The following is a 126,779-nucleotide window of genomic DNA, read 5'->3' on the forward strand; positions in this document are numbered from 1 at the left end:
TGAAGAACGCTCAGCTTTTATATGCGCCATGCAGGTTCCCGGGCGGCTGAGGAGGTGGTATCTGCGACTCAGCTTCCTGGGTTCATCAGTAATCTCCCTGGGGAGTCCAAGGGACCTAGGAAGCTGAGTAGCAGATAGCACCTCTTCAGCCGCCCGGGAACCTGCATGGCACATAATACATAAGCAAAAACTTCCCGCAGAAGCCCGTTGCCAGCAGGGAGGGGAAAAGGCGGGACCACCACGGCCCACGTGTCTGGCAGCAGAGTCGGCGGCGGCTCCGCCGGGGAGGCTCAGCCTCTCCTGGCCTATTATACCTGCCACCCATGGTGTGTGAAGGGGCACACCCACATTCTGGTGGAGAAGAGACTAATGAGCTCTTCTGGGCTCGTTCAGCACTAACGAGGTGCATCTTTAAGGCCTATGCTGCCTGGAAGAGGGGAGCGGAGCTTAAAAGGGAAAAACCTGCCACAGGAAGGGGCGTGAACCAGGAAGAAGTCAGTGACCGATACACCTCAGAGGCTGCTGACTACAGAAACTGATCAGCCAAGAGGGAGACACTGGCAAACCTCATGATCCTGAAACTGCATGGACCAGCTGTAAAGAGGAGGGGCTGGAGGTAGACTCTTATTAAAGACAACAAACCAGCTGATAAGCCAAGCCCCAAAGGGCTGAATCCCAAAAGACTGCCTAAGAGACAGGCCACCTTTGCCTTTCTTTTCTTTCACTCTGATTCCCCTCTCTCATAAGGGAAAGTGAGAGAAAAGGACCTTTCTTTTGTTTGTTTGGTGAACCCCTCATATGCTACAAACTGGCAGAGGACATTATAAACAGCCTGAAGTGGGTCTAGGAGGAACTCAGGGAAGCCCCAACCTCCCACATGGCGTCTGAGCTTCCACTGCAACGCTATGGCCACAAGAGCTAATGCAATCCTGGGATGCATAAAGGGGAGGATCTCGATTAGGAGTAGAAATGTTATATTGGGCACTGGTGTGACCGCTGGTGGAATACCGTGTCCAGTTCTCGCGTCCACAATTCAAGAAGGATGGTGATAAACTGGAGAGGGTTCAGAGAAGAGCCATGAGAAGGATTAAAAGATTAGAAAACGTGCCTTATAGTTAAGAATATGATTTGGTCACGGGAGTCAAAGATTCTGTGACTTTAACAGATCTCCGTGACTTCTTCAGCTTCGGCCCCCCCACGGCTGGGCTTGGGCCCCGCTGTGACCATACCCCGATTTTGTATATTTTTAACATGACTGCTCCTTGAATTTTGCCTAATTTTACTATGACAAAATCATATCTGTACTTACAGTGATAGCTTCAAAGAGTTCAATCTAGTTAATAAAGAGAGGTTAAGGAGTTACTTGGTTGCCGTCTATAACTATCTATGGGGGAATAAATATTTGATAATGGGCTCTTCACTCTAGCAGAGAAAGGTCTAACACGATCCAAGGGCTGGAAGTTGAAGCTAGACCAATTAAGACTGGAAATAAGGTGTAAACTTTTAATGGTGAGAGAGAGTAATTAACCACTGGAACAATTTACCAAGCGTCGTAGTGGATTCTCCATCCCTGACAATTTTAAAATCAAGATTGGATTTTTTTTTCTAAAAGCTCTGCTCTAGGAATTATTTTGGGTCGGGTCTCTGGCCTGTGTCATACAGGAGGTCAGACTAGATGATCACCATGATCTCTATGAATCTATACATTGTGAGGAAGGTTGAAGGAAGTTGATGTGGGACAAGGGGAGGTTTTGTGGCGATATAGTAGAAGTTTTCTGTATTTTGAAGGGGATTGATAAAACTGTCAAGGAAAAATCTTCCATAACTCTGACAGCATCAAACACATCATCTAAAATTGGGGCGAGTCAGAGTAGGGGAGCTGGGGCTGAACTGCTTCAAGCAAAGGGGGATGAACATTAGGATTAAGTTACCAGTAAAAATGACGGAGGGAAGGGTTTAAATGAGTTCACAAGACACCATGCGTGAGGGGTTTAATGGCAGAGCAGGAAGGAGGAAATAAGCGAAACAAAACAAAAAGTGTTAGATGGGGGCTTTTCTGCATTCCTAAAAATCATATTGTAGTTGATTCTAAAACTGTCTTGGTACCGATCTTCCAACTATTTGCTGGTGTTGGGAACCACGAATGCTGGCAGAGACAAGAAGTACATCATAAGTGCACAGCTTGGTGCTGACAAGAGCTCACTGCTTTAACTGGTGAAGGCGAAAGCAGATTTGAAACAATACAAGGGGTGTGGCTGGGCTCTGGAGCTGGGCCAGCAGCTGTTAGTTTGCAGATTCAGACAGGCGCCAAAATTCAAAAACTGCACTGTGCTTCAAATCCAAAGGATCAGCTGAAAACAATGTGGAAGGAAGTGGCTTCCAGCAGCCAATGGGCCGTCCCTGGTGTGGCTCTCTGCCCTGGGCTGACAGATGGTGTATGGCCAAGCCTCCACTTGAGTGAAGAGCCCAAAGCACTGTGGGATTTGTAGTCTGTCTTTTGCTCCACCTCTTTCCAACAAATCCAAGCCCAACCGAGCTGCTTATGATTTCATCCTGGGACAAGAGTCACAGCAGGGCCATATCATTTGAACTGGCTTGGTTAGAATATTAAAAGTCAGCACCGAACTGAAAAGAGTGCTTGTGGTCATATAGCAACATGCAAAAGGAATGTCACCATTACAGAAGGGTTCTGAGTTCAAAGGCAATTTTAACCCTTCTGCCAGGTGGTGTTGGCAGCAACAAGTGCCAGGTTCAATAGCTAGGGGTTCTTCTTAACATTACAAAACAGCTCCCACCAATAAGTCTCGGAAAACCAACCACCACCCCAGCTGCCTCTAAGAGGCAATACTTCCTATTTGCAAGTGCTGAGTCTGTGTGTAACAAAGGAAAACTTTTATTAAAAGGGAAAGGGAACCCAGCATTAATTTGGGAAAACACCACCACAACAATTCGAAAGTATGCATGTGAGAAGTAATCACCTGCCCCACAGTATCTTGGGCAGCGTCCCTTGCCTTAGTTTCCCACGTTACGGTGTGAAAGTCCGATGGACACATGTCCCTTTAATACGCCACTCTCCTTTCACTTTGCTCCACCGCACCCACAGCTGGTTTTCTGAAGTCAGCGAAGTACCAGAGGTGTATTTCTGTGGGTTCAACACCCACCCCTTTAGGGGTGGGGTCAAGCAATGACTCTGCTGTTGCTTGCCACCATCACTGCCTCCTTTGCTGCTGCTCACTGCTGTCTCTGCCACCACTTGCCGCTGCTCATCACTACCACTGTTATCTCTGGCAATGCTTGCCACTTGCTGCTGCCTCTGCCTCTAGCTGTACCTGTTGTGGTTGCTGGGAGACAGCAGGCCTAAGCCAGTCCAAAGCTAAAGGCCCTCCCCGTCAACCAAGCGGGAGGGGCCATTAAACCCAGGCCACAAGTAAATTCTGAGGACATCAGCTGCCATCTAACCCTGGAGATGCCTAAGCTTCAGCCAGCTGACATGCAGAAAACTGCCTCAGTCCTGGCCCCGCCAAGCTGCTCCGCCCCAAGCTGTCACCTAAACTCTGGCAGGATTTGCAAACTAGCCATCTCTCCGTCTCGTCTGTGAGCCCGGTCTGGTAGGTGTGCTCGGAGCACAAAAGCTGGCCAAGGGGGTGATCAGAACAGGAACTCTGGGAGCTGGCTAGGTCTGTCCATCTCAGGGCACCGAATAGCCCAGCCATTCAGGCATTCACCCGTGACATGAGAGACTTGTTTTCAAATCCCTGCTCTGCTGGATTTAGAACCTGCATCTCCCACTTCCCAGGTGAGTATCCTAAACACCAGGCCATTGGTTCTCCTGGGTGTGTCTAGCTGTAATACCATGTTCTGAGGTACTACCACTTAGCCCAGCTCTTAATGATTTTACCAGGTAGTGGGGAATCTCTACTGCGGCTGCAGCCTCTGCCTTGTCTTTTGCTGCAACACTATCCCTAGATCAAAAGAATGTCAAATAGCATCCACAACAGCAGGAAGGAATACGTTTCCCAACTCCCTCTGAATTTTACTTGGATTTGGCATCAGTACTCTCTGCTTAGTGAGTGAAGTTAAGTTAGGATTACCCCCTCAGTTAGGGCATATTAAATACATTTCTGCTGCCCTTTAGTCCTACAATAAGGGTAATAACATTTCATTACCTCTGCATTCAAGACTAAAGTGAATTTTAATCCAAAACAGACAAAATTTATCACTTTGGCAAAGCAGCTCTGTCTGCTTATCACGTAGGCAGAGTCTGCGTCTCTATGCAAATATGGTCTGTTCCTGAGGTGTTTTCCCCCAGTTCACATAGGCGTGCGCAGCACATGTCATTAGGGTGTGCACCCAGGGAGCCCCACCCTAGCCCCGCCCTGCCCTGCCCTAGCCCCGCCCCCATCCACTCCCTCCTACTTCCCGCCCCCGACTGCCCCCCTCAGAACCTCCAACCCCCCCTGCTCCTTGTCCCCTGACTGCCCCCTCCTGAGACCCCCCCTACTGTAACTGCCTTCCTAGGACCCGACCCCCTACCTGTCCCCTGACTGCCCCGACCCTTAACCACACCCCTGCCCCCAGACAGACCCCCATGACTCCCATGCCTATCCAATTGCTCCCCGTCCCCTGACTGCCCCCGAGACCCTCTGGCCCATATCCAAACCGTCCGGCGCGGCCCCCTTACCACGCCGCAGCTCCGAACAGAGTCCCCACCAAATCACACCCCCTGGACATCCCCTTGACCAATGGCATGATGGCACTTACAGGGCGGGTGCAGAGAGCGCCAACCAAGCTGGAGCGCAGTGGTGGAAGAGCGCTATGACTGATGTAAGTCAACAAAGGTCATATGTAGCGCTGGGGAGGCGGTGATTGGCTGGGCGGGGGTAAGAGGGTTCTGTGTGGGGCAGTCTGGGTGCAGGCAGCTCAGTGGGGGATCTGGATGTACAGGGAGACTCCAGGTGCAGGGGTAATGGGAGTCTGCAGGGGGGACCAACTGAAAGTGGTTGGAACTCAGCGGGGGAGGGGGTCTGGGTGCAGGGGAGGTGGGGTTCATTTGGGTGAGGGTCTGGGTGTAGGTGGTTGGGGCTCAGTGGGGAGGGTGTCTGGGGGGGCTCATCAGGGTGGTACAGATGCAGGGGAGGTGGGGCTTGTCAGAGTGAGGGTTTGAGGGGCCTGCTTAACAGGGGAGCCCCAGCTGCTGCCAAGGGGATCTGCACGCTGGGCCCCCACTTCCCCATCCCCTTCTCTTCCCCATCCCATGCCCCTTCCCCACCATTCCATCTCTTCCGCATCCCATCCCCTTCCTTCCCAAACTGCCTCTTTCCCCCTGCCCCCGCTTCCCCTATCCTCTTCCTCATCCCATGCCCCTTCCCCACCACTCCATCTCCTCCGCATCCCACCCCCTTCCTTCCCAAACTGCCTCTTTCCTCCTGCCCCCGCTTCCCCTATCCTCTTCTCTTCCCCATCCCATGCCCCTTCCCCACCACTCCATCTCCTCCCCATCCCACCACCTTCCTTCCCCCCTGCACCCACTTCCCCCATCCCCTTCTCTTCCCCATCCCATGCCCCTTCCCCACCATTCCATCTCTTCCGCATCCCATCCCCTTCCTTCCCAAACTGCCTCTTTCCCCCTGCCCCCGCTTCCCCTATCCTCTTCCTCATCCCATGCCCCTTCCCCACCACTCCATCATCTCCTCCCCATCCCACTCCCTTCTTTCCCCCCTGCCTCTTTTCCCTTGCCCTGCCCCACAACTCACTCTTGTACAAAATGAAGGATGGCTCCTAGCACACAGAAGGGAGCTCAACCAGCCCTAGGACCCAGAAGGTGGTGTCCAGCTGCAAAGTCCAGGAAGCTGAGCAGCACCTTCTTTTTTCAGTGGGGCTGCAGCAACTCTGTGTTCACAGAAATTGGGGGGGGGGACAGTGGCATGACCTTGCATCCCATGTGGCCCCCCACCCCTCACCTCTATTTGGTGGGTAATGCCCCCAAACTATGTCATGAACATTCCCAATCACACACCCCTGTTTCTCCTTCACTTTCTGCAGGGAAGCAAAGAACGCTGCAGGAGGGGGACCTGGGCTGTTTTCATTCCCCCTGGGGCCCAGGAGTATCCCACACAGACCCCCACTGCCCAGCACCATCCCCAGAGACCCAGCGCCCCTACCTGCCTGCACTCCAGCCACACTCACCGGCCTGCTGGGCGGGGGCTATTTGCCTTGCCTGGGCTGAGCCAGCATCACAGCTGGGGTTGGTGGGGGAATCAGAGTGGGAGGGGGCCTGCCCCCCTCATAACCCCCTTGCCTGGGGCCCAGACGAGCCCTCCCCCCCCATGCTGGCCGAGAATGACCCGGCCCCTGCACTGATCCCAGGCGTCTCAGCCCCGGGAGGTGGGGCAGGCTGAGCAAGACGAGCTGGAGCAGCTCCCTCCCCCTCCCTGCTGGGGAGGCTCAGTCAGGGAGCTCTAGAGCTGCCCCCCCCCACAGCTCCCATTGGCCGGGGTTCCTGGCCGATGGGCTGGGAACCGGGTCAGCGCTGGGAGGGGGGCAGTGTGCAGCGTTGCCCTGCGTCTGCCGAGACTCTCCCTGCACGCAGGGATGCTGGGGAGGGGGGAGCTGCCCCCGAGGTGAGAGCACCCCACCCCCCAGCCCAACACACCCTGATCCCTGTCCCCCGACTGCCCCCACACCTTGTCCAACCCCCCTCAGGCTCCTAGCAGCGTCTGGCTCAGCACGGAGCCATACACGCAGCCCCGCCCCCCACAGCTCTGACTGCCCTGCATTAGGGTGTGCACGGGCACACCCGGCACACCCCATGCGCATGCCTATGCCAGTTCATCAGTGGATGTCAGGGGAGAGCTCATTCAGACCCCAGCTTACACAAAGGAACGAAAACTAGTGATATGAATAGAGAGTCAGTTCATCCAGATAATGTATGTAGTATTGGGTGCTCACAAGACATTTTTTGGTGGCCTCAGAGTGCGGCCACCAACTCTTGCTGGTGGCTGCTATGACATTTTTTCCTAAAATACTTAATTAACTTTAGGAAAAAGAACTAAATATGCACATATACATGTCCAAACCATAGTCATTTATTTATGTAGGATTTTTTTTTCCAGACTCAATAATAATAACGTACAGTTATCTCTATTCTTTACTGGACCTGAAGCAGTATCAAGCGGAATGCCCCAGGGGTCCATCCTGGGGCTGGTTTTGTTCAACATCTTCATTAATGATCTGAATGATGGGATGGATTGTATCCTCAGCAAGTTTGCGGATGACACTAAGCTTGGGGGGAGAGGTTAGGGTGACCAGATAACAAGTGTAAAAAGGGGTGGGGGGTAATAGGTGCCTATATAAGAAAAAGCCCCCCAAAACAGGACTGTCCCTATAAAATCGGGACATCTGGTCACCTTAGGAGAGGTAGATACTCTGGAGGGTAGGGATACGGTCCAGAGTGAATTAGACAAATTGGAGGATAGGGCCAAAAATAAATCTGATGAGGTTCAACAAGGACAAGTGCAGAGTCCTGCACTTAGGATGGAAGAATCCCAGGCACTGCTACAGTCTGGGGACCAACTGGCTAAGCGGCAGTTGTACAGAAAAGGACCTGGGGCAGTTGTGCAGAAAAGGACCCTAACGGCATATTGGGCTGCATTAGTAGGAGCATTGCCAGCAGATCGAAGGAAGTGATTATTCCCCTCTGTTCGACACTGGTGAGGCCACATCTGGAATATTGCGTCCAGTTTTGGTACCCCCACTACAGAAAGGATGTGGACAAATTGGAGAGAGTCCAGCGGAGGGCAATGAAAATGATTATGGGGCTGGGGCATATGACTTATGAGGAGAGGCTGAGGGAACAGGGCTTATATAGTCTGCAGAAGAGTGAGGGGGGATTTGATAGCAGCCTTCAACTACCTGAAGGGGGGGGTTCCAACGAGGATGGAGCTCGGCGGTTCTCAGTGGTGGCAAATGACAGAACAAAGAGCAATGGTCTCAAGTTGCAGTGGGGGAGGTCTAGGTTGGAAATTAGGAAAAATTATTTCACTAGGAGGGTGATGAAGCACTGGAATGGGTTACCTAGGGAGGTGGTGGAATCTCCTTCCTTAGAGGTTTTTAAGGCCTGGCTTGACAAAGTCCTGGCTGGGATGATTTAGTTGGCGTTGGTCCTGCTTTGAGCAGGGGGTTGGACTAGATGACCTCCTGAAGTCTCTTCCAGTCCTAAGGTCAGGGCCGGCTTTAGCAAGAGCGGGGCCTGATTCCTGGGGGCGGGGCTTGCCGCAAGCCCCGCCCCCAGGAATCGGGCTGCGCTCCGGCTGGAGCTCCAGCCGGGGTCGTGGGGCTTGGGTCTGGCCCGGAGCCGCTCAGCCGGGGCCGGGCTGGAGCTGAGCCGGGGGGCCGGGCCCGAGCCGAACCCAAGCCGGACCGGACCCGAGCCGGGGGGCCGGACCCGGGCCGGGGGGCCAGACCCGAGCCGAGGGGCCGGGCCTGAGCCGGGCTCGAGCCGAGTTGCGGGGCCTGGGCCGGACCCGAGCCGAGCCGCGGGGGTCGGGACGGAGCCGAGCCGAGCCGCGGAGGCCGGGACGGGCCCGAACCGAGGCGGGGGGCCGGGACGGGCCCGAGCCGCGCCAAGCCTTGGGGGCCGGGCCCGGCCCGAGCCGAGGGAGCCGAGCCGAGCTGCGGGGCCTGGGCCGGACCCGAGCCGAGCCGCGGGGGCCGGGACGGAGCCGAGCCGAGCGGGCCGGCGCGCTCGGCCAGAACCGGGGCCGGCGCCCCGGGGCCGGAGCTGCTGGAGCCGGAGGTGCTCGGCCGGGGCCGGACTGGGCCGCGCCGCGCCTCCCCGGAGCGCTTCTCACGTCCCCCTCCCACACCCCTGACTCAGCTTACCAGGTGCTGCCTGCCCGCCCCTGCTTCTTTTCAGACTTCCCGCGAACCTCTGATTCGCGGGAAGCAGGGGCGGGGGAGGAGCAGGGGGTGGAGCGTTCAGGGGAGGGCAGGAGGGGGAAGTGAGCTGGGGGCGGGGTGGAGAGCTGTGGCGCGGGGCCCTCTTGGCGCGGGGCCCAATTCAGCCGAATCGGCTGAATCGGCCTAAAGCCGGCCCTGCCTAAGGTTCTATGATTCTATGACCTAAACAGAATAGAAACACAAATAAGGTGCTTTGCATGTTATTGTCTTTTTTGTTGTTGTTTCTCTTGCTTTTTTGGCTGCAGTTATTTTTTTAGACTTGCTAGCTAGTAAGTCTGCTTCTGTGAAAAGTGATATTTGTATGTTTGTTAATATCACTTTTCACAGCAGCAGACATGTTAGCTGGCTGGGAGTCAGTGAAAAGTGATATTAACAATCATACAAATATCACTTTTCACAGCAGAATTACTCAGCTCTGGAGAGCTGGGGGACAAATTAAGCTGTGGATTGGGGAGTGGGTAGGGAGGCAGTGGGGGTCCGGGGTGATGGGGTGGATGGGTGAAGGACCGGGGGTGGCAGCGGGGGCCAGGGGCAATGATGGGGCTGGTGAACCTGAAGTCCATCGGCTGGGGGACGGAGGCCACTGATGCGCAGTCAAAGCCCGAAGCCTAAAGTCCCATGGTCAGAGTCCGTGACCAGAACCTGCTGCCTGCAACCCGCCACCCCAGGGCTGAAGCCAGAAGCCAGAACCCCACCGTCCCAGGAAAGGTGGAGAGCTCACTGGCTGCCTACTCCTCCAGCGTTTCTGGCTCCAGAGGACGACAGGGCCCAACCCCTTCTTACAGCTCCAGGGAAGGGGTCGCTGCTTTGCCTCCACCCCCACAGTCACCGTCCAGAAGGCTGTGGGTGCAAGAAAAGCGCCTTGTGGCCGCATGTGGCCACGGTGGCCACATTTGAGAAACGTATAGTGCAGGGGTCGGGAATCTTTCAGAAGTGGTGTGCCGAGTCTTCATTTGTTCACTCTAATTTCAGGTTTCACGTGCCAGTAATACATTTTAACGTTTTTAGAAGGTCTGTTTCTCTAAGTCTATATATAACTAAACTATTGTTGTATGTAAAGTAAATAAGGTTTTTAAAATGTTTAAGAAGCTTCATTTAAAATTAAATTAAAATGCAGAGCCCCCCCAGACTGGTGGCCAGGACCTGGGCAGTGTGAGTGCCACCGAAAATCAGCTCGCGTGCCGCCTTCGGCACGCATGCCATAGGTTGCCTACCCCTGGTATAGTGCTAGTCTGAGACCTGGGTACAATTCCCTGCTCTACCACAGACTTCGTGTGTCATTTTGTGTAAGTCACGTAGCATCACTGTGCCTCAGTTCCCCATCTCTAAAATGGGGATCACAGCACTTCTCCACTTCATGGGGTGTTGTGACTCATGAGGATAAACACATTTGAGACTGTGAGGTGCACAGATACACAGTGAGGGGGGACAGATAAGTACCTAGGGTAGATAGATAATGTTTTCACCCCTCAGCTCACACATTGGGCAAAAACTACTCTAAAACATTAGACTTGCACAGTCAAGCACACAAAAGTTAGGAAATGCCAGAATTAAGGCTGTCCAATTTCCGAAGTTTTTAAAAGCACAAACTAAGAAAACCAGAAATTCCACCATTCCATTCCATCAGTCACATTGACACCCAGATAGGGTGTCACCAATGTTGGAAATTTTAGATTCACTGCACAGACCTCTATCACTTGAGCTCACTGAGTAACTAGAAGCAGCAGTAGGCTGTTATCCTCTTTGTGGACCAGGCACTAAACGCAGGTACTGTAAGATACAAGGGGATTCACAGCTATTTGCTGGACAACAAAGCAATGTTGATATGCAGGGGGGAGGGATAGCTCAGTGGTTTGAGCGTTGGCCTGCTAAACCCAGGGTTGTGAGTTCAATCCTTGAGGGCCCCAGTTGGGGACTGATCCTGCTTTGAGCAGGGGGTTGGACTAGATGATCTCCTGAGGTCCCTTCCGACCCTAATAATCTATGAATCTTGCATTCGGTTCACGGGTTGGGTAGGGGTGAGTGTGTTGTAGTGCTTTTAGGTTATGTCTACACTACACAGCTAAAAGGCATGCAGTGTAGCCGCTGTTTGTTGGCAGGAGAGAGCTCTCCTGCCGACAAAAATCTTCCACCCCCAATGAATGGCTTTAGCATTGTCGGCAGGAGAGTGCTCCTGCTCACAAGGCGCTGCTCACACTGACGCTTGTTGTCGACAAAACTTTTGTCTTTTGGGATGTGTGTTTTTTTTAACACCTCTGAACGACAAAAGTTTTGTCTTTCACTTGCCAGTATAGACAACGCCTTAGAGGCTAGACCTTTATAACCTGCTGGGGTTCCCAGAACTGTGAGCCACTCTGTTATCCCATTCAGCCTAGGAAGTGAGAACTTTGCTGTTCAGATAGTTTGTTCAGATAGTTAAAGTTTGGCAAAGTTATAAGCAACTGAAAACAGAGCCTTATAATCAGGGCTGGCTTTAGGAAGTGCGGGGCCCAATTCGAACATTTTCGGCGGGGCCCTGGCAGGGATGACTAACAACAACAACAAAAAACCATGTAAAAAAAAGGCTTTTGTTTCTTCCATGTATTATTTACTTTCCATAACTATATAAATAATAAAATTATATATTATGTACATTGCGTCATATATGCTGTTGATCGGTTATTAATGAGCTCCGTTTCACATGTGTGGGTCCCCGCCATTCCCTGGGGTGGTGTGCACATGTGTGGGTCCCAGCTGCTCCCTGCCCCCCTCATTGAAGCAGGTGTGCAGGGTTACTGCCCTGGGAACTGCAGGGCACCAGTGGACCACCAGGGGCTGGCTGGAGGCAGGGGCTGACTGGAGGTAGGGTCTGGCTGCAGGCAGGGCAAGGGGTGCGGGGCTGGCTGGAGACAGGGGTGTGTGTGGGGCTGGCTGGCTTCAGGCAGGTCCGCAGGGGGGTGCGGCAGGGGTTGGCTGGAGACAGGGCAGAGGGTGCGGCAAGGGTTGGCTGTGGGCAGGGGTTGCAGGGCTGGCTGCAGGCAGGGCAAGGGGTGCAGGGCTGGCTGCAGGCAGGGCAGGGGGTGCAGGGCTGGCTGCAGGCAGGGCAGGGGTTGCAGGGCTGGCTGCAGGCAGGGCAGGGGGGGTGGAGCTGGCTGCAGGCAGGGCAGGGGGGGCGGGGCTGGTGCGGGCAGGGCAGGGGCTGGCTGCGGGCAGGGCAGGGGGTGCAGGGCTGGCTGCAGGCAGGGCAGGGGGGGCGGGGCTGGTGCGGGCAGGGCAGGGGCTGGCTGCGGGCAGGGGGTGCAGGGCTGGCTGGAGACAGGGGCTGGCTGCGGGCAGGGCAGGGGGTGCGGGGCTGGTGTGGGCAGGGGGTGCAGCTGGAGCCCCGGCCCTTTAAATAGCCCCCGGAGCCCCCCGCTACCCCAGGGCTCTGGGGGCTATTTAAAAGGCCCGGGGCTCCCCTGCTTCTACCGCCCTGGCCCTTTAAATAGACTAGGGAGCCCTGGGAAAGCGGCAGGGCTCCAGCGGCTATTTAAAGGGCCAGGGCAGTAGAGGCAGCGGGAGCCCTGGACTTTTTAAATAGCCCCCAGAGCCCCACAGCCCTACCCCAGGGCTCCAGCAGTGGGGCTCTGGTGGCAATTTAAAGGGCCTGGGGCTCCAGCCCCTGCTGGGAGCCCCAGGCCTTTTAAATTGCCCCCTGGGGAAGCCGGGCCACGCCGGTACGCCGTACCGGGGCTTGGGCGCGGGGCCCTCTTAAGTGTGGGGCCCGATTCAGGGAAATTGGTTGAATTGGCCTAAAGCCGGCCCTGCTTATAATGGAACTTTTTAGGCAGCCTTAACCATAGGTTCACTACCAGTGCTGCCTATAAATGACATATTGTGAGACTTGAAATAAAATCATGAGAATTGGCAGCACTATACCATCTTTAATGAATTTGCTTTACAGAGTGTGTATGCTGTATGGTGTTTGAGTACACCTCTACCCCGCTATAACGCGGTCGTGGGGAGCCAAAAATCCCTACCGCGTTATAGCTGAAACCCCGTTATATCGGGGTAGGGGTGGCAGGGCTCCGGCGGTGATTTAAAGAGCTCCGGGCTCCAGCCGCTGCGGGGAGCCCCAGGCCCTTTAAATCGCTGGCAAGCCCCACTGCCGCAGCCCCGGGGTAGGAGCGGCAGGGCTCCGGCGGTGATTTAAAGGGCCCGGGGCTCCCCGCAGCAGCCGGATTCCCGGACTCTTTACAGCACCGGCGAGCCCCACTGCCGGAACCCTGGGGTAGCGGCGGCAGGGCTCCAGTGGTGATTTAAAGGGCCTGGGGCTCCCCACAGCAGCCGGAGCCCCGGACCCTTTAAAGTGCTGCCGGAGCCCCGCTGCTACCGCACTATATGCGAACCCGTGTTATAGCGGGGTAGAGGTGTATTCAATTATTAGATCTCTCTTCTCCAGCTCCCTCTCTCAAGCCCTGGTCAAACAGGGCTGAATTTACAAAAATTGCTTAATTGACGAACAGTGTGTGCTGTGGTGGCTGCTCAGCTGTTTGGTAGCAATTGGTGAGTCTTCAGATATAAAAACGGAGAGTTTGCATCTCAGAAGAAGCCCAGCACAGATGGTTCCAAGCACAGCAAAGTGCTTCAGTTTTGCCAGGTTAAAAACAATTGATGCCTCCTGGAAATGTTTGATAGACATTTGATTTGGCTAAATCTGCTTATTTGCATCTTTATTTTCCTTCCAGTTTTTTACAAGATTCTTGTATTTTAGGAGTTTGACTTGTTTCTGCTCCTTATTCTTCACCCATGGTCACAATTATTTTGCAACACAGTTGTTTAGAGAAGAGTTTGAGTATGTCTTTAAGTGAGGAATAAACAGCAGTAGTTGATGAATTACTGAGGGCTTGTCTATACTTCTAGCACTGCAGCTGCGACAGTGTAGCTGTGCTGCTGTAGCGCTTAGTGAAGACATTACCTACACCAATGGGAGAACTTCCTTTGTCAGCGTAGGTACTCCACCTCCCGACAGGTCATAGCTATGTCGATGGGAGAAGCCCTCCCATTGACAGAGCGCTGTCTACACTGGGGGTTAGGTCGATATAACTACGTTACTCAGGGGTGTGGATTTTCCATACCCTTGAGTGACATAGTTATACCAACATAAGTTCCTCATGTGGACCAAGTCTGAGCAACAATGATCCTGGTTTTATGGAAATTATTGAGAGGTGAAACCTCCCTGTAAAATTACATACTGTAAGGACAGCAAAATTCCTTTCAGATAAAATGTCTTTCCTTGTTTTCCATGAGGCATTTTTACCTCCCTAATCTGAAGATTTCAATGCGGTTATGGTGTTGGTAGTATTATTTCAATAGAGCTTTAATTGAGATTGTGCAGTTAAATTTAATTAACTCTTTAGGATTTTAGTGAATTTGCCTTTTCCCCAAAAAATTATTTTTATATTGAAGATGCTGAAATTTTCCAAATAAGAAAACACATTTGTTGGTACTGCGTGATTACAATACGTTCATGTCCTTTGCTTGAACTTCCCATGTATTCATTGTTTTAAATTGTCATCTAGAATTTCAGAAAAGATCAAACTACCCAGCCCTGAGAACATCATGGTATCACTTTATCACAGCATCATACTGCAGCTGAATATACAGGAGATGCAACCTTATTCCTGTGCATTTAGGTTAAGTATAACTGTATTTAAAATGAGGTAATAAAATACAGGGTTAGGCCTGGATCCACAAAGGGACTTAGGAGTCGCAGTGTCAAGTTTTAGGTACCTAGAAAATCACAGGACTAGCACTGCAGTCCCTGAAGCCTGAGCTAGGTGCCTAGGCTCCCTATGCAATAGGGAAGGTTAGGCACCTAAGAATGCGATCCCCAAAAGCCAGCACTCTAGCTGGGGACCCACCGAAACTAGCCAATGGGAGATGCTAATAAGAAAGGTGTCTCCAAAGCCATGCCTCTATCACAGAGATATGTGCTTAAATCTGGGCTGCAGCGAGGCACCAATCTCTGCTTGTGATCCATGAATGTGAACCCTTCTTCTAGAGTCAGGCAGCTGCAATACCTAAGTCTTTTCTTGTTAGGTGCCTGCCACACTGCACACAAAATGGCCAGAGCTGGTGGTGCTGCGCACCTTATAACTTTTAGCCCAGTGGTTAGAGCGCAGCTGAAGGGGGACTTGAACCTGTGTCTCCCACATGTGTGTGTAGGAGTGGGGGCAGGGCCAGCTTTAGGACCTGCGGGGCCCAATTCAAATACCCGGCGGTGGTCCGGGTCTTCGGCAGCACTTCCGCGGCACTGAAGGACCCCCCGCCGCCGAAGTGCCGCCGAAGTGCCGCCGAAGACCCGGAGCGGACCGCCGCTGGGTGAATAAAAAAAATTAAAAATTTAAAAAGGCGCCTAAGGCGCGGGGCCCTCTTAGGTGCGGGCGCGGGGCCCGATTCCTAAAGCCGGCCCTGGGTGGGGGGCATGCTAACAGTGGACAAGCTATAAGAGGGGCACTGCCGCCTCTCTCTTGTCCTCCTCGAGCCAGCTTTTGAATGGGGCCTGACCCAGCAGGCAGCCTGTAAGCCTGCCTGCTGGATCAGGGCCTGCAGGTGAGATAGGGGCTCCTCCACCTAGCATCCCCGGTTCATGGATCATCCTTAGGCAGGAGATAGGCATCTGGACGCCTACAGTAAGGCAGAAGTGCATATGCCTAGAGGCAGAAACAGAGGCACTTAGGAAACTTTTACCTTGAAAACTTAGGCACCAGTGAGTTTAGATGCCTACAGGATTCGGCTGCAGGAGTGCTGTGGATTGCAGTGGTGCCTAAAACTGGGATTTAGGTGCCTAAATCTTTATGGACCTGGGTCTTAATGCTCATTACTTCCATCATTGTTGGAATGAGTTTTGGGCTCCTATGCCGTGATCTCAGGTGAGATTTTCAAAGGTATTTAGGTGCCTAAGATAAAGATAGGTGCCTATTGGGATTTTCAAAAGTGCCTAAGGTAGGGTTACCATCTTTCAGGTTCCCAAAATGAGGACACAGCCGAAAGGGGGGGGGGGGGGGGAGTTGGAAGGGGGGCACAGTTGGGGAGTGCTGGATAGGATATGGTGCTGGAAGGGTGTGTGTGTACTGTGGGGGGGTATTTGGGGGGCGCTGGAGGGGTCTGTGTACTGGGAGGGGTACCTGGGGGTGCTGGAAGGGGAACCTGCAATCTCAATCTCAAGATGGGGTGCAGTGTCGCTTCCTGTCACGATGGTAGGGCGGCTGGTGCAGGCCCCGGATACAGCGCCATCCATCCATCAACATCTCCCTGCCTCTTACCCTCTCCAGGGCTGGGAGCTGGGGCCTGGGTGGGCAGGATCCGGCATCTGTGGCTGCAGTGGAGGGACCAATCCGGATTTGGAGACAGCTCTTTCTGAGCTGCAACATCTTCTCCGCAAAAATCCCGGACATTTCCTCTAATTTGAAAAATACACCCAGACAGAGGATCAAAAAAGAGGAAATGTCAGGGAAAACCCAGACATATAGTAACTCTAGCCTAAGGGCTTGTCTACACTTAACACACTGTAGCAATGCTTCAGTGAATCTACCTCCCCCAAAAGAATTCTCCCGCTAAGCTAGCACTGTGTGCATTGTGGATTTTTGACACCCCTGAGTGACATAGTTATACTGACCAAATTTGCTGGTGTAGACCAGGCTAAGCAGGTTAGGCACCTAACTCCCATAGAAATCAATTGAAATTAGGTACCTAACCTGCTGAGGTACTTTTGAAAACCCCATTAGGTGTTTATCAGCATCTTTAGGCAACTAAATACCCTGGGAAATCTGGCCCTTGCTGCCTCTCGCTTCCTGGTGAGTCTCTCTCTAGTAGGGTTGCCAACTTTCTAATTGCAGAAAACCAAACACCCTTTCCCTGCACCTTCCCCCAGACCCCGCCCCTTCCCCACCCCTTCTCCGAGGCCCCCCCCAACCTACACCATCCCCCCTCCCTCCCTCGCTCTCCCCCATCCTCAATCACTTGCTCATTTTCACCAGGCTGGGATAGGGGGTTGGGGTGTGGGAGGAGGTGTGGGTTCCAGCTAGGGGTGTGGGCTCTGGGATGAGGGGCTTGGGGTACAGGAGGGGGCTGAGGGGTGGGGCCTAGGGGTTTGGAGTGTGGGAGGGGGCTCTGGGCTCGGGGGGATGGGAAGGGGTGAGGGCTCCGGTTGGGGGCTCTGGGGTGAGCCTGGGGCTGAGGGGCTTGGGGTGCGGAAGGAGGTGTGGGGTGCAGGCTCCAGGAGGGGGGTTTGGGGTACGGGCTCCAGGCGGTGCTGACCTCAGGCGGTCTTGGCATTTCCCAGGGATGGAGGAAGTCAGCACGGCTCCTGGGAAGCGGATGGCATGTCCCATCGGCTCCTAGGCGGAGGGGCGGCCAGGAAGCTCCGCATGCTGCTCCTGTCCACAGGTGCTGCCCCTGGTTCCCGGCCAATGGGAGCTGCGGAGCCGGCGCTTGGGGCAGGGGCACCGTGCAGAACCCCTGTGGCTGCCCCTCCGCTTAGGAGTTGGAGGGCCATGCCAGCTGCTTCGCAGAAGCTGCGCGGAGCTGGGAACAGAGCCTGACTGCCCCGCTGACTCTGCGGCCAATCGGACTTTTAGCAGCCCAGTCAGCTGTGCTGACCGGAGCCGCTGGGGTCCCTTTTCAACTGGGTGTTCTGGTCGAAAACCAGACACCTGGCAACCCTACTATCTAGCTACAAGACTCTGTCGGGAAGAGTTCCCCCTTCTCCAACTGATAAAGGGATCCCCTAATCCTGTTATAGGCCTTGTCTAGTTTGGGATTTGATGGTGTGATGTCAGGTGTTAGCTAAGGTGTTTGAAAGTGTGTGTAATTTAACACATGCCAAACTGGTCGCATTACAGCACAGGCCTCCCCAGACGTTTCCAGCTTGTTAGAGTTAGTTAACTCCGTCCAACACCACCTCTGTTCTCTGAGGCTAGCCTAGACAAAGCGGTGAGCAGCACAAGGAGAGTGGTTTTCAGCAGGGGATTCAGGGGGCCTGGGGCAAAGCAATTTCGGGGACCCATAAAAAAAGTTGCAGTACTATAGAATACTATATTCTCGTGGGGGCCCCTGCAGGGCCCGGGGCAAATTGCCCCACTTGCCCCCCCTCTGGGCGGCCCTGGTTTTCAGTTGTGCCAGCTACAGTTGAAAAGCCAGCTGTCATGCTTGAAGCCAGCTAGTGGCCTTGTTGTAGCCTAAGGGAGACTCCTGGGGGAGCCTAGGTTGCTAAAATGGCTTCCAAGGGGTCAGCCTGCCTCATGAAGGAGCTTTTCACTGCTAGTCAGTTAAAAGGACACTCCAAAGTGCACCTCGGCCGGTTCCTGCCAGGTCAAGGCCTGAGGGGGTGTGTGGGTGGGGAGGCCCCGCCCCTTGCATAGGGCCAGCCAGGGCACCTCCAAGCTCAGCCTTACACGCGAGAAATAAGGGCTGACAGACACTGCGCGGAGTCGGACGCAGGGTTGTTGGCATCGAGCCACAAAATGGAGGCCAGTTTGTGACTACAATCCCCAGCATGCCCTGCGGTAGGGGTTCCCGCCATCTTTGATTCCTCGCCGCCCTCGGCCGCTCCCAGAGCACAGCCGCCGGCGGCCATCTTGGCGCGGAGACTTCATTTCCCAGGTGGCGCCGCGCAGCTAGGAGGCGGTTCCCTCCGCCATCTTGCCGTTCCCTCCCTCCCTCAGTGTGGCCGGATTGAATGAGCGCGCCGCTTGCTCGTCCCGCGAAGCGAGCGCCATGTCGGGCACCCCGAGCCGCGCCGCCCCCGGCGGGACCCCGCTCTCCCCTGCCCGCATCTCCCGGCTGCAAGAGAAGGAGGAGCTGCGGCAGCTCAATGACCGCCTGGCCGTCTACATCGACCGGGTGCGAGCGCTGGAGCTGGAGAACGACCGGTTACTGCTGAAGATTTCCGAGAAGGAGGAGGTCACCACCCGGGAGGTAGCGTGGGGAGATGGGCGCGGGGGCCGCCGGGACCCGCCCGCCCTCCTTGGAACCCGGCTGGCGGGGGCTTACCTGAGTGAGGGGCGGGGGCTCGTGACCGGCTGCCCTGCCTGAGCCTTGCGGTGCCGGGGCGGCGGGGGTCTCTGGTCGGTCCCCCCGCTGGGAGTGGTCTCGAAAGACTGCTCTGAGAGAGAGGTTGCGCCCGTTCTGGGCGCCGCTTGCACAGTGTGTGGGGGGGGGTAGACTCCGTCCCGCCTGTGGGGGTCTCGTTTAGCGAGGCGTGGGGGGGGGGCGTGGCGGGGCTGCCTGTGGGGGTCTCGCCTAGCGAGGCATGGGGGGGGGCTGTGGGGGTCTCGCCTAGCGAGGCATGGGGGGGGGCTGTGGGGGTCTCGCCTAGCGAGGCATGGGGGGGCTGTGGGGGTCTCGCCTAGCGAGGCATGGGGGGAGGTGGGGGGGCTGTGGCGGGGAGGCTAGGGCAGGTTTGTGTGGTGGCTGTTACCCTAGCATTACATGTTGTATTCGTTTGGTGGAGTTGATTAACCAGCGAGCAGGAATGAACTCTCTGAAGTCTTTCAAATATCTGAATCTAAATTGTAGTAACAGAGATTTGTGCTCTAGTTATGCGATGGTCGTATTTGTGATCTCAATAGGGAAGATTTTTGGAAACAGAAGTGTCTCTAAAACTACTTATGGGAGGTGCTCAGATACAGTGGTAATGGTTGTGACTATAAGAACCTAGCTAGATCGGTGAATAATTGCAAAGTACTCTGTAGTGTGTAATTAGCTATTACAGGGTTGTAGCATTAACACTTTTTTAAGAAAGACATGTTTATATTTTTAATACCCAGTGATGTAGGTTAGATGTATACTTGAAATGGCTGGCTTTGTTCATCTTTTTCATAGTCTCCTCTCAGTTCTGTGTCACTTGTTCTTATGTAAGGTGATCTTGTCAACTAATAACAAGGAGTCCGGTGGCACCTTAAAGACTAACAGATTTCTCTGTTAGTCTTTAAGGTGCCACCGAACTCCTCGTTGTTTTTCTGGATGCAGACTACCAGGGCTACCCCTCTGATACATGTCAACTAATGCTGCCAGGCTTGCTAATAAAGTCAGTTACTCCTGTTTTTGTGTGTTTACCTCATCCCACTAAGAAATCTGTCCTATAGATATAGATATGCTATTTTGCTGTAATTAACTTCCAAGGTGGCCTTCAGTGTGCTTCATTTCACATCAGCGTGTCTTCATGTGGTATTTGGAACTACAGGAAAATATTGTTTGCCTGGCAGGTAGTACTTAACAGTTTAGAGTTAGAAATTGTATTTAGGGTAAACAAAATTCTTGATCTTAATTAAGCCTGGGGGCATTATGCGCCAAAAAAATCTGCAAAAAAACTTAAAAATTCTGCATATTTTGTCAAAATAACACAATATAATCTCACCAGTTTCAATTAGTTTTGATGATTTATTTCAAAAAATCTGTCAGCAAGTATGTGGGTAACAATACAGACAACAAAAAAGATTCAGGAAATGTTTTTTGACAAATAGATTCCTTACTAGGCATATTACTACAGAACTCTGAATAATAATTTATTTAAAACTACAATACAGAACCGTATTTCCTGCATCCCTCAGAAGCAGTGCAAAGGCTTGGGGGAGTCAGGGGTAATGATGGAGCTGAGGGAGAGGGAAGTAAATTGCTGGGAAGGCGCCTGGGTGTGAACTTGGAGGGTTGTTGGGTATGGGTGGGAAAAGTATGGAACAGGTATTTTTGGGGGTGTGGGGAGGGATTGTTAGGGAGCTTCCCCCATGCAGACCCTGGCTCACCCCTATTCTCTCCCATTCAGTCAGGCACATCTGTCCCTGCTCTCCTGTGTTCCTGCACCGCATGTGTCCTTGCACTCCTTGTCCACATGTCCCTCCACCCCCACTCATACACCCCCTCTTCCCATCCCCAGATGGCCCTGCTCCCCTGTCCCCATGTGTCTCTGTGCCCACACTCAGCCCCTCCCCTGTCCCTATTTGTCCCTATACCCCCATCTGTCTCTGTGCCCACACTCAGCCACCCTCTGTCCCTATGTAGCTCTGCACCCCGTCATAGAAGATTAGGATTGGAAGAGACCTCAGGAGATCAGCTAGTCCAACCCCCTGCTCAAAGCAGGACCAACACCAACTAAATCATCCCAGCTAGAGCTTTGTCAAGCCAGGCCTTATAAACCTCTAAGGATGGAGATTCCACCACCTCCCTAGGTAACCCATTCCAGTGCTTCACCACCCTCGTAGTAAAAGTGTTTCCTAATATCGAACCTAGACCTCCCCCACTGCAACTTGAGACCATTGCTCTTTGTTTTGTCATCTGCACCACTGAGAACCGCCGAGCTCCATCCTCGTTGGAACCCCCCCCCGTTCAGGTAGTTGAAGGCTGCTATCAAATCCCCCCTCACTGTTCTCTTCTGCAGACTATATAAGCCCAGTTCCCTCAGCCTCTCCTCATAAGTCATGTGCCCCAGCCCCATAATCATTTTCATTGCCCTCCGCTGGATTCTCTCCAATTTGTCCACATCCTTTCTGGAGTGGGGGCCCCAAAACTGGACGCAGTACTCCAGATGTGGCCTCACCAGTGCCAAATAGAGGGGAATAATCACTTCCCTCGATCTGCTGGCAGTGCTCCTACTAATGCAGCCCAATATGCTGTTAGCCTTCTTGGCAACAAGGGCACACTGTTGACTCCTATCCAGCTTCTCATCCATTGTAATCCCCAGGTCCTTTTCTGCAGAACTACCACTTAGCAAGTTGATCCCCAGCCTGTAGCAGTGTATGGGATTCTTCCTTCCTAAGTGCAGGACTCTGCACTTGTCCTTGTTGAACCTTATCAGATTTCTTTTGGCCCAATCCTCCAATTTGTCTAGGTCACTCTGGACCCTATCCCTACCCTCCAGCCTATCTACCTCTCCCCCCAGCTTAGTGTCATCTGCGAGCTTGCTAAGGGTGCAATCTGACCCATCATCCAGATCATTAATGAAGATGTTGAAGAAAACCGGCCCCAGGACCGACCCCTGGGGCACTCTGCTTGATACCAGCTGCCAATTAGACATCAAGCCATTGATCACTACTCGTTGAGCCCGACAATCTAGCTAGCTTTCTATCCACTGTCCCCCATCACCATGTGGCCTTGCACCTCCCTCTCCTCTGTGGCCCTATGCCTCCACTTCTGTTCACCCCCTGCCCCAGTCTGTCCTCCCCCACTAGCCCTTATAAGCCCCTGTCTCTCTCCCCCCCCCCCCCAGCAGCCCCATGCTGTCTGTCTCCCCATAACCCCTGTCTCCTGACCTGGCCTGACAGGCGCTGCGAAGAAGGCAGGCTCTTTCTTTTCCTTAGCTGGCTGGGAACTGCTGCTGTGGTCTTTCACCACAGTGCCCTCTGGTGGGCAAAAAGCAGAACTGCAGCAACATTTCAGCAGAAGCTTTTTTCTTTGTAAAAAATTAAAAATGTGTGGCTCATTAATTATGCACACATACAGCACAGAATTTCCCCAGGAGTAATAGATAAATGACTGTTTAAAGGAGTTGAGTATCGGTCTTTATAGTTACAATAGTCACAAATTTAGCTTGTTAGTATAATATAGTTTGTATGTGTAATTGGAAGGATGGATTTTGGTAACTTTGGGTGGCATACAGATTAAACAACGTTTAGACAAAGATAGTTATTTCACTTGCTACTGTACATGCATAGAACCCACATTTTGTAACAGTAGTGAGAGAGCAAACTGTTGAAACTAAACTTCTGTGAAAAGGCTGTTGACTGTAACTGCCTGTTATAATAGGTGTTGATGCCAAGAATGGTGACAGAACTCTTGTTTTTTCTTTATTTTAATGGTTGGTATTGACTTGTTGAAAAGTCAGATTATTGTTCTTGGATTAATGTAGTGAGTTTCTGTAGATTGTGTATGAGGAGAGTTTTGTTTTGAGAATAGCAAGTTTACCTGGGAACTAAACTGAGTTCAAGTACTCTATTCTGTTGTGCTTAAAGGTTAGTTTCAGAGTATTGGTGATAGTGTAACCCAGGGGTCTCAAATTCAAATGACCACGAGGGCCACAAGAGGACTTGTACATTGGCCCGAGGGCTGCATTTACTGACACCTCCCCCCCGCCGCTGCCCTTGGCCCTGCCCCCACTCCACCCCTTCCATGAGGTCCTGCCCCTGCCTCGCCTCTTCCCACCCCTTCCCTGCCCCCATTCCACCCCTTCCCTGAAATCCCCCCAACTCCGCCCCCTCCCTCCCCCAGGGGGTGCAGGAGGGGTGTGGGGTGTGGCGGGGACTCGCAGCAGGGAGTTGGGGTGTGGGGTGCAGAGTTGGGGTGCAGGAGGGGTGGGGTGTGGCAGGAGGCTCAGGGCAGGGGGTTGGGGTGCAGGGTGTGGCAGGGGACTCGGGACAGGGGGTCGGGGTGCAGGAGGGGGTTCAGGGCAGGGGGTTGGGGTGCAGCAGGGGGCTCAGGGCAGGGGGTTTGGCTGCAGGAGGAGTTCGGGGGGCGGGCTCCGGCCGGACACGCACCGGGGCAGGGCAGGCTCCCTGCCCCCTTGCCGCTCCGGGAAGCGGACGGAATCTGGGGAAGGAGGGGCGCAGGGGTGTGTGTGGCTGTTGCTTCAGGCACTGCCCCCAGCAGCTCCCATTGGCCGGGGTTCCCGAGATTCCGGCCGCTTCCCGGAGCGGTGTGGGGGCAGGGCAGGCAGGGAGCCTGCCCTGCTCCCAGTGCGCGTCGGGCCGGAGCCGCTCTAGGTAAATGTTGGGGGAGGGCAGGGGGGCTGCGAGGATCTCGTGGGCTGCGTGTTTGAGACCCCTGGTGTAACCTGTACATTTTGAACCAGTTATAGATATATTTATACATATAAAACCTCTTTAGCATACCTCTTCCTGCTTAGATTCATGCATTTTAAATATATTCATTCTACTTGATAGAAAGCCATGGTGGGAAACATCCTGGCACTGAATTATGCATTTTAAGACTCCTAACCTCTTGAAGACTGGCAAATAGTCATCCTTCTGGTAGTAAAGGAACAATTTTTTTTCTTTTGCAGTCTTGCAGTAATTCCATATACTTTGACATGTGCTGATGTTTCAACAAGTTTTAACATAGGTATTAAAATAAACGTTATACATCACTTTTTTAGTGAGTGGCTGTTCACAGGATGCAAGTGACACTTCATTTAGAAGCTGATTCTCTTGTTGGCCAAGCATCCCCAAACTAGGAGTACATGCTCTGTTATTGTTTGACGCTTGTAGATTAGAGTTCTGCTCAGGTCTAATTTTTAAGCCTGGCATGGACCCAAAACCACCTGACCTGATCCCACCCCAAGAAGGTCAAGTCATTTTCCAGCCTGCCCCCAACCCATGTCCCAAACCTGAGTCAGTGCCACCGCTTCCTGCCTGTAGGGTTGATATGGCAACTCTATGCCAGCTCCTACTGGCTGTTACTCTTTTGCAGTACTGTGTGCGTGCTGTAAAGCAGTGTTTTTCAAAGTTCAGGTCGCTACACAGTACTGGGTTGCGGCATGTAAGGCACTGGGTCGCCTTGCTCAGAACCCAGGGACCCTAGCGGCTCTGGTCAGCACTGCCGACCGGGGCATTAAAAGTCCTGTCGGTGGTGCTGCCCAGCTAAGGCCTACCTGCTCCGAAACTGCGCTGTGTCCCAGATGTGGCCAGCAGCGGTTCCGGTTTCTAGGCAGGGGGGCCACGGGGAGCCAGACCTGTGGCTGGCTGCTTCCAGGGCGCAGTGCGGTCCGCGGTGCCTGGACAGGCGGGAAGCCTGCCTCTGCATCCCAGCTGTGCTGCTGACCGGGAGCCACCCAAGGTAAGCCCGTGCCCCAATCCCCTGCCCCAGCCCTGAGCTCCCCCCCCCCCCCCAAACCTGGGACCCCTTCCTGCCTGCCAAACCCCTCATCCTCGGCCCCCCCAGAGTCTGCACCCCAGTCCAGAGCCCTAACCCCCTCCCGCACCCCAGCCCTGAGCCCCTCCCACACCCCAAACCCCTCATCCCCAGCTCTGTTGGGTTGTAGGCATCAACAATTTTCTTTAACTGGGTCCCCAGAAAAAAAAGTTTCTGAAAACAGTGGTTCTCAAACTTTTGTACTGGTGACCCCTTTCACATAGCAAGCCTCTGAGTGCAACCCCCTTTATAAATTAAAAACACTTTTAAATGCTTGAGGCAAAGCTGGGTTTGGGGTGCAGGCTGACAGCTCTCGACTCACCCCCCCCATAGATTCTAGTACTGGAAGGGACCTCGAGAGGTCATTGAGTCCAGTCCCCTGCCCTCATGGCAGGACCAAATACTGTCTAGACCATCCTTGATAGACATTTATCTAACCTACTCTTAAATATCTCCAGAGATGGAGATTCCACAACCTCCCTAGGCAATTTATTCCAGTGTTTAACCACCCTAACAGTTAGGAACTCTCCCCTAATGTTCAACCTAAACCTCCCTTGCTGCAGTTTAAGCCCATTGCTTCTTGTTCTATCCTTAGGCCTGGTCCACACTAACCCCCCACTTCGGACTAAGGTAAGCAAATTCAGCTACGTTAATAACGTAGCTGAATTCGAAGTACCTTAGTCCGAACTTACCGCGGGTCCAGACGCTGCAGGCAGGCTCCCCCGTCGATGCCGCGTACTCCTCTCGCTGAGCGGGAGTACCGGCGTCGACGGCAAGCACTTCCGGGATCGATTTATCGCGTCTAGACAAGACGCGATAAATCGATCCCAGAAGATCGATCGCTTACATCCGGACCAGGAAGTAAGTATAGACATACCCTTAGACTAAGGTGAACAAGTTTTCTCCCTCCTTCTTATGACACCCTTTTAGATACCTGAAAACTGCTATCATGTCCCCTCTGTCTTCTCCTTTTCAAACTAAACAAACCCAATTCTTTCAGCCTTCCTTCATAGGTCATGTTCTCAAGATCTTTAATCATTCTTGTTGCTCTTCTCTGGACCCTCTCCAATTTCTCCACATTTTTCTTGAAATGCGGTGCCCAGAACTGGACACAATACTCCAGTTGAGGCCTAACCAGCGCAGAGTAGAGCGGAAGAATGACTTCTCGTGTCTTGCTCACAACACACCTGTTAATACATCCCAGAATCACGTTTGCTTTTTTTGCAACAGCATCACACTGTTGACTCATATTTAGCTTGTGGTCCACTATAACCCCTAGATCTCTTTCTGCCGTACTCCTTCCTAGACAGTCTCTTCCCATTCTGTATGTGTGAAACTGATTTTTCCTTCCTAAGTGGAGCACTTTGCATTTGTCTTTATTAAACTTCATCCTGTTTACCTCAGACCATTTCTCCAATTTGTCCAGATCATTTTGAATTATGACCCTGTCCTCCAAAGCAGTTGCAATCCCTCCCAGTTTGGTATCATCTGCAAACTTAATAAGCCTACTTTCTATGCCAATATCTAAGTCGTTAATGAAGATATTGAACAGAGCCGGTCCCAAAACAGATCCCTGCGGAACCCCACTTGTTATGCCTTTCCAGCAGGATTGGGAACCATTAATAACAACTCTCTGAGTACAGTTATTCAGCCAGTTATGCATCCACCTTATAGTAGCTTCATCTAAATTGTATTTGCCTAGTTTATCAATAAGAATATCATGCGAGACCGTATCAAATGCCTTACTAAAGTCTAGGTATACCACATCCACAGCTTCTCCCTTATCCACAAGACTCGTTATCCTATCAAAGAAAGTTATGAGATTGGTTTGACACGATTTGTTCTTTACAAATCCATGCTGGCTATTCCCTATCACCTTACCACCTTCCAAGTGTTTGCAGATGATTTCCTTAATTTCTTGCTCCATTATCTTCCCTGGCACAGAAGTTAAACTAACTGGTCTGTAGTTTCCTGGGTTGCTTTTATTTCCCTTTTTATAGATGGGCACTATATCCCGACCCCCAGTTTGAGGATCCCTGCTGTAGAGTGAGAGGTGCTGTGACCCATTGGTGCACACGCTCTGCAGCATGCACAGTGCTGCCCCTACAAGCCAGAGAAGGTCCTCAGAGGCGACCCAGATTCGACATGTGTTGTCTGCTCTTGTTGGGTTCCAAGGCTCTATTGTAGATAATATTAAATCAGTCAACCTTTTTCTAAACTTTATAAAATGAACATGTTGTTTCTTATGACTGATATTGAGCATTTTTTCTGAAAATTAATGGTATGTTCATGTAGCTAAGCAGGATCGGTTTGCTGGAAACTCACTCTTCCTGAAAGGTCTCAGTTACGGAATTTTTCAGACCTTACAATAACTTCACGATGCAGACATTAGGTAAATCTCTATTTCACTGAAACTACACTAAATCTTTGAGGCTGCACCTCCTAAGTTCTCTTATCCTCTTAGAATATTGCAGGTGGTTATTGTTTTTTAGCTTCAGAATTTTAATGAAAGCTCAGTGATTAAATAGGCAGCCAAATGGATGGACAACAGTGATCTGCTCAGGCATGACCATTCATAAAGCCATGGCAAATGAGGATTTTCCACAGGTATATCAAGGATCGAGAAATTATTCATATTCCTGCCTTGATTGTGGAAAGAACTGAGGAAAAATGCTGCATCCCATTGTCACCTGGCCAGTTTTATATTTATTTGTATTACCATAGCTCCTGCAAACGCTAGATTTTGGACTGGACTCCACTGTGCTGGGTGCTGTACAAATAACAAAAAAGATGGTCCCTGCCCCCAAAGAGCTTACAATTTAAATATTGTATAGTTTTTCATGGAAAAATACTTCCCCTGTGGCAAGGTGATTTCCTAGAAGAGCTGACATGAGAACAGAGCATGTATCAGCCATTCTTCAAGATGTGAGTAGTGGCAGATATTCAAAAAGCCAAAAGCCTTAAATTGAAAATTAGTTTTATTTAGGTTGAAATTTGTTCACAATTTGCCCCTAAGCCGCAGTTCAAAGAATAAGGGATTACTTTGCATTGTTTGTCTTGGAGTTGTACTTCATTGCATGTCTTAACTAATTCCACATGTTGGACAGTATGGTTCTTAAATGATGGGAACACTATTGTTCTGAGCCCTTTCCTCCCACTCAACTGTCAATCTCTTCTTTCTTGTGCTCATTTTAGTTTCCATCTTCGAGTGGGAAGTGATAAGGTGTCTGGAATATTACCTTTCTGGGAGGCAAAAATGGTGGGACTCTTTGGTGTCTTCAGTGTTCTGAGAATGCTCTGTTCTGCTTTATAATTAGAGGTCTGCATGGAAACAAAATTTGTATCTGCATCCGATCCACAAACATGGTCTGCAGATATAAAGTGGATATTTGCAGGGCTCTAGACATAAAATTTGAATCCACGTCCATCCGCAAACATGGTCCGCTGATAATCACATATTTGCAGGGCTCTATTAATAACTTTTCTGCTGCTGCAACTAGGGACCATGGCCAGTATTCACAGATTAGTTTTCTACTCTTGTTTTGTCTGATTTGGCGTCTTTAAATCACATAGACCAGGATGTCATGCTGGTTCCTCTTCTGCTCCCCACTTAGGCCTGGTCGTCTTAGAAAATTAAGTCTGCTTAACTGCATTGCTCGCGGTGTGAAAAATCTGCACCCTTGAGCAGTGTAGTTAAGCCGACATAACCCTGAGTGTAGAGACCGGTACGTTGACGTAATAATTCTTTCATTAGCCTACTTACTGCCTCTTAAGGAAGTGGGTTGTGTATGCCAATGGGGGAAACCCTGTTGGCACCGGTAGTGTCCACGCTGAAGTGCTGTAGCAGCCCAGCTGCAGGGGTGCAGCTGTGCTGCTTTAGAACTTCAAGTGTAGGCAAACCCCTAGAATGTCAGTTGAGTACTTTGCTTGGGATGGATAGCCCAGGTTTGCAAACACTTCCACATATTTTGGGCTGTATAAGTAGGGGCATTGCCAGCAGATCGAGGAACGTGATCGTTCCCCTTTATTCGACATTGGTGAGGCCTCATCTGGAATACTGTGTCCAATTTTGGGCCCCACACTACAAGAAGGATGTGGAAAAATTGGAAAGAGTCCAGCGGAGGGCAACAAAAATGATTAGGGGTCTGGAGCACATGACTTATGAGGAGAGGCTGAGGGAACTGGGATTGTTTAGTCTCCAGAAGAGAAGAATGAGGGGGGATTTGATAGCAGCCTTCAACTACCTGAAGGGGGGTTCCAAAGAGGATGGAGCTCGGCTGTTCTCAGTGGTGGCAGATGACAGAACAAGGAGCAATGGTCTCAAGTTGCAGTGGGGGAGGTCCAGGTTGGATATTAGGAAACACTATTTCACTAGGAGGGTGGTGAAGCACTGGAATGGGTTACCTAGGGAGGTGGTGGAGTCTCCTTCCTTGGAGGTTTTTAAGGCCCGGCTTGACAAAGCCCTGGCTGGGATGATTTAGTTGGGAATTGGTCCTGCTTTGAGCAGGGGGTTGGACTAGATGACCTCTTGAGGTCCCTTCCAACCCTGATATTCTATGATTCTATGATATGAACCCATGTATTCAGGGTCCAGAATGGAAGATGACAACCTTTATATGTTTCATCCTGTTAAGTGGGAAACCACAACTAACATCATCAAACTTGTGACCGAATGTTGATTGTTGACCTCCTGGTCAAAAGAGCAACAAAATAAGTCTACTTTCCCAGGACTAACGTACTAGGCAGATCAGATCTGAGGTAAAGATCTGCCAATTGAATGTTGAAGGCCTCTCATGGTCCAAGTGTGACTCCCTGAAGAAAATGCTGAAGATGACCAACATCGATGTCCTCACCCTCCAGGAAACCCATGTCACAAATGAACAAAAAGCCCGTTGCTACGAAATCCTAATTGCCAACAATTACCACCCAAAATACAAGCGGTCATAAAGCAGGTGTGACACCCTGTACCCCATGTTCACCGCTTTTATATGGTGGTTATATTTTGTAGAAAGTATGCCTTGTGAGTTATCATTAGGAAACTCAATCTGCTGAATATTATCCTGTTGAAATGAGTGTAACAACACTGCATATGTAATTGAGATTTTGTTGTATGATTGTTACTGAAATATGTTGTAATTCTGGGTAATACTCATGAGCCATTTCCTCAGAGACATAGATGCACTAGCACGCTAGTGAAGTGCTAAATGCCATTACCTGCTTAATCAGAGATTCACCAGCAGGGGAGTTGTAAACAGGAAATTTACAATTCATCTGGAGGACAGTTTGGAGCTCGCATATGCCATGGAACTGCCTGCCCACGTGACCCAGCAAGGATTTTTCCAGTACACAAGGTTTGGAGTATAAGAAGGGGGGGGGGGGGGGAAACGTCTCTAGCTACCTCTCCTCTCCACCTTATATTGCTCTTCAGGTATTCACTGATGTTATGAGTAGAACACTGAACTACATATTCTTAGCGTATGCACAACGTGCCTCAGGTGGTGCATGACCAGGAATTTGGACCACTGGTTGGATCATTACCTTCCCGGGCTGGGTACTGACACAGATGCCTGCATTGTGGATTGTCCTTAATGACTTTCCGAACAGCCAATACAGACCAGTACTGACCCATATTGGCATCCTAATCCCAGTTCTCTGGAACTTCAAAAAATCAGACATTCACAATGACTGTGGACAATACAATCTCTCTCTCTCTCTGCGCCCCCCCCCCATACACAATGCCAAAGACTTTTGACCATTTTGCTGCACTCCTAATCTCTGTCACAAAGAAGAACATCCCCTGGGGGGGAGGTCACCATACGTTCCTTGCTGGGCTGCAGAGAGCCAAGAGCTCCTCCACAAATATGTGTAGAGACTCAGAAATTGGAAAAGCCCTCCTGGTGTCACTGCATGTAGCAAGGCAGAAATGGTGTCTTGAATGTGTAGAAGGTCTAAACTTCACACACTGGAGCAGACACGCTTGGAACCTGCTGAGACAGCTGGGGGCTGCAAATACCACACATGCCACCATGCTGCAGGTGAAAATCAATGCCATCGTTGCTAAACTTTTGTGGATGTCAAAATAGCTAGTGGACAAACAGTATCACAGACACATCCAGCATCAACTTGGGCAGGTGATGTCCATATGTATTCCAGTGTCCCAAAGGACCATTCACAGGTGAGGAGATAGATGCAGCCATTGTAGCCACAAAATTGGGAAAAGCAGCAGGAAAAGATGTCTGTCCTGAGTTCCTATATAATCTGGGTCTGCTGGTATGGAAATGTATGAAGCAGATTTTCACCAACATCCTGCAGACTGGTGAAATCCCTGGTGTGATGAGAAGCTACAGTCATTGCACTTCTAAAGCCTGGAAAACCTGCAGATCACCTTTCTAGTTGTAGGCTAATCTCCCTCTTGAGCACAAAGTGGTGGCGTGTATGATTCTGAACCGAATTGGGCCCACTGTGGACGACAGCCACTTCAAGAAAGAAGCCTCTAAAGTGAAGACTTACATCAACATGATTCAAAAGTTAACTGGAACCAGCTGGGAATCAACAGGCCCAGTACTACAAACATTGGCTTTGGCCATGGTGTATTTAGTTGCAGAGTACTGTGCATTGGTGTGGACAAGAAGCTGCCATACCCAACTTGTGTAAAGGCAGCTGAATCAGACTTGTGAAGCATCATGGGAACTTTTTAAAATCAACACTTCTATTATGGCTTTCTGTATTAGCAAACATTGAACCTTCAGCTATCCGTCGAGATATAGCCATAGCATGAGAACTTAAACGTGGTGGAGACCACCCAGGCCTCTCCATCTGGCAGGTTATGGATAACATACCCCAACAATGCCTGAAATCACAAAAACCGTTATGGACCACATGTGACTACTTCATGTCTCTGGATCCAGCCAGGGAATGGGAAAGTATGTGGACATCATCTACTGACACAGTAATCCCAGGATACAAAATATATAGGAATGATAGAGTAGGTCTTGAAAGCATAGAGTCAAAGTAAAAATCAAACTGTACCATAGAATCCAGATATGGATAGAAAATCCATGCTTGAATAAGAATATAGCGGTAGGAATATACTACTGACCACTTGACCAGGATGGTGACTGTGAAATGCTCCAGGAAATTCAAGTGGCTATAAAAATAGAAAACTCAATTGAAATCCTCATTATTACTATCCCCATATTGACTGGATACATGTCATATCAGGATGGGATGCAGAGACAAAATTTCTAGGCACTATGAATGACTGTTGCTTGGAGAAGCTAGTCCTGGAACCCACAAGGGGAGAGGCAATTCTTTATTTAGTCCTAAGCGGTGCACAGAATCCTGGTCCAACGGGTGAATGTGACCGAACCACTCAGTAATAGTGACCATAATATAATTAAATGTAAAATCCGCGTGTGTGGGAAATTACCAAAGAAGCCCACCACAGTAGCATTTAACTTCAGAAAGGGGAACTACACAAAAATGAGGAAGCTAGTTAAAAGGAACTGTCATAAAAATGCCTGCAAGCTGCATGGAAACTTCTTACCATCACCATAATAGAGGCTCAAATTAAACATATGTCCCGAATTTAAAAATATAGCAAGAGGATCCAAAAGGTGGCACCATGACTAATCAAAATAAACAAAGCCATGACAGCCTCCTGGGCAGAGATGGGGGAAGGGGCAAAGCAACGACCCTCCCTGCAGCAACCAGGAGCTCCGGCGGCAGCAGGCTTCAGTGCCTTCTCCCCCCTCCCCCAGCTTCAGCCTTGGGGCTCTGGCTGTGGGTTCTCGGCTCCAGCCCCCTGGATTGGTGGAACTCTGGGTTTCAGCCATCTGCTTGCCCCCCCCCACCCCCCCAGCCGTGGGGCTCCCGCTCTGGGCTTCAGCCCAGGACCAGGATTCTGTGCACCACTTAGGACTAAATAAAGAATTGCCTCTCCCCTTGTGGGTTCCAGGACTAGCTTCAGCCCAGGGTGGCAGGGCTTCAGGAGGGCTGGCATTACTGGGCGCTGTGGTCAAAAGGCAAGGAGCGGAGTGAGGCTGCGGAAGGGAGCTTGGGGCAACGGTGGGAGTGGGGAGCAATGGGGAGCCTGAGGGACAAGGGGAGGCAGCAGGAATCAGAGGTGATGGGTGGTGAGCTGGGGGGAGGCAGTAGGGGCCAGGGGCACCAAAATACAACTTTACATTATTTTGATTATTGAGTCTACCAAAAAACCCAATGATTTGGACATGTCTACGTGCATATTTATTTGTTTTTCCTAAAGTTAATCAGGTGTATTAGGAACATTTGTCAGAGCAGCCACCAGCAAGAATTGTGAGAACCCCACCTCATGCACATGACAGGCCACAGAACCTCACACACCTATTACTGTAATAGACCCCAACCTCTGGCTGAGTTACTGAAGTTCTCAAATCATGGTTTAAAGACTTCAAGTTACAGCGAATCCACTATTTACACTAGCTTAAACATGCAAGTGACCTGTGTCTCATGCTGCAGAGGATGGCAGAGACTCTGGGTTTTTTTTCCTATCTGACCCAGGGGAAAATTCCTTCCCAACCCCAAATATCAGTTAGATCCCGAGCATGTGAGGAAAATAGAAAAGAGCATAAACTCTGGCAAGTCAAGTGTAAAAGAATAATTAGGTAGGCCAAAAGAGAATTTGAAGAGCAGCTAGCAAAAGACTCAAACCTACAGCAAATTTTTTTTAAGTACATCTGAAGCAGGAAGCCTACCAAACAATCAGTGGGGCCACTTGACAATCAAGGTGCTAAAGGAGCAATGAAGGAAGACAAGGCTGTTGGGGAGAATCTAAAAGAATTCTTTGCATTGGTCTTCATTGCAGAGAATGTGAGTGTGTCTCTCACACCTGAGCCATTCTTTTTAGTTGTAAAATCTGAGGAACTGTACCAGGCTGAGGTATCAATACAGGAGACTTCGGAACAAATTGGTAAAATAAACAGTAATAAGTCACCAGGACCAGATGGTATTCACCCAAGAGTTCTGAAGGAACTGAAATATGAAATAGGTTACATACCACACTTAATAGTTATCCAATCACTTCAGTCAACTTTTGTACCAGAAGACTGGAGCATAGCTAATGTGACACCAGTTTTTTAAAAAGGCTCCAGAGGTGATCCTGGCAATTACAGGCTGGTAAGCCAAACTTTAGTACCAGGCAGATTAGTAGAAACTATGGTAAAGAACAGACACATAGCTTAATACAGTTTATTGGAGAAATGTCAACATGGCTTTTGTAAAGGTAAATCAGACCTCACCAATCTATGATAATTCTTTGGGGGGGTCAACAAGCATGTAGACAAGGGGGATCCAGTGGATAAAGTATACTTGGACTTCCAGAAAGCCTTTGACAAGGTCCCTCACCAAAGGCTCTTAAGGAAAGTAAGCAGTCATGGTAAAAAAGGGAAGGTCCTCTGATGGATCAGCAATTAGTTAAGACCGGAAACAAAGGCTAGGAATAAATGGTCAGTTTTCAGAATGGAGAGAGGTTTAATATAATCATAATCTGGAAAAGAGCAAAATTTGAAGTGAAGTGGCAAAATTTGCAGATACAAAACTACTTAAGATAGTGCAGATCAGACTGCGAAGCGTTACAAAGGGATCTCTCAAAACTGGATGAGTGGGCAAGAAAATGGCAGATAAAATTCAATGTTGATAAATGCAAAGTAAATGCACATTTAAAAGCATACATACAAAACGATGGGGTCTAAATTAGCTGTTACCACTCAAGAAAGAGATCTTGAAGTTCTTGTGGATAGTTCTCTGAAAACATCTGCTCAGTGTGCAGTCAAAAAAACTAAAGAATGTTAGGAACCATTAGGAAAGCAATAGATAAGACGACAAAATATCATAATGCTGCTATATAAATCCATGGGATCCCCACACCTTGAATACTGCATGCGATTCTCTTTGCCCCATCTCAAAAAAGATATACAGTAGAACCTCAGAGTTATGGACACCTCAGGAATGGAGGTTGTCCATAACTCTGAAATGTTCATAACGTTGAACAAAACACAACTCTGGCTCCAGCAGTTCACACTCTCGGCCAGGTTCCAGAGGCAGCTAGGCAGCTTCTTTCCTGGGCAAGCTTGTTTCCCTCCCAGCTGGGAGGGGTGGTGGTGGTGAAAACAGCACCCAGGTCTTACAGGAAAGCAGCGCATACCCCAGTGCTGCTCCTGCTCTGGTTGCCTTGGGCTGGCAGTGGGGGCTCATAGCTTTGTCTGTGAATCTCAGCAACCTCCTAACTGTAAGTGGGTGCCCCCCGTGTGGATATGGGGGTAGGGGTAGGGACAGGCAGCCCAGATGTGCCTATCTTTAAGATGCAATACAGGCACAGTACAGTATTTCCTTTTTTTTGTCTCCGCTCCTGCCTGATTGGTTACTTCTGGTTTCACATGGCGTCCGGTTGACCGATCAGTCCGTAACTCTTGTGTTCGTATCTTTGAGGTTCTATTAGAATTGGAAAAGGTACAAAGAAGGGCAACAAAGATAACTAAGGGTATAGAACAGCTTCCATATGAGGAGAGATTAAAAAGACTGGGACTGGTCAACTTGGAAAAGAGATGACTAATGGGGGATATGATCGAGATCTATGAAATCATGAATGTTGTGGAGAAAATTAATAGGGAAGTGTTATTTACTCCTTCCCATAACAAGAACCAGGGATCACCCAATGAAATTAATAGGGAGCAAGTTTAAAACAAAGGGAAGTTCTACTTCATACAATACACATTCAACCCGTGGAACTCGTCAGTAAAAGTTTTGAAGTCCACAACCACCTAAATCAAAAAGAATTAGGTAAGTTTGTGGAGGATAGGTCCATCAATGGCTACTAGCCAAGATGGTTAGGGCCCTACACTCTGGGTGTCCCTAGCCTATGACTGCCAGAAGTTGGGAGTGGACAACAGGGGATGATCACTTGATGATTTGCCTGTTCTGTTCATTCCCTCTGAAGCACCTAGCATTGGCCACTGTCAGAAGACAGGGTATTGGGCTAGATCAGAGGTGGGCAAACTACGGCGGCCCACGGGACCATCCTGCCTGACCCTTGAGCTCCCGGCCAGGGAGGCCAGCCCCTGGTCCCTCCCCTGCTGTCGTCCCTCCCCTGCAGCCACGCCGCTGCTGTGCGGGCAGTGCTCTGGGCGGTGGGGTTGCACGCTTTTGTCAAGCAGAGCGGCAGCGTGTCTGGCTCCGGGCAGCGCAGCTGCCAGACATGCTGTTCTGTAAGGTAAGGGGGCCGGAGGGTTGGATAAGGGGCGGGGAGGTCCCGGGGGGCAGTCAGGGAGCGGTTGGATGGGGTGGAGGTTCGGGGGGGGGGAGATGGGGAAGGGGGGATTGGATAAGCGTGGGAGTCCCAGGGGGGCCTGTCAGGGGGCAGGGGTGTAGATAGGGGTCAGAGCAGTCAGGGGACTGGGAGCAGGGGGGTTGGATAGGGGATGGGGCGGTTAGGGGCGGGGGGTCCTGGGAGGGTGCGGTCAGGGGACAAGGAGTGGGGGGGGCGGTTGGATGGGTCGGGGGTTCTGAGGGGGGCAGTCAGGTGGTGGGAAGTGGGAGGGGGCGGATAGGGGGAAGGGGTCAGGCTGTTTGGGGAGGCACAGCCTTCCCTACCAGGCCCCCATACAGTTTTGCAACACCAATGTGGCCCTCGGGCCAAAAAGTTTGCCCATCCCTGAGCTAGATGAACCATTGGTCTGATCCAGTATTGCTGTTATGTCCCAAACAAGCACACTTTTACTGATCCAACAAGCACATTTTTACTGATCCAACAAGCTGCCCTTCCAGTTCCAAAGTCTGCATGGCAAGTTGAACCACGTTGATCCACATCCAAACAAACCATGGAAGATGCAGCTACTTGATGCACAAGTGAAAAATCAGACTCCTCTTCATGGAACTGTGGTGAGACCATCAAAACCATTTAACACATCATAATGCAGATTCAAAGATTAACTGAATGATGTCCACTGTGTTATAGAGGAGGCCTTGGAATGGCTTATGGACCTACAACTGCATCTATATAATGTTGCTCTGCAGATGCCATATGTGAGACGTGTCTGTGCAGTCACTTGAAGTGCACAATGTCCTTGTTCCCTATACCTAAAATGTGTGTTCCTCCTCACTTGATCTTCAAAGTTAATAAAAACTGACTTCTGATAACACATTTAAGCTATAAATTACCAATCCTGGTGAATGAGACAAGCTTTCAAGCCACACACAGCTCATCTTCAGGTCTGGGAAAGGTACTCCCAGCCTCGCAGTAATCTGTCCCATCTTGCATTTTGTTTAGCATAAGTAGTTAGCGCACATTGTAATTGACCATTCAAGGTGGAACAATTATATATGTCTATATTCTCACCCACCCTGTCTCTCTAATATCCTGGGACTGACACAGCTACAATTACACTGTATACAGTCCTGGTGAAAACTTCCTGGTGTAATACATGGTTGTGCACAGACTATATAAAGACCTTACTCAAATTTTGGAGTATGTCTGTACTTTGTTCCTTCTTTGTGCGGTGTCTAGAAAATGAACTTGAACACCTTAATATCAGTATTCTGCTTGCTTTGTCCCTGAGTTGGTCCACCTCCCTCTTGTTAATCCTCTTCTATGACAACTTGATCCTAAAGCATGCTTTGACATTGGCCTGGATCTCTCCAGCTGTTCTATGGCCTCTCAACTGTCAATGAATATGAAGACAGGGTAATTAACCTAATTTGAAACTGGTTAAATAGGCATTTGTTTGAGACATACTGTTAAGGCTGATGTTGCCTACAGCTCTTGTTAAAATAAGTCTTAACTAAAATAATGTAGCTACCATGAGCCCCAAGCACAAGACTCTTTAGGAGAATGTGAAATAAAATTAATTATTTATACGGCTAAAAGTTTGTCGTGGCAGGGAGGAAAAACTCTGAGTATAATTTTCCTGTTTTGTCTGTGACACTCTTGTATCTGTGACTCACCCGCAATGGTGGCTCCTGTCCCATGGGGTTGGGCCTGGCTCCCTACTCTGGGTGTTGCAGCTCAGGTTTGACTCTCCTGCCCCCTCCCAAACAATGAGTTTGGGGGAAGACTAGGAGAACCAGGCAGAGGAACAGACAGGCTCATGAAGGGAGTGTGTGCTGTTCTGGCAGTGTTGTGGTGCTCGTTGGGGGTTTGTTTTGCTGTGGATGGTGGTGGTTTGGTTTGTGTTTCCCGGACTAACAGGATTTAGGTGAGAAGGCTATGACAGATACAGAGGCAGCAGTAGTAGTGACCCAAGCAGTGGAAGACACATTGAAGATGACTGGCTGTGGAAGCTGCAGTATGTACATGATCCTGGAGGGGGTACCTGAAAAGTTTCGTCTGCATGAAGTGCTGCCTGATGGAGCTGGTGGAAGAAAAGATCCGAGGATTGGAGATGCAAGTGGAAACTCTGGTTGAGTTTAGAAGGGGGTTCGAGCAGATGATGGCGCAAAGACATGAGGAGGCTGAAGGGAAAAGCTCAGATTTGCAGATGAAAGCAGGACCAAGAAACTCTGAGGGGAGACTGCTGGGTGAGGAAAGTGGACAGTGGAAGCATGTGACTAAGAGAACCAGGCACAGGAAAAGACGGGCTAGTGAGAGAGAAATAGAGCTGAGGAACAGGTTTGTGGAGTTGGAAAATGAAGAAGGGGCACAGCAGGTGATCACCGAAGGTGGGAAGGCAAGGAAGAAGAGAAGAGCAGCTAGTCCTATAGGAAGAGGGGAAGAGTCAAGGGAGATAACACCAAATATGAGCCCCAGGAGGATACAGGATGGGTTGCAGAGGATTACAAGGTAGAAGAGTAATCGAGAAGACTTGCAGCCAGAGGGAACAGGGGATAGACTGGAGAATCGCACCACCACCAGGAAAAGGCAGGTCTACATGATTAGGGACTCCTTACTGAGAAGAATAGACAGGCCTGTAACCAGAGCTGATCCAGAGAACAGAAGGGTGTACTGTCTGCCGGGTGCTAAGATACGGGATGTGGCCCTGAGGCTGAAGAGGATCCTAACTGGAGCGGGAAAGAATCCACTGATTGTCCTTCATGTGGGAACAAATGATACGGCTAGGTTCTCGCTGGAACGTATCAAGGGAGACTATACCAGGCTGGGGAAGACACTTAAGGAAATGGAGGCTCAGGTGATCTTCAGTGGGATTCTGCCTGTTCCTAGAGAAGGCAACAAAGGTGTGACAAGATTATTCATTAATGCTCTGGAGGATGGCGTGTACTGCACCCTCAGCAAGTTTGCAGATGACACACAACTGGGAGGAGTGGTAGATACGCTGGAGGGTAGGGATAGGATACAGAGGGACCTAGACAAATGAGAGGATTGGGCCAAGAGAAATCTGATGAGGTTCAACAAGGGCAAGTGCAGAGTCCTGCACTTAGTACAAAAGAATCCCATGCACCACTACAGACTAGGGACAGAGTGACTAGGCAGCAGTTCTGCAGAAAAGGACCGAGGGGTTACAGTGGACGAGAAGCTGGATATGAGTCAGCAGTGTGCCCTTGTTGGCAAGAAGGCTAATGGCATTTTGGGCTGTATAAGTAGGGGCATTGCCAGCAGATCGAGGGACGTGATCATTCCCCTCTATTTGACATTGGTGAGGCCTCATCTGGAGTACTGTGTCCAGTTTTGGGCCCCACACTACAAGAAGGATGTGGAAAAATTGGAAAGAGTCCAGCGGAGGGCAACAAAAATGATTAGGGGTCTGGAGCACATGACTTATGAGGAGAGGGGGGATTTGATAGCTGCTTTCAACTACCTGAAAGGGGGTTCCAAAGAGGATGGATCTAGACTGTTCTCAGTGGTACCAGATGACAGAACAAGGAGTAATAGTCTCGAGTTGCAGTGGGGGAGGTTTAGGTTGGATATTAGGAAAAACTTTTTCACTAGGAGGGTGGTGAAGCACTGGAATGGGTTATCCAGGGAGGTGGTGGAATCTCCTTCCTTAGAGGATTTGAAGGTCAGGCTAGACAAAGCCCTGGCTGGGATGATTTAGTTGGGGATTGGTCCTGCTTTGAGCAGGGGGTTGGACTAGATGACCTCCTGAGGTCCCTTCCAACCCTGATATTCTATGATTATAATGATCAACAGATGGCTCAGGCAGTGGTGCTATAAAGAGGGCTTTGGGATGTATGGCCACTGGGAGGCATTCATGGACAGAGGACTGTTCTCTCGGGATGGACTTCACCTGAGTAGGGAGGGAAATAGACTTCTAGGATGGAGGCTGGCACAACTGATTGACAGCTTTAAACTAGGAATTTGGGGGAGATGGTTGGGAGATGTCCAGTTAATCTCCATGCCGGATTTTAACATTGAGAGGGAAGAAAACGAAGTAAGAAAGGATAAAGCCGTGGGTAGGAGAATGGACATAAGGAGGAAGGGTACTGTAGATACCAGTCTAATAGGTGATACTGGTGGTAGAATGTCTGTGCCTAATCGGGTAAAGAATGTGAGCGAAGCCAAACAGCAAAAATTAAGATGTTTGTACACCAATGCGAGGAGCCTAGGTAACAAAATGGAGGAACTAGAGCTACTGGTTCAGGAAGTGAAACCAGATATTATAGGGACAACAGAAACATGGTGGAATAGTAGTCATGACTGGAGTACAGGTATTGAAGGGTATGTGCTGTTTAGGAAAGACCGAAATAAAGGCAAAGGTGGTGGAGTAGCATTGTATATCAATAATGAGGTAGACTGTAAAGAAATAAGTGATGGAATGGATAAGACAGAGTCTCTGGGCAAAAATCACATTGGGGAAGAAAGCTACTAGAGCCTCCCCTGGGATAGTGCTGGGCTGTGCTATAGACCACTGGGGTCTGATTTGGAAAAGGATAGAGATCTCTTTAATGTTTTTAATGAAGTAAATACTAATGGGAATTGTGTGATTATGGGAGACTTTAATTTCCCAGATATAGACTGGAGGACAAGTGCTAGTAGTAATAATAGGGTTCAGATTTTCCTGGATGCGATAGCTGATGGATTCCTTCACCAAGTAGTTGCTGAACCAACAAGAGGGGATGCCATTTTAGATTTGGTTTTAGTGAGTAGTGAGGACCTCATAGAAGAAATGGTTGTAGGGGACAACCTTGGTTCGAGTGATCATGAGCTAACTCAGTTCAAACTAAATGGAAGGATAAACAAAAATAGAACTGTGACTAGGGTTTTTGATTTCAAAAGGGCTAACTTTAAAAAAATTAAGGAAATTAGTTAAGGAAGTGGATTGGACTGAAGACCTTGTGGATCTAAAGGCGGAGGAGGCCTGGAATTACTTCAGAAACCTGCATCCCAGGAAAGGGGAAAAAATTCATAGGCAAGAGTTGTAGAGCAAGCATCTTAGAGAGGTGATTTAAGAAAAAGCAGAAAGCCTACAAGGAGTAGAATCAAATCATAGAATATCAGGGTTGGAAGGGACCTCAGGAGGTCATCTAGTCCAACCCCCTGCTCAAAGCAGGACTAATCCCCAATTTTTGCCCCAGATCCCTAAATGGCCCCCTCAAGGATTGAACTCTCAACCCTGGGTTTAGCAGGCCAATGCTCAAACCACTGAGCTATCCCTCCCCTGAGGGATCAGCAAGGAAAGCTACCTTATTGTGGTCAGAACTTGTAGGGATACAGTGAGAAAGGCCAAAGGCCATGTAGAGTTGGACCTTGCAAAGGGAATTAAAAACAATAGTAAAAGGTTCTATAGCCATATAAATAAGAAGAAAACAAAGAAAGAAGTAGTGGGGATGGAGTGGAGGTTAAGGATAATCTAGGCATGGCCCAATATCTAAACAAATACTTTGCCCCAGTCTTTAATGAGGCTAATGAGGAGCTTAGGGATAATGGTAGGATGACAAATGGGAATGAGGATATGGAGGTAAATATTACCACATCTGAGGTAGAAGCCAAACTCGAACAGTTTAATAGGACTAAATCAGGGGCCCAGATAATCTTCATCCAAGAATATTAAAGGAACTGGCACATGAAATTGCAAGCCCATTAGCAAGAATTTTTAATGAATCTGTAAACTCAGGGGTTGTACCGTATGACTGGAGAATTGCTAACATAGTTCCTATTTTTAAGAAAGGGGGAAAAAGGTAATCCGGGTAACTACAGGCCTGTTAGTTTGACATCTGTAGTATGCAAGGTCTTGGAAAAAATGTTGAAGGAGAAAGTAGTTAAGGACATTGAGGTCAATGGTAATTGGGACAAAATACAACATGGTTTTACAAAAGGTAGATCATGCCAAACCAACCTGATCTCCTTCTTTGTGAAGGTAACAGATTTTTTTAGACAAAGGAAACGCAGTGGATCTAATTTACCTTGATTTCATTTGATACGGTTCCACATGGGGAATTATTAGTTAAATTGGAAAAGATGGGGATCAGTATGAAAATTGAAAGGTGGATAAGGAACTGGTTTAAAGGGGAGACTACAGCAGGTCATACTGAAAGGTGAACTGTCAGGCTGGAGGGAGGTTATTAGTGGAGTTCCTCAGGGATCGGTTTAGGGACCAATCTTATTTAATCTTTTTATTACTGACCTTGGCACAAAAAGTGGGAGTGTGCTAATAAAGTTTGCGGATGAGACAAAGCTGGGAGGTATTGCCAATACAGAGAAGGACTGGGATATCATACAGGAAGATCTGGATGACCTTGTAAACTGGACTAATAGTAATAGGATGAAATTTAATAGTGAAAATGCAAGGTCATGCATTTAGGGATTAATAAGAATTTTTGTTATAAACTGGGGGTGCATCAGTTGGAAGTAATGGAAGTTGGAGGAGAAGGACCTCGGAGTATTGGTTGATCACAGGATGACTATGAATCGCCAATGTAATGTGGCCGTGAAAAAAGCTAATGCGGTCTTGGGATGCATCAGGCGAGGTATTTCCAGTAAAGATAAGGAGGTGTTAGTTATACAAGGCACTGGTGAGACCTCCTCTGGAATACTGTGTGCAGTTCTGGTCTCCCATGTTTAAGAAAGATGAATTCAAACTGGAACAGGTACAGAGAAGGGCTACTAAGATGATCCGAGGAATGGAAAACCTGTCTTATGCAAGGAGACTCAAAGAGCTCAGCTTGTTTAGCCTAACCAAAAGAAGGCTGAGGGGAGATATGATTGCACTCTATAAATATATCAGAGGGATAAATACCAGGGAGGGAGAGGAATTATTTAAGCTCAGTTACCAATGTGGACACAAGAACAAATGGATATAAACTGGCCATCAGGAAGTTTAGACTTGAAATTAGACGAAGGTGTCTTAACTATCAGAGGAGTGAAGTTCTGGCAACAGCCTTCCAAGGGGGGTAGTGGGGGCAAAAGACACATCTGGCTTCAAGACTAAGCTTGATAAGTTTATGGAGGGGGTGGTATGATGGGATAGCCTAATTTTGGTAATTAATTGATCTTTGACTATTAGCGGTAAATATGCCCAATGGCCTGTGATGGGATGTTAGATGGGGTGGGATCTGAGTTACTACAGAGAATTCTTTTCTGGGTGTCTGGCTGGTGAGTCTTGCCCACATGCTCAGGGCTTAGTTGATCTCCATATTTGGAGTTGGGAATGAATTTTCCTCCGGGGCAGATTGTCAGAGGGGGTTTTTCGCCTTCCTCTGCAGCGTGGGGCGCGGGTCACTTGCTGGAGGATTCTCTGCACCTTGAAGTCTTTAAACCATGATTTGAGGACCTCAGTAGCTCAGACATAGGTTATGGGTTTATTACAGGAATGGGTGGGTGAGATTCTGTGGCCTGCGTTGTGCAGGAGGTCAGACTAGATGATCATAATGGTCCCTTCTGATCTTAAAGTCTATAACTCTATGATGGGGAAATAGAGAGCCACGTCAGCCCTGAGGGACACAGGAGCTGCCGGTGACCATGACTGGTGTGAGTGAAAGATGGGCTCCTTTTCAAACCTGGGGTCCAGCCTTGTGGTTCAGAGGAGCCACCCATGAATGTGGGGCAGGCTTGCTCTCCAGTTACGCCTTCCCTCTGCATTGGGCCAGGATTAGGGATACGGTGCTGCTGGGGTGGAGGGTGCTGCTGCTGTGGGTGCCCCCTCATTTGTTAGGATATTTTTTTATCAAATATCACACAGAAGTCACTAAACCTCTGATTTTTACTAAATTTACCATCATTGCGCTTTGACTTATGGCTTCTTTTAAAATCACAAGAAATCTGCTGCCCTAATTGTGGCTGATGTTGTCCAAGGAACAAGTCTGTAACAGGAGAGATGATGGCTTCTACTTGAAGTCAGTATTTGGCTGCAGGACATCAATCGGGGCTTTATATTCACTCCATGACTGCATGAAAAGCACAGTTGTTCAGTGGCCCATATATTTCTTGTTACCCAAAGTGGAAGAATCCATTGAGTCTGCAGGGGGAGGCATTGTTCCATTCAGCCTGGGCACTGTAGAGCTGGGGCAAGGGAGTAGCTTTAGACCTTCTCTCCTATCATGTAGCAGGAGGTGGAGGAGTCTAAGCTGAGTGGAGGGCCTTTGTTTCACCTCTGAGTACAGTGTTGTGATGCATCTGAACATAGGGTATGTGGCAAAAAGATGCATCCCATGGAAGTGGCAAGGGTGGGGGACACTGAAGAAAAAATAGAAGTGAATTCCTTAATTTTGGGGCAGTAATGGTTGCGTTTTTGGCTGCCCAGACAACATGGGTTAATTGGATTGGCAATTGAAAACTCAATCTTCCTACCAATACACTTGCATCTTTTGTGGGATCTCAGGTCCACCAAGGAATGAGATCTTACCAAAACCCTTGCTTACTGTTACAACACTGAATGGTTAACTGTAGTCTAGAGTTCTGTAACTCTGCCACTGGCTTTCTCTCATTCTCACTCTACTGTTGTGCACGTGTGTGTGCGCACACAAATAGTTAAAGCATTTAAAACCCAGATTTAATGCTTTTTAAAACAAATTTTCTGTACTCCTTTCCCTTTAGCTGTGTAGCCTTTTATAGTTTGGAAATCTGGCAGTCTTTTCAGGTGACAATAGAATTTTAATTTTCTTTTGTTCCTGATTTTTTTTTTTTAAGTTCCTCCTTATTGTCCTTATCAATATGTGCTCCCAATATGGTTACCATTTCCTTCTCTCATCAATTGCCTACATCCTCCAACTATCATCTGTCACTTATTTTCCATTTGATTTCTCATTTTTGTGTTGTTGCTTAATGTCCCCACTTAACCAAGATGGCTTTCGAACCAAAGTAGCCTCTCTTGCAACAGAAGAACTGTAAAGTTATATTATATTTTTGATGACCAAAAAAACTAAACAAAGTGAACAAAAACTTTTCCAATAAATTCCTCAGTTATTTAGCTTTGAGAATTTGACCCCTTTAAATAATTTTTTAACAAAAAACACCCCCCCCCCCCAAACATCTTATTGAGACTGTGGTCTGTTTGCCCAAAGTGTATCCCAGGATAATGCAGTTTTTGTTCCTATACATGGTAGAAAGATGCTTAAAGAATGTCTTGTCATTGTCTGTAACATTGGTGCCCCACCTCTTGCTTCATCAGTTAGAACATTGATGCAGAAGACTTCCAAATCCTGTTTCTGAATTAATTAACTTCAAAATAGGTAATGGAATCTCTGATATAGAATGCCACATCTTCTCATATCCATTCTGTCCTTCCTAAATAGTTAAAATGAACCTGAAAGTGTGTGGGAGAAATTTTTTATCTCTAAACAGAGATGACTTAAAAGCTCTGACTGCCGTTCTCCTTACTGAATTGCTGCTGCTTTGTTTTATTGTACTTCTATTGTGCCTTGGCACAAGTGCTTCATAAGGATATGTTACTTGGTGCCCATTACACCCTGAAACTCTTACAATACACTCTTCCTTTCTCTTAGAGTATAATGTGGAGCCAAATACTAAAATACATAGACAGGAATTTTGTCCCCAAGCCTTACACCTTGGTTTAGTGTTTGTCTTTGAGTTTCAAATGCACAGACTTTTGATCTTATCAAGTTTCGCAGGCTAAGCAGTTAGGCACATTCAATACTTGGATGTGAGACTACCTAAGGAAGATGGAGTTGCTGGGGAGAAATATAGTTGGGTATGCAGTGAATCATTATTCACCAATGTTGAATAATGGGTGTATTTGGATTTCTTAAGGGTCTATCTTAGGTCTTAGACACATTATTAAAGAGCGGATACTATTCAGTCTGAGATCTAAGAATGACATTCAGTTCACTCACTTAGCAACTGTTCCATAACAGCACAAACTGGCCTAATGTACCCAGTAACTCCATCTCTAAACTAAGACGAGGAGTCCTATTATAGACTGCCTCTTCTGACACAGTCTGTCAGCTCTGCTCTGAACAGGGTTGCATAACATGGTGGTAAACATTGCCAGCAGCCATTGGCCTGTGTATAAGTGAATATCAGTTTATCTCTACTGGTTTTAGCAAGAGTGGGAAACTTAAAAAAAATAAAAATAAAAACCACCCACAACAAACCCCAAGTATAGATGGAGCCTCTGTGCAGCTGCTAGGGTAGCAGATCTGTAACAGTGCCAGAAATGACAGTCTCTCCAACCCTACATAATCTCCAAATCCTCACTAGTTGACATAATTTGCTGAAAAAAATGAGCAGGGTGTAACAGACTGTGTATTGGAGTTCACATCTTTCCCTCATCCCATTACTGCAGTCTGTCTGAGGCACATAGGATCCAAAGCCACTCTCCCATTTATATAAGGGCTTATCTGTTCTAGGAGGGTTTTTCCAACATAGTTTACCAGCAAAACCAGTGCAGTGTAGATGCAGTTGTATTGGTATAATCGTGCTTATACTTGGACAAGCACAGTTATACCAATACATCTGTATCCACACTAGGGCATATTCCAGTATAGCAATGCTGGCAAAAATCACGACCCCAGCTGATGTAGTTATAATGTTACTACTTTTGTGTAGACCAGGCCTAAGACTCCTGGAATGCTGAATGGGGATGGAGCAGAAGCCTTTATTCAGCAACAACTCCACTCAGTCATATTGTACTGGAGGAACAGAGACCCTAGGAGCTTCTGAAAACTTTCAAAACTTGTGGAATCTTAAAGCCTGTTGAACAGTGGTCTCTAGCTCTGCATGCATCTTCTGCTTTGCGGGTTGCTCTTTTTTCTGGCTCATGGAACTGCCTAAGGATCGAATTTTTTCGTGGTATACTGTGTGCTGTCCCCATGTTAAGAACATAACGGACATACTGGGTCAGACCAAAGGGCCATCTTGCCCAGTATCCTGTCTTCTGATAGTGGCCAATGCCAGGTGCCCCAGAGGGAATGAACAGAACAGGTAATCAAGTGATCCATCCCCTGTCGCACATTCCCAGCTTCTGGCAAACAGAAGCTAGGGACACCATCCCTGTCCCATGTTGTTGAGCAATGGGTGAGTTAGATGGAAGAACACACTGGGTGTGGCACAGAATAATTTATCCCTGATATAGCCTGGGAAAGATTTGAAATTCCAATTTCCTAAGTCTAATTTGTTCATTTTCAATTGACGAGCACATTGAAGTCTTTAAACCATGATTTGAGGACCTCAATAGCTCAGACATAGGTTATGGGTTTATTACAGGAGTGGGTGGGTGAGATTCTGTGGCCTGCGTTGTGCAGGAGGTCAGACTAGATAATCATAATGGTCCCTTCTGATCTTAAAGTCTGTCTCTTTGTGGGAGATTTTCCTGGTGAAAATGAAATTAAACCCTATGGAAAGTTGCATCAAATAGTGCGTGATTCCAATGTACCCTTATGTATGGCACTGATGGGTCACCCAGAATTAAAGGTCCTCTGGATGTGAAAACTGCTACATTTCTATTGGTGTCACTGGCAAGTGCTGTGTGCAGGAGCAATATTATAGCCATACTGAATCTTTGAGGAGAACTTCCTAAATTTCGGTACTTCCATATTGAGCTAAGCTCCTATGTGCTACATACAACCTCCATGGTTCAGCTGTGTAAACTAAACTTCTGGTGACTAGACCTTCAAATACTAGGCAGTGAGTCAAAGGAAATGAGTAAGAATGCATATGCAGCAAGTAAACTAAAGTTATGTCACTGAAAAATGACTCTTGTGTGTTAAGTAATTTCTCAAGTTTTGCTTGGCAGAAACAACAAGGCTCACTTCAGAAATATAACAGGATGAGAATCGTAGTTGTACCCCATTTTTTCTTTAGATTAGGTATTCGAGATCATTCTTACTGCTGCTGCCACTTTCTGATCTAAATTGGCTTTTCTGGAGATAGTGCAGCACGCTTTATTTTTCTTTGTCTCTCCTGCTTTGTCATGAAGTTTCTCTTCCTTTTCACCAGTGTCATCTTGGTCCTCTTCTCTTCTCTCCTCCCCCCCCCCCCCCCGATTTTTCCGCTGTTGTTAATCTCCTTCATACTTCTGAAGAGTGTTCCCATAATCATTCATAGATCACCTGTAGTGATCCTGGTTGGACCTAAAATCTTGTACCTGCTATATGTGGCTTATGGTCTCATTGTGTCCTAAAAGTAGAAAAAGCTTGGCAACTTAAAAACAAAAGCATAAGGAGAGAAGGCTATTAGGCAGAAAAAGGGACTGGATGGGTGACTGGAGGCAGCGTGGAAGTGGCTTACATTTTCTAGGATTTCAGAGGGAAAACTCCTACTACATAGTAGGAAAAGCAGGAGTGGAAGCATGTCTTTGTAGGTATTACTGGAAATAAAAAACTGTTGGCCAGACTAATTGTTGGATTCTAAATTTAAAGATGTGAAACTGGGTTAAAATACCAAATCTTAATTTCCCCAATCCAAAGTCACTTGTGGCTTATATCTAAGGGATGATACTACCTCAAGTAACCCTATAAAGCGGTAATATTCTAAGTAAATGGGAATAGATAGTATCTGATCCTAGGGCTTAATCCACTTCAGTTTGGTTCTTAGACTTGGGTGCTGTAAACATATGAGCGTTCATTTCTCTATTTTTGTTCTTTAAATAAATCCTTAATTAAAGGAATGGATCACTTCTAAACAGTAGGTCCATGCTTTCTGTTCAGAGTAGCATGGTGTATTTTGTCTTAAAACAAAAATCAAGAAACCCATTAGTCACTTTCATAAATAGAGATTTCATTGAAATAAAACTTTTATTTTTTTTACTTTCTCTTTTGAAATTCAGTCTTCAGGATAATCACTGTATCTATTTCTTTCCGTATCTTAGGTGAGTGGAGTCAAGACCCTCTATGAATCTGAGCTGGCTGATGCCCGAAGAGTTCTGGATGAGACGGCAAGAGAGAGGGCCAAACTGCAGATTGAAATAGGAAAGCTAAGAGCAGAACTTGATGAGGTCAATAAGAAGTAAGGAAACTGAACTTCAGTGTGATTTTACTCCCATTCAGAATAATGGGTAACATTAGCACATTTTAGATTGGGATTGATGGATGGCTTTCTAAAGTGTGCTATAGCTTTACAAGAAGTTACGGGCTTGATGCAGGAATCACTTGGTGAAATTCTCTGTCCTGCTTTGTGCAGAACTCTGATCAGATGACCATAATTGCCTCTCATGGCATTAAAATCTGACCACTTTCTTTGAGTGCTTGCACATATCCATTTCAATGTAAGTGTGTGTGCACACCGAGCCCAGTTGCCGGAAATTTTTCCCTCAGTGGTATCCATTGGATTGGCTCTAACGCGCTCTGGTGTTGCATGCTCATAGCACCGGTATAAGGGGCCCTGCCGACCCTGCTCTCCTTCAGTTCCTTCTTACTGCCCGTGATCGTTGCTGGCAATCTCCTCCCTTAATGGTTTTCTAATCTTTAGTGTGAATAGTTCTCGTAGCTTTTAGTAGTTAGGGTAGCTTTAGATAGTTTGGACGCCTCCGTCAGTAGATAGCAGAGTTGTCCTTTGTCCGGGTGCCGAGACTTGCCTTCATGCAGCAAGTCTATGCCTTTGAACAATCCGCACTCGAACTGTCTCAAGTGTTTAGGGGAAGCTCGTAGGAAAGACTGCTGCCAAACTTGTAAAGAATTCAAGCCCTGGAGCTAGAAGAACCACGCTTCTTACTTGAAGGTGGTCCTCATGGAGGCAGCCTTCAGACTGGCCTCGGACCCGCAGCTTCAGCCTTGGTGCAGAGTGCTCCTCTATCAACACAGGTCCCTCGGCACTGATCGTCTTCGCCAGTGCCTAAGAAGCACCAGGAGAAGAGCTGGTTTCCGGTGCCAAAAGACAAAGACTGGGAGAGCGAGACCCATGCTAGGCTGCTCTTCATCCCCGGTACCATGTTGCCAGGTGCCCACAGCCCTGGTTCCACAGCATCCTACAATGCCCACTCAAGCCCATTGTACTGGCCAATTTCTGGTCCCATCGATCCCTGAAGCATTTGCGACTGCCAGGGATCTTTTGACCCTGCCGGTACCAGGCTCCCCGGACAGTCAGGGCTTGGCACCGCCAGTGACCCCAAACGGCAGGGAATTGACGCCAGTACCTAGACAGTCAGTGCGTCAGCTGTCCAAGAGGAAATCCTCGTTGACAGCCTCAAGGTCCCCCAGGCAGCCTTCTCCAGCACCCACTGGCAGGCACCGCCGTGATCTCCGCAACGCATCTCTTCTTCCTCATCGAACTCGGAGGAGGATTAGTATTCCCCCCACCAAAGTGACCGATCTTGCTACTCCCTGGGCTGTTCCCAGTCCATCACGGCACTGAGTTCATCAGGACCTCTGGGTGCCTGGCCACCATATCCATGGGGCCCAACCACCATACAGTTGCCTTTTTGGAACCCGTGTGGGTTTCGTCCACTGCAAGGGATCCCTTCAAGGTGATCTTATTCGGTCGTCTTGGAGGCTACAGTATCCCTAATACTGTGTAGAGACACCCTGGAACCAGACTCTGGTACCGACCCTGGAACCAGACCCCAAGAGGAAGCCCAGGCTTCTGTGGACACCGATTCAGGCTCCCCATCTGGGTTTAGCTTCCTCTTCATACTCTCTGGATGAAGCCACAGTGGCATCTGGGGTCTCCCCACCTCCAGATGACCACAAGGCATACCAAGACCTACTGAAATGGGTAGCCTCAAACCTAGGGGTCCAAGCGGAGGTGGTTAAGGAGGTGACACGGCCTCATGGATATTCTGTGGTCAGTGGTCCTGTCCAGAGTTGCTTTGCTTCTACACGATGCCATTGTGGACCCTGTTAAGGCGCTACTGCAAACCCCTGCCTCCCTTCCATCAACAGCAAAACACTCGGCGCGTAAATACTTTGTTCTGGCCAAGGGGTATAAGTTCCTCTTTACCTCTTTTCCTCTGGGTTCATTGGTGGTTGCAGTGGCCAATGCGCAAGACTGCCAGTGAGGGCCAAGCTCTCTGCCCAAGGCAAAGGACCCGAAGAAGCTGGACCTCCTTGGGCGCAAGGCTTACTCTTCAGGGGGCCTGCAACTTCATATAGCAAACCAGCAGACCCTGCTGGGGTGTTACGACTTCAATGCCCTGGCCTTCTACATACAAAGGACCAAACCATTCCACAGATCCACTCAGTTGTTATAGCGATGCAGAAAGAATGAAAGGTCTCACCATTTCGCCACAGAGAATCTCATTGTGGATCACTTCATGTATCAAGGCATCTCACCCTGGCTAACCTAATGGCTCTACAATGTCTCAAGCTTCTTCCACAGCTTTTTTTAGCACAGGTTCCAATTCAGGACATCTGTAGGGTGACAATCTGGTTGTCGGTTCATATGTTCACCACGCTATATGCCATTACACAACAGGCCAGAGACTATTTTGGCTGGGCTGTATTGCAGTCAGTTTGCCCTTGATCTCTGAACCCACCTCTGAGGCAGCTGCTTGTAAGTCACCTACATTGGAAGGGATATGTGCAAGCACTCAAAGAAAAACGGTTACTAACCTTTCTGTAACTGTTTTTCACGATGTGTTGCACGTCTGTTCCAAAATGCACCTTCTGATCGACCGCCTCCAAAGAGGGGACAGAAGAAACTGAAGGAGGGTAAGTTCGGTGAGGCCCCTTTATACTGGTGCTATGAGCACAAGACACCAGAGGGCGCTAGAGCTGACCCAATGGATACTGCTGAGAGAGAAATGTCTGTCAACTGTGCTCGGGGCACTCACACACCTACACTGGAATGGACATGTGCAACACATTTTGAAGAACAATGGTTACAAAAAGGTTACTAATTGTTTTTTTTGTCTTTTTGTCTGTGTCCAGATATGTTTTATTTCTGAAGTTTAATAGGAGTGTGTGTGTGCGGGGGAGGGGGCTGGATTTGGTTTAGTATACCCAGGGCTTGAAAAACCTTTCTCCGAGATGAAAACAAGACCTTGCCTACTGAGGTATTGGGTGTCTACATCAGCTATACTGCTTCTGTGGAATCTAAGGTCTGTTCCTGCTCCAAGAAGCAGTAGAGTGGTGGTAACAAGCCTTATCAAGTTCAGTGCTTGTATTCAATACCATGTGGGCAGCAGTAAAACTGAGAATATCAAGTTAATTAAGATGCTGCTTGGTAAAGCAATGAGCAGCAAAGGAAGATACTGGAGTTATGTAGGATGACAACGACCCCAAAACAAACTGCTGGAGGAGTAGACTAGCAGATCCTGCTTCATATTCCCTTCTTTCAAACAGACCTGACTGCTGCAGGTGTGTGTGGGAGAGGCAGGAATTCATTCTTTTAAGCAGCTAGAGGGGGTTGAACTTTACATTTTTCAGCTACCTACTAGACTATGGGAAAGAACCCCTAAAATGTGTCCAGAAACAGCAGCTTGATAAATCCCAGTTCTCTTCGCTTCTAAACAGCTGGTTGCATAGGAGCAGGACTTGTACTATGCGATTGGGGGTGGTTTCTCCTGTGCCTTCCTGGTGGGTTTTAGTCCTCTACTTCAGCCTCAAAATAGATATGAAAGATTTTCAAGTGGGGAGGAGAACATCCACCAAAAGGGTCCAGGAGAAACCCCCTGGTACTTGCCCACCAGCAGCTGTCAGGAAAAGGAAGGAGGCTGGGATATAAATCTCTAGATGATAGGTGCCTGGCAGACTTCAAGTCCTGCATATGCTTGTCTTGTTCCTTATTGAGCAGTTAATGAATGCATGTGGCTAAATGTTTCACATTACACAATAATGTGAGTCAGTATGACAAGTGAAATCAGTTTTTGTAAATTTTGGTGTGAAACATAGCTATAACTGAGGAAATTATTATGAATCCTGTAGCTCACATTTATATTCCAGAAGCTGAATAGTATAGAATGAAGAATCAAAGCCTCTTCACTAGTGTTCAGACCCCAGAGCATGTACATAGCCAACATTTCTGTAAATGTTCTGGGGATAACATTCCTGTAGTAACTGGATTTGTTTAAATCCAGTTACTACAGGAAAGGTTATTCCTGATACATTTACAGAATTGTTTAAATCCAGTGTCAGAATTTCTGATTTAGTTGAGTATCAAATAGAACTGGCTTTTTAAAAATGGTATTTAATTGAGCAAAACTTAATCATTCTGTGAAGGCTACTATTTCCTGGTGAAGAGGCAGGTCTGACTTGAAACGGGGAGATGTTTCTGTTCCATTCAAATAAAGAGATTTCTTTGAATGCTGTTATGCAAGTTATAACATCTAAAAGAGTTTTTAAAAAAAAACCTGTGGTCTGAATATAGTTTTGCTAACTCCTTAAGCAAATGAGGCATTGGATTTGTACATGTGAATGGATCTCTCACATACACAATTTAATCTGAGAATTTGTACTTGTCATCCTTTCTCCACACTTGTAGAATAAATGTGTAACCAAATGTGGTGGCTTCTATTCAAACTGAACGTGTCAGTCTTATTCCAACCGTTTTATTTTAACTCCAAAGTAAGGTTGAAACTAACAGAGGAAACTAGTCAACGAGGAAGAAAATAATACTGTAAACAACTGGAGTGTAATGAAAAATAGGGTTGGTACAGCCTGTTGTAAATTCAGGCCTCAATCCTGCAGCTAGATCTGTCTGAGAACCTGTTGTCCAAACTAAACCACATTGAATTTTTTTTTTTTTTTTTTTTTTAAAGACAACTTATAATGAAATGTTGTAAAGATTGTTTTCAAAGTAGCAGCCGTGTTAGTCTGTATCCGCAAAAAGAACAGGAGTACTTGTGGCACCTTAGAGATTAACAAATTTATTTCAGCATAAGCTTTCGTGGGCTACAGCTCACTTCTTCAGATGCATAGAGTGAAACACACAGACAGAAGATATTTATACATACAGAGAACATGAAAAGGTGGAAGTACGCATACCAATTGTAAGAGGCCAATCAATTGGGATGAGCTATCAGTAGCAGCAGAAGAAAAAACTTTGAAGTGATAATCGAGATGACACACAGAAGGTGTGAGGAGAACTTAACATGGGGGGGAAAAATTCAATTAGAGACTGGGAATGGTTGGGTCATTACACTAATTGAATTTCCCCCCCCATGTTAAGTTCTCCTCACACCTTCTGTGTGTCATCTCGATTATCACTTCAAAGTTTTTTCTTCTGCTGCTACTGATAGCTCATCCCAATTGATTGGCCTCTTACAGTTGGTATGCGTACTTCCATCTTTTCATGTTCTCTGTATGTATAAATATCTTCTGTCTGTGTGTTTCACTCTATGCATCTGAAGAAGTGAGCTGTAGCCCACGAAAGCTTATGCTGAAATAAATTTGTTACTCTCTAAGGTGCCACAAGTACTCCTGTTCGTTTTGTAAAGATTGTGTGGCTTCTCGGATGTTTGCTATAGTTGCTTACCGCTTATTTGGAATTAAACTCTTCCACTTTATTACGAGATCTGTTTCTATGCTATGAGATCCTACACTTCTTTAGAGTTACAAAGAATGCCTCTTATAGGCACTGCTTTACACACACAAGTTCTGGCCTCACATTTTGTATTTTTATTCACTTTCTGTGAATTATCTGCTAGAAATAGGAATGCCTACATGAATTTCTCTGAGTAAGAGTACTTTCTCCATATTTTACAATAGATCCCTGGTTTTGGAAGTAATGTTGCTCTTCATCTCTCTGGCTTATCCATTTCCAGCTCTTGCTATTTTCTGGTTTCTGAAGTGGTAAAGGACAGACACAGGTTGTGAAACTAATTCATAAATGTTGATATGGCACCCTTAAACCAGTGTTCTCCACCTTAACAGTTCTGGGTCTCCTGTTGACCTGAGGAGATTGAATTGCAGGAAAACACTAAGATCCCTTTTTATTTAAGCTGTTTTTCAGCTGGTGTCTTTCTAAAGGGTTAATAAAGAAGGGGCAAAAGTGAGGGCTGGATCATCAAGGGGAATTGATTCAGGGAAGTTCTGTGGCCTGTATTACACAGGAGGCTAGACTAGATGATCAGTGGCCCCTTCTGGCCTTATCTATAAAAGGGTGTCCTTATTTCAGGAGTAAAGGTCGGTTAAAACTTTTGCTTTCTGAGAACGACTACAGATAAGGTGTTCTCGTAACACTGGCCTGCACTTTCAAAGCCAACTACTGATTTTGAATATGGGGTTCCCAGCTTGAGGTACCTGAAAGGGGGTCTAATGTTCACAAGTGCTGCATATCTGATCATTGAAAATCAAAAACCTTCGCAGTTTCAAGTTGCACACACAATATTACTAGTTACTCTTGAAAACTTAAGCCTGCTTCCTTATAAATTGATGCAAATAACTCCTTGTTTGCAGTATAACTTTACTTAATAGAATTAAGTAATGGTTAATATGTTATAATTCTTGTTAATTTGAATTTAGAATTTACAACTGGGTTGTATCTGTTTTGTGTTTTAATACTTGACACGAAGTGTTTTTCAGAGCCTCTCAAATCACTTTCTAAGCAATAAAGCATCTTGAGAGTTATGTACATCATTTTACAGGTGAGCAAACTGAGTCACAGAAGTGTAAAGCTTTTTGACCAAGGTGACGAGTGAGTCAGCACCAAAGAATATTTGAATAAAAATGAATCTTTATTACGGGAAAGCTGTTTGTACAGAAACAGTTCTGACTTAAGTCTAACACAAAGCTCAAGTTTATGGTCAGTTATGGCTATAATACATTTTTCTGTCCACGCAGGCAAGGCTAGTATGATATAAACTCTTTTTTAGGGAATATGTGTATGCATATACATTTTAAATCCAAACAGGAAAAAAAACCCAACATGATTTAATATTGCCTTCCCCATCCTATTTATACAGTTATTTTGAAGACCGGTCCTTACTCTGGGAGCACTGTCCAGCATGTGAAACAAGTTTGGTGTTCAAGATATTACATGCCTATGTTAAAATTACCTCTGAATGTAGGTGATACCTATTATATATTTTTAGTTTAGGGAGCTACTGTGGAGAAAGCACTTACAGCAAATCCGCTTTAGTAATCTCTCACTTCCAATTGGTATGTACTTTTAGTAAATGTGGGCAAGCACACTCATATAATCATAGAACATCAGGGTTGGAAGGGACCTCAGGAGGTCATCTAGTCCAACCCCCTGCTCAAAGCAGGACCAATCCCCAGATATTTATCCCAGTTCGCGAAATGGCCCCCTCAAGGATTGAGCTCACAACCCTGGGTTTAGCAGGCCAATGCTGAAACCACTGAGCTATCCCTCTGCCCCCATACCACATGGTTCTCAGTGGGTGATTTAAAACTGCATATTGTGAGTAAATGCCAAATGTTTAGCATATTTTTCTGTTTTAACTTCTGCAAAATATGAAACCTTTGAAATACTTTACAGTTCACTTTGCACTGACTGGATCATTGCTGGTGTTGATGCCAAAAGGGATAGGTTTTCCAAATAAATCCGTCTGTTTGATCTGAAATTCTGCTGCTAGTTCAACATTATTGATGTTAAATAATTGCTAAAATTTGATTCCTCTGCATATGTTACCATTGTAGGAAGGCTAATTTACGCATGTGGCAGTTGTATAAATAGTCACACTTTTATAATTTCCCTAAAAGAAGGAGACTTGTATCAGGATGAAACTTGACAGTCTTGGTCTGAGTCCCTTAATTAGTTCATCTGTGTGTGTGTTTTTATTTAAAAAAAAAGAAAAAGAAAAAGTGTGTGTGTGTGGGAGAATACATCCAGGAGCGCTGCCAGCTTTTTTGCCGCCCTAGGCGGCGGAAGGTCCTGCCCCTGAAATACCGCCACCGACCGGGGCGGCCGAAGATCCGGCCCCCCAAATATTAGCGCCCTAGGTGACCGCCTAGGTCGCCTAATGGGTTGTGCCGGCCCTGAATACATCACTGCTGAAAAGGCTTTTAATCTGGTTTTATAACTTTTGGCCATGCTCCAAATTTGATGTCCTCCCTCTTGAGTCAAGTAACTTGTAATATGCTGGAGACTTTAAAAAGTAGCTGTACTGAGTGGCAATCCATTATCCTATTTCAGCTGCAGGTTTCATGGTGAAACCTGCCTTTCTACCTAAGGCAACTGAATTATGAAAAAAACATTGTCAACAATTGATGCATTGTATGGTTTGTTTGTGATGAGAAGTTTGAGGGACCCTGTTGAGTCTGGTATTTAATATTGTTGCTAAACAGGCTTAATCTAGGGATGTTTTATTCCCCTACTTCCCTGATAATGGTGTGCAAATCAGGTATGTGTGTGCATGCATGCAAAGGTGGAACTGGCAGAAATAGAAGGGCAGAAGTAAGTATTCCCATCTTTAATTTGAAAGAGGCCTATGATCAATAGTGCTTCAGGGTGGGCATTTAAAAAGTGTTTGAGACTTGAGAGCACAAGCGCCGTTGAAAGTCAGTTCATCTTGTGCCCCTAAGTCAGTTAAATGTTTTAACAGATCCCACCCTATGGCTTTGTTTTCACTAGGTAAAAAAGAGGGGAGTTAACTCGAGTTAGCTAGCATGAGGTAAAATCTTAGTGAAGACAAGTCAGTTTAGTTTTCACATGAATTAGCCGGTCAACCCAGGGTAACCGTAGGCTTCCCTCTGGTCTTTAACTTGGTCTGCTAACACACGTGAAAGCTACAGACTGCTTGTCTTAGCTAACTTGAGTTAAAATCCCAGTTAACTTGAGTTAAGAACACACTTTTTTCAAAGTGAAACACCTTTAGCCTCTACCCCATCAGATTAATAGATTCCAAAGCCCAAAGGGACCATTGTGATCATCTAGTCTGACCTCCTGTATAACTTCCCCAAAATGAAATAAAGTATTCAGGAAATGCATGGGGTACCAGAGACTTAGAGGAAGTAGTATAATTTTTCTACCACAGTGAACATTTTAAGCAAAGGAAGCTAGTAAGTTTCATCCTTTAAATTTAAATTGTTGACTCAGTGGCCTTATAGCAATTTATCTCCACTAATTTGCCAGATAAATCTTAATCAAAGATTAGCTGGTGGCACTTTGATTTTATTTCATCTTCCAGCAGCTGTACATGAACCCTTCATTGGGGATGTAATCAACCAGAAAACTGTACCTCCTGCCCCAGTCCAGTCAGGTTTGAAAACAATGTATCCTCTTATATGAATAGTGGCTAATATCCTAAATCCAACACCTTTTTTTTTAAAAGTTACTCATTGCACCACCAAAGTTGTATAGATAGACAGTGTTTCTTCAGAGATCGTTCAATCATGAAAAAATGGACTCCAAGGTAATTTTCATCCGGAGTCCCAGGATGTAGGGCTGCCTATTAAAAATTAATGAAGAAATTAGGCAAACTATACAGAAAAAACAAAGGATAGGAAAACTAACCCAGTTTGAAACTTAATACTGACCACCTAGTTTCAGAAGCAAAAGAGGACTTTATAACTCATTTTCAGCCCATTTTACTATGCTGTCATACCTGTGAGGTTGCTACCATGTGCCTTCATAATGAGAGAATGGCATCTACTTAATTCTATTGTTTGCTTCTAAACAAGTACTACAGCAATCTTGACAAAGTCAAAAAAATGAGAGTATCGAGGAAGAGGGAATCAGTCCCCGGTGAATTAAAGTTATGCTGCTACTTACAGAAATGCTGGGAAACTAAGCCAGTGTTTGTTTATTAGCAGCCCATCTGTCTTCAGAAATCTATCTGCTAACTTCAGATTCTTTTTCTTATGAACAGAAGCACCTTTATAGTAGTCAAGAAAAATAAGCTTTGTAGAGTGCATGTGTGTGCCTTACAAAAACTATTACTATAGAAAATAACTGGTGTATTTGATGTATATACTTTCAGATGCTCTTAGTGGTAGTTATAACACTGCATATAGGGAATTTAACCTTATCGCAGTAAATCTTTCTTTAAAATTGAAACAGGAGGAGGATTTTTCCTATTAAATTATTTAAAAACAAACAAACAACCACTTACCTTTAATAGACACATAGCAGTAAATACATACTATCCTCTCCTCTCTCCTTAGCATTTTTCCAGCCTCTGATGTTGGCACACAGGAAGTGATTAGGGTCCCTTGCTGCAAATGGAGGGTGTGGTCAGACAGCCTGGCTGTAATTTAGGCAGGGAGAAGGCCTGGTGACTTGACTTCCTTATAGCCTGTCATGGTATTGGTTTTTCTATTAAGATAACTACAGCACCCAGCCCAGATTGGGGCCTTGTTCGGTTGGGCACTGTGTGCAAACAGGATAAGAGACAGCTCCTGCCCCAAAGAGTTTACAGTCTGAATAGATGAGGGAGGGGATGGGATGAGACCCAAAGTAGAGGGAACAATGTGTTAGCCTATGACTATCTTGTTCATTCCATGTCTTCTGTTGCTTTATCCCCTCTCCATGAAAACCTATCCACAAAATTTTAAACCGCCAAAGGAGAGGTGTTGGAGGCAGGTGTGTGGGTGAAGGATAGAAGTCAGAGACTGGAAGGAAGGGGTTGGAACAGTTAGCACTGGGTGTGTGTCTAAAGTTTTTACTTTGGACACACACGCACAAACCCCCACCCACCCACCATTGGGGCCCAGAGGGCCATCGGTGTCTGGTGGTCCCTCATGCAGATGCTTCTCTTTGCTTCTGCTGGCTAAGTCTCTGGGTAGATCAAGTGAGGATTTTTTTTCTTTTTTCTTTGAGCTCAGTTAACTGTGTCGGAAGGGGTAAGGCTGAATGGAGCCTGATGCCCCTGGAGCGGGGTTTTCCTTTGTGCTGTTCTGCTGCTGGGGAGAGAGACAAACTCATTTTTTAGACCTGGATAAAATTAACTTCTGGTGCAAGTTAGTTGGGAAGGAGATATATGCAATCTGGTTGCATCCTTCTGAATAAGTTGGGCAAAAATTTATAGAAAAATCATCACAGAGAAAACAGAGCCAGAAGGAGACTCTGGGCCAGATTTTCAAAGGTATTTTGGTGTCTAAAAGTGCAAATAGGTGCCTGGTGGAATTTTCAAAAGCATTGAAATAGTGTAGGCCTACTTCAGTGCTTTTGAAAATTCAACTAGGCATCTGTCTGCACCTTTAGGCAACAGAATACCTTTGAAAATTTGGCCCTATGCTTCTTGGTGTAAGGGGTAGTCTAAGACCCATCCAAGGAGATCATGCTTAGGGCTTGTGTGCTACAGTAGTACAAGGTAGAATCTTAGAGAGATGCCTGTTCTTCTGAGCCAGGGCTCCAGATAATAAAAAGGATGGTCATCAGCAGAATCCTGCAGGTTTGTCATCTGCTCCTATCTGACTGTCTGCCTCCTGCTTTTCTGTTCCATGCTCTGAGCAGAACTGTTTGACAGCCTCTCAGGCCATGGAGCATACCAGCCTTACAGGGAGTAAGCCTCAGGTGGACCTGCTCTCTCTTTCATGCTGTGTTTCCAGCTCCTGCTTTCATGCACAACTCACTTTAATTGTGAAGCTTCCCCCACAGACCTGTATATGCATGGAAGTGTCTGTGTAAGTGAGGGCCAGCTTGATTAGTGAGCTAGTCTGCATGTGAACGTATAGGTTATTTAAAAACCTTACCAACACCTGAAAATTGTGATACAGGCCAGTGCATTACTCTGTTCCACTAGCACAAGTGTTTTGTCTCATTCACACTTCACAAATTAAAGATGACATCTAGTAGGAGTTGATTATTGAATATAGAGATCCTTCCAATATCCATACTGGTAGGGATCGGCTTTGTGTTTGTCCATCCTTTCCTCCCCCACCCCCAAACAAACTTACCCCAGAAGGTAGGAAAAATAAACTTAATTTCCTTTCACTTTTTTGCAAATGCTAATAAATATACATCAGTTTGTTTTCTCTCATCAGCCACTGTATATCTAAATCATAAATGTAGGCACTACTCATTGAGCAAATGCTAGATTCTATACAACAGTTGCAGTAAGAAACAGACCTTTCTGATCTCAGAAGGGAATGAGACCTGGGGAAAAGAACTCCTCTGTTATGGGTCACTATTGAAGGAAGGAGTTTCTGTAATGCAGTTTTACAGTGAGAGTAACTGGTATCTCATATGAAGCACTTTGTACTGAGAGAAGGGGCAGGGGTTGACAATCCAGTCGCTGATAGTTATTAGGAACTATTTCCTGATTAGCAGGGGGCTTGCCTGTTAGCTTCTGGAGAATGTAATCTTTAACTTAATAAAATTAAGCTTTTATCTGTTATGGCTGTGAAGTAAACCTTCCAAAATGAAGTGCTTGTAAACAGGTGCAGTGCTGTGTAGTGCCTAATATCAGTTTATATTGATATAAGGCAATCTTAAACTGATAGTATTCACACAGTGTGTTTATCCCAATTTAACTAAATGGATTTAGGAACTGATTCAGTTAATAGCTCTGTGTAGACTGGGCCTGAGGTAAAATATCACATAGTGGGGAGAGGTTAGTGGGATACCATAGTGATTAGTGGTGAGGAGGAGGAGAAAACACTGCATGTCAGACAGTTGTAGATAATAAATTAGTAGAAATGAAAACTTAGTGAGGACAAAGATAAAATAAATGAATGTAGTGAGATTAGATACGGGTACAGGAATTTGCATGAGCTTCAGCTTGGAAGAATGCAACTATAGATAGATATATGGGGAAATGGCCTCCAAACTAGAGGGGGAGGGAAGGGCCTTGGAAACAGGAATGAAGAAAGTGACAGTGGACAGGCAGTTTAATAAGAATTTGCAATGCAGTCTGGCAGTCAGAAAGCCCTTATGATTTTGGGGTGAGTACACCAAGGGAACACATCACAAGAGAAGGGATATGATGCTGAAACTGCAACTGGAATATCTAATTCATTTTTGAGCACCTTATCAGAAAGGTGAGAGGTTTAAGAGAGGAGCAACAAGTACCAGGGCTGGAGGGATTATCACGTGAAGAAAGAATGAAAAGAATTAAATCCAGGTGTACTGTAAGACTTGACTGAGCTACAGCTAAAGTGTGAGGGAGCATTATCTTCAAATATTTACAGTGTAAATTTAAGATGTAAAATTGTATATGGTAAAATAATGGATAACCAGTAAGGATAAAATGAAAGCGAGTAATGGGAAAAACTGATAGTGATGAGATCTCATAGACTTTAAGGTCAGAAGGGACCATTTTGGTCATCTAGTCTGACCTCCCGCATGATGCAGGCCACAAAAGCTGACCCACCCACTTTCCCTTAACTCAGCTGTTGAAGTCTCCAGATCGTGATTTAAAGACTTCAAGTCGCAGAGAATCCTCCAGCTTGCGACCCCTGCCTTATGCTGCGGAGGAAGGCGAAAAACCTCCAGGGCCTCTGCCAATCTACCCTGGAGGAAAATTCCTTCCCGACCCCAAATATGGCGATCAGTAGAACCCCGAGCATACAGGCAAGAATCTCCAGCCGGACCCTCATTTTACCAGTGATGGCACGTTATTGCCTAATTGACTAAAATCACATTATCCCATCAAACCATTCCCTCCATGAATTTATCTAGCCTAATCTTGAAGCCAGGGAGGTCTTTCGCCCCCACCGTTTCCCTCGGAAGGCTGTTCCAAAATTTCACCCCTCTGACGGTTAGAAACCTTCATCTAATTTCAAGCCTAAACTTCCCCACGGCCAGTTTATATCCATTTGTTCTCGTGTCCACATTAGTACTGAGCTGAAATAATTCCTCTCCCTCCCTGGTATTTATCCCTCTGATATATTTAAAGAGAGCAATCATATCCCCCCTCAGCCTTCTTTTGGTTAGGCTAAACAAACCGAGCTCCTCGAGTCTCCTTTCATAGGAAAGGTTTTCCATTCCTCGGATCATCCTAGTGGCCCTTCTCTGTACCCGTTCCAGTTTGAGTTCGTCCTTTTTAAACATAGGAGACCAAAACTGCACACAGTACTCCAAATGAGGTCTCACCAGCGCCTTGTATAACGGAAGCAGCACCTCCTTGTCCCTACTAGAAATACCTCGCCTAATGCATCCCAAGATCGCATTAGCTTTTTTCACAGCCACGTCACATTGCTGACTCATAGTCATCCTGCGATCAACGAGGACTCCGAGGTCCTTCTCCTCCTCCGTCACTTCCAACCGATGCGTCCCCAGCTTATAACTAAAATTCTTGTTAGTCATCCCTAAATGCATCACCTTACACTTCTCACTATTAAATCTCATCCTATTATTATTACTCCAATTTACAAGGTCATCCAAGTCTCCCTGCAGAATATCCCTATCCTTCTCCGAATTGGCAATACCTCCCAACTTTGTGTCATCCGCAAACTTTATCAGCCCACTCCTACATTCGGTTCCGAGGTCCGTAATAAATAGATTAAATAAAATCGGACCCAAAACCGAACCTTGAGGAACCCCACTGGTGACCTCCCTCCAACCTGACAGTTCACCTTTCAGTACTACCCGCTGCAGTCTCCCCTTTAACCAGTTCTTTATCCACCTCTGGATTTTCATATCGATCCCCATCTTTTCCAATTTAACCAATAATTCCTCATGCGGTACAGTATCAAACGCTTTACTAAAATCGAGGTATATTAGATCCACCGCATTTCCTTTATCTAGAAGGTCTGTTACTTTCTCAAAGAAGGAGATCAGGTTGGTTTGGCACGATCTGCCTTTCGTAAACCCATGTTGTAATTTGTCCCAATTGCCATTCACCTCAAGGTCCTTAACTACTTTCTCCTTCAAAATTTTTTCCAAGACCTTGCATACTACAGATGTTAAACTAACAGGCCTGTAGTTACCCGGGTCACTTTTTTTCCCCTTCTTGAAAATAGGAACCACATTAGCTATTTTCCAGTCCAACGGTACCACCCCCGAGTTTACAGATTCATTAAAAATTATCGCTAAGGGGCTTGCAATTTCTTGTGCCAGTTCCTTCAATATTCTAGGATGAAGATCATCCGGTCCGCCCGATTTAGTCCCGTTTAGCTGGTCAAGTTTGGCTTCCACCTCTGATGCTGTAATGTCAATCCCCCCTCCTTTATTCCCCTCTGTCCTGCTCCCTCTATTTCTAAGCCCTTCATTAGCCTTATTAAAGACCGATGCAAAAGATCTAGAAGACTAGAATAGGTTTGAGGGAATGGGTGGAAGCACCATTGCTTGAAACATTTAAAACTATCCTAGAAAAAGAACTGACAGAGGCATTGCAATGAACAATCCTGCATTAGCATGGCTTGGAGTTAGTTTAGCATGGTCTTTCCCATCTTTAATAGCTATTATGTTCTTAAAATTATATTAGTGGCTGAAAAATGACTGGAGGATAACTAATGTGATGCCAGTTTTTAAAAAGGGCTCCTGAGATGATCCCGGCAATTACATGCCAGTAAGCCTGACTTCAGTACCGGACAAACTGTTTGAAACTATAGTAAAGAACAGAATTGTCAGACACATAGATGAATTAGGGCTGTCAATTAATTGCAGTTAACTCAAGCGATTAACTAAAAAAATTAATCACAATTAAAAAAATTAATCTTGATTAATTGCACTGTTAAACAATAAAATACCAATTGAAATTTATTAAATATTTGTGGATGTTTTTCTGTTTTCAAATAAATTGATTTCAGTTCCAACACAGTGCCAAGTGTATAGTACTCACTTTATATTTATTTTTGATTACAGATAATTGCACTGTAAAAATGATAAAAGAAATAGTATTTTTCAGTTCACCTCATACAAGTACTATAGTGCAATCTCTTTATCGTGAAAGTGTAATTTACAAATGTGGATTTTTTGTTGTTGTTCCCTAACTGCACTCAAAAACAAAACAATGCAAAACTTTAGAGCCTATAAGTCTACTCAGTCCTATTTCTTGTTCAGGCAATCACTCAAACAAGTTTGTTTACATTTTCAGGAGATAATGCTGCCTGCTTCTTATTTACAATGTCACCTGAAAGTGAGCACAGGCATTCGCATGGCACTTTTGTAGCCGGCGTTGCAAAGTATTTACAGTAACTCTTCAATTAACATTGTAGTTTTGTTCTTGAAAAATGTGACTTTAAGCAAAACGATGTTAAGTGAATTTCCCTATAAGAATTAATGTAAATGGGGGGGACTAGGTTCCAGGGAAACTTTTTTTGCCAGACAAAAGACATTATGTGCAGTTTGACTCATAGTTGTGAATATCCTCTGGTGAGGGAGTGGGCCAACAACACCCCCACTCATAGGCCTGCAGAGTTCTCCTCGTATAAGCTCTGCGGGTTTGGGTTCAACACAGGAGCCAGGCAGAGCAGGCAAGCTGCAGCACATAGAAAGGAACACTCTGCTGCATCCTTCCCAAGCACCCAGTGGGGATGTCTTTGGCCATTTGAGCAGCAAATCACACAAATGCCCGCTCCAGTTAGTCACTGAACGCCCCCCTATGCCCCAGGGTGCTGGGGAGACCTGTCGTCTCTTAAGGGAACTAATCTGCCAGGTTGCATGGAATGCTCGGGATGCACAACGCAGAGGCAGTGAACCTCTATATCCCTGCAGAGCTGGAGACAGCCATAGGCTTCTGGGGCCACAGGTGCCAAATTTTCAAACTACTGGGGTGTGCTCATCCCCTGGTTCTGCCCCCACTCCACCCCTTCACCCAAGGCCCCTCCCCCGAGCACACTGGGTCATCATTCCTCCCCCCTCAGCCTCCCTGCATACTGCGAAACAGCTGATTGCGGCCGGCAGGACATGCTGATCCGTGGAGCCTGCTGGGGGGGGGGGGGGGGGGAGGTAGAGGACATTAGAACATTGCGCAACTTTAAATGAGCATGTTCTCTAATAAACAGCGACTTAATAACAAAACAACTTTAACTGGGAAGACGTTTAAGTGAGGAGTTACTGTATGTGCTAGATACACTACACATTCGTATTCCCCTTCATGCTTCGGCCACCATTCCAGAGGACATTTTTCCATGCTGATGATGCTCTTTAAAAAAAGAATGCATTAATTAAATTTCTGACTGAACTTGGGGGGAGAATTGTATGTCTCCTGTTCTATTTTACCCACATTCTGCCATATATTTCATGTTATAGCAGTCTTGGATGATGACCCTGAACATGTTCATTTTAAGAACACTTTCACAGCAGATTTGATAAAATGCAAAGAAAGTACCAATGTGAGAATTCTAAAAATAGCTACAGCACTTGATGCTTGCTTTCAGAAGTCTTAAAAGAGCAACAATCCGACGTGGAAACTACAGAACCCGAACCACCAAAAAAGAAAATCAACCTTCTGCTGGTGGCATCAGACTCAGATGATGAAAATCAACATGTGTCGGTCTGCTCTGCTTTGGATTGGTACCAAGCAGAACCCGTCGTCAGCATGGATGCATGTTCTCTGAAATGGTGGTTGAAGCATAAAGGGACATATGAATCTTTAGCACATCTGGCACGTAAATATTTTGCCACGCTGGCTTACAATAGTGTCATGCAAACGCCTGTTCTCACTTTCAGGTGACATTGTAAATAAGAAATGGGCAGCATTATTATTTCTTGCAAATTGTAACCAAACTTGTTTGTCTGAGTGATTGGCTGAACAAGAAGTAGGACTGAGTGGACTTGTAGGCTCTAAGGTTTTACATTGTTTTATTTTTGAATGCAATTATTTTTTGTACATAATTCTACATTTGTAAGTTCAACTTTCATGATAAAGAGATTGCATTACAGTACTTGTATTAGGTGATTTGAAAAATACTGTTTTTGTTTTTTACAGTGCAAATATTTGTAATAAAAAATAAAGTGAGCACTGTACACTGCGTGTTCTGTGTTGTAATTGAAATCAATATATTTGAAAATGTAGAAAACATCCAAAAATATTTAAATAAATGGTATTCTATTTAACAGCGTTGATTACTCATGCAATTAATCATACTTAATTTTTTTAATCACTTGACAGCCCTAAGATGAACATAATTTGTTGGGGAAGAGTCAACAAGGTTTTTGTAAAGGGAAAATCATGCCTCACCAATATACCAGAATTTGTTGAGGGGGGTCAACAACCATATGGAAAAGGGGGATCCAGTGGATATAGTGTACTTAGATTTGCAGAACACCTGTGACAAGGTCCTTCACCAAAGGCTCTTAAGCAAAGTAAGCTGTCCTGGTATAAGAAGGAAGGTCCTCTCATGGATCAGTATTTGGTTAAAAGATAGGAAACAAAAGGTAGGAATAAATGGTCAGTCCCCAGGGGTCTGTACTGGGACCAGTACTATTCAACATATTCATAAAAGATCTGGAAAAAAAGGTAAACAGTGAGGTGGCAGCAAAATTTGCAGATGATACAAAACTACTCAAGATAGTGAAGTCCAGAGCAGACTGTGAAGAGCTACAAAGGGATCTCACAAAACGGAGTGAGTGGGCAACACAATGGCAGATGAAATTCAATGTTGATAAAGGCAAAGTAATGCACATTGGAAAACATTATTCCACTATAGATATAAAATGATGGGTCTAAATTAGCTGTTACCACTCAAGAAAGAGATCTTGGTGTCATTTTGGATAGTTCTCTGAAAACATCCACTCAATATGCAGTGGCAGTCAAAAAAGCTAACAAGATGTTGGGAATCATTAAGACCGAAAATACCATATTGCTTCTATATAAATCCATGGTATGCCCACATCTTGAATACTGCATGCAGATGTGGTCGCCCCATTTCAAAAAAGATAAATTGGAATTGGAAAAGGTTCAGAAAAGGGCAACAAAAATACTTAGGGGTATGGAACGGCTTCCGTATGAGGAGAAATTAATAAGATTGGGAATTTTCAGCTTGGAAAAGGGACGACTAAGGGAGGATGTGAATAGAGGTCTATAAAATCATGACTGGTGTGGAGAAAGTAAATAAGGAAGAGTTATTTACTCATAACACAAGAACTAGGGGTCACCAAATGAAATTAGTAGGCAGCAAGTTTAAAACAAAAGGAAATATTTCTTCAGACAATGCACAGTCAACCTGTGGAACTCTTTGCCAGAGGCTGTTGTGAAGGCCAAGACTATAACAGGGTTCAAAAAAGATCTAGATAAATTCATGGAGAATAGGTCCATCAATGGCTATTAGCCAGGATGGGCAGGGATGTTGTCCCTAGCCTCTGTTTGCCAGAAGCTGGGAATGGGCGACGGGATGGATCACTTGATGATTACCTGTTCTGTTCATTCCCTCTGGGGCATCTGGCATTGGCTACTGTCGTAAGACAGGATACTGGGCTAGATGGACCGTTGGTCTGACCCTGTATGGCCGTTATGTTCTAAAAAAAAAAAAAAAAAAAAAAAAGCATAAAGTGGTAAGAAATGTAGAGAATCCATCATCAGGATGGATGAGACAAACAGCATGGATCTGTTACGGAAACAAAATCAGTAGTTTCCTTTAGACTTGCATTGAAATGGGTCTTGGAGGCTTCTCTTTCCTTAGTGGCAGAAATATAAGAGCTTCATGTCATTTAGAATTAGTAAACTTTAGTGGCATGTTACTTTAAGTGTATGTAAAACAGATGTGTGCAAATGTCATATTGTCAGAGGGTCAGGGGCCATATTTTAAAATGTGTTTAGGCACCTAAAGATGCAGATAAGTCCCTAGTGGTATTTTCAGAAGTGTCTAGATTCCTAATTCCCATTGATTTAAATGAGTTAGGTGCCTAGGTGCTTTGGAAAATCCCACTAAGCACCTATCTGCATTTTAGGTGCCTTTAAAACTCTGGCCCCTGGTGTTTAGAGTGGCACCTCTGAATCTTGTAATTACAGTATCATGATCAGTATCACTACAACCAGCTATGAATAGCAACAGTGAGTTGTAGTGCTGCCAAGCCACATCCATCTGGTGATATTTTGAAGACATATTGCACATTTTATACAAATCTGTTGTTGGTACTCCTAATGCATTTAACTGCATAAGGTTTGTTTATCGCTTCTTCATCATTATCCCAAGTAACAGGCAAAACAAGAGCTGCCAGAGCACAGCTCATAATTCATGACATCACATTTTAATGAAGAAAAATAAATAAACCACGCAAAAGCTGTGGTGCTACGTTAGTATGTAACCAAACTAATTGCATTAGACCTGCTCTATTCAATTTGTTGAAAAGCAAGGCTTTGTGCTGACCAAAGCTGAAGTACACTTGGCTCTCGTGTACATATTTATGTACTCAAGCTAGAATAGCCTGACAAAAGTGCCATGGAAGTTTACCATTCGAGACACAAAAGCTGCTCTTCCACTCTTGACCAAATAATGAAATGAAATGAGTAATGAAAGTCAAAAAACTAAGGAAGTTTTACCGGTCAGTCAAAAAATCAATTGTGCTGAACATGTGGGTAGTAGAATTTTGCATAAGGATGCTATTTATCATTTATATAGCACTTTCCATCTCAAAGTCTTGTGCAAATGTGAGTGTGAATCCTCCCACTACCACTGTATGATGAGGCTGAGGCCTGTGTTAGGAGTAGTATCCCCATTGTATAGATGGATAAATTAAGCCAGAGATGTTTGTGACTTGTTTAAAGTGAAAGAGCTTCTATTCCTGAAGCTAGATACCTTTGTTCCAAACATGGAGAAATTTATTGGAAACAGAGGTTTTGTCTACATTCAGAAATTTTACTCTAGGTTAGCTACATTGCTGTAGTTATGCACCGTGGTGCAGCTCCTTATATAGACATGCTGCACTGACACACAGTGGGGCTTATGCAGGTGTAAGTTAATTCAAGCCCCAGTTTGTGCTGCTGCAGAAGGTCTAGATATAAGGAGTTTGCACCACTACAGTGTTGATATTAGGGCTAAGTTTCTGACTGTTGACAAATCCTCTGTTTCTAAGAAACTTCTTGTGTGGCACACAGGTGTGTACCTACAGTTATACAGAATTCCTTAATGTAGACAAGTGCAAAGCAGGGCAGAGTTGCACATCTCTTTTCAGACACAGAAGCCAGTGAATTGATTTTACAAATTTCCTTAGCTGTCCACTGCTGGTTTCTCTTCCAGAACATAACCAAGTTCCCAGAAGATGAAAACAAAGTGTGTTAAGAGCTGTGGTAAAATCCACAGTACTGTAAGTTTGCTTTAGTAATTTAGTGAACAGTTCTTTTCTTTAAGTCTCTCAAGAATTAAACTGGCATTTATAATTTTATGATTGTACTTATATATATGAGCATGACTAGGACTGAGCATGAGAGTCAGTAGAAGTGCCACAGAGAAATTGGACATAGAGATTAATGGAATGAGACTAAAGTGGACTGACCAGTTCAAGTACCTTGGTGGCTGGATCATGGAAGATGGTGAGCATGAACGTGAGATGCAATTGTCACAGTTTAGGGTGCAGTCCAGATCAGTGAGGGGTTGTATGACCACCTGCACTGCAACCTTGGCTGCCTCACAATGCCTTGCTCTTGTAGCTCCCAACGTGGGTTGCTCACAAACAGCCAAACAGTTACATCCTGAGTGTCCTGTGTATAGCTGATGTCCTGGTCCAGCAACTCTGACCCCAGTGGCCTGTCGGCAACACATCAGCCACACTCTGACTTCCAGCAGCCTTGGTTGTTACTTGCAGGGTGACCCCAACACATTCCTAGTCTTGAGTTTTCCCCAAAATGTGTGATCTGCATTGCCCAACCCTCTTCTGGACAGTTCAGATATTATAGGTTCATCACCTATAAGGGGTCAATATCCAACAGCTTGCTACTTTAAATGGTGTTAACAAACAGCTCAGTTTAAACACAGCACTGGATTAGTTTTGATTAAAAAAATAAAAAGTTTGTTTAACTACAAGAGAGATTTTGAGTATAAATATATTGTATAAAGTCAGAACTGGGTACAAGAGAAATAAAGATAATATGTTTTCTAATGGCTAAAACTTAAACTAGACTTGGTTCAAAGTAAAATCCTTAGCATGTGTTCCCAGCAACATTGCTAACCAAATTTTCACATCAGGATCCTGACAAAAGGCTGGTTCCTTCCCCTTAGGTGAACAAGAGGGAGAGAGAGAAAGATTACCTGGGGTGGTTTTGCTCTTCACTTTTATATTCCAGTCAACCTTTGTAATGCATTTTTTCTGAGGGTGACTCTTAGGTAAAGTTCCTTCTGACTGTGAGGCTAGGGATCTGGAGTCTTGTGGTGAAAGAGGTTCCATATTGTTGCTTGCTAAAATGCAGATCGATCTGTTCGATCTGTTCCTGCCCCCCTTTGTTGCCAAAGAATGGCCACTTGACCAGTGATTGCCAATTGAGCAGGTGAGCTGGTAATGGAAGATGATAGGAAGGCAGAGCTGCTCAGTGCCTACTTTTCTTGTCTTCTCACAAAAAATAACATGTGACCGGATGACTAGTGAAGTTACCATAGACAATAAAGGGGAAGGGATACAGATCAGGATAAGGAAAGAACACATCAGAGATCTTCTGACCAACTTGAATTAATTCAAATCAGTGGTGCTGGATGTTATTCACCTGAGGGTACTGAAGGAATTAGCTGAAGAAATCTCAGAGCCACTGGCAATAATATTTACAAACTCATGGATGACAAGAGAGGTCCCAGAAGACTGGAGAAGGGCTAACATAGTGCCCATTTTTAAAAAGGGTGAAAAGAGGCTGAACTATAGATGGTCAGCTTTACTTTGATACCTGGGTCGCTACTAGAACAATGTATAAAACATTCAATTTACAAATACCTGGAGGACGAAGTGGTAATCACTAGCAGCCAGCATGGATTTCATAGAATCATAGAATATCAGTGTTGGAAGGGACCTGAGGAGGTCATCTAGTCCAACCCCTGCTCAAAGCAGGACCAATCCCCAACTAAATCATCTGAGCCAGGGCTTTGTCAAGCCTGACCTTAAAATCCTCTAGGGAAGGAGATTCCACCACATCCCTAGGTAACCCATTCCAGTGCTTCACCACCCTCCTAGTGAAAAAGTTTTTCCTAATATCCAACCTAAACCTCCCCCACTGCAACTTGAGACCATTACTCCTTGTTCTGTCATCTGGTACCACTGAGAACAGTCTAGATCCATCCTCTTTGGAACCCCCTTTCAAGTAGTTGAAAGCAGCTATCAAATCCCCCCTCATTCTTCTCTTCTGCAGACTAAACAATCCCAGGGCTGGTCTACACTAACCCCCCAATTCGAACTAAGATACGCAACTTCAGCTACGTGAATAATGTAGCTGAAGTCGACGTACCTTAGTTCGAACTTACCGCGGTCCAGACGCGGCAGGCAGGCTCCCCCGTCGACTCCGCGTACTCCTATCACCGAGCAGGAGTACCGGAGTCGACGGCGAGCACTTCTGGGTTCGATTTATCGCGTCCAGACAAGACGCGATAAATCGAACCCAGAAGTTCGATTGCTTGCCGCCGAACCAGCGGGTAAGTATAGATGTACCCCCAGTTCCCTCAGCCTCTCCTCATAAGTCGTGCTCCAGCCCCCTAATCATTTTTGTTGCCCTTCGCTGGACTCTCTCCAATTTGTCCACATCCTTCTTGTAATGTGGGGCCCAAAACTGGACACAGTACTCCAGATGAGGCCTCACCAATGTCGAATAAAGGGGAATGATCATGTCCCTCGATCTGCTGGCAATGCCTCTACTTACACAGCCCAAAATGCCGTTAGCCTTCTTGGCAACAAGGGCACACTGTCGACTTATATCCACGTTTAGGAAAAACTTTTTCACTAGGAGGGTGGTGAAGCACTGGAATGGGTTACCTAGGGAGGTGGTGGAATCTCCTTCCTTAGAGGATTTTAAGGTCAGGCTTGACAAAGCCCTGGCTGGGATGATTTAGTTGGGGATTGGTCCTGCTTTGAGCAGGGGTTGGACTAGATGACCTCTATGATTCTGATAAGTAAGACGGAGAAAAACAACTGCAAACAAAGAGTAAGTATTAATGGAATGATGTTCGAATTGGAGGGAGGTCTCAAGTGGGGTTCCACAGGAATCTGTTCTGGGTCCGGTGTTGTTTAACATCTCTATTAATGACCTGGATGTAGGTATAGACAGCATAGTGATCAAGTTTGCAGATGACACAAAGCTAGGGGACGTTGCCAATACTTTGGAAAATAGAGCTAAAATTCAGAAAGATCTTGATAAATTGGAAAACTGGTCTGTAGATTCAACAAAGACAAATGTAAGGTGCTACTCTTAGGGAAGAAAAACCAAATACAGAATTGGGGATAACTGGGTTGGCAGCAGCACTGCTGATAATGATCTGTGAATTGTGATGGATCACAACCTCATAAGTCAGCAATGTGATGCTGTTGCGCAAAAAAAAAAAAAAGGCCATTGCAATTTTAGGTTGCATGAAGAGAGGCACAGCATGCAAGTCACGGGAGGTGATGGTGCTGCTCTACTTGTCACTGGTTAGGCCTCAGCTGGAGTAATGTCCAATTGTGGTCCCCAATGTATAGAAAGGATGTAGAGAAACTGGAAAGGATCCAGAGACGAGCGACAAAGATGATCAAAGGGATGGAATGCAGCCATACGAGCAAACGCTGAAGGAACTGGGTATGTTTAGCTTGGAAGAGAGGCGATTAAGAGAGGATATGGTAGTGGTTTTCAGATACTTGAAAGGCTGCCATGAAAAAGATGAAGAAAAGTTGTTCTCTTTTTGCCACAGAGGGTAGGACAAGAGGCAAGCTACATTATAGCAGTTTTAGATTAAATCTCAGGAAAAGCTTCCTAACTGTAAGAGCAGAAGGATAATGGAACAGACTGCCTCGGGAGGTTATGGAAGCTTCTTCACTGGAGTTTTTCAAAAGGAGGCTGGATAGCCATGTGTCTTGGATGGTTGAGACAGAATGAATCCTGCATCTTGGCAGGGGGTTAGACTAGATGACCCTTCCTGTCGCTTTTAACCCTATGGTTCTGTATAGTTCTTCTTGTTTTTCTTGTACATAACTAGTTATATATAGTAGTAGTTAGTATTAGTCTACCCTGAGTGGGGTATGCTTTCTTTTTTTTCACCGTCCCCCTCGGGGACTATGCCCTGCATTCCAGGGTTTAAAAACTGTTTCTTGTCCACACTCATTCTCTCTGAACGACAAGCACTAACGGTGTCTTTACTGCCTCAGGGAGGCTCACATCGCCACTCGTTGTGCAATTTGCAAGTCTTCCCTGTCCTGGACAGGGAAGTGTGGGAGCTCGGCCTCTGAAAATACCTCATGGAGGAAGCCATGAGACCGCACACCCTCTTGGATCTGGGACCCTTGGAACCATCAGTGCAGCATACGTCACTGGCGGTCAGTGCTCCTCCCAGCGCTTCTCACACCCTGGATCTGGCAGTACCAGCGGTGAAGGACAAACCGAGATATGAGGGTAGGAAGCACTCATGGGCACAGGAGCAAGTGCCTGTCAATGACTGCTTCTAAGCGCAGTGTTTCCTCCCCAAGCTGTCGAGTCAGATCAGGTGAGATGTCATGTGCCGACACCAGTGCCCAAGCTTCCCTGCATCAAAGGTAAAGCAAAGTACAAGAAGTATCTGGCGGCACCGCTGATTACCCTGGTACCTCGTCCGTCTGGAGCAGTCCCCAGCACACTCCCTACCCATCCCACCGCGACCTTCGCACCCTTCAGCCCAGCCTCTCCCATGGATGCTGCCTTGGTTTTCTGGCATCTCCAAGGGCACTCCCCAGACTCCTGGCCATTTGGAGCCCCTTCTCTCACCAGAGGAACTGGAGATACCTTACACGCCTTCTCCGCTTCTCTCCCGTCCCCCAGTCACCCGCGAGGTTCTCACTCCAGCCAAGCTCTTAGACCCTTTGGGGAGAAAGGTCTGTTCCTCAGTGGTGCTGCAATTTTGAATAACAGATTACCAGGCTCTGCTAGCCAAATATGATTTTAATAACTATGCCAGTCTAGCAGAGTTCAAGGGCAAGCTGCCATCTGACCAGCAGCAGCAATTTCAGGCCCTGGTGGATGAAAGCACCTGGTTACCAGGGTGGTCCTCCAAGTGGTGGTCAACGTAAATAACATGTCCTTGCGCTCCCTCGCAACAGGCATTGTCATGCACTGCAACTCAGTCCTCCTGCTTTCCTCAGGAGGCCCAGACCACTATAGAGGACCTCTCCTTTGACAAGGACAAGTTCTTTTGCTGAAAGACGGATGAGTCCCTTCATGCCTTAAAGGATTCTTGAGCCACACTACGATCCCTGGAGATCTATACCCCGGCTCCGCATTGCAAGCAACAGCGCCAGAAGTTCCGCCCCCAGCTGTATGTGCCCTACCCAGCCTACTCCCAGTGGTACCAGGAACACCCACGCGGGTGCCACCAGTCCCAGCAGCAGTGACCCTCTGCCACGGCCACCTCCTCATCCCTTCCCCACCAGTAATCTAAACAGTTTTGACTTGTTGCTCAAGAACTGCAAACCCTCCCTGTTGCCATCCATGGCACCCCATGTCATCTTTGGGGGCCGTCTTGCCCTGTTCGCCCAAAATTGGGCAAGATCACCACAGGCTGTTGAGTACTGGAGATTATCTATCATGGTCACTCCATAGAATTTCTTTCTTTTCCCCTGCACTGCCTTCTCAGATCCCTCCACGGGACCCTTCCCATCAATGCCTTCACTAGCAAGAGGCAGATGCTCTTCTCACAAAGGGTGCCATAGAGCATGTGGCACCTCTCTACGAGAGGAGGGGCTTCTACTCCCCATATTTCGTCATCCTTGAAGAAGGGCAAGAGGGCTCCACCCTATTCTCAATCTTTGGCTACTAAACATCTTTATCAGGAAACCCAAGTTCCATATGGTGACGCTGGCATCTGTTATCCCCTCCCTTCCCCATGGGGTCTGGTTCACGGCTCTCAATGTGAAGAACACCTACTTCTATGTGAGCATCCACCCGGCCCACTGGAAATTTCTCTATTTCCAGATGAGACAGCACCACTACCAAGTCTGAGTCCTCCCTTTCTCCACAGCTCCGAATGTCTTCATGAAGCTCTTCACAGTCATGGCAGCACAAAAGTGCCGTCTCAGTACTCAGCGTATCTCTAACTGGACAACTGGCTCCCAGTTGCGCTGTCCCAACCAGAGCTTCCCCCTGCTATCCCGTCCCTTCACACTCTCCTGACCTCTCTGGGTGTCTGAATCAGCGAGGAGAAATCGGTACTTGTACTACACAATCAACTTCATTGGGACGCGGTTCAACTCGGTTGTGGCACGGACCTTCCTTCCAGCAGACCACTTTGCAATGCAGATGGCATTAGTTGTGGACCTCCATCACAACTCTTGCACTATGATCCACCGTTGCCTCTCCCTATTGGGACATATGGGAGCCTACACCTCTGTGACCCCGCAAGCTCGTCTACACATGCACTGCCTCCAGTTGTGGCTCTTCTCCATCTAGAGGCCCCACACGGACTATTTGGAGTTCAGAGTCGTTGTCCCCTAGACAGTTCTGGACTCTCACCTGGTGTACTGACCCTTCCAAGGTCATGGTCGGAACCCCTTTCACTACCCCCACTCCACAGGCCACCATCACAGCAGACCCCTTCCTCGTGGGGTGAGGGGCCCCCTAGACTGTCACACAGGCCAGGGCATCTGGACATTGCTGGAAGCCAGAATGCACATAAATGTTCTAGAACTGCAGGCAGTTTGTTTAGTGTGGCAGGCGTTTCTTCCTCAGATTCAATCATGCCATGTTCAACTGCTCTCCGACAACGTTGCAGCGGTTGTGTACATCAACAAACAGGGCGGCGCCAGATCTCCATCCCTCTGTTTTGAGTCCATCCACCTTTGGAACTGGTGCATCAGCCATCACGTGTAGCCATGTACCTCACGGTCTCCCAAAATTCCCTAGCCGACATGCTCAGCAGGACTCTGTACATCAACCACGAGTGGGAACTGCACAATGCCACTCTCTGCTACCTCTTCTGCAAATGGGACACCCCACGCTGGGATCTCTTTGCCACTCACGAGAACCACAAGCTACCCCTTTATTGCTCTGGGGAGCCACGGGGGAGGCCTCACATTGCGACGCTCTTCTACTACACTGGACAGGTGATCTCCACTACACCTTTCCCTCCATTCCCCTACTCCCAAAAGTCCTAATCAAGATTTGCTGGGACTGAGGTACCGTAATACTCATAGCCCCATTCTGCCCATGTCAGTTTTGGTTCTCAGACCTCCTCGGACTCTTCACCCACATACCACTCCACCGTCGAACACTCCCAGATCACCTCACGCTAGATCAGGCCCGAGTCCAGCGTGCCAGACCAGGCCTTCTTGACATCACGGCCTGGTTTTTGGATGAGGCTTGAGGGTAGACAAAGCGTGCTCCACCCCAGTGCGACACATCCTTACTCATAAGAACATAAGAATGGCCGTACTGGGTCAGACCAAAGGTCCGTCTAGCCCAATATCCTGTCTACCAACAGTGGTCAATGCCAGGTGCCCCAGAGGGAGTGAACCCAACAGGCAATGATCAAGTGATCTCTCTCCTGCCACCCATCTCCACCCTCTGACAAACAGAGGCTAGGGACACCATTCCTTACCCATCCTGGCTAATAGCTATTAACGGACTTAACCTCCATGAATTTATCCAGTTCTCTTTTAAACGCTGTTATAGCCTAGCCTTCACAACCTCCTCAGGCAAGGAGTTCCACAAGTTGACTGTGCGCTGTGTGAAGAACTTCCTTTTATTTGTTTTAAACCTGCTGCCCATTAATTTCATTTGGTGGCCCCTAGTTCTTGTATTATGGGAACAAGTAAATAACTTTTCCTTATTTACTTTCTCTACATCACTCATGATTTTATATACCTCTATCATATCCCCCCTTAGTCTCCTCTTTTCCAAGCTGAAAAGTCCTAGCCTCTTTAATCTCTCCTCGTATGGGACCCGTTCCAAACCCCTAATCATTTTAGTTGCCCTTCTCTGAACCTTTTCTAATGCCAGTATATTTTTTTTGAGATGAGGAGACCACATCTATACACAGTATTCAAGAAATGGGCGTACCATGGATTTATATAAGGGCAATAAGATACTCTCCGTCTTATTTTCTATCCCCTTTTTAATGATTCCTAACATCCTGTTTGCTTTTTTGACCGCCGCTGCACACTGTGTGGACGTCTTCAGCGAACTATCCACGATGACTCCAAGATCTTTTTCCTGATTCGTTGTAGCTAAATTAGCCCCCATCATATTGTATGTATAGTTGGGGTTATTTCTTCCAATGTGCATTACTTTACATTTATCCACATTAAATTTCATTTGCCATTTTGTTGCCCAATCACTTAGTTTTGTGAGATCTTTTTGAAGTTCTTCACAGTCTGCTTTGGTCTTAACTATCTTGAGCAGTTTAGATCTGCAAACTTTGCCACCTCACTTTTTACCCCTTTCTCCAGATCATTTATGAATAAGTTGAATAGGATTGGTCCTAGGACTGACCCTTGGGGGACACCACTTGTTACCCCTCTCCATTCTGAGAATTTACCATTTATTCCTACCCTTTGTTCCCTGTCTTTTAACCAGTTCTCAATCCATGAAAGGACCTTCCCTCTTATCCCATTACAACTTAATTTACGTAAGATCCTTTGGTGAGGAACCTTGTCAAAGGCTTTCTGGAAATCTAAGTACACTATGTCCACTGGATCCCCCTTGTCCACATGTTTGTTGACCCCTTCAAAGAACTCTAATAGATTAGTAAAACACGATTTCCCTTTACAGAAACCATGTTGACTTTTACCCAACAATGTTCTTCTATGTGTCTGACAATTTTATTCTTTATGATTGTTTCAACTAATTTGCCCGGTACTGACGTTAGACTTACCGGTCTGTAATTGCCTGGATGACCTCTAGAGTCCTTTTTAAATATTGGCGTTACATTAGCTATCTTCCAGTCATTGGGTACAGAAGCCGATTTAAAGGACAGGTTACAAACCATAGTTAATAGTTCCGCAACTTCACATTTGAGTTCTTTCAGAACTCTTGGGTGAATTCCATCTGGTCCCGGTGACTTGTTACTGTTAAGTTTATCAATTAATTCCAAAATCTCCTCTAGTGACACCTCAATCTGTGACAATTCCTCCGATTTGTCACCTACAAAAGCCGGCTCAGGTTTGGGAATCTCCCTAACATCCTCAGCCGTGAAGACTGAAGCAAAGAATCCATTTAGTTTCTCCGCAATGACTTTATCGTCTTTAAGCGCTCCTTTTGTATCTCGATTGTCCAGGGGCCCCACTGGTTGTTTAGCAGGCTTCCTGCTTCTGATGTATTTAAAAAACATTTTGTTATTACCTTTTGAGCTTTTGGCTAGCCATTCTTCAAACTCCTCTTTGGCTTTTCTTATTACATTTTTACACTTAATTAGGCAGTGTTTATGTTCCTTTCTATTTACCTCACTAGGATTTGACTTCCACTTTTTAAAAGATGCCTTTTTATTTCTCACTGCTTCTTTTACACGGTTGTTAAGCCATGGTGGCTCTTTTTTAGTTCTTTTACTGTGTTTTTTAATTTGGAGTATACATTTAAGTTGGGCCTCTATTATGGTGTCTTTGAAAAGCGTCCATGCAGCTTGCAGGGATTTCACTGTAGTCACTGTACCTTTTAATTTCTGTTTAACTAACCCCCTCATTTTTTCATAGTTCCCCTTTCTGAAATTAAATGCCACAGTGTTGGGCTGTTGAGGTGTTCTTCCCACCACAGGGATGTTAAACGTTATTATATTATGGTCACTATTTCCAAGCTGTCCTGTTATAGTTACCTCTTGGACCAGCTCCTGCGCTCCACTCAGGACTAAATCGAGAGTTGCCTCTCCCCTTGTAGGTTCCCGTACCAGCTGCTCCAAGAAGCAGTCATTTAAAGTATCGAGAAATTTTGTCTCTGCATTTTGTCCTGAGGTGACATGTTCCCAATCAATATGGGGATAATTGAAATCCCCCACTATTATTGATTTCTTAATTTTGATAGCCTCTCTAATTTCCCTTAGCATTTCATCGTCACTATCACTGTCCTGGTCAGGTGGTCAATAATAGATCCCTAATGTTATATTCTTATTAGAGCATGAAATTACTATCCATAGAGATTCTATGGAACATGTGGATCCACTTAAGATTTTTACTTCATTTGATTCTACATTTTCTTTCACATATATTGCCACTCCATACTCCCCGCCCCCCCAGCCGCACGACCTGTTCTGTCCTTCCAATATATTTTGTACCCCGGAATGATTGTGTCCCCTTGGTTGTCCTCAGTCCACCAGGTTTCTGTGATGCCTATTATATCAATATCCTCCTTTATCACAAGGCACTCTAGTTCACCCATCTTATTATTTAGACTTCTAGCATTTATATACAAGCACTTAAAAAAATTGTCACTGTTTATTTGTCTGCCCTTTTCTGATGTGTCCTATTCTTTTTATGTGAATGTTTCTCGTCTGATCTGGCCCCTAGATTACCCTACTCAATACTCAAAGCTGGAGGACATCCAGAAGGGCCTGCTACTGGGCTAAATGGAAACGTTTCACCTCATGAGCTCACCGCCATCACCACCAACTGAGTGCAATATCCATACTGATCATCCTTGATTACCACTTTAGGCTCAAAACGTTGGACTTTCCCCTCAGTTTTGTATAGGTCCAGCTGGTAGCACTTGCCCTGCTCTGTCCGCCTACCCGGCACTCCTGCTGGGGAGTGGGGTCGGGGCATGGGGGCTTGCCCCACTCTGCCTGCCCATGGGGAGCAGGGCAAACCCCCATACCCCAACCCCATTTCCCTGGCAGGAGTGCGGGGGTGACATCGGGGACTGCAGGCAGAAGGGGTGGGAGAGGACACCACTTGCTTTGGCCCAGGGCCCCACAAAAGCTTAATCCGCCTCTGGTGGCAATGCGGCATTCCATTCACACATTCATAGCCTACTACGCCATCACCCAAGAGCGGCTGCGGACGCTGTAGTGTGCCACACCGTGCTACAGATACTGCACTTCCACTTTATCCTTGCACCCAACTCCATGCTGATCACAGCTCACTACTCCCCCATATTTGGAATACATATAGGGACCATCACTCAAAGAAGAAGAGGAGGTTACTTACCTGTATTCCACAACCTCCCTTCCACCCCTCTACTGCAGACTGGACAACTAAGCAGTATCAGGGTCACTGGAGAGGTGTTGATACACACAGCTTATTATAACCTTGTCTGGGAGCATGAGGGGATGCATGACACATGTGGGTCAACAGACACTGTTAAGAAAATCTTTCTGCACATGGCGCACATCCGCACGCACATTTGGAATACAAAGAGGGACCACCCGTCTTGAAGAACCTCCAGTTACAGATAAATAACCACCTCTTTCTTTGTTTAGGATAGACTTGTTTAACAACTTCTTGCTGACTTTTCAGTGCCGCCTTTCTTGATACTGAGTCTGTGTGTATCCATCACATTGGTATTGGACCACCTTGGCATCAATGGCCTGTTCAGCAGTCTATATATGGGCCTTGTACCACACTCACTCTTGTTGGCTTGTACAAACATCAGCAACGATGATTAGGTTTTTGGTCACTGAAATCACAGTGCCACATTTTGCATGGGAGAGGTCGGTAACATGTTTCTTATGCTGGAGTGCCATAGCAAACTGGAAAGGGTAGTTGTGCCACTAAAAGAGATATATTCTCTTTCATCTTCTCCATTGGGATTCATCTCCTACTCATTCCCATTCCTCTTCCTGGGCATTATACTGGGATCCTGGGAGGGACGCCACAAGACCACTCTGTAATTAGGAAAACACATTAGTCTTGTTGGAAACATGCCCTTAGTATCCTCCTTTGTGGTGTTCAGTCCACTATGCATATGCTTACCAGTCTTGGCTGTGCTGGGCATGGGTTATGTAGCCATATGTCTGCAAGCCACCATCCTCTGCCTCCTCCCGCCTCCTTCTTCCTGCTCCCCCCAACTGGTTAAATTGCCTTCACCTTATGGCAGGTTAGTTAGTGACCTAAGTCAGCTAGCGCAATCACCGAATCTAGAGACTAGAGGTGGAGCGAGGAAGATCAGTGTGCAGAGGTGGACGAGCAATTGATTCCAGCTCCAGTATCCTCCTCCTTTCCTGATGACACTATTAATCCATCTATGCCACCCACCAGATAATCTCAGAATCTTCCACAACCTTGTGAAATATATAGCTGAGACTCTTTACACAGGAGGTAGTTCAAGAGAAGACTAAAATTATTTGATATTCTGCACCACACTATGCCTGGAAATCTTGCAATGCTGATCAACAAGGAATTATTGGAGCCAGCTAAGGACTTGTGGCAGACCCTAACCTCTGATATTGTCTACGTCTAAAAGAGCTGATAGATGATACCAACTCCTTCCTAAGAGCTTTGAGGATTTCTACTCACATCAGGTGCCAGGATCTCTTGCAAGAAAAGTCTGAACAACAAGGATTTCCTAAGATGAAACCAAGGGACATGGACTCTCTAAAAAGCTTGACCTTTTCAGAAGGAAAGCCTGTTCTTCTATCAGTCTACAAACGCACATTGCCAACTATCAAATGTTCCTGGCTATCTGCACTGGGAAAAATGATCTGTCATCATTTGTTGTGTATTGTACTGGGTAGTGTTAAATTATTGCTACTTTGCCTCCAAGATGTGACTGCATTTCAGTGGTGGGTGAAATGATTTTTTGGTTTGGGAATGAGCACATTATGTAGAATGGCCCTGATCCTTAGAAGCACTAAACACCTGCAACACACATTGACTTCAGTGGGAGTTGCAGGTGCTCTCCTACTCTAAGGATCAGGTCCAAGGTTTGTAAGGCTCCTGGGGATGAAATGTGCTATCCAACTTTTCAGTTAATTGATTAATGGAATTTTTATTCAGCACTGGACATTGTGCTGTGTGTGTATATAATGCTGACTTTATCACGGTCTGTTGGGGAGACAGTTTAATGTAACTTTCCCCCCACAAGTGGCTAAAGTTGCTAAAGTTTCTCTTAAGTAATCAACAGATTTGCAACAGCTCAATGGAAAAAAAGGTTTTTTAGAGTGGTTTGTTATTTTTAATAACTTAAAATAGATAGGTTTCAGAGTAGCAGCCGTGTTAGTCTGTATCCGCAAAAAGAACAGGAGTACTTGTGGCACCTTAGAGACTAACAAATTTATTAGAGCATAAGCTTTCGTGGGCTACAACCCACTTCTTCGGATGCATATAGAGTGAAACATATATTGAGGAGATATATATACACACACATACAGAGAGCATGAACAGGTGGGAGTTGTCTTACCAACTCTGAGAGGCCAATTAAGTAAGAGAAAAAAAACTTTTGAAGTGATAATCAAGATGGCTCAGTACAGACAGTTTGATAAGAAGCAAGTGTGAAAATACTTACAAGGGGAGATAGATTCAATGTTTGTAATGGCTCAGCCATTCCCAGTCTTTATTTAATCCTGTGTTGATTGTGTCTAGTTTCCATATCAATTCCAGCTCAGCAGTCTCTCGTTGGAGTCTGTTTTTGAAGTTTTTCTGTTTTAAGATAGCCACCCGCAGGTCTGTCATAGAATGGCCAGACAGGTTAAAGTGTTCTCCCACTGGTTTTTGAGTATTATGATTCCTGATGTCAGATTTGTGTCCATTAATTCTTTTGCGTAGAGACTGTCCGGTTTGGCCAATGTACATGGCAGAGGGGCATTGCTGGCACATGATGGCATATATCACATTGGTAGATGTGCAGGTGAACGAGTCCCTGATGGTATGGCTGATGTGATTAGGCCCTATGATGATGTCACTTGAATAGATATGTGGACAGAGTTGGCATCGGGCTTTGTTACAAGGATAGGTTCCTGGGTCAGTGTTTTTGTTCAGTGATGTGTGGTTGCTGGTGAGTATTTGCTTTAGGTTGGGGGGTTGTCTGTAAGCGAGGACAGGTCTGTCTCCCAAGATCTGTGAGAGTAAAGGATCATCTTTCAGGATAGGTTGTAGATCTCTGATGATGCGCTGGAGAGGTTTTAGTTGGGGGCTGAAGGTGACAGCTAGTGGTGTTCTGTTATTTTCTTTGTTGGCCCTGTCTTGTAGGAGGTGACTTCTGGGTACTCGTCTGGCTCTGTCAATCTGTTTTTTCACTTCAGCAGGTGGGTATTGTAGTTTTAAGAATGCTTGATAGAGATCTTGTAGGTGCTTGTCTCTATCTGAGGGATTGGAGCAAATGCGGTTATATCTTAGAGCTTGGCTGTAGACAATGGATCGTGTGGTGTGTCCTGGATGGAAGCTAGAGGCATGTAGGTAAGTGTAGCGGTCAGTAGGTTTCCGGTATAGGGTGGTATTTATGTGACCATCGCTTATTAGCACAGTAGTGTCCAGGAAATGGACCGCTTGTGTGGATTGATCTAGGCTGAGGTTGATGGTGGGATGGAAATTATTGAAATCATGGTGGAATTCCTCAAGGGCTTCTTTTCCATGGGTCCAGATGATGAAGATGTCATCAATGTAGCGCAAGTAGAGTAGGGGCGTTAGGGGACGAGAGCTAAGGAAGCGTTGTTCTAAGTCAGCCATAAAAATGTTGGCATACTGTGGGGCCATGCGGGTTCCCATAGCAGTGCCGCTGACTTGAAGGTATATATTGTCCCAAATGTGAAATAGTTGTGGGTGAGGACAAAGTCACAGAGTTCAGCCACCAGGTTAGCTGTGACATTATCGGGGATACTGTTCCTGATAGCTTGTAGTCCATCTTTGTGTGGAATATTGGTGTAGAGGGCTTCTACGTCCATAGTGGCCAGGATGGTGTTTTCTGGAAGATCACCGATGGATTGTAGTTTCCTCAGGAAGTCAGTGGTGTCTCGAAGATAGCTAGGAGTGCTGGTAGCGTAGGGTCTGAGGAGAGAGTCCACATAACCAGACAAGCCTGATGTTAGGGTGCCAATGCCTGAGATGATGGGGCGTCCAGGATTTCCAGGTTTATGGATCTTGGGTAGCAAATAGAATGTCCCTGGTCGGGGTTCTAGGCATGTGTCCGTACAGATTTGTTCCTGTGCTTTGTCAGGGAGTTTTTTTAGCAGATGGTGTAGTTTCTTTAGGTAATCCTCAGTGGGATCAGAGGATAATGGCCTGTAGAATGTGGTGTTAGAGAGCTGTCTAGCAGCCTCTTGGTCATATTCCAATTTATTCATGATGACGACAGCACCTCCTTTGTCAGCCTTTTTGATAATGATGTCAGGGTTGTTTCTGAGGCTGTAGATGGCGTTGTGTTCAGCATGGCTGAGGTTATGGGGTAAGTGATGTTGCTTTTCCACAATTTCAGCCTTTGCACGTTGACGGAAGCAATCTATGTAGAAATCCAGTCTGTTGTTTCGACAGTCTCTACGCAAAAGAATTAATGGACACAAATCTGACATCAGGAATCATAATACTCAAAAACCGGTGGGAGAACACTTTAACCTGTCTGGCCATTCTATGACAGACCTGCGGGTGGCTATCTTAAAACAGAAAAACTTCAAAAACAGACTCCAACGAGAGACTGCTGAGCTGGAATTGATATGGAAACTAGACACAATCAACACAGGATTAAATAAAGACTGGGAATGGCTGAGCCATTACAAACATTGAATCTATCTCCCCTTGTAAGTATTTTCACACTTGCTTCTTATCAAACTGTCTGTACTGAGCCATCTTGATTATCACTTCAAAAGTTTTTTTTCTCTTACTTAATTGGCCTCTCAGAGTTGGTAAGACAACTCCCACCTGTTCATGCTCTCTGTATGTGTGTGTATATATATCTCCTCAATATATGTTTCACTCTATATGCATCCGAAGAAGTGGGTTGTAGCCCACGAAAGCTTATGCTCTAATAAATTTGTTAGTCTCTAAGGTGCCACAAGTACTCCTGTTCTTTTTAAAATAGATAGTAGTCTGGGGCCACCTAGTGGTAAATAATGGGTAATAATTGCTAGAGGTCAGTTTGGGATATGGAACCTCAATGTAACCAAACCTTTTGAAAGAAATAAAACTAGCAGCCAGCTTGTGGAAATAAGACACATATATCTATTATTTTTTTAGCTACAAAAAGAAAGATGCAGATTTGTCCGTGGCTCAGAGTCGCATTAAGGATCTTGAAGCCCTGTTCCATAGAAGTGAAGCAGAACTCAGTACTGCTCTTAATGAGAAGCGCAGTTTGGAAGCAGAGGTTGCTGACCTGCGGGCCCAGCTTGCTAAGGTATGTAAATGAACATTTTAGAGTTTACCTACATACAAAAAAAGACTCTATCCTGTTGAATTTGTTATATTAGTTTACTGTTGTAATGTGTTGCACAATCATGCTAATATATCTACTTAGAGATTGATATGTGAAGTATAGAGATTAAATTTGCATGTGTGTGGCTCTTGCTCCATAGAACAACTCTGGTATGCAGATGCCTGTCTTTCTCAACTGGTTTATGAAACCCACAAATGTTTGTTCATGAGCAAGGGCAGCCTAACATTGTCTTGAGTAAAGCCCGGCATTTCAGCACTGCTTCAGCACCATCCTTTTACATCATCAAGTACATGCAGAAATAATACCCAGGCTGTCCCAATGGAAAATATTTAAAGAATAGTCTACTCCATGTATAAAGTGTGGGGAGCTAACAATTCCCAGTTATGTTATCAGAAAGTACTGAGATAAACATGAACTGTAGTAGGTGATACCAGCATATGAAAGTTGTTTTAAATGTAGTCACTGGTATTCTTTTGGGAAACTCGTTAACGTGGGAATGGACAAATAGTTGGGAACACTTGGGAACAGGCAATTAAATTAAGGGCACTATGTAGAATTTCATAAATGGAGAACAAGGATGCCAGTTGAACTTAAATGCAGTTTTAAAATTTGGATTCTGAATTTCTCACTAGGCAGAAGATGGTCATGCTGTGGCTAAGAAGCAATTGGAAAAGGAGACATTGATGCGGGTGGACTTGGAGAATCGCTGCCAGAGCTTACAAGAGGACCTGGATTTCCGGAAGAACATATTTGAGGAGGTATGATCAATCCAACAGCTTAATCTTAACACAGAGTTTATGTAGCCTTTGCTCAAAGTGCTCTACAATGACTAATCTAGTGAGTTAGGGAAATGATCATCATTGTCCCCATTTTATAAATAGAGAAACTGAGGCACAAAGCTATTAAATGACTTGCATAACGTGACTACACGTTAAATCAGTGGCAGAGCTGGGGTAAGCACCCAGAACTACCTGGCTCTGCACTTCTAGTTATCTTGGCATATAAAATGGAATTCTCTCTATATCAGATTAAGGCACATCACAGTGAGTGGAAAGACATTTTTTCGTCGTTTGAGAGTCTCTCTTCTGTTTGCAGATGTAGGGTATTCCTGTAAGACAATTTGTAAAGTCGTTCTGAATTCCTGTTAGCCTTCTATGTATGTTGCTCATGCATGCAAACATGTTGAAAGGTTAATTTAGGGCATCAAGAGCTCACAGTTCTCTGGAAAGAGAGGGAATGTCTGAGTGAAAACAATAAAATTCAAGAGCATCACATTTTAGGTCCTGTTATACTTCAGGGAAAGAAGATACATGTAGGTTTTTTACTGTTAATTCAAAGTCTTAAATAAATAGGGCTCATCCAGATTGAACTCTTAAGTGCACACCCATATGAATTCATTATTTTCACCTCGTGTCACTGGTTCACAGTGTACCCATTTTTACCAGAGTAATATATGAATCTCTACAGAGAGTGTCATCTACCAGTGGGTTTAATGTGTGTGTGTTGAGGGGAGAGGGTTTTGTGCTGCACTCGATCTGCTGTTAAAACTGATATTTGATCCTGCTCTCTCTTATTTGGTTAATGCAACACAGAATAACCCCTTATTTTAGAATCTCTTTGCGTTTTTTAAGTGAAGATAATTAATGTTTGAACATGTTTATAAATTAGCTCCTGTAGAAAGGGACCAGATAACTTTGTATCTGTTAAAACATTTAGCTCACCTTAACAGATCTAAAGTTCGTGTTTTTAACTGTGTTGGACTTTGTGATATGCTTTCAATGCCCTGGCAGCTAAATAACATAGAAATAATTAATTGTGGTGTAAAAGAAATTGATCATGTTGTTTACCCTAACTTGGGCCTTTGCCTGCATTTTTGTTTATGTAGGAAGTAAGAGAGACAAGGAAACGGCATGAGCACCGTTTAGTTGAGATAGACAGCAGTCACCAGCAGGAGTATGAATCCAAAATGGCCCAGGCCCTGCAGGATCTGCGCAATCAACATGATGAACAGGTCAAACTGTACAAAATGGAGCTGGAACAGACCTATCAGGCCAAGGTAGATATTACTGGTATCTTAGTGTTCTACTGGCTGCCTCACAATCAAAGGGAAAACTCTATCCTTACCTCAGGGAGCTTTCATGCTACTATGGAAGCACTCTGAGTGGCTCCATAGTTAAGGTAACACCAGGATTTTCTTTGTAACGGGACCTGTGCAATTTTCTAGTTCCATCTTGAATATTTTTTGAAAAACGTATCTAAGTACACTTGTTACTCTGGGTTTCTCTAAGAGGAGGCAAGGTCACAATAATGTGCCTTGCTCTTGAAGTGGAAGATGGGGAGGTTTATGATGGTTCTTAGTTCCTGGGGTAATTAATTCTGCATTCTTGGTCTGGCCTTCGAGAAAGCTCTGTCTCCTGCACAAACAAGCTTTATCCTTCTTGTAGGGAGTCTCACTATGTGAGGACCACAGTCTTCAGCCCAGAGCTTTAGATAGTCTTTCAGATACCCTGGGCCCAGGCTGTTGAGCACCTTGAAGATAAGGCTTGAGACCTTGAACTTGATTCAGTGTTCTGTGGGAAGTCAGTTTAGGGAGTGGATGACAGATTTGATGTTCTTGCAGAAGCCAGTGTTGCTGAGGTGTCACAGAGTTCTGTGCTAGCTGGAGTTTCCTAAAGGCTGATGGCATCAGACCCAGGTGCTCATATAGAACTCCTACCAAATAAATGTATTAAAAATGCTCTTATCTATTAGAAACCCCGCCCCTGAGTAGTATAGTATAGTTCACAGTACTATTATTATAAACCAATGAACACATCTGTTGTAAATGGTGAAAATGAATTAACATGAGATTCAAAATCACAGACAGTGGGAAATATAAATTAATCCCATGAGAACAATGGTATCAAACAGAGGGCCAGGTTAAGGTTGTCTGGATGGCAGATGAAGTTCAATATTGATAAATTAAAGTAATGCACATTGAAGGGAAAAAGGTAAACTACTCCTACACCTTACAGGATTCTAATTAACTGTATCAACTCCCACACCCAAAGAAGAGCTCTGTGTAAGCTTGAAAACTTGTTGCTCTCACCAACCGAAGTTGGTCTAATAAAAGATATTACCTCACCCACTTTTTCTCTCTAATATCCTGGGACCAACATGACTACAGCAACACTGCATGTATTAACTCAGCAATGCAACCTGGGCATCATTGTAGACAGCTCTATGAAGACTTGCTTGATAATCAGCTGTGGTCAAAAAAGCTAACAAAATGTTTGGATGTATAAGAAAAGGGATAGAGAATATATTATAATAGCATTATAAAAATCTGTACTGTCACCCCATCACAAAAAGGATAGTATGGAATTAAAGGGGGTTCAGACAAGGACATTGAAAATGATTAGAGAGATGGAAAAACTTTCACATGAAGAGAGAATGAAAAAACATATTGTTTGCCTGGGGTGGAGGGAGGCTTGATAAAAGTATATAAAATAACTGGTCTGAGGTGGTGTATCAGGAGTTTCTGTTCTCCCTGTGTCATAACACAAGAACAAGGAGAGTTTCAATGAAATTAGAAGGGGTGATAAATTCATAATAGACACAAAAAAATACTTTTTCACGCGGCACTTCTTAGACTGTGAAACTCACTGCCTCAGGAAGTCATTGAGACAAAGAATTTAGCAAGATTCAGAAAGGGATTGGACATTTGTAAAGATAACAAATATCCAGTGTTACAGTTAATGCTGACAAAAATTTTGGAAGGGTTAATAAATCTCATGTGTCAGGGCTACAACCAACCTCTGAACTGCTAGAGATCACCATGAGACCTAATGAGGGGAGCGGATTATCTGCCAGCTGCAGGGCTTTTACTCCTTCCTTTGAAGCATCTGGCACTGATGGACCTCCACTGGACTAGATGGATCTCAGTTCAGATATCAGTATTGTAGGATTTCCTGGTGCCTGTGGCAGGGCACACTCACTCCTACCTCTGCTCAAGTCCACAAACCGTTCAGAGACCTTTATGCTAGTAAAACACCCAGTGCAGTTTATTTACAATGTCGGTTCCCACCACCCTTGTACAATATATAGCCGTACTCCTACCATCTTAGGGAGCCCTCAGCTCCTGAGGCAAGCAGGGAAGAGCAGAGCCTTGGCCTAATGGCTTAATTAGCCTTCCAGCTCTCCTCCCCTCACCAGTTAGGCACAGCTCTTCTTAACCAGGTCTGTTCTGCAGTGTTTAATTGGAGCTGCAGTGACCAGAGTGCTGGCTCAGCTGTTGTTGCCCAGCATTCTGTCACAGTGCCGTTTTTATGGCAGTTTGGGAGTTATTCAGCCTGTCAGTACCGATTTTCCTGGCTGTTCAGGACTCTCAACCAGCTCCGGTGTCTAAAGTATCAATGTCGACTGTTCCCCAGATGCCCCATACGGTACCTTCAGGCCCACCCTTCAATGTGTATCTCAGATCAGTAGCAAGTAGGGGGAAACCAGCCATGATCTTACAGTACCTCCAACTCCAGGCTCTGAACCTGTCTCCCCAGTACCGATGGTGACAGCTCTCTCCTTGTGGGAGGATGAGGACTTGTCATTGGATTCTGAGGTTCTTCTTCGAGTGCTTGCTCATATAGATTCCAATTAGGTGTGCGCGCGCTGCGTGCACGATCGTTGGAGAAATTTTCTACCCTAGCAACACCCGGTGGGTCGGCTGTGGAGCCCCCTGGAGTGGCGCCTTCATGGCGCTGGATATATACCCCAGCTGACCCAGCGCCCCCTCAGTTCCTTCTTACCGCCCCTGACGGTCGTTGGAACTGTGGAGCGCGGCATAGCTGTTCTCCACTCTCCCTAGCTTAACCTGTTAATTCTTATAGATAGTTGTAGTTATAGTTGTAGTATATTCTTTAGATTAGTCATTGTTGTTAATAGTTCATTATTTTAAATAGTTGTAAATAGTTAGCGGGGGTTAAGGGGGCTATTTCTCCCCCCTTTTCCCCCGGCGCATAGCCGGGCTCATGCCCAAGGCTCCTGGCTTTAAGCCGTGCGCGTCCTGTGCTAAGCCTATGCCAACAGGAGATCCTCACGACTCGTGTCTGAAGTGCTTAGGAGAGTCTCACCAGACAGATAAGTGCAAAATCTGTAAGGCTTTCAGACCCAGGACCAAAAAGGAGCGGGACTTTAGACTCAAGCAGCTCCTCATGGAGGCGGCACTTAGCCCAGATCCTCCCTCTGCACGCCAAGTTCCGGCACCGAGCGCCTCGGTGCGCAGCGCCCCTGCGGCACCTACCGGTACTACACCGCGAGCAGACGCGGATAAGGCCTCACGGCACCGTCCTCCCTCGGCACCGCGTCCGCCACAAGCGCCTTGGCGCCGTTCCCTGTCTCCGGGACATAAGAGACCCCGCAAGACACAGGAGGCCGCTGTCCTACAGGCACTGGCTCCCCCGGTACCGGTGGTAGAGCCGCGTCCGCCTCTAGAGCGCCAGAAGGCGCAAATATCTTCTACACCGTTGACTCCGGCACCGGGGGTAGGGCCGTTGAGTCCGGTGCGGACTGGCTCACCGCCTCGTTCGGTGGTGGAGCCCTGTCTCCCGTCTACTCCGGAGACCTTTGCGACGGCGAAAGACCTCATCGCTCTCACGGAGCCGGTGCCGTCTCAACCCGCGGCACCGCCTGCTCTTCGGACCGTGCAATCCAGGGGCAAGCTGCCCTGGTACGCCCGCCGTCTCCGAGCGTGGACTCGCGGCACCGCTCCAGGTCTTGGAGCAGGTCCCGACGCCGCTCGCAGTCCCGGCGCCGACTTTCACCCCGGCACTGGTCGTACTTGCGGCCTAGGTCTTCTTCACGGCACCGATCTACATCTCAGCACCGTCAGGACCATCGGTACCGATCGGAATCTAGACGTAGTTCTCGGCACCGGTACGAGCGCCGCTCCAGTTCGAGGGGCCGCTCCCGGCACCACGTCTACAGGCGGTCGTCTTCATCTCGGTCCAGATCCGGATCTCAGCACCGACATGGCCAGCGGCACCGATCTCGATCATGGTACCGCTCACCGGCACCGCGCAGGGACTGCTCGCCTACGGACCGGCACCGAACGGCACCGGACCGGACCGAGCCGATGCAGCCGCGTTCGGCACCGCCCTGGCCCTCGAGATCAGCGTCTCGCTCATCCGACGGGGCTTCCCGATCAGCATACCCTCCTCAGGGTCAGGCTGCCGCTGACTTGGGTCACTGGCAGGAGGGGGCAGAGGACCCTGCGCAGGACCCTACGCATTGGTCTTTCTGGACCCCGTGGGCGTATCACCAGGCGCAAGGGGCTCCACCATCGGTCTCTCGCTCGGCACAATCCGAGCCCAGAGTCCCGGAGGCCACCATCTCCCGTCCTCCCCCAGGGGGCATGGAGGCTCCCGTGCCTACACCACCTCAGGCCCCAGACCCCGGGGCAGGAGATCCTCCGCTTCAGGGACCCTTAGAACCGGACCCTCATTTGGACCCCTTGCCCCCGGAGGCATCCTCCTCATCTTCCCCGGATGAGGCGGTGGCGGGCACAACAGCCTCAGGCCTGCCCCCAATAGATGTTCATGCCCACCAAGACCTATTACGTAGGGTGGCACGTAACATGGACCTCCAGGCGGAGGAGATAGAGGTGCAGGACCCGGTGGTGAGCATCCTGTCAGCTGATGCCCCATCCCGGGTGGCATTACCACTGATTCGTACGATTCAGGCTAATGCCACTACCATATGGCAAACCCCTGCCTCCATTCCACCCACTGCCAGAGGGGTAGAGCGAAAGTACTTCGTCCCCTCCAAGGACCATGAATACTTATACATGCACCCTCCACCGTGTTCACTAGTCGTGTCCTCGGTGAACGCAAGAGAGCGTCATGGCCAGCAGGCGGCAGCGCCCAAATCGAAGGACGCTAAACGCTTCGATTTGTTCGGGCGTAAAGTGTACTCGGCGGGGGGTCTGCAGCTCAGAGCCGCGAACCAACAGGCGCTCTTGAGCCGCTACAGTTACAACTCATGGAACTCCATGGGTAAATTCAAAGAGTTGGTTCCCCAGGACTCAAGAGAGGAGTTCGGGGCCTTAGTGGAGGAAGGTAAGAAGGTGGCTAGGACCTCCTTACAAGCCTCCCTGGACATAGCGGACTCGGCCGCCAGGACACTAGCATCTGGCATAGCCATGCGACGCGTCTCCTGGCTCCAGGTTTCGGGCTTACCGCCAGAACTGCAGCAGACCCTGCAGGATCTACCGTTCGAGGGCCAGGGGTTGTTCTCAGACAAGACGGACTCTCGATTGCAGAGCCTCAAGGACTCGAGAACCATCATGCGCTCCCTGGGGATGCATGTCCCAGGGCCCCAGCACAGGCCCTTTAGGCCCCAGCCGCAAAGGTTCTACCCTCCCCCGCCTCGTCCGAGACAGGACTTTGCCAGAAGGCGGGGACGAGGTGGTAGACGAAGGTCGACCGGCCCTCAACCCGGTCAGAACCAGGGCCCGTCTAGGCCACCTTCAGGTCCTACACAAAACTTTTGAAGGTGCGCTCGAGGACGGCGCGCCAGCCACTACCCAGGATCCATCTCCTTCCTTTCGGGATCGCCTCTCCCGTTTCCACCGTGCTTGGTCCCTTATAACCTCGGACCGTTGGGTCCTTCGCATGGTGGAGAGGGGATACGCTCTCCAGTTTTCTTCGTTCCCCCCCTCCCAACCCCCCTCCCTGTCCCTCTTCAGGGACCCTTCTCACGAGCATCTCCTTACACAGGAGGTTTTTGGCCTCCTCTCCATGGGGGCCATAGAGGAGATTCCCCCAGAGTTAAGGGGCAGGGGGTTCTACTCTCGCTACTTCCTGATCCCCAAAGCAAAAGGTGGTCTGCGTCCCATTTTAGACTTACGTGGACTCAACAAATTAATAGTAAAGTTGGAAGTTCCGCATGGTCTCCTTGGGGACCATCATCCCTTCCCTGGATCCTGGAGACTGGTTCGCCGCCCTTGACATGAAGGACGCATATTTTCATATAGCAATCTATCCCCCACACAGGCGCTTCCTTCGATTTGTAGTAAACAATGTGCACTACCAATTTGCCGTCCTTCCCTTCGGCTTGTCCGCGGCTCCGAGAGTGTTCACCATGGCTGTCGTGGCAGCATACCTTCGTCGACAAAGGATACAGGTGTTCCCGTATCTAGACGACTGGCTGGTGCGCGGCCGCACCAGGGAGCAAGTTCAAGCTCAGGTCCAGATAATACTGCAAACATTCCACGAGTTAGGCATTCTACTCAACAAAGAAAAGTCCACTCTGGAGCCAACCCAGAGAATAGAGTTTATCGGGGCAGTCTTAGACTCCAGACTCGCCCGAACTCTTCTGCCAGACACTCGGTTTCACACCATCACAAGCATTATCCGAGGGCTCCAGGTCTTCCCAACTACCACAATAAGGACGTGCCTCGGCCTGTTGGGACACATGGCCTCTTGTACTTACGTAACCAGGCATGCCAGACTTCGGCTTCGCCAACTTCAGGCCTGGATATCGTCAGTGTACCGCCCTTATCGACACAACCTGAACATGGTGGTCACGGTTCCGAACTCGATCTTGACCTCTCTCACCTGGTGGCTGGATCACAAGGCGGTTTGCACAGGAGTGCCGTTTCACGCCCCACAACCCTCCCTGCACCTGGTCACGGACGCTTCATCTCTCGGTTGGGGCGCTCACCTCGGAGAGCGCCATACCCAGGGCCTGTGGACAGCATCCCAACTAGCTCTGCACATCAATGTTCGGGAGCTAATGGCGGTGCGTCTAGCCTGTCAGGCATTTCTCGGTCTCCTGCACGGCCGTTGCGTGTCAGTCCTCACAGACAACACCACGGCCATGTTCTACATCAACAAGCAAGGAGGAGCCCGGTCGTCTCTCCTATGCCAAGAGGCCATTCGCCTGTGGGAGTTCTGCATTGCCCACTCGATACATCTCATGGCATCATTCCTCCCTGGAGTCCAGAACACTCTAGCGGACCGTCTCAGCAGATCCTTCCAGACGCACGAGTGGTCGATTCGCCCAGACATCATCTATTCCATCTTCCAGAGGTGGGGATTTCCCCAGGTCGACCTGTTCGCATCTCGAGCCAACAGGAAGTGCCACGTGTTCTGCTCCCTACAAGGGCGATCTCCGGGCTCCCTGTCGGACGCTTTCCTTCTGACGTGGAAAGACCAGCTGTTCTACGCTTTCCCTCCATTCCCACTGGTCCACAGGGTACTGCTCAAGCTACGCAGAGACGAGGCACATATGATTCTAGTCGCTCCAGCTTGGCCAAGACAGCACTGGTACACCACGCTTCTGGAGCTATCGGTTCAAACTCCGATCACGCTTCCCTTGTGCCCAGACTTGATCTCTCAGGACCACGGCCGACTCTGTCACCCCGACCTGCAATCGCTCCACCTCACAGCGTGGATGCTCCATGGCTGAATCGGACAGAGCTACAATGCTCACATCCCGTGCAACAGATTCTGCTGGGAAGTAGAAAGCCCTCTACACGGACCACTTACTTAGCCAAGTGGAAACGGTTCTCCTGTTGGTGCGAGCAGCGGGCTACGCCCCCCTTGCAGGTGTCTATTCCTTTTATACTCAAATATCTCCTATCCCTGAAACAGCAGGGCTTGGCGATATCTTCAATCAGGGTTCACCTGGCCGCTATATCGGCGTTCCACTCAGGAGAACTCGCTTCCTCGGTCTTCTCTAACCCGATGGTCGTCAGATTCCTCAAGGGCTTAGACCGGATGTACCCACAGCAACGCCAACCCGTTCCGGCGTGGGATCTTAACCTGGTTCTCTCCAAGCTCACAGGGCCCCCGTTCGAGCCATTGGCTACCTGCTCACTCCTGTACCTATCTTGGAAGACAGGCTTCCTTGTAGCCATCACTTCAGCTAGGCGTGTTTCTTCTATCAGGGCGCTTACGTCTGAGCCTCCATACACAGTTTTCCATAAAGACAAGGTGCAGCTTCGCCCCCACCCTGCCTTTCTTCCCAAGGTAGTTTCACCTTTTCATGTGAACCAGGATATATTTCTCCCGGTCTTCCATCCTAAGCCGCACGCCACCCGTCAAGACCAGCGTATGCATTCCTTGTACGTACGCAGGGCCCTGGCTTTCTATATTGAGCGTACAAAGCCATTTAGGAAGACGACACAACTCTTCGTTGCAGTGGCCGACCGGATGAAAGGCTTACCGGTCTCCTCACAACGTCTCTCCTCTTGGATCACGTCCTGCATTCGTGCTTGCTACGACCTGGCCGGTGCCCCGACGCCGCGCCTCACCGCCCACTCCACAAGAGCCCAAGCCTCCTCGACTGCCTTCCTGGCTCGAGTCCCGATCCAGGACATTTGTAGAGCTGTGGTTTGGTCGTCGGTCCACACCTTCGCCACTCACTATGCGCTGGTACAGCAGTCCAGAGACGATGCTGCATTCGGATCAGCGGTTTTGCACACAGCGATGTCTCACTCCGACCCCACCGCCCCTAGGTAAGGCTTGGTAGTCACCTAATTGGAATTGATATGAGCAAGCACTCGAAGAAGAAAAAACGGTTACTCACCTTTGTAACTGTTGTTCTTTGAGATGTGTTGCTCATATCCATTCCAAACCCGCCCCCCTTCCCCACTGTCGGAGTAGCCGGCAAGAAGGAACTGAGAGGGCACTGGGTCGGCTGGGGTATATATCCAGCGCCATGAAGGCGCCACTCCAGGGGGCTCCACAGCCGACCCACCGGGTGTTGCCAGGGTAGAAAATTTCTCCGACGATCGTGCACGCAGCGCGCGCACACCTAATTGGAATCGATATGAGCAACACATCTCGAAGAACAACAGTTACAAAGGTGAGTAACCGTTTTTTCTTACATGTCACTGTCCAAATACATACAGCAGTTCCCATGGAGTGCCTATTCACCATGGTACCAGGCGTAGTATCTCACAAGGACCTATCTCACAAGGACCAATGGCCCAAACATAATTGGGGTCCAGGGGCCATATCAGTGGCCTTTCAGGAATCCTTGGGGTTTCCCTCCTCAATCTAGAGCATGCCTCACAACTTGCCTTTGCGAGTGTCTGTACCAGAATCACATCAAACCACCCTTGGTAGAGACTTGTATATGCAGAGGTTTGCTCTCAGGAGTTGACCTTGGAGGAATCAGAAGAGGGTTCACCTCACCAGTCCTTGACCACCTCCTCTTCATCCACCAATGAGGCAGTGATAAGGAGAGTCTGTTTCTCCCACACCTGATGATTACAGAGCCCATCGGGAGATGTTGAAGAGGATGGCTGCAACTCTGAATATCCAGCCGGAGGAGGTCCAGGGAAAGTCACACGTGCATGTGGACATTTTAGCCTTGGTGGGACCCTGTAAGGTAGCTCTCCCTATTAAGGAGGCTATCCTTGAGCCTGAAAGTGTTCTGTGGCAGACCCCATCTTCCCTGCCCACTACTGCAAAAAGAGCAGAGTAGTTACTACGTCCCCTCACAGGGCTTGAAAAATTTCTATAATCATCCCTCTCTGGGCTCCCTGGTAGTCTCTGTAGCCAATGAAAAAGAGGAGACAGGGTCACCAGGTGTTATTACTGAAAAGCAAAGAAGTAAAGAAATTGGACTAATTTGGAAGGAAGCTTTATTCCACAGGAGGTTCATAGCTTTGAATTGCAAACCAGGAGGCTCTGCTGGGTCATTACAATATTATCTCACGGGGTAAAATTGTAAAATTTAAGGACAGGCTTCTAGATGAGCTGAAACAGGGATTTACTGTGATGGTGGATGAGGGGAAATTAGTTGCCAGAACGTCTTTGCAGGCTGTCTAGACCCAACTGACTCTGCAGCTTGAGACATGGCCTCATTAGGTGGTGGTGTTCATGGCTGCAGTCATTTTGGGTCATTCTTCCCCCTCCCCCCCCCCCAGGTTCACCAGACTATTCCAGACCTCCAAAAGGGTACTTACAATAAGGGGTGGTGCCAATAGACCATTCAAGATCCTTTTTGAGGGTCATTCACTTTTTTCTGGAAAGACTGACAAGAGGCTGCATAGTCACAAGGAATCAAAAGCGACCATTAAGTCTCTGGGTATTTATATGCTGGCAACAAAAAGAAACTCCTTTCACTCATAGCACTCCCACTATCCAAATTTCATGACCTGTACCAAGGACGTGTCCAGGAAGAAGAGCAGAAGTTACAAGAGACGTCTACCACCTCTTTCTGCCTCTGCAGTGCCGGTTCATCTAGGCAAGCTGGGTCCTCCAAACAAACATTTTGATGCATTGGTCAAGGACAGACTGCCAGTCCCCAGACACATCCCCCATTTGCTAATTGCCTATCCCACTTCCTAAATTCTTGGTCTGGCATCACCACAGATTGGTGGGTTTTAAGCATAGTGGAATTGGAATGTACCCTTGAGTTTGTTTCCATCCCCCCCTCCCGCTGTTGTTCCTTGCCCTTGTCCAGGGACCTCTGTCATGAGGCTGTTGTACTACAGGAGGTCCAATCTCTGTGTCTTGTGGGAGCCATAGATGAAGTTCCTCTGTTACTCACAGGAAAGAGGTTTTATTCCTGCTACGTTCTAATCCCGAAAGCAAAAGGCTGTCTCAGGCCTATTTTAGATCTGAAAGAACTCAACAAGTTCCTGAAGAAAATAAAATTCCAGAAGGTCACCCTAGCTTCCATTATTCCTTCTCTGGATCCCAGGCACTGATATGCTGTCATCAACTTAAAAGATGTGTTTGAATTTATATGTGAAGTTATTAATACCCTTTGTATAATGTTATTAAAACATGTTTAAAACAAAGACATCCTAGCCTAGCAACAGTGATAAACAGGTCTGTCTTAGACAAAGAAATGTGGGTTTACCTCAGTTTACATATTAGCCACAAACAAAGCTATCAGGGAAACCAGCAGGGATTGTCTTAGCCTGAACTTGAGAGAGAGAGGGAATTAACATGGCTCCTGCACCCCAGAGAGACACTGGAGGCTGAATCTCCCGGAGGCTTTACTAACTTTTAGAATAATGGCAATTCTTTAGGAATATAATTTACTCCTGAGGGAATTCTGCACCAAAATATATATATATATATATATCTCCACAGATACAGTATCCTGACACTCCCCTCCCCCATGGAGCTTGAATCTAGTTTCAGCAAAGCTGATGGGTTCCCCCTTTGGGTTTCTGGCAACCTGTTCACTGCTACACCTTTCAATTAAAGTGGCTTTTTTTTGGCTGCTGTTATGTTGGCCAGAAAAGTGGGGACATTGCAAGTGCTAGTGTGTCAGAGCCTCCTTGTATGGTCTTCTGTAGTAACAGTTTGCCTTTGTCCTCACCCGAAGTTTCTTTCTAAAGCAGTTTCCAGCTTTCACATTAATCAAGCAATCTGATGACTGGTCTTCTTTCCAAAGCCTCATATGCATAAAGACAAGGAAAAGCTTCTCACTCTAGATGTTAGAAGAGCGTTGGCTTTTTACCTGGATCAGACTAAATCATTTCGGTCTTCAATACAACTGTTCATCACAATTGCAGACAGAATTTCCCTTTGGGGGGGGAGGGATAGCTCAGTGGTTTGAGCATTGGCCTGCTAAACCCAGGGTTGTGAGTTCAATCCTTGAGGGGGCCACTTAGGGATCTGGGGCAAAATCAGTACTTGGTCCTGCTAGTGAAGGCAGGGGGCTGGACTCGATGACCTTTCAAGGTCCCTTCCAGTTCTAGGAGATAGGATATCTCCATTAATTATAATTATTATTATAATGAAAGGCTGTCCAGTGTCCACTCAGAGAATCTCTTCTTGGATATTCCGTTATATTCAGTTACGCTATCAGTTTGATAATGTGACGCCCCTGAGTAGAGTGTTGGCCCATTCAGCGAGGTCTCAGGCAGCTTCTGCGGTATTTCTGGCTCATATGCCCATCTTTGACATTTGTAAGAAAGCAACCTGGTCATCATTCCATACATTTGCCTCTCACTTTGCTGCCTCTCAGCAATCCAGAGACAATGCCAGATTTGGATGAGTAATCGTCTATTCTTTATTAAAGTAAACACTGAAACCACTTCCAGTTCAAACTGCTTGTGAGTCACCTACAGTGAATGGACATGTGCAGTCACTCGAAGTAGAGACTGCTACTAACTTTTTTTTTTTTGGTAATTTCAAGATGTGTTGCACATTTCTGTTCCATGACCCTCCCTCCTTCTCTCTATCGGAATTGTTCTGGTAAGAAGAGACTGAGGGGGGTCGGGGCAGTTCCACCTTTTATACCTGCGTGCAGTAGTGCAAGGCAACAGAGAGCACTCAAGTTGCTCCAACAGGGACCGCCATGGGAAAAATTTCTGACAGCTGTGCTGTAGGTGTGCACACACCTACAGTGGAATGGAGATGTGCAACACGTCTTGAAGAACGACAGCTACGGAAAAATAGGTGAGTAACCATTTCTTATTAATGGAATGGCTATAACATGGTTGTACAGATGACATTTAACTTTGCAGGAAGTTAATGAAAGCAGTTAATTTTAAATTTGACTTATTTGAAATTCTCTTTTAAACTGTTATTTCTAGACACAGACTCTGTGCCTAGTTATATTTCTTAGCCAGTTTTGCAGTCATATTAAAATTGAGTGTGTGTAATGGAGAAGATGATGGACTTTCTGTTCTAATAGCACAAGCCGGTTTAGTCAGTGCAGCCCTAAGCCTGTGAAGCCTAGTCTAATGTGAGTATCCTGTGCCAAACTCTCTTCCAGTTGGAGAACGCCAAACTGTCCTCTGACCAAAATGACAAAAATGCCAGCGCTGCCCGGGAGGAGCTGAAGGAAGCTCGCATGAGGATAGAGTCTCTCAGCTACCAGCTTTCTGGCTTGCAAAAACAGGTGAAGGGACTACATTTCCGTACATCTAAAACTCTGTGAACGGTTGGTCAAATAAAACTTGAATTCCTTTCCCTTTGTTCACACTCCATGAATGCTCTGGAGAATGAGTTGACTAGCAGGTATGTTTGTAGAAAACAGTACATTTTACACACATTTTAGTGGAAGGTGAATTTTAAACTTGTAATTGTGAGTATTTGCATTGAAAATCTTATTCTAAAGTTACTTATCAGACAATGTGACCTGTATCCCATCTTACACTAATTATTAAACTGCCATTATAGCCCCAATCCTACCAACTGTTCCTGGTACAGTAACCCCTGTTGCATATATTCCATCTCAAAACTCAACTTTTTCCCTACATTTCAGGGGATGAAAGGGGTTTTGGAGCATTCCCAAAAGATTAACTAGTCTGGATTTCAGTAGACAAGGGGCCTAGTGAATGTCTTAGTTGCAGGAGCACACCCTGCCAAGAGTTCCCTAAAGCCCTGTTGCTTTTGCCACTTAAAGCTACAGAGTGAATAATACACTGCCCTTTCCCTGTGGGATGGATTAGATGGTGACCCATATGTCTGTTCTGCCTCTGGAAATGCATGGCTGTAATTGAATTCCTGAGTCTAGCTGTCTGGTTTTGTTTCCCCTTTTGCAATACCTGTCAGAGGGAAATCACGTATCCTCCTCTGTCTCCACACACATGCTAGGTTGCCTTCTTGTTTTACTGTGACCATAGGCTAGTGTCGCAGAAGATCGCATTCGGGAACTGGAGGATATGATGGCTGGTGAGCAGGACAAGTTCAGGAAGATGCTAGATGCCAAGGAAAGGGAAATGATGGAAATGAGGGACCAGATGCAGCAGCAGCTTGCAGAATACCAGGAACTGCTTGATGTCAAATTAGCACTGGACATGGAGATCAGTGCCTACCGAAAACTTCTGGAGGGTGAGGAAAAGAGGTAGGTATAGGTTTCACATGCTTCACACTCTGCACAGGTGGGAATTTTTCTCAGCTCTGACATTGGTTTGTCCCATTTGAACACCAGTGCACAAACTTTGCCTAATCGAGGGCCACGCTGGCCTCTTGGAACCTGAGGCCACTATATACATAATGTTCATAAAATGAGGCAGTTGCTGCTGCTTTCATCTGAACACCCATCTATTCAAATGTTTATGAAATACTGTGGATTAACATGTACTTGACATTCAGCTCCTTTTGTACTTACCTGCCAAAGGTTGCAGGACTCTGTGTTTCTCCTGCTTCTGTCATCATGCCTTAAAGCAGTTCATATAAAAGCCTAGGGTATTGGTGTACTGTGGCATGTTATTGTGTATATTAATTCTCTCAAATAATCCCCTGGACCACTCCTGAGAATCTAACTGCAGCCTTCTTCATCTGGTTAAAATGTCTGTTTGATTGCATTAAGATTGAAGCTGTCGCCAAGCCCGTCCTCCCGTGTTACAGTCTCCAAGGCTACCTCCAGCAGCAGTAGCACCAGCACTTCAGTTGTTCGCTCTTCTCGAGGCAAGAGAAAACGGGTTGAAGCAGAGGAGCTTTCAGGCAGTGGTACAAGTGGAATTGGCACTGGGAGTAGTAGTGGTAGCACCAGCGGTAGCAGCAGTAGTTTCCAAATGTCCCAGCAAGCCTCAGCCACAGGAGGCATCAGCATAGAAGAGATAGACCTGGAGGGAAAATATGTTCAACTGAAGAACAACTCTGAGAAGGTGAGTGTTAGCAGAACCTTTAGAAAGGCCGCAGTGAGCTAGCATGCAGATATGACATGGCCTTTTGTAACTCAAACATACTGCGCCCCGGAGAGAGATGATGGCCAGTCTCCCTTGGGCACCGCTCCTTCAGAAGTGACAAAGTGGTACTTAAATGCTGATAGTATTGTTTCAGCACCAATATTGTGGTCAGCGCTATACAGGACATAGAAGAGGGGATAGTTTGTGTTCCAAGAAGCTTACCATTTAGTAGCCTGATCCTGCAAACAAACCTCTAGGTAAGTTTACTCATTTGAGTAGTCTCATTGACTCTAATGGGATTAGTGGGTGAGTACAGTTACTTACTTGTGTATTTGCAGGATTGGGCCTTAAATAAGGAGCTTGCAATCTAAACTATTCATTGGGTTAAAAAAAAAAATACTCCCAGAAGCTACAGTGCATGTGACCCAATAACAAACCGTGGGAAAAGCTAGTGACTGTATCCTTAGCATTTTAATAAATACACAGGCATTAGAGATGCCATCTGTCTGGCTCTAGATATCTATTCCTAAATAAACTTCTATATCTTTCCATTAGGACCAGTCTCTGGGTAACTGGAGACTGAAGAGACAAATTGGAGATGCGGAAGAAATTGCTTATAAATTTACTCCAAAGTATGTCCTCAGGGCTGGGCAAACTGTTACAGTAAGTCACTGAGGAGACACTTTTGTTGTTGCTGTGGCATCTGGTGTGAATGTGAGCGAGTGTTTAACTGGGCTTGATATAGGGCTTGCCCCTGCTCCCATTGAGCTTACTTTTGTTTGGAGTAAGATCATGCTCCTAAAGAATACGATATGGGAGTTGAATTTCTGCAGTACCATTTTAGTGGATTAAGAACTGTCGGGTTAGGCCTGTTATCTGGCATTTTAGTGTTCACCAAATGAATCATTACTAAATTAGATATTTTGTCTGCAATCTGCGTTAAAAGTCCCTCCATAGGAAAGGAGCAGCTTTCCTTGTATTATTGCTTAAATATTTGCCATAGCAAGTGGGAACTTATAGCCTTTTAAGAGGTTAACGGGATGAGTATGCAGCTGTATTTTGTCTCTGGGCTCTACCATGATAGTAAATGCACTGAGTCCAGGAAGATTAATTACTATATGCAGAAAAGAAATGACTGAAATATTAAACTCCATTTATTTTCTCTTCTCTGTAACTGTGGTTGCTATTAACTTGCAGCTTCTTAACGTTTTGTAGGGAAAAAAAACATTTTCCTGCACATAGTTTCACTCTAGTTTCATCTACTTCACTGTCATTGGGAAATGAGAAGGAGCAAGTGGGGTGGCAAGAAAAGGGTAATGAGAAAAGTAAAAATATAGGGTTTTTTACATATATATAAAAAGAAAAAGGGCATAAACATCTGCATATAGAATTTCTCTTTCTTAGATCTGGGCTGCAGATGCAGGTGTGACTCATAGCCCCCCTTCTGTCCTTGTGTGGAAGAATCAGAGCAGCTGGGGCACTGGAGGAGACATCCGCACATATCTGGTGAACTCTGATGGAGAGGTAAGCTTTGTCTTCTGGAAAATGATGTGGGCTGCATTACCTCCCAAACCCGTCTATGCATTTTTGACAAAATCGCAGTTTCACACTATCCTTAACTCTCTTCTTTTAAACAAAGTAGTGTTTTCATTTGTCTGTAACGTTTAAGGGATAAACATCTATGAGCTCAAATGTGGTTTTAGGAAACATGGTTCAACATACTGATCACTTTAGTTGATCTTTTTAGTGAACTGTCCTGGAGAGTAGAGGATTTGAGTATACATTTCCAGTAGAGAAACAAATGTGCATTGCTCATTATTCCAAATGATGATACTTAGCATATTTTAGGGTGCTATGTAAACAATAATAATGCAAAAAAAATAGAGATTTCTTCAGTGCTGCAACCATATCAGGAGTTTCCACTGGGCACAGGTTTCTGAGTATTCTTCGTTGTCCTGCATCCTCCCTCAACTGTTTTTGAAAACTGTCCCTGCAGAAGAATCTTGCAAGGGAGGATCATGCTTTGGCTGCTATTGGTAAACATGCATTGCTTCAGCTGCCCAGAAGCAATAGCAAAGTAAAACTGACCAGCATTGTGTCGGTTTTCATGCCTTTCTTGCTGACAGTTCTATGAAGGTATTGCAGGAACAGCAGCACAGGACACAGAGGTAGGATAAAAGATCATAGATATACACAGGGAAGGGAACTGGCTCAGTATTCAAATTGGACACATTTATTCAATTAGTAGCTGAAGGATCCTCAAAAATAAAATAACCTCTCCCCACAACCTGATATTTGTCAGTACCTCCACTTGGAAATGTCTGTATCTAGGAAGATTTCCCCAGAAATTCAGATGTATCCCCTACATACAATTCCAATGTGCAACTGCCGTGAGGACCAACAGCTTCTTATTACTAATCTTTGCTACAATAAATTAGAAAGGAAGGAAACTTCCTGAATTTTAAAATAATCCTTGTAGTAGCTTAGTGAAGACAACAATTCCAAATAATTGGTACATGCAACTGACATAGAATATGAGTGGAAATTAGATAGAGGTTTCAGTTTAGCTGTGTAATAGTTAAGAGAAATAGATCAGATCTTAGCACATTCCTCAGTCTTTTATGTCACAGTTCCCAGTTAAGCCCATTAGTAGGTTTTTAAAAATGAATAAACCCCACATGAGAGGTAGAAAGGCATCTTATCTGCTCCCTCTCAAACTTCTAGGAATAAGAGAAAATAGCTAAAGATAAGGATGATTGAAAACAAAAATTACATCACTACAGTTAGAGATGGGCAGAAATAAGGGAGGGCCTGTAGTTTGCAGAACCTTATTGGCTAGGATTTGGTTTCATAAAAACCCCAAACCAGGGATGATCGTTCAAATATGTGGCCAACTGCTTGGAATTCCCCAAAGTTTGTGTGAGAGGGGAAGAGCTGATGGCAAAGCGAACACCTGTGTCTGTCCCCTTGTCTAGGAAGTTGCAGTAAGAAGCATCACAAAATCAGTTGTGGTGCGGGAGAATGAGGAGGAGGATGAAGCAGAGTTTGGAGAAGAGGATCTCTTTCACCAGCAGGTAATATGATGAGAACCGTTTGTTTAAACTCAGGCTATCCTCCCACTTCTCCTCACTTGTGCCTGGTGAATTGGGTTAGATTCAAGCATGGAATGGTGCATCTTCCAACAGCTTTTGCAAGCTGTGGCCATTCTGATCCCAGCTTTTGGAATAGGTTCCTGTAAAGGATGTGCCAAAGAGAGCATTCTGCAATCCCTGCTCCTGAGCTCTTAACTTCAGGAACTGATGTATCCTTTTGGGCCCCACAAGATGCACTGTAGGCAGTGACTGCTGACAGGTCAGGGTGCCATAGACTTTGGGACATAATCCTGGTGCTAATGGATTTGAAACAGCAGGAGTGTTTCTGAGAAAGGCCGTGAAGGTTGGTGATAGTGTAAACTCCATAGAACAAAGAAAAATCTTTATTGCCCTGTAGATTCCTATTGCTGCTCTTCGACAGCTGTATGAAATAAGAGCTGGGAAATTGTGTGATCAGTGATTCCCACCAGGCTGTGCTGCCTTCCCTACTAGCAGGGCTAGCACTAATGTCTGTAGCATCCTTGCTCTAAAGAGACAGAAGATATTCTGAAAAATATGGCAGTTAATTACAGGGAAATGGACAATTCTGTTCCCACTATGGCAGCTGGGCTTTGCTGGTGTGTTTTCCTGCAGGATACAAATGTTACACAATAAATAAACTTGGCTGACCTTGTTACGATTACCTTTTATGTAAATTCCAATGCTTTAGAATGAGTATGGGAGAATGAATGGCCAGCAGCTAATGGAGCTGACAAAAGAGAAAAACTTTGTGCATGTTATACTAGAGGGCACTTTCAAACTACTGTAAACTATTGCCATATATTCAGATTTGATCAGTGGGCATTAGTAGCCTCTTTCACAATGAACTCAGCAGGCTAGGCCAATGCAATTTTAAAATCAACTTCTGGACATTTCTTGGTTTCAAGGAGATTGAATTCAGAGAGTGGAAGAATCTGAAAACAAATACACAGTGTTGTGTGTTTTGTATCCATAGAAGCATGGTGCCAGGATACAGTTCTGTGCCAGATATCTGGTCGAGCTTCATTGGTGTGTGTTTGTGCATTATTACAGACTGCATTTAGAGGAAGGATAATACAGTTCCAAAGATGACTCAATATCACACTTCTTCCCTCCTCTCTGCCAGTGTGGAATAATAGCAGGGAACTCTGCCAACACTGCTTCTTGCCATACTCCCAACTTGTTTAGTGATAGCCCCCACCCGGGGTCTATCTGGATTAGGAGAAAGATGCTTTTTAAACCAGTATGATACCTGAGCCTAGGTTACAACATGACCAACTAACAAGTTTGTAAAGGTGTTAAACTGTCTGCAGTAGGTGCCAAATGGTGTTTCAAGTCATGTTAGCTAACTTGAGTTATCTTTTGTACTAGTCAAGACAGGACATGAGGTGCTTGTGGCCTGCTATCATTCTACTGTGCACTAACTAATTTCTTTGTTCCTCCAGGGGGATCCCAGGACAACGTCTAGAGGATGTTCAGTGATGTGAAAAAACATTATTATTTGCTACTTTTTTCCTTTCTTTCCTTTTATTTTTGCTATTTTTTTTCCTCCAGAGCCACTGAAAACTATTTTTATATGTATCATCTGATTTCTTTAAAAGTTTATTCCTTGTTACATTTTTATTGAAAAAAAAATTAATCAAGCAAAACTGCCAGGATTTTTAAATAGATTTCTTTATCCTCCCCCCTTGCCTACTATGGGAATATTGGATTATTTCCCCACCATTAAAACTTTTGTCTTATATACAAACCTGCAGTAGAATGAATTTTAAGCTAAAATGAGACAGGACTCCTTCAGAGTAGGGTAAATATTAGGGCTGTTGATTAATCGCAGTTAACTCATGCGATTAACTCAAAAAAATTAATCACAATTAATCTCACTGTTAAACAAAAGAATACCAATTGGAATTTATGAAATATGTTTGGATGTTTTCCATACATTTTCAAATACATTGATTTCTGTAACACAGAATACAAAATGTACAGTGCTCACTTTATATTATTGTTTATTACAAATATTTGCACTGTAAAAATGATGAACAAAAGAAATAGTATTTTTCAATTCACCTCATACAAGTACTGTAGTGCAATCTTTGTCATGAAAGTGTAACTTACAAATGCAGATTTGTTTTGTTACATAACTGCACTCAAAAACAAAACAATGTAAAACTTTAGAGCCTACAAGTCCACTCAGTCCTACTTCTTGTTCAGCCAATCGCTAAGACAAACAAGTTTGTTTACATTTGCGTGAGATACTGCTGCCTGCTTCTTATTTGCAATGTCACCTGAAAGTGAGAACAGACATTCAAGTGGCATTTTGTAGCGGGCGTTGCAAGGTATTTACGTGCCAGATATGCTAAAGATTTGTATGCCCCTTCATGCTTTGACCACCATTCCAGAGGACATGCTTCCATGCTGATGATGCTCATTAAAAAAATAACGCATTAATTAAATTTGCGACTGAACTCCTTGGGGGAAAATTATGTGTCTCCTGTTTTACCCGCATTCTGCCATATATTTCATGTTATGGCAGTCTTGAATGATGACCCAGCACATGTTCGTTTTAAGAACACTTTCACAGCAAATTTGACAAAATGCAAAGAAGGTACCAATGTGAGATTTATAAAATTTATAAAAATAGCTACAGCACTCGACCCAAGGTTTAAGAATCGGAAGTGCCGTCCAAAATCTGAGAGGTGTGGAGCATGCTTTCAGAAGTTTTAAAAGAGCAACACGCCGATGCAGAAACTATAGAACCTGAACCACCAAAAAAGAAAATTAACCTTCTGCTGGTGGCATTTGACTCAGATGATGAAAATGAACATGTGTTGGTCTGCTCTGCTTTGGATCGTTATCGAGCAGAACCCATCATCAGCATGGACGCTTGTCCTCTGGAATGGGGGTTGAAGCATGAAGGGACATATGAATCTTTAGCGCATCTGGCACGTAAATATCTTGCCACGCTGGCTTACAACAGTGTCATGCAAATGCCTGTTCTCACTTTCAGGTGACATTGTAAACAAGATGTGGGCAGCATTTTCTCCTGCAAATTGTAACCAAACTCGTTTGTCTGAGGGATTGGCTGAAGTAGAACTGAGTGGACTTGTAGGCTCTAAAGTTTTACATTGTTTTAATTTTGAATGGAGTTATTTTTTTGTACATAATTCTACATTTGTAAGTTCAACTTTCATGAGAAAGAGATTGCACTACAATACTTGTATTAGGTGAATTAAAAATACTATTTCTTTTGTTTTTTTCAGTGCAAATATTTGTAACCAAAAATAAATATAAAGTGAGCAGTGTACACTTTGTATTTTGTGTTGTAATTGAAATCAATATATTTGAAAATGTGGAAAACATCCAAAAATATTTAAATAAATGGTATTCTATTATTGTTTAACAGTGCCATTAATCACAACTAATTTTTTTAATCACGTGATTAATCGCGACTAATTTTTTTAATCGCTTGACAGCTCTAATAAATATGTCATTCTTTAACCTCAAGCTGGTTTTTAAATAACAGATTTAAGGCAGTATGAGCCTGTACAGGGCTTTCAGAGAACCCAACGTGAGTGCTTCCCACAGTACTGGAGTCATTTAAGAAAATGGTAATATCCTTTTGATATATTGAGTCTTGTATACACTAGGAAAATTATAACCCAGAATTTACCACAGATGTTGCTCCACCAGTGGAAGCAATGATAGAAGCTGCAGTGTAGACAGAGGTGGCAAGAGTACCGTGGCATTTAACCCTATTCCAAGTAGGATTAGACAACATCTGAACCTTTCCGTGTTATCACTCCGTCATTGCTAACACTGGTGGAGAATGATGGGTCCCAGTTATTCTCGGGCAGGTATAGTCTGAATGTAATGAGGGATCAAAGCTGAATTTTTTCACGGTTTTATTTATTGGGACTTTCAGTCACGATTGAGACCCTAATAAATAGTGGATGCAAGGGTGAAATTGTGATGGACAATAGATATGATGATATGAATCATGAGCTAATGGTTGTAAAGTATTTGGCATTAAACAGAACTTTTGGTTTCAATAATTCAGATTTTAGATGTTAAAATATTTTATTTTTGGCTATGATACATATTTGATGGGGTTTTAAAAAGTAATCGTAAATGTTGATTTTTTTTATCACTGCTACATTCAGTTTATTAATAGTTCTGTTGTATGTAAAGGGACATTGTCAGATAGTTTAGGCAACAAAGCATTTGCAAAATGTCTTAAAAAAGTGAGAAGTTTTTGGTTTGGGTGTAAGCAATTTCTTGCATTGTTTGCCGCAGCAGGTTGTCCAGCCTGACTGAAATGCTCTAAGTACAATACATATTAGAAGTAAGATATTACTAAAAAAATGTTATTGTATCTGATAATGTCTCCTTAAGTTCTGGTTTCCTCTCTTGTGTTTTTACCAGAGGTAGCTTTTGACTACCAGAAGCATTAGGATTCTTGTGGTAGTGCACCTTTATACACTATGAAGTATAATTGACTGCTCCAAAGAATATATTGACTGCAATGTAAGCAAACATTTTTTCCCAATAGTTGATAATTTGGATACCATTTGATGCCAGCATAGAACTCTTGTACTACCTGCAGTCTTGAACTCTGATCTTGTTATTCAAGTAGTTTAGATTCATCACACAAGCTAGGAGGTTTGGATGTTTTTGGTGGCTTTTGGACATTATGTTCTCTGAACGGTATTTAGACTGACAGATATAACTTAGAAGGCCAGGTTAGTGGCTTTAATTGATGGCTTTGCTACAATGCAAGCAGGGTGGGAAAGGGATTTTTAAAAAGGTTATGAACTTTCTCTTCTTGTTTAAAAAATGTCTGAGGTGCTAATTTTCTGCAGGTGTTCACAAAATGTTCACCTCAGTAAGGTGATTTAATTATCACAATTAAATGCTAGTAAAGTATTTAGAATTATATTTTAGTCCATTATCAATGTTCATTGTGAAAAAGCAGTAAAAAGAAATGGATTTTTGGAAGAATGTTTCTCTTTGTCCTTGTATTTGGTCATTTTTCTTATATTCCCACTCTGCTTGAGTAGGTGGTTGAATATGTAGTAAATCATACCTATCGCTGCAAAATATATATAGCTGAAATTGTGTTTCTCAGCCATACCACTGCCAATTACCTTTTCTAAATTATTGTTATGCAAATGAATGCAATCAGGGTGAAACTGTTTTTGCAATATACCTTCTGACCACTGGACTCTGTTTCCCTTTCCAACTCTGTTTTCATGATTTACCTTATATAGAAGATAGGTTTTTTTTAAAGATCTATATATTTTTTTTAATGTTGGCCAGTATTCAGAGTGCTCATTCTGCTTTGTAGTAGACTTATTCCTTTAATATTTTAAACTATATAGAATAATATGTAGTTCATTGAAGAATCAGTTGGCTTTATTTAGTGAATTTCCTTGTAAAGTCTGGGCTAGAAGGGCAGCTTGTATCAGAAAAGACCTCATGTGATCTGAGCCATAGTTTCTGCAACACATACTGAATATGAGAATGTGTCTTGCTTTAGGGTCTGATGCTTACAGTCCCTTACTACTGGCTGTAGTGCCTTTTACCCTGAACTGGCTCATTGAAATCAGTGGGACTGGCCAAGGTGGTGAGCACAACATCCCCTAGTAAGTGTCTACAGAATTGGGCCCTAAGTTTGGAGTTGTTTCCTATGAAACTTCCTAGAAGCTTGTTCAAATGCCAGTGCTGATACAGATTATCTTCCTCTGAGTTCTGCACATGCAAGGTTGAAGAGCTTGATGTTTTATGGCCTTTGTTAACTGTAATAATCCTGCCTGAAACTGACACACAAGCTTACACCATTAAGAAAGGCAAAAAAGGCTGCAACAGTGATTTCTGGATGTAAATTGCTTCTTCCTCCTGCCATGCCATGTTTATGTAACATAGGTGCTTAGAGACGGTGGTGAGATGGGACAGTATAAGAAGCTCAATAGACTAAGACTAACCTCCTAAAAGCATCTTTGCTTTGGTGATGGTTACCACTGCATTTTTCAGAAGGCTACTTAAAATGTAAGGAGCAATTCCTGATTGTAAAGTGCAAGACACAGTAAAACTACTGTATTCCGCTTCATGTTTGCATTAATGTGTCTCTTCTGAAAACACTACCTTTCCCATTTATGTTTGACTTGCTGAGCATTCAGCCTGACTCTTTCATCAGATTAAAGTAGGCACTCCAAACTGGAAGCATTTTCTGCTATACCAGATCTAAAACAGCACTGTTCATTTTTTGTATTTATTTTTCTATTCTTTTTTTGTTTTTGTTTTTGCCAATCCCAATAGTTAATTAAAGCTTTGTGTTCAGACCAAGTGTAGCTTCTTCCTACCTAGCCATCTTTTTCTATTAGATCCTGCAGGTGAGCCATTCATGTTGTATGTGGAAGATCATCAGAATTTCCATGGCAATAGACTTAATATTACAAATGCAGGTTCCTTAAGAAGGCAGAGTTGGCCTGTGAGGGAGAATTGATCAGTCTAGTTAGCACAAAATAATGATTTTGCTCTAGCTATGCCAATATAACTCGTTGGTGTGGACATTCTATTCTGGAATTCAAGTCATTTTATTCTGACCTAAGGGAGTTACACTGGAATAGCTATAGCTGGTCAATTTCCCCATGTAGGCAAGCCTTTATTCACTAATAGCAAAGGGAACAGCAACAAAGAGCTATGTGAAAAGCGTACTATAAATGCTCCCTCTCCCAGGTTTGCATATTGTGAAGGTACTTGGGGTGTGGGAGGGGAGCAAATCCAGCACCCTCCTGCATGGCATGGCCATAGAGCAGAGGTGGGCAAACTACGGCCCGTGGGACCATCCTGCCCAGCCCTTGAGCTCCCGGACGGGGAGGCTAGCCCCCAGCTCCTCCCCTGCTGTCCCCCCCTGCCCCACAGCCTCAGCTTGCCGTGCCACCAGCGCTCTGGGTGGTGGGGCTGCGAGCTCCTGCCGGGCAGTGTGGCTGCGAGAGCCGCCAGCCTGCCACGGTGCTCTAGACTGCGCGGCGGTGTTGCTGGCTCCGGCTGGGCGGCGTGGCTGCCTGTCCTGGTGCTCCGAGCGGCATGGTAAGGGGGCAGGGATTGGGGGGGTTGGATAAGAGGCAGGAGGCCCCAGGGGGGCAGACAGGGAGCAGGGCGCGGTTGGATAGACGTGGGAGTCCCGGGGGACCTGTTAGGGGGCGGGGGCGTGGATAGGAGTGGGGGCAGTCAGGGGACAGGGTGGGTTGGTTAGGGGGTAGGGTCCCGGGGGGGGCGGTTAGGGGTAGGGGGGTCCCAGGAGGGGGTGGTCAGGGGACAAGGAGCAGGGGGGTTTGGATGGGTCGGGTGTTCTGAGGGGGGCAGGAAGAGGGAGGGGGCCAGGGCCAGGCTGTTTGGGGAGGCACAGCCTTCCCTACCTGGCCCTCCATACAGTTTCGGAACCCCGATGTGGCCCTCAGGCCAAAAAGTTTGCCCACCCCTGCCACAGAGGAATCTGAGCTCCTGGTGTGACAACATGCAGCGGGAGAGGCATGGCTACACAGATCCTCCTGCCCCTCTCCTTCCTGACAACCTGCTTCAGGTCACACTTCAGCTATTGTGCTGCAATAGCCTCTGGGAAATGGCAGCTCTGCCCAGGCAATGGAGCGACCATGATTCCTCTTGCCCTGCACATGCCTAGTACACAGTCTGGCTACTTGGGCTGGTACAGGACTCTGGATTTGTCCCTGAAAGCATAAAAGAAAGATTTCAGAGTAGCAGCCGTGTTAGTCTGTATCACAAAAAGAACAGGAGTACTTGTGGCACCTTAGAGACTAACAAATTTATTGTGGGCTACAGCCTACTTCATCGGATGCAACTCTGGACTCTGAGTCACCCTGGTTGCATCCGATGAAGTGGGCTGTAGCCCATGAAAGCTTATGCTCAAATAAATTTGTTAGTCTCTAAGGTGCCACAAGTACTCCTGTTCTTTTTATAAAAGAAAGAGTTAGGAATGATTTGAAGGTCTTTGATCAGTGTTGCTATGCCAATGGCTGGGGGTTGGCCAGCATATAGTGTGCATTCATAGTAGGAACCAAAAAATAGTCTCAGGAAGCAGGGTGTGTGTGGAGTCAGCTTCCCACAGCCTGAAATGTAAAGGCTAGCTTAATTTGACTCTGTTGAATGTAATTGCTGTTGGTTACATTACAATGTGAACCAGAGTGTACTGTGAAGGGAAATGCACTCAGTATACATGTTTTTTTGTTGAGCAACAGGGCACGCAGAACCCACAGCATGTGCCCAGAGGGGTTTAGTGTTCTTTATACACTTAAAAATACTTCTTTTCAAACATCCCATGTAAAGATCCTTAACCTGAAACCGGTTAGACATACTGTAGGGGTCAGAAAGTGGCTCCTAGAGATTACTCTGCACCCTCATCCCATCTGAAAGGTGAATCCTTCCTTTTGTATTCTCCCCTTCCCTGTGTTAATAGGAGAAGGCTAGTACAAGAGGCAGGCTTTTAGCAATATAATGCATGCCCTGTAGCCACTTAACTCACTTTCTCACTCTTAAGCCATTTTATAATTATTCTTTCTATATCTAGTTTTGAAAGGCTAACCTCTAAACAGCGGGCATGTCCATATTGGATACTGGCCTTTACCATCACCGTTGGGCCCAATTCCAAACCCGACTTGGAAGGAAACACAGCCTTATAGGGACCAGTGAATGGAAGGATGGTTGGTGATTGCATTTCAAAGCATTGCATTAGCTGAACGTGGAGACAAATTGTGTTAGATTTTTTTACTGTTTGAAACTTCAAGTGGCCTGGGAAACAGAATTTCTATTTGCCCTTAAATATGCTTAGCTTTAAAATAATTTCAAGGTGATTTTTATATAAGCCCATATTTACATGCAATTATTATTTGTAAACATTATGCCTTTCTTGAAATGCTAACGTCTAGAGGGAAAAAAAGATGCTTACTTTTGAGAGAATTAGTTCAAAGAAGCACAATGCACTGTATTGACTTTGGGGTTAGTAAAAGAAAAATGTCTTTTATTGAATTTCCAAGAATTTGTAGTCAGGAGTTTATGTAGATTTGATGTAGTCTACATGATGTAGTCTGCTGGGTCGGACAGACATTCTGGTGTTTTTCAGATACCCAGATTGTTACACTAATATTGCAAGCAATAAGCTATTTTAAACAAAGTTTAAGCCAAGAGGCTTTACATTTGGACAAAATGATACTGTCTTGTTTGAACTCTATTTTCGTAACAGTGATGCCTTTTGCCATTTTGTAACACAGCCTTTTGGTAGCTCCAGGTCTAGGCCACTGCTCGCCTTGACTGACATTTCCTTGGGAAATTTGCTGTAAAAGAGCTTTTTGATAATGGCTTATTGAGTTTTTAAATAAGTAATTATGAAAAAAAATCTGCTAAGTGAAAAATAGAGAAATAGAAAATGTTGGTGTGGAGCATATGAAAACTACACAAAGATCTAGACTTTATCATTTCACAATTTTTTGTTTTAAGAAATATGCATGCCAAATGTCTCTTTCAATGATTTGTAATATACATTTTATGACTGGAAACCTTTTTGTACAACACACTCCAATAAATGGTTTGAATTTTATCTGTTACCTTCTTTTGTTTAAAACAAACCAAACCCCATTCAAAGGCTGCCTCGTGTGTCATAACTGGGTGTCATCCCCACGTAGACAAACAGAGAAGAGAAGGCCAACGGCATATTGGGCTGTATTAGTAGGAAGATTGCCAGCAGATCAAGGGAAGTGATTATTCCCCTCTATTCGGCACTGGTGAGGCCGCACCTGGAGTATTGCATCCAGTTTTGGTCCCCCCACTACAGAAGGGATGTGGATAAATTGGAGAGAGTCCAGTGGAGGGCAACAAAAATGATTAGGGGCTGGGGCACATGACGAGGAGAGGCTGAGGGAACGGGGGTTATTTAGTCTGAAGAGAAGAGTGAGGGGGGATTTGATAGCAGCCCTTCAACTATCTGAAGTGAGTTTCCAAAGAGGATGGCGCTAGGCTGTTCTCGGTGGTGGTAGATGACAGAACAAGGAGCAATGGTCTCAAGTTGCAGTGGGAGAGATCTAGGTTGGATATTAGGAAACACTATTTCACTAGGAGGGTGGTGAAGCACTGGAATGGGTTCCCTAGGGAGGTGGTGGAATCTCCATCCTTAGAGGTTTTTAAGGCCCGGCTTGACAAAGACTTGGCTGGGATGATTTAGTTGGTGTTGGTCCTGTTTTGAGCAGGGGATTGGACTAGATGACCTCCTGAAGTCTCTTCTAACTCTAATATTCTATAATTCTATGAAATCGGTGTGATATGTTGTCCCCTTGAGTGTGGTGCAGGGGTAAAGGAGTCCTTTTCTACTCTGGCATTTGGCTTCCAATAGTAGCAGTGCAAACTTCCACCTCCTTTCCCTCACTGCAGGAGATCCTGACCCCACTGGATTTTGTGCAGTGTCTCCACTGTGTTCTGGAGGGATTGTTTCTATTGGCTTGTGATAACCAAAAAGGGGAAAATCATTGGCAGCTAGTGGTGATGGATTCCTACCCACTGGGAACTGAACGAAAGCCACCAGCTCATGTTTTAATTAGGGCTGTCAAACTATTAAAAAAATTGAGATTAAAAAAAAAATTGTGATAATCAGTTTTAATTGCACTGTTAAACAATAATAGAATACCATTTATTTAAATATTTTTGGATGTTTTATACATTTTGAAGTGCCCATGTGAACACCTGTTCTCAATTTCAAGTGACATTGTAAATAAGCAGGCAGCAGTATCTCCTGTAAATGTAAACAAACGTGTTTGTTTTAGAGATTGGCTGAACAAAAAGTAGGACTGAGTGGACTTGTAGGCTCTAAAGTTTTACATTGTTTTGTTTTTAAGTGTGGTTATGTAACAAAAATCTTCATTTGTAAGTTGCACAATAGTACTGGTATGAGGTGAATTGAAAAATACAATTTCCTTTGATTACATATATTTGCACTATAAAAAAAAATAAAAAATAATGTAAAGTAAGCACTGTACACTTTGTATTCTGTGCTGTAATTGAAAACAATATATTTGAAAATGTAGATAAACATGCAAAAATATTTATAATAAATTTAAATTGGTATTCAATTATTGTTTAACAGTGCAATTAAAACTGCAATTGTGATTTTTTAAAATCAAATTAATTTGATTTGAGTTAATCGCTTGAGTTAACTGCAATTAATTGACAGGCCTAGTTCTAATGCAGCAGTTGGTCACTACCAATCTGAGTTAGATTTCCAGCCAGTGATTGAGACCACCTGAGCCAGCTGGTCTTAGGCATTGGTTTACACTTCTAGTGGCTGCTCTCTCTACTGAATAATGTTACTATTGTTTACTGGCAGTGTGGGCCCTTTGGAGGACCTCAGCCTGTACTCTGAAGTCTCCAGGGCTATCAGCCCAGCTTTTCTCACCAGCACTTATTTATAGTAAACACTTGGCACCCCCAAAGCATTTACTGAGCATTACCTGATCAACCATTCCTCCTCTGGGAGTTAGAAAAATATCTGACAAACAAATCACACTCCTTCTATCTGAATTAGTCTAGTTTCTGTTTCTAGTTGTTGGAGCATAGGACGGGGAAGTGAGAGACCTGGGTCTATTCTCAGCTCTGCCGCTGGCCTGCAAGACATTTTCTGTGCCTCAGTTTCCCATCTGTAAAATGGGGATGATGACAAAACTGGGCTGCTCTGTTTTCTTTGTCTCAAATCTCTGACACAGGTGGGATGCTCCCCTAGCCTGGTCTGGAGAACAGGAGACAACAGTCTTAGTCCTCAGTGTGCCTTTTGTCTTCCTAGGGTTGCCAATCCTCCAGGATTGTCCTGGATAGGGTTGCCAACTTTCTACTTGCACAAAACCGAACACCCTTGCCCCCCCGCCCCTCCTCTGAGGCCCCACCCCCTGCTCGCTCCATCCCCCCCTCCCTGGCTTTCTGCACCCTCACAAACTTGCTTGTTTTCAGGGGGCTGGCTCAAGGGGTTGGGGTGTGGGAGAGGGTGAGGGCTCCAGCTGGGGCTGCAGGCTCTGGGGTGGGGCCAGGGATGAGGGGTTTGGGGTGCAGGAGGGGGTCTCTGGGGTGGGGGGGGTGGAGCTGAGGGATTCGGAGTATGGGAGGGGGCTCTGGGCTGAGGCAGGGGATTGGGGTGTGGGGGGTGTGAGGGCTCTGCATGGGGGTGCAGACTCTGGCTGAGGATGACGGGTCTGGGCTCAGCTGGGGAGGTTCAGAGGGGGATAAGGGCTGGGGCAAGGGGTCAGAGGTGCAGGCTCAGGGCAGCACTTACCTCAAGCAGCTCCCCGAAGCAGTGGCATGTTTGTCCCTCCGGCTCCTACGCAAAGGCGTGGCCAGATGGCTCTGTGCACTGCCCCATCCGCAGGTTCTTCCCCCACAGTTCCCATTGGCAGCAGTTCCCAGCCAATGGGAGCTGCAGAGATGGCACTTGGGGCGGGGGCAGGGTGCAGAGCCACCTGGCTGCCCCTACCCATAGGAGCACATGCCCCTGCTTCCGGGAGCCATGCAGAGCCACGGCAGGCAAGGAGCCTGCCTTAGCCCTACTGCGCTGCTGACCGGACTTTTAATGGCCATGGTCACTTTTTGACTGGGCGTTCCAGACAAAAAACACACCTGGCAAACCCTAGCCTTGGAGTCTCCAGGAATTGAAGAATAATCTTTTAATTAAAGATTGTCATAGAATCCTAGTACTGGAAGAGACCTCGCGAGGTCATCTAGCCCAGCCCCCCTGCCTCATGGCAGGCCTGAATATTGTGTATTACAGGGGTAGGCAACCTATGGCACGCGTGCCAAAGGCGGCACGCGAGCTGATTTTCAGTGGCACTCACACTGCCCGGGTCCTGGCCACCGGTCCGGGGGGGTTCTGCATTTTAATTTAATTTTAAATGAAGCTTCTTGAACATTTTAAAAACCTTATTTACTTTACATACAACAATAGTTTAGTTATATATTATATATTTATAGAAAGACCTTCTAAAAACCTTAAAATGTATTACTGGCATGCAAAACCTTAAATTAGAGTGACTAAATGACTCGGCACACCACTTCTGAAAGGTTGCCGACTCCTGCTGTATTATGTCAAGGGATAAACCCTCCAAACAAAATTGGCAATAGTAATCTCCACCCTTCCTCCTGCTCAACCAGCTCCGGCCTGGGAACTGTCCATAACCCCCTCCTGTGCTGGGAGCTCGGAGTCTTCACTCCCAGCCCTTGGGTTACTGATGGCAACGGCTGTTGGAACCAGCTGACAATCCACTTCGCTTTCCAGCGGGGTGGTGATACTAGAGCAGAGGTGGGCAAACTATGGCCCGTGGGCCACGGCTGTCCTGCCCGGCCCCTCCCCCAGAGCCTCAGCTCGCCATGCCGGCAGCGCTGCAGCACGGCTGGCTCCGGCCGGGCGGTGCGACTCAGGGGCAGATTTACAAGTGAACAAAGGGTGCCCTGGCGTGGCCCCCCCACAACAGGGGGCCCCAGGACCGGGCACTCGGGCAGCTCAGCACAGGCGCGGGGGGCTGCACTGTGGGGTCAGGGAAGCGGGTGGCGGGAGCGCGGGGAACGCAGGCGGAGGACTCAGGAGGAGCAGCTTTGAAGAGGAAAGCGCAGCTTGTCTCCGGCTGCCCCTGCGCCTCCTGAATCCTCCGCCCATGTTCGCAGGGCCACATTCTGAACGGGGCTGGTGGGGGTGGATAGGGGCAGGGGGTTCCGGGAGGGGGCGGTCAGGGGACAAGGAGCGGTGGGGGGTGTTCTGAGGGGAGCAGTTAGGGGGAGGGGGGCAGGCTGTTTGGGGGGCACAGCCTTCCCTAGCCGGCCCTCCCTACAGCTTCACAACCCCGATGTGGCCCTCGGGCCAAAAAGTTTGCCCCCCCCCCCCGTACTAGAGGCTGCCTTAGAGGGGTGCTAGGGGGCGCTGTGGCGCGGCGTTGCCAGGGGGCTCACGGCAGGGGCGCCAGCCCCAGGCCCGGGGACGCTCTCGGGGTCGACTGAGCGCGGGTTCCGGGACTGCCGGGCACAGTCTAGGCCACATCCCGTCATGCCTCGGGCGGCATCCGTAGCGCGGTGCATGCTGGGAGTTGTAGGCCCGGCGGCCTGCTCGTCCCGTGGTGCCCCGCGCGGGCCCTTCAGTTCCGAGCGGGCGCGGTGGGCAGGCGGCGCGGGGATGGAGGGCGGGTTCGGCTCCGAGTTCGGGGCCGCGGGGGGGAAGCTGGACCCGGGGCTCATCATGGAGCAGGTGAAGGTGCAGATCGCCGTGGCCAACGCGCAGGAGCTGCTGCAGGTGGGGGCGGGGCCGGGCCGGAGGGAAGCGGGTGGATGGCGGGCGCGGGCTCGGGCTCTGACGCTCTGTGCTCTCCCCAGAGGATGACCGACAAGTGTTTCCGGAAGTGCATCGGGAAGCCGGGGAGCTCGCTGGATAACTCGGAGCAGGTGAGGCCGCGCCCCGCCCCGCCCCGCCGGTGGCCTCCCGCGGGGGCTGGGGTTCGCTGTCCCGGTGACATAGGGCATGTCCCTCTCGCTGGCTCCCCGCACTCAGGCCGCGTAGACATCCGGCCTTGAGACCCTCCCGCCTCACAAGGCCGCAGAGCCCCGGCGTCCGAGCCCCCTGACCCAGCCAGCCACGGGGCTTTCATTGGCGTGTGGACATGCTCAGAGGGGCCCTCGTGATCCCCAAGGCAAATCTTCAGCGCGAGTGTGGCCCCTTTGCACTGGAGCCTGGAATTCCCCAGGGCGCCGGCCCAGCCCTTGGTGGGAGCCAGGCCCTGGCCATGCCGGCAGCTCCACTGCTCGCTAGGTCACCCCTCACTGGGATACACGTGCTGCCCATCCCCACTTCAGAGGGGGAAGTGGCTAATTGAAACATGCCAGCAGGCACTGGGATGGTGTAATCCAGTGGTTTTCAAACTTTTTTCTGGCGACCCAGTTGAAGAAAATTGTTGATGCCCGTGACCCAACGGAGCTGGGGATGAGGGGCTTGGAGTGTGGGAGGGGCTCAGGGCTAGGGCTGAGGGTTAGGATGCGGGGGTGGGGCCGGGAATGAGAGGTTCAGGGTGTGGAAGGGGGCTCTGGGCACGGGGTTGGGGGGTGCAGGCTCTGGGGTGGGGATGAGGGTTGTGGTGCAGGAAGGGGCTCTGGGTTTGGGGGAGTTCAGGTCTGGGGCAGGGGATTGGAGCCCGGGGTTGGGGTGCAGGGTTACCTTGGGCAGCTCCCCGTCAGCGGTGCAGCAGGGGTGCTAAGGCAGGCTTCCTGCCTGTCCTGGCCCCGCGGATCGCACTGCCCCCCGGAAGCAGCCAGCAGCAGGTCCGGCTCCTAGGTGGAGGCATGCAAGTGGCTCCGGAAGGATCTTGTCAGTTCCTGGCCAGTGGGAGTGCGGAGCCAGGGTGAGGGCAGCACGCGGAGCCCCGTGGTCCCCCACTTAGGAGCCGGACTTGCTGCTGGCCACTTCCGGGGCGCAGCGCGGTGTCAGAACAGGTAGGGACTAATCTGCCGTAGCCAGGCAGCACTATTAATGGCCCGGTCGGCAGTGCTGACCAGAGCTGCCGCGACCCAGTGCCATACATTCCACGATCCAGTATTGGGTCGCGACCCACAGTTTGAAAACCACTGGTGTAATGGCATGTGTCTCATAAGAACATAAGAGCGGCCATACTGGGTCAGACGAATGGTCCATCAAGCCCAATACCCTGTCTTCCAACAGTGGCCAATGCCAAGTGCCCCAGAGGCAATGAACACAACAGGTAATCATCAATCATCCATCCCCTGCCGCCCATTCCCAGCTTCTGGCAAACAGAAGTCTCTGTAGGGTGCTTGGGGGAGGGGGAATTGCTGATCTTTGCAGTATTGCCCAGAGTGGATTCTCAGAGCTGGGCTGCTTTGTGCCATCTCCCTGAGGCTCTCAAAGCACTTTACAAGGTGAATATCCTCATCTGTATGATGGGAAAAGCTGCTGAGAAAGAAAATGACTTGCCCAAGACTACTGGCAGAGAGGGAAGGCCAGGGACTCCCTGTATCAAGCTTTAGCCAGCTGCTCTGACACTTGCAATGTTCTGTTGCCTGAGCTTTGTGCTTGCTTTGGTGTGCCAGATTGGAACAGATCCAATGCACTATCTCCGTCTGTTCCAATTGCGTCTGTTCCTAGCTCCGTCACTGGCCTGCTCAGCGACCTTGGGCAAGTCGTCTTTGTGCATGCCTCTGATTCCCCATCTCTAACATGGGGATAATGAGCCCTGCTGTCCTTGCTAAAGTGCTTTGGGTCTGGGGTGAAGACTGAAGTATCATTATTATTCTATTTCAGAAGTGTATTGCCATGTGTATGGACCGGTACATGGACGCCTGGAACACAGTCTCACGAGCATACAACTCCCGGCTGCAGAGGGAGAGAGCCAACATGTGACCGGTTTCCAGTAGCCCTGACAACATGCTTCAATACTGCCCCCTGCCTGGGGAGAGTGACTTGATTCCTGGACTAGCTGGAGTGGCCCTGTGAGAATGAAAGGAAAGGTGGTGGGAGTGAAATCCCTGTGATTTGGTTAATTTGGCATTTTCATCATGGTAGAGCAATAAAGCCACATCTGGAACCTCTCCCTGTTATTAGCCTGCGTGAGCTCAGTGTCTGACTAGTGCAGAATGCAGGCTCGAAGCTGGGAGGGGTGATGGTGCCCAGCCAGAGGGGTGGCTGCTGCCCATTCGGTCAGTGCCGTCACCTGCTAGCTGGCTTTGCTTTAGTGCCCTGGGTGGAATCTGAGGCCCAGGGTAGGGGTCTGAGAGACTGGCTAGGGAATATGTTAATTGATGGTTGCCCTGTGAAAGGGCTACTGGGGCAGGGAATCCTTCCGGAAAGGGGGCTGAGCAATCCACTTGCCCCCCTCCCCAAGGAAGTGAACATGAGCCTTATCGGCAGTGCGCATCCACCCCCGGGCTGTGGGTTTGGTGGCTGTAGTAGGAAGGTTGGTCTCTGAGCTGGGCAGGTAGGTTTGGTGAACTAACAAGGAAATTGTTAGGCAATGGTGTGGGACTCACAGCTTGCTGCCAAGTACCCCACGGGTGGGAGGGTGTCAGTACATGGGGGCATTGGATTGTTACATGAAATAGTCTGGCCTGCGTTGGCTTGCAGAGCTGGGTGCTGGCAGTGCATCAGCCCCAGCCCCCACAGTGGCACTGTGCCATACTTGCCGCGGGGCTGCACCCCCAATAGTTACTGCCAAATGAGAGGTTTGGAATTAAAAAATCTCCCCCTTTGTCCCAGCATAGAGCTCAGCTGCAGGCCCCCGGCAGCCTGTGCTGGCCAGCCGGTGTTCTCCTTTCCTGCGTCACCAGTGCACCTTGTCCTGGCTCTGTGGCCTCTGCTGGCTTCGTTCTGTTATTGAGGTGCCTGACAAGGAATCCGCAACGGGGAAGGAAATGAGAGTGCCAGGATCGCTGGGGGTGGGGCGTAGAGACGGGCTGCATGGAATTGCACAGAGCAAAGGTTAAAGGAGCTGCCTCCGCCAGCTGGCCTCTTGCTGTTTGTTTTCCCTCTCATGCCCCTTCATTTTCAGTCTCTGCCCTTTGCTTTTCTGGGCCATGAAGATGTCCCTTCCCTACTTCGGATGTGGTGAATCTCTGCTCCAGGTATTGGATTAAATCCTGTGACCAGCTAATGGCTGCTGGCCCCTTGTAGGCCATGCTCAGAGCCACCTTTGGGATTCAGGCAACTCGACCAAGGGCTGGATGATTTCATGGGGGCCCTAAGCCAGGAGTCCCAGAGGGCAGGGCCAACAGAGCTGCCCTGGTCCTTCCAGCTCCTATGGTGCCCCCCTTCTGCTCTTTCCCAGTTAGTGGGTCCCCTGAGACTGGTTATTCCTTGAGTCACTGAGAATCTATGGACCAGGAGTAGAGACCAAACGCTAGAGGGCTGTCTGTTAAAATGTCAGTTGTTTTGTTTGGCTTGTGGCCCCAGCTCAGTTGAGGGGAAGTTAAATAACAACAGAGCGAGGGGAGCAGGGTGCTGTGGCCCTGCAGCGCAGTGCTCGCAGAGGTGCTACTCCATATGCAGCTGTGATCCAGAGCCAGGCGGGGTTAGAGCTCAGTGTCGCTCTTGGGATTTTATTCTCAGCGCAGCCTAACACCCTGTGGGCTCTTTCTTGATCACAGCTGTGCATGGAGCAGATGCCTCCCTGAGCACTATGCTGAGTAGGACCAGAATCACCTCTGGGCCTTCACTTGGCCTCTGGGGGGTCATCCTGCTCTCTGGTCCTGCACAGGTGCATTATGGAGTTGTGCGCAGCCTGAGGCTTGGACTGGGTGGGCACTGTCTTGTTCTAGCAAATCCTGTGTTCCTAGAACAAAGCAGGATTTGTGAGCAGGAGGACTCTGCCCCCAGGAATGTTTAATAGCTGCAGGGGCCAGCAGAGCCCAACCCGCTCTGCTAGGAGACAGCATTGCAATCCCAGAGTCCTAGGGCAGTTCCAGGCCAAGAGGATGTTGGATTGTGACCTGGGGAATCATTGCTGCTTAAATAACTCAGCAAGGGCTTGAAATTGCCTTCTAAGGGTACGTCCAAGGGTACGTCTAAGCGATCGATTTATCGGGGATAGATATATCGCGTCTCATTAAGACATGTCTTTATATCGATCCCCGAACGCGCTCCCCGTCAACTCCGGAACTCCACCGGAGCGAGCGGCGGTAGCGGAGTCGACGGGGGAGCCGCGGCTGTCGATCCCGCGCTGTGAGGACCCAAGGTAAATCGATCTAAGATACTTCAACTTCAGCTACGCTATTCACGTAGCTGAAGTTGCGTATCTTAGATTGATTCCCCCCCCCCCCCCCCCCCCCCCAGTGTAGACCAGCCTTAAGCTGCACTAAGGTTAGAACATAACTTCTAATGGCACAAAGGGTTGGAACCAGTCTCACAACCTCCCTGACACCACGGCCGGGCAGCGGGCACTTACAGTAGATCAGCAGCCTGGAGGCCTTTTTAAATCAATGGGCCTAGCCAGAAGCCTGTCCAGGAATCCCTAAGCAGGAGCAATGCCTAGACTACCCACCCAATGGCTGCATTAGCTCATGCTGTGCTCACCTGAAAGGGCTCTGGGCCCAGCCTGTGTGGTAATTAGGGTGACCAGATCACCCAGGTCAAATATCGGGACGCGCGGGGGGGGGGCAGAGGAACCCCCTCCCCCCCACCACCATTCCTCCTCCCTCCGCCAGCGCTGGAGGAAGGCCCGGGAGACGCAGGGGAGCACGGGGCCGGGCTGAGTGTGAGTCAGGCCTGGCCCCGAGCAGGCAGGACTTGGGCGCGGTACCTGGAGGGAGAGTAGGGGGGCGGCCCGCGGGGCCAGGCGGCGGCTGTTCTCCCCACCTGGGTAGCGGGACTCGGGAGCAGCCGCTGCTGCAGCTCCCACTGCTGCTGGGGGAGGAAGGGGCCAAGCACGTGGAGCTCGGCGGCTGCGGCTCTGGCGCCCGCGAACCCCCCGGGCCTGCTGCGGGGACCCAGCAGCGCGCACGCTGCGCACGCCCAGCCGCTGGCCAGTTGCGTCTGGGCTGGCTGCCCAGCTGGTGCAATCCCGCGGGCAGCCCCGGAGTGGGAGCAGCAGGCCCCAGCCCCCCCCATCCCGCTCGGGTCCCGCAGGGGAACGAACGGGGCTGCCGATGCCTCCGCCCCGGGGCCGCCCGCAGGATTGCACCAGCTGGGCAGCCAGCCCAGACGCGACTGGCCAGGGGCTGGGCGCAGCGTGCACGCTGCTGGGTCCCCGCAGCAGGCCTGGGCTCGGGGGGTTCGGGCCCGGGCGCCAGAGCCGCAGCCGCCGAGCGCCTTGTGCTTGGCCGCTTCCTCCCCCCGCGGCAGTGGGAGCTGCAGCAGCGGCTGCTTCCGAGTCCCGCTGCCCAGGTGGGGAGAACAGGCCCGCAGGCCGCCCCCCTACTCTCCCTCCAGGTACCGCGCCCGAGTCCTGCCTGCTCGGGGCCAGGCCGGACTCACACTCAGCCCGGCCCCGTGCTCCCCTGTGTCTCCCGGGCATGGCGTGCTTGGGAAGAGGCGGGGATTTGGGGAGGGAGCCAATGGGGCAGTGAGGGGGCGGGGATTTGGGGAGGGATCCAATGGGGGAAGGAGGGGGCGGAGTTGGGGCGGGGGGGGGGGGGGGGTCGAGCCCTTCCGAGCTCCGCCTGTGCGCGGGAGCCTTGCTTGTTTGTCCAGTGTCCTGACCTATTGTTGGTCGGGACGCGGGACAAACAAGCAAATATCGGGACAGTCCCAATAAAATCGGGATGTCTGGTCACCCTAGTTGTAATGCGGCACAATGGTACCTGCTGGGAGCTCCATGGGTGGGGTTGCGCTTTGGCCACGGTAGGCTGAAGGATTGTCTGTGCACCAGATGTTCACCATGGGTTGCATCCTGAAATCCTCAACCCCCCACTCAGCTGCTGGAGGTGCCTAAATTTCCAGCGCCTGATGAGCACAAAACTGCCTCAGTCCTGACACCACAGAGCTGCTCTGCCCCTGCCTTGCACCTAGGCATCGCCTATGGGCCCGATCTGGTAGGTGTGGTCAGAGGGGGTGACCAGCTCAGGAGTTTTTGGGACTGGCTGAGTCTATCCAGCCCAGATGTTTGGGCACTCCTCTGTGATATGGGCCAGCTGTTTTCAAATCCTTGCTGTGCTGGATTTAGAACCGGGGTCACCCGCCTTCCAGGCGAGTGCCCTAAACACCCGGCCATTGACTCTCCTGGGTGGGAGTCTCTTAACCTCTTGCTGAAGCTGTTTCCATTTGTATAACTAACTCCTGGCAGCCAGAAAGAACCCAGCGAGAGCTGTGGGGTGAGGGTGCTCTCTGGGGAGGTGGGAAACAAG

The 126,779-nt window shown here is 47.0% G+C and overlaps 2 protein-coding genes across 2 annotated transcripts; both read left to right on the forward strand.

Moving 5' to 3' along the window:
- The first annotated feature begins 18,696 nt into the window (after positions 1–18,696).
- LMNB2 (lamin B2) lies at positions 18,697–108,457 on the forward strand. The gene is made up of 12 exons (XM_065421961.1): positions 18,697–18,897; positions 49,011–49,147; positions 86,021–86,177; positions 86,849–86,974; positions 88,102–88,272; positions 100,941–101,066; positions 101,794–102,014; positions 102,483–102,780; positions 103,357–103,464; positions 104,206–104,325; positions 105,777–105,875; positions 107,357–108,457. Exons 1-12 carry the CDS (start codon positions 18,697–18,699, stop codon positions 107,396–107,398), a joined length of 1,806 nt encoding a protein of 601 aa, XP_065278033.1. The 3' UTR covers positions 107,399–108,457.
- An 11,640-nt stretch (positions 108,458–120,097) lies between these two features.
- Positions 120,098–122,534, forward strand: TIMM13 (translocase of inner mitochondrial membrane 13). The gene is made up of 3 exons (XM_065422193.1): positions 120,098–120,234; positions 120,315–120,383; positions 122,248–122,534. The coding sequence occupies exons 1-3, from the start codon at positions 120,118–120,120 to the stop codon at positions 122,344–122,346; spliced, it is 285 nt and encodes a 94-aa protein (XP_065278265.1). The 5' UTR covers positions 120,098–120,117; the 3' UTR covers positions 122,347–122,534.
- Positions 122,535–126,779: the final 4,245 nt, after the last annotated feature.

The sequence above is a fragment of the Emys orbicularis genome, chromosome 24 (genome assembly GCF_028017835.1).
Source record: "Emys orbicularis isolate rEmyOrb1 chromosome 24, rEmyOrb1.hap1, whole genome shotgun sequence".
NCBI classification, from domain to species: domain Eukaryota; kingdom Metazoa; phylum Chordata; order Testudines; family Emydidae; genus Emys; species Emys orbicularis.

Bases quoted from the DNA above. Each gene is read 5' to 3' on its own strand.
- LMNB2 (XM_065421961.1), top strand. From the start codon at position 18,697: ATGTCGGGCACCCCGAGCCGCGCCGCCCCCGGCGGGACCCCGCTCTCC. The intron at 18,898-49,010 runs GTAGCGTGGGGA...TCCGTATCTTAG, and splicing joins AGGAGGTCACCACCCGGGAG to GTGAGTGGAGTCAAGACCCT. The intron at 86,178-86,848 runs GTATGTAAATGA...ATTTCTCACTAG, and splicing joins TGCGGGCCCAGCTTGCTAAG to GCAGAAGATGGTCATGCTGT.
- TIMM13 (XM_065422193.1), top strand. From the start codon at position 120,118: ATGGAGGGCGGGTTCGGCTCCGAGTTCGGGGCCGCGGGGGGGAAGCTG. The intron at 120,235-120,314 runs GTGGGGGCGGGG...TGCTCTCCCCAG, and splicing joins ACGCGCAGGAGCTGCTGCAG to AGGATGACCGACAAGTGTTT. The intron at 120,384-122,247 runs GTGAGGCCGCGC...ATTCTATTTCAG, and splicing joins CGCTGGATAACTCGGAGCAG to AAGTGTATTGCCATGTGTAT.